We start from the raw sequence: 144,179 nt of genomic DNA on the forward strand, positions 1-144,179 counted from the left end.
AACGCGGGTCTTGGTCTAAAACTATAAATACTGGCACTTCATGAGGTCAAACTATCTCGTGCATGTATATCTCTGCCAATCTATTCATAGGGTAGCTAACTTTAATAGGTAGGAAGTGGACGATCTTCGTTAGCCGATCTATAATTACCCAAATGACATTCTGGCCATGCAGCGCTGGCGGCAAACCTATGAAAAAATTCATAGATATATGGTCCCACTTGCACTCGGGGATGTGGAGTGACTGCAACTGTCCTACTGGCCTCTGGTGCTCAGCTTTTACCTGCTTGCACATCAAACATTGCTCCACAAACTCGGCTATCTTTCTCTTCATACCGCTCCACTAGAAAGATTCTCAAAGGTTCTGATACATCTTAGTGTTTCCAGGATGAACTGTGTAAAGGGATCTGTGAGTCTCCTCTAAAATATCCCTCATAATCTCAGCATCTGCAAGAACGCACAGTCTGGTATGGAACCTCAGGGCTCCATCATCTGATATAGTAAACTCCTCTCCCTGTTCGTTCTGCACTTTATCTATCAGCTCTACCAATTCTAGGTCATTTCTCTAAGCAACTTTAATTCTCTCCTACGAGGTAGGTTGTAACACTAGGTTGGCAATGAATGTTTGGTGATCACCCTCTATCAGCTCCACACCTAGCCTCTCCAAATCCATCTGAATAGGATGCTGAATCTCCATTGCTGACATCACCACTTCTACTATTTTCCAGCTCAGTGCATCAGCCACCATATTTGCTTTTCCTAGGTGGTAGCTAATGGTGCAATTATAATCCTTAATGAGCTCTAACCATCTTCTTTGCCTTATATTCAATTCTTTCTAAATGAAGAAATACTTTAAACATTTATGATCTGTGAAGATCTTGCATTTCCCACCATAAAGATAATGCCTCCAGATCTTTAAAGCATACACCACTACAGCTAGCTCTAAATCATGAACTAGGTAGTTCTTTTCATACACTTTAAGCTGCTAAGAAGCGTAGGCAATAACTTTCCCACGCTGCATCAACACGCATCCGAGTCCCTTTTGGGATGTGTCATCATATTTCACAAACCCATACTCTTCTAATGGAATAGGTAATACCGATGCAGTGGCCAACCATCGCTTCAATTTGTAGAAGCTCTGCTCACAATCATCGGTCCATTCAAACCTCACATTTTTCCTTGTGAGTCGTGTTAGTGGACCCGATAATCAGGAGAAGCCATCCACAAAACGTACCAGAAAACTCCTGACCTCTTGAACATTCCCCAGTCTCACCCAACTCACCACTGCTTCTATCTTACTCGGGTCAACTAATATATCGTCCCCGGAGATCACATGCCCGAGGAAAGTAACCTGCCTCAACTAGAATTCACATTTCCTGAATTTAGCGTATAACTTTTTCTCCCTTAACATTTGCAAGATCAGCCTCAAATGATCCTCATGTTCCTCAAAACTCTTCGAGTAGACCAGCATATCATCAATAAATACCACAACAAATTGGTCTAAGTACTGATGGAACACCCGATTCATTAATCAATAATGCAAGAGATATACAAAACTATTCATCAATTAGTCATGTAAACTGATATGATCAAAAATTAATCGCATACTCATATATTATATCATATCAAGATCATAACATGCTCATAGACAAAAATATATTGTCATGCTCAAGTTTATTCATGGATACCAATATGCTGTCATTCTCAAGTATACTCATGGATACCAATGCATTTTATCATAAGCTTCTTAATCATGCTCAATAATTTCATGCTCAAATTTTCAACGTATAGTGAGTCATAAATCATCAATGTAAGTAAAGTCAATATCATATATGTTGGCACTTTAGCATAGTATAGCTCAGCATACAGTTAAGTCAATATCATTTCTTTGGCATAGACATAGATGTCAGCATATAGTTCATATTATCATGTCATTAGTATCTCACCACATATGCATATCAAAATATCAACATGTATATAATTCACCACATATTTATCTCAGAATATCAGCATTTAGCATGTAGCATATCAGCATATATAAGTAGGGAGCATATTATAATCATTTGTGCATTGTACTACAATTTTGCTCAAATTGTTCTCATGTTTCAAGTATTTCTCATTTAGTTTAACTACTTCTCTTTTTGCTCAAATATTTTTCATATTGCTTCAGTTTTTCTTTCTTTTGATTTCATATGAATTCCAAAATTTGCTTTTCAAATCTTAAGCCTTGTATGATTCATTCATTGATGGAGGCCAACAATTTTCGTTAGTTAAAAAAAAAAAAAAATTCATAACTAGTTCATTAAAAGTTGAATTGAGTGACTTTCTTAATTTCTAAGGGTTATGACTAATCCAAATATCTTTGGATCCTTAATTTATGAACTTGGTTTTTCATCGAGGTACTCGTACTTTCTTAGGTCTGGATGGTTTAATAAGAGATGTTTCTTTAATTTTCCTAACTTGTTTAGTTTTCACATATTTCCTCTTTAATGGACATTCAAACTGGGATGTGTGGTAGCACTAACATAAACATATTCATAAACATATAGCTACGGTACTGTGCTTCATAAAACTAAACTAAGCTATCCCGGTTCTGATAACATATAATATATTTCATATCATTAAAACATAGTTGTATCATATTTTAGAGTAATATTTGACATAATCATATTTCATGATTTCTTACATATCATACATAATCACGGCATTCACACCAGCATAATTCATAACATAAAAATCACGGCATTCATGCCAACATAATTCATAACGTAATAAACATGAAATTCTTGGACCATGTAACATAATATTCTAAAACCGTAGTTCTTGTACCGTTTTTATGGTTTTTTAATATTTTAATATAACATAATTTTCATGGAAATATTATACTCATGCCAATAAATGTAAGTAACCTTCTAAACTCATAATTTGTTTTGAAATTATATTTTCTTATAAAATGTGCTCAAATCATTACCCTGTTCCACAGTAATATTCCCAAACATAGCTCTATAACATACATATTTTTCTGAAAATAAATGTTGTATTACAATAAATAATTTCATGAAAATGCTGACTTAATTTATCCCTTTACCTAACTTACTAAGAGCTCACAATTAAACCCAAATCTACACCGGTGGTGTTCCTAGTTCAACACCCTGAAATTTACATTTTCTCCAACAAAACTTTAGTATTATTCCATCTACTACACTTTCCTCAGTCTAGAAATACCAAATACCTTATAAAACTTAAAATACCCAACCTACCCAGATTTTGGGATGGTGCCCAAGTTGGCCTAACCAACGAATTACTCTAGGAAACTTGTAGAGAATCTTCCCAGGAGTAGTGTGGCGGCTTCCGATTGTCAAAGCAGAGAAGGACGAAGACAAAAATCTAGAGAGAAGGAGAGGAAGACGATTTTAGAAAGAGAGAGAGAGAGAGAGAGAGAGAGAGAGAGAGAGAGAGAGAGAGAGAGAGAGAGAGAGAGAGAGAGAGAAGGTTGCTTTTCGCTGAAATCTAAGTTAAGCATATTTATACACTGCTGCCTTGCCGACAAGCCATGTCCCTCGTCAACAAGTCCAAGAAGAGATTTGTCGATGAACACTTAACCCTCGTCGACGAATTGCAAGCCCTAGAAACAGCCCTCTCGGTAAATTCTCATCGACGAGGCATGTGTCCATGTTGACGAGCCTAAGAAGCCTGTTCATCGACGAACGCTCTAAACTCGTCGACGAGACCCTGCTGAAAACTATTTTTGAAATTCCCTTTTTCTCATTCCTTTAATTATTTAATTACTATAATTCTTTGGGTCTCTACATTCTCTCCTCCTTATAAAATTTCGTCCTTGAAATTTACCATCCCTTGAGGAAAAATCGGCTACTTATTTTATTACTTACCCTCACTTGTGGCGGAGGAATACCGTGGTTACATTCAAGGTCCTGGGAGATTACAAATATATACATAAAAGAAAATTTCTCCCAAAACCAAAACACTACCTACTAACAGAAAATTATTACATATACTAACTAACCTACACAAAAGAAATTTAACATACTTATCTGCATTTTTTTTCCTGATTACTGTTGTTCCCTACTAAATAAGTGCAAGTATTTCTATCATATTTCTTCCTCAAGCTCCCAAGAAGCTTCTTCCACTGTGTGATTTCTCCGTAGGACTTTTACTAATGCAATTTTCTTACTCCGCAATTCCTGTTCCTTCTTGTCTAAGATCTGCACTGGTATCTCGGTATAAACTAGTGAATCCCTGAGCTTTATCTCTGTATAACTAACCACATGGGAGGGATCTATGACGTATTTCCTTAACATGAAAACATGAAATATGTCATGTATTTTGGATAAAACTAGTGGTAAAGTTAGCCGATAGGCAATTGACCCCGCCCTCTTAAGTATTTCGAAAGGGCCAATAAACCTAGGGTTCAGCTTACCCTTCCTTCCAAGCTTCATAGTTCCTTTCAGTGGCGCTATTTTCAAAAATACATGGTCTCCCACTTCAAATTCTAACTTCCAGCGATGAGTATTTTTGTAGCTTTTCTACCGACTCTGAGCTGCGCTGATCTTTTCTTTAATAAGTCAGACTTTATCATACGCCTACTAAATTAATTATGGTCCCAACACTCGCCTCTTATATATATATATAATAATTATAATTTATCCTTATATGTATTTAAGCATATATATATATATATATGTAATATACATATAACCCTCAAATTTCTTAATTTAATTAGTTTCCTTAATAATGTTTAATTAATTAATTAATTAATAATTACTATTTATTTATTTATTTATTTTGGGTTACTACAGTTGCTGCATGAAAATTTCCGCTGAAATCTGAGTGAAGCATATTTATACACTACTGCCTCATCGACGAGTCACGTCACCTCATCGACGAGTTTAAGAAGAGATTCGTCGACGAACATTTAACCCTTGTCGATGAAACGCAGGCCCTAGAAACAACCCTCTCAGTAAATTCTCGTTGACGAGGCACGTGTCCACGTCAATGAGCCCAAGAAGCCTTTTCGTCAACAAACGCTCTATGCTCGTCTACAAGACCCTGCTGAAAATTCTTTTTGAAATTCCCCTTTTCTCCTTCCTTTAATTATTTAATTATTATAATTCTTGAGGACTCTACATACATAATCACCAAGAATCCCCAAGAGAGTTATTCTTTATTAGGTATTTTTCTAATTTCTCATTTTCAGTGTTACTTACCTTATCTTTAAATATTAGGGCCCTTGTGCTGGACAAAGACCTCCCTCCTAGATTCTCAAAGTTGTGTAAAGACATAACCCCCAAGGATTTTTTTTTTTTTAAGCTTTACTATGAATGATCATTTAATCAGAGAAACACATAGATATATGAAAAACAAAGAACACATATATGTAAATAGATCAAACTACTTTATACTCAATGACACATGCAGACAACTATACCAAACAAATAATTATCAAATGCATGCACAAAATTAGAGGGTCTAATAGAATCACCTCAAGCAAGTTTGAAGTAATTCTATTAGACCTTGCGCTGCTCAAGAGATGATTAAGGATTATATAATCTCATTTTTTAGAATTTTCCTCATAGGGGTGTGCACATACGCACATGCACATGCAAGGGAGACTCATTTTTAAGATTTTCTCTCAAACATTTTTTGAACACAAATACCTATTTTTTGACATTTTCTAAGTTAATATTCATAAAGATAACTAACAAAATAGTACAATAATTTCATGTTTAATGCAAAAGAACCATAAACACACCTACTTTTTATTTTATTTTATTTTATTTCCCAAAATTCAGCCCCCTCTTTCTAATTTCATTTCCTCGCCCACTCTTAAATCAAATTTCATTCTCGCTTTTCCTGTTTAAAATTTAATTTCAAAATTCCATTTTCATTTTCAAAAATCTCAATTTCTAGTAATTTTAAATTCATTTTTCTATTTTATTTATTTTAAAATAATTTTCATATTTAGTCTTAGACAAAATGAGTGTCAACAATAGATAATCTAGATGATTGAATTTAATGATCTCTAAGAAATGAATAATAATTCTTCATGGACACAAATCTGATAAAAAAAATTCTTTGATTAATGAGTAAATTGTGAAAAAACGATTAAATTTGTTGATTTCATTCGCACTTGATCCACATGGAGAGTGAATAGCTTTGATTTTGTGAGAGTTACCCTAGAGTTTGTATGTAATTCTAATAATTGATGTATATGCCTGGGTTAGAGCTTTTTCTCTGAGAAGCTAAAGAGAGTATTTATAAACCATTAATTTTTTGTTTTTTGATCAAAAGGTAAATGTGTATTGATCAAAATGCATAACAAAATGCATATTTACAAGTACTCTGAGCATCCCCAGATTGTTTAGAACCTTGTTCCTCATCCAAATAGAATCAAAAGTAATATTTCAGAACTTGGGCATACCCAGGGGCTATATATAGTCAATCAGATACCTATCAATACTCCAATGGATAACTTGTGAAAAGTTAATCAATGGAATACAAATTAAATTTTTCAAAGACCCCCATGTATGTGAATTTTTGTATTACATTAATCACTCAAGGAGAGGAAATGTAGTGTCCCTCAAATCTAGCTCTATTTCTGAAGTGCCACAGGAAATACTCCGAGGCAACAAGACCAATTCTCCTTCCTGCAGCATGGAAATTCTTCCCTTTTTCTTCCTTGCAAAGCCATTTCACTGCAGTTTTAATTGTTGACATTTCTCTTTTCAATCCCAACCATCTTCTAATTTCCTTCCATACCTCAGCTAAATAATTGCATTTAAAGAGCAGGTGGTCAAAGCTCTCAGGTTCCACCCTGTAGAAAACACACAATGGATCTATGTCATCTGTCACCACATTTTCACAAGTGGGTAATATGATATTGCCTCATTAGTTAACAATTCAAATATCATATTATTTTAGAAGCGTGTCTCAGTATGGTTTCACAAATTCTTTTTTTTTTTTTTTGAAAAAAACTAGAATGAAAATGAGTTTTGTTTATTTTTAACATCGTGTATTGTATAAACCATTATTGGGGTTATATGATATTGCCTCTTTAGTTAACAATTCAAATATCAAATTATTTTAGAAGCGTGTCTCAGTATGGTTTCACAAATTCTTTTTTTTTTTTTTTGAAAAAAACTAGACTGAAAATGAGTTTTGTTTATTTTTAATATCGTGTATTGCATACAAAAATCTTACTATATGGCCATCTACATTTTTAATTTTTAATTTTTTGTGAGCCATTTGATATTATTATCAAAATTATGAAATGAAGATAAAAAATCAAAAACTAAATCTAAAAATTGAAACTAGCAACTTGTTAGCTTATTATTTCTAAAACTAAAACAAATCTAAAACATGCTTGAATCAAACAAAAATTAAAAATATGATTAAAATAATAAAAAATTATTAAATATAAAATATTATCACAAAGTAAAAATTATCATAATTATTTTAATTAATTATATTTTAAAATTCAATTTATGAAAACAATTTTATTGTAGAAGATAATTGAAAAATTGTAAAAATACTTTTAAATGGCTTTTATTATTTAATTTTTTTTTGAAAATTTATAGATAGTTTATTATGATATTAGGTTGTCAAAATAATTGAAAGTAATAAAATTTAGGGCTTGGAAATGTATGGATAGTTTATTTCAATTAATGTTGTTTTCTATTTTTCTGTTTTTATTTCATTATAGTGGAGAAACATATTACAAAAAAATATTTATTTATATTGTCTGTTTTTTATTTTTATTATTATTTTTTTTCTATTTGTAAAAAAAAATTGAAAATCAAATTTTATAGTTTTTCAATTGTTTTGGCAATTTGCTGTCAAAAATTTTAATAGCCAAAACTAATTATCTTGGATTAAATAATTCATATTATACACTTTTAGATTAAAATTAAAATAAAAGGATCATATGAATTTAAGTATAATATAAATAAAAATATATTAATTTTGAAAAAAAAATAATAATAAAGCCAATTACTAAATATTTTTACTATTTTCAATTATCATGTTCAATAAAATTCTTATTGTAAAGTAAAATTTGAAAGTATAACTATAGCGACCCGTAAAATTTCACTTAAATTTCTTTGATACCACCTGTAATAACATGAATATTTCATATTATAATAATCACTGATAAAGACAGCAGAAGTCCTCAAATGCTAATTACCATAGTACTAAACTATCCCAATATCACATTAAAGATCTAAATTTATCAAATAATAGATATCACAATAAAACTCTAAACTCATCACAACACAAATAAAATATTAACAATTATGAACAAGAACTTTTATCCCACCCACACTTCCACTATGCTACTCTGATTACTTGCTCCTCATGCCATCTGAAAAGTATTAGATAATGATGGGGTGAGACATTTCTCAGTAAGATAGAATATATTATTATTAATGTGTGGCAGATGAGTTTTTACATAAGCAAAACATAGCTTTTAATTTAACTTTAACTGAAAAGGGATCTCTATATATCATAACTCACGCCTCAAACATTTAAAATACACATTTTCTATTCAAACATACTTTTAGCTAAATAGATAATTCTGTTTTCGTAAATTTACATATATACATAAAAGAATTTCCCCTGATTGAACTGTCATATAATATCATGTATAATTCCCTATGACTGGGTTGTGTGACTCGAAGGCTGAACTTAGCCATGGCTGGTCTATCAGGTTAAGTCAAAACCATTATGTTTGTAGTATGATTGTCCACCCAATCTAGTCCGGACCCAATGGGTAACTTGACTCCTACAATACTGAAACTCCAAGGGCCAATCGACTGCATCTGCCTACACTTCTTGATAGTGTGGCTACACTGCATGTAATAATAGCTATAGTACTATGCTTTGAATCAAAACTAATCTATCAGGGTTTTGCTACCATATAATACAATTCATATAATAAAACTGTAATATGATCTCATTTTCATAAGTCTGTATAAAATTTGACATGTTCGCAATTTTGTATAAAATCTGTCATATCATATCTTTGTATAAAATTGTCATTTTATAACTCGACATAAAGCTGTCTAAACTTAGCGTTAAACCATCTAAACTCGACATAAAGCCGACTGAACTGTCATTTCATACTGAATTTCGCATAAAGCCAGCTAAACTGTTATTTCATAATTATATAAAAATCATCATGTTTAATCATATAATAATAATTGTTCTTATGCCACACGATTTGACTAATAAATCATACTATAATAAACTGCCCGGGGAAAATATATATATTTTTTTGTTAAAAATTAGGATATGATTAGTTTCACATATTTAATTGAATTCCATTATATTCTAAGAAAAACCAATATACTAAAATTTCTGCAGATTAATTACTTTCCAAAAATATTCCCAAAAGTCTGATATAGTCAAATCCCTACAGTTTAGTTTAATTCCAAAATATTTCCAAAAATCTAATATAACCAAATCCCTGCAGTTTAATTTAACTCAGACATATTTTTAAAATAAAATCTGAACATAGATATAATTAATTTCACATACTCAATTTAGTTCGAGCATATTTTAAATAACACAAATCTAATTAAATTCACGTACTCAAATTTAATTGAAAATCTTTTTTAATATAAAACTTGACATAATTTATTCCCCTTACCTTAACCCTGGAGTGTAATAACAAAAAAAAAAATGTAGAAAATAATAATGATCATTTAGTTAGTATCAAAACAAAAGTATTTCTCTGTTAGGATTCTTGATTTCATGTTTGATGGTTAAGAAAGATCTTATTTAAGTAAGTGCTCAGAGACCATTGCGGCTCAATCGCCTCCTAGAGGTCGGCCTAATTAAAATGGAATTTCATAGAATAAATAGAGTAGACACTATTTATATACGTAAATAAGTACATATACATAAAATAATGTTTTGATTGATATAATTTATATAAATATATGATAAAATAATAATATAGTTATCCTATGCAGAACCCACAAGACTGTGTGGGGCCCACATGAGTCTCAAAGCCGTGTGGGGTTCCACATGAGTCTCGAATCTGTGTAGGGCTCATAAAATCGTATGAGAACTATTGGAGTTACGCAGGACCCACTTAAGTCTCAAAGTTGTGTGGGACCCACATAAGTTTTCAAAATTCGAACTTAATTATTTTTCAAAAAAAAAAAAAATACTAAAACATACCTTAAAAATAATAACAATGATAATAATAATAATAATGATTTAAAAAATTAATTAATTAATTAAGTAAATTAATTAAAAATAATTAAATGGGAGAATCAGTAAGCACTTTCATTTCCCCCACATGATCTCCATCCTCATCCCATACTCAACTCATACCTAACTCATCTCATGCTCATTCCTTAATTTAAAAAAAAAAATTATAATTTCACCCCTCTCCTCACATTTTTACAAATTTCATTTTTTTTTTTCAAAATTTTCCTATAAATAGGAAACTCCTAAGCTTCATTTTTCACAAAAAAATTTTGAAGGAAGAGAAATATTAGTGAGTGAAAGAATTAGTGATTGAGGGAAAATTTTTGTTAATATGGTTAATTAGCGTTCTAGTTTAATAATAATCGAGTTTATTTACTTCCACTGTAAATTAATAGTAAAAAGTAAATATCTCAAATCCTTTGGGGTTTGGGATATTACATGGAGTGGTGCCTATGACGTTTCAACGATGAATCAACTCCGGTTAAAGTGTTAAGAAGCGGAGTTAGGACCCAAATATTATATTTGTTTCTTGATTTGCCTTATAGATGGAGAGAAATTGAAGAGAGAGAGAGAGAAAGAGAGAGAGAGAGAGAGCTTGAGGAGAGAGAAAATGAATTGACATGGGAGAGAGAGATAGATTACAGAGAGATCACGCTGGGGTGGGGGAGCTTCAATTGAAATTGGATTTTATGAAATCTTAGGAAGTCTCCGGGGACATCTCATTTCCTATATATATATATATATATATACATACATCTTTATTCCAATAAGTTTTTTATTATCATTATAATACTATTCATTTTTATTTGTTATTTAATTAATTAATTTAATATTAATTTTAATATTAATTTGATTATTTTTTTTGAATTACACTTACTCACATATTATTTTTGGGTTGTTATAATAACAATTAAATAAAATATTATAATAATTTTTATTTTTATTATAGTTTTTTAAATGTGTATTATTTTGAAACTTTATTAGTCTAATCATACTTTTATAATACTAGTGTAATGCACGTGTGTTGCACGTGGTACCACATTTATTTTTCTAATATTTTAAAAATAACTGAAAAATAAAAAAATATTCATAATTTTATTATTCCTAATAAAAATTAACAAAATGAGTTTATGTTGGAATTTGTGTATTCTCAAGAGAATGGTGAATTAGAAATTTAAAAACTTTTGCATAGGTTAAACTAGATAACAACAGTATTTCAAAACCTATGGTCTTTCAATACAATCTTAATCACACTAATAATTAACTGAACAAATATTTAAACAATTAAAGCAATCTCAATATTTCTCAAGTATTCATAGAAATTGAAATATAAACAAATAAATATGAAAAATTAAATAGTGTAGGGAAAGAGAATGATATATGATATGTTATCGGGGTTCAACCAACTGTGTCTACATCGCCGCCTCAAGTTCACAAGTAAGAGGATTCTATTATGACTCACTTAATGGGTGGAGCAACACTGAATAAAACACCTTACTAGAATGGTGCACCTAATTCTATTAACCGAGTTTGAACTAATCCGATGCTCTCCTAACTAGGTCTGAGCAAGTTCGGGATTATTCACAGGGCTAGTCTCCCTCTTTCGACCACACGTCAGGAATACAACGAATATAAATATTTACGTACAAATAAATTTGCTTCTTACACAATCAGATATATGTACCACAATACGCACAGTATAATCGATGCACTCACGTATGATAAGTATTTATGCTCAAAGTGAGATTGGTCAAGTTATATATATCAACTCTCAAAGATGTGAATATGAGTATGTGAGAGTGGTACATTTGATTTAAGATATCAATAAAGCAATAATCAAAGGTGCTTCAAAAGATCCTAATCAAATATCTCAACAAATATTTTTCAAGTATTTAGCATAATAGAGATTAGAAACTAAGCTTTCGAAAACATTTTATATCAAAAGCGCAAGCAAGCTTTCAAATTTGGCAACGAGGATGCCAAGACTCAAAAGCAAATAAGAGTTCTTTCCACATGATATTTATCAATAAAATACAATGGGAATAACTTAACTTACTCTCAAAAATCGATATCAATCAATGCAAATAAGTGAGAGTAGTAAGCTTTAAAAATGATGTATATAAATGCAACCTAAAACTCCCTTCAACTTGCAATTGATTTTCAAATGAGGAGTATATGAAGTTAGAACTCTTTACTTTAAAAATTATTTTCTCAAGCAATAATAATAGAGAGTATTAAAAATGTGCTTAAGAGAATGAAGTATAAGCAAATGGGAGTTAAAAGATTTTTAAAGAAAATTTTTACTAATTGAAATGTTAATCTCTATCTAATCTCTCCAAATGAAAGGGAATAAATAGAGTCTGGCCAAAAATAACCATTGGGAGACAAATTAGGGATTTTAAAAATTTTTTATTGAGTTTTTAACCCTAATTACCGCGGTTAAAATTAAAGAACTCGATAGGATCGCTTGGTCTTAAGGTCGGTCACCCGAAAAGACACAATGCCTGTTCATGGGTTTGGTTGGTTGAGGTGAATTCGGTTGGCTGAAGTTAGGGCGATTTTCCATTCGTTCGTGACTTTGGGCGCTTGGTCCATGATTCGGGATGCCAAACTTCACAATTCGGTTGCTTGGGACTATTTTGAACTATAAATTCAGTCACCCGAAGACAATTGGAAAAGTTACTCTGAGCGTTCGGTCGACCATGAACAATCAGTTCAAATTAGGTTTGGTCATTCGGACCTCAATTAACTTTTTGATTCTTTACACATTCGGTCGTCCAAACCATTTTAACCTTCTAAGTTTGGTCACCCAAAGCCCTTTCAAAACTCAAGTAAGGTCCTGATTGGCCTCATAAGTTTTGTCCCTATAATGGTAAAGGATTTTTCATTAAGTGCATGGGGACTTATGATCAATATACGGCCTAGGCTTTTTAATTTAGCTTAAAAACCTGGCGTCGGTCGACCGAAGGTCGATTGAAGTCATTTCTATGGTCATTGAGTTCCCTATGGTCAGACTATGACCTTTGAGTAAAAACCTATCATGCATAAGATGCAGTTATTACAGACCACAATATTACAAACCAAATAATAAAACTAAATGCATTATACAAAATAAACAATAAGTCTTCTTCTTCTTTACTCTTCTGAAACTTCATAAAATATGCCAAGAATATGTGCTTTAAGTCCTTTCTGGCTTCGACTTCACTTACATGTGTGTGTTTTGAATGATTAACCTGTTCAAGTACTTAGGCACATACATTAGTAACATGCGGTTTGTCATTATCAAAACCAAGCATCGGACTAAAAAAGTCAACAATTTATATATCAAGATTATTACAATTGGCCCGTAGTTTTTGTTGTGCGAATTAATGCGGAAGCAAATGATCGTGTAGTGCAACAATTACGATGAACAATACAGTAACACACAGATAAAGAAAACAATAAACACATTACACAAGGATTTAACGTGGTTTGGCAGAATGCCTACGTCCATGGGAGCAAGCGGCGGCTGAAATTCACTTTCAATCAACTCATTACAGAACATGATGAGTAAGGAATTTAGGAAATGTATATGGTGAAATTAGATAGAATTATGCTAACCATTATTGGTATATGGCTGGAATGAGAGCACAGGCTGAGTTTCAATTTCGGGGTATTTTGTCTAATCATTTTGTGGGTATAACATGTGGACAATGCATCATAGGTTCCAAGAGGTGATTAAGGAGGGATGGAACCTAGAGGTAGTGTTCTTGATGGGGTTTTCTTCCCCATTTTGTTTGAATTGATAAATTGATGTTTAGTGTATGGAAAGGCCATGTGCCTCTGGGTATGCCCAGGTTTTTGGTCTAATGTATGTTACCTGTACTATTTAGATGGGGAATTTTGGTTCCTCGTATGGTGTATGTTCGGTGTAGTTGTACATAATCCATTTGATCAATACAATTTACCCTTTACTGATAAAAAAAAAAAATCAAGGTTACAAAATTGTATTTATGCTAACCCTACACGTAGAGAGGGATTAGAGAAAATTCCCCAAATACCCCTGTATTAATCCCCAGATGAGTTGCCTCCGTATGCCCAACCTATTGATCTTCCCAATTCAAATTTCAAAAACAACACCGAACAAAACCGTCGACGGTTTCATCAAATCGTTAATGATTTTTCCTTTACTGGAGAAAACCGTCGATGTACCTACATCAAACCATTGACAATTTTCTTCCTAATTTGGCTTCTACCTAAAACCGTCAATGTAACCATCGATGTACCTAGTAAAACAATCGACGGTTATTCTTCAAACCAACTCCTTTGTTTTCTTCAGCCTGCTTACTTTGTACATGTGTTTCACTCGATAAGAGTCACATACTACAACAATTTTATGTAGTTGGATGTTTCTACATTTAAAGAGGAAGTACTATTCTACTTCCATTGGTGTTTAATTATAAGTGATGTCATAAGAAATTTTTTAGAGCTATTATTGGTGCTCTTTTAGATGGTTATCAAATATGTGACATATTTACTACGTTCAACGAAACAATGAGATATATTATTTTTTAAAGTTTTCTTTTGTATATTTCAATAAAAGAAAATTTTAAACGTCCATAAATTCTTTATATGTCATTTTACAAACTTTTCTCCAAAAATAACATGTTCCTCTAAATCACACTCTTTCACAAAATTTCTAATTGAAATCATAAATAATAGCCATAAATTGAACCAAAACTAAAAAAAAAAAAAATTGATCCTTAATGTAGAAGACAATATTATGTTTGATCTTAATTTCCTAGTTGTTAATCCCTATAATAATTCACTTCTTTCTTGTGAAACCCTCTTTTAAAAAGGTTCAGAAGATATTAATGTCCAATCATCAATTTATATTAAAAAGAAAAAAAATTTCATTGTTAATTATTTTAGATTTCATAATTATAATAACCAATACGAGTTGAGTTAACAAAACCATGTCGCTGCTTAGAATTTATCAGTTACATCCATATAAAATGAATTGAGATAAGACATCTATCAATAATCTTTCCTGTGACATCCTCTATTTTATATTTTAATGGACAAGAAAACGTACTATTTGATAGTTACGGCTTTCTTCGCCCCTTGGAAAAACTCTTCACGGTAGGAAAGTATAACTTGCAATCAAGAGAGTATATTAGCAAATAGATATTTAATATTTAATAATATGAATACTAAACACCACGAGCTATAGTTCGGAGGTCTAAAATAGGGCACGAGTTAATTTGGATACGAAAGCAAGCTCAAACTAGTATGAAGCAGAATAAATAAATTTGATTTGAATAAGAAAAACCTATATCAAAACAATTGTTTATTAATTTATTATCAAAAAAAATTATCTAGCTAATCTAGTAATGTTTTGACATTGATCTCTCCATAGCCCATTATATTAAAACTCAGCAAGTCAGCAATATCAAGTCAATGATTAAACAAAAAATACAAGAAAATATGACCGATAACTATTCAAAAGAAAATTTTAGCCCAAAGAAAACCTATATCCTTGTCGAATATCACAAAACCCACAAAAATTTAGGCTTTTAAGAAATAAATTAAAAAATAATAAACAACAAAAATTGATGCAATTAAAACTAAAGGAAATTGGAAATAAGCTGGGTCATATTATTTTCTTATGAAAAAAAAAGAAAAACCACTAACTAAATTATAAAGAGATTCAAATCAATCAAACATCCTATAGAAACATTGTAATTAGTTTTATATATCATGATAATCAATTAAAGAGAGATGGTTACAATATGAACTTTAAATGAATTCAAAGAAATAGAATAAAGAGAATAAAAAGATTGATCAATCTCATCCCTGATGTTTCACTCATGGGAACTACTATATATTAACCTATAACTACAAACTAGAATAGCAGATGTAATACCAGAAATTGGGTTACATGGGCACTGGCAAAGAAATAGGAATGACCCATTAAAATTAAAAATTTATAAAAATAAAAAATAAAAGGTTGTTTGTTGTTGTTGTTAGGTTCAAGAAATAGGAATGACCCATTAAAATTAAAAATTTATAAAAATAAAAAATAAAAGGTTGTTTAAAGCATCTAAAATATTCCATATTCCTGAACCTAACAACAACAACAACAACAACAACAACAATAATAATAATAATAATAATAATAATAATAATAATAACTTGTATGTACTCCAAGGATTGGGTATGAATGATACTTTATACACAAATAAATACCTTTTTCATCTTAAGCAGTGATCTTTTCAATAGACTCTAAATTGAAAGAAAGCTCATCAATATTATTGTGAGCAAATCAATTAGAATAAATCTTGTCTTCGTAAACATTCTAAATTCATGGCGATTCACTTAAAAATAAAATTCACCATGTGAGGTTTAAGTCATGAAAAATCCCTTATTTTTATGTTCTTCCTTTTGGGAAGAGAGGATTAAGGAAATCCTATAGATTATAGATTACAGCTTTCTCCAGACCTATGGGAAAAGCATGAAAAAAAAAAAAAAAAAAAAAGGGCTCCAATGGTACAATCCCTTCGTCATCCATTTCATTCAAGGGTGATCACGTAGTTCTTGGTATGTGAAGATGCGTTCTTAGGTGCTCCATTTGTTCATTTTGTCACAATGAAACAATAGAACAACTCAAGCACTTAAATATAATAATAATAATAATGATAACACAATTTATGAAGTTAAAGATTTAAAGAAAAATTAATGCTAGAATTGGTAGTGTGAGCGACTATGACCTCCATGTACATCTCTAGTAATTCATTAGTGGATCCACTGGGATCACCTTGGATGAGCATGATGGTGATGCCGCAAATCTCAACATCATAGATGGTGATGTGGAAGGCCCAAAAGCTGCTTTCCCTAATGTTGGTAGCATCAACACTAGGAATGTCGATGAGGGCAAGCCTAGCACTGATGAGGAAGCATATCTGCATGTAGATGCATCAAAAGTATGAGGCAGTAGGAGAGAATTGATATTGAAGTTCACATTGATTGTTGGTTGCGTGAATGTCTTCAACATCAGTGTGGTATGAATATCGGTCCAAAGAATAGCGTCATAGGAATGTAGAACTAGAAAGCAAATCCGTCCTAAGGGCCATAATGGTGGGATGATTGGGGTCTCGACGTCAGGATTTAATGAAACAAATTACCCATAACTGCCAGGGGCAACTGAAGAGGCATACGAGAAGCTATAATGGAGCTATTCAGTTTTACTTTTTGGGATATAAATGGTATGTTAATTTTGTATGAATAAGAAATAGAGGATAAATTAAGAATTTTAATTTTTGTGACTTGAAAACTATCAAATTTTCCCCTTTGTGCTTTTATAAATAGATTAATTATTTGATTTGAAAAGGAAAATAAACATTTTTAATTAAAATTTTAATTTATTTTATGTTTATAAATATTAACCAAATATATTGCAAGTTTCTTATTTTTAATTTTTATTTATAATTTTTTATTTTTATTTTAAGTTTTCCTTTGTGTAATGTTTGATAGTGATATCATACCACTTGTTAAGTTTCAGTTTGTTTTTTAAATGTAGCCAAAAAAAGATTTATTTTTTTATTTTGTCAATCTCCCTGGGGGCCTGCCATGGGCGTTGTGCTAGCCTGAGAATGCACGGCTTAAGAAGGCTTTCATAGGCCCGGGCTTTATGTCTTTTTATTTTCTGGGCCGGGAAGGAAGGCCCAAGTAAGAGCCAGCCACACAAAAACGGGCCTCTAAAAAGAGATCCAGCCCAAGTGCAAAAAGAGCAAAAGCAAAAGCGGGTGGGCCGGCGGGGAAGGAATGGTACATCAGAACATTACTCGAATATCTCCTATCCGGCGAACCCATCCCTCACCCCATGCCGAACTAAGAGAATCATTTATCCGATTGACGAGGCAGATCCTAAATCCTGCCATAAACAAAAATATCTATCCGATTGATGGCGGCAAATCTTTGCACAAACGATCAGGCTAGATCACGGCCATGGAGCTGTAGAGTCAGGACCTCTGCTCTCATTCGTCTTCTTCGATTTCCATACGAAGATGATGTCTGCCAGAGATTTCCAAATTTTAGGATTGCCGATGAAGTTTTCAAGTCCGTTTTAGGTCTGTTTCCCGAACTCTACTCGAAAGCAGTTTGATTCTTGATTTGTTGAATTTCTTGATTTAATTTTATGTTTCTATACATTGGTCGGATAAGGAACCGCAGGAAGTGTAGTGAACTACTACATGCATGGAGAGGGAGGTGATTTTGGAGCGAAAGGATGCTGACGATTGGATTTACAGGGGCGAAGGAGCTGCTAATATCGTGCTCGCTTATACTGGATCCAATCCGGCCTTTGTACGTTACTTTTTCACACTTTAGATTACCAACATTTCGTGGGAAGTTATGTGCTGAATGAAGCAATTAGAATTGTTAAATCGAATGTCCTACTGACAATGACAGAAAGTTATTATTTCGTATTTCTAATCAGAGTTTATAAAACGGGCAATGGTGGAAACTGTTTCAATTTCAGCCCTCTACTGTTGTGGGCTTCGCGTGAATTTTGTCAATGAAGAGCTGAGATGGGATAGTTGCACCTCCTAGCAGCCTCATATAATAAAATATCCTGTGAATTTTCCTTTGGATGTGCTTTTAGCTTATCTTCTCTAATGAATGTAAGCTTATGTAATGTTTGTGCAGAGGGATAGGATGAAATTGAATGGAATTTTCACTTCATTCCATTTCACTTGTAAATCCAATCCATTCCATTGTACCAAACATTATGTAGAACCATTGCGCGGGCGTGTTACAAGGGAGGCTTTAGCCTGAGAAGTGGGTGACTCAAACCTAAGACCTTGGTGGGGCCTGCCGGCACTGAGCTAACACGTATTTTGCAAGAAATGCATGTATCATTGCCACAATAGACTATAGAGTACCTTAGCGGGTACATGACACCTGTTTTTATTTTTATTTTTTATTTTTGGAAATTTGGGAGAGAAAAGTGCAGCCAAGGATTCAAAACACTATTTCTGACAAACTGATATTCAAAAAACAATAGAAAGTTGTTTTTCGTGACTTCTTCAAGAATGGAATCCGCCTACGATTGAAAATGATCGGAGGTGTTTTCTGCATTTATCTTTTATCCAAATACAAAATAAATAAATAAATAAATTCTACAGCACTGTTTCTTGTGGCTTATTGCATATGTCTACTCATTTATGTAGGTGGGGAAAGTTCTACGCATGCAAAAAGTTCCCCGGAATAGATCACAATGCCTCAGTGATACCCCGGTTTTATCCATTCATGAATGCCTTTTATGGAAAGATATTGGTAGCATTGTCTCATCACCTCAAAAAGAAAATGCGAAGCAACTATATGTGCAGCATGTTATGAGCCCATTGTTAGGTTCTGATCATGTAGACCCTGGGGTATGTTGCTGTTATCTTGGGAGTTTTGTACGTCAGTGTATTGGAATTATATGAACACCGCAGAAGCATCTAGAGTTCAACTGATATAACTTTGCTTATGATCATGATCCTAACTATATAATTATAATCTTTGTCTTTGTGCTTTTTAAACCTGGCAGTTGCACATCCATGTGTCCAAGGACTTCTTGGAGTCGGTTGATAAGAATGTTCATTCTTGGCGTCCTGCTTGGCGAGTTGGCACTGCCAAGATTAATATCTCTTGCTATTCTGCGCTTCTTATTTCTGATCATTCAATTTTTCCAGGTAATTAAAACTCCCAAATAGGATTCAGTAAATTTTCTTTTTGCTTATGATATTTTTCTTATTTCCTGTATTGACTTGACCTTGGCATAATCACAGCTCAAGTCCAACCATTTTGAGCTATCGTGTTGACAATTTGCAAGATTTTTTTTTATATGTAAAAGAAGAAAATTTATTGAGACGGATAGAAGAGGTACAGTACAGGAGGACAAGTAATACTCCAACAAATTCCTCCCGTCCTTTTGCTGATAAACCAACCACAACCTAGACAAACTAAAAGCAAAGAACCAAAGAGACTGCAAGAATTTCACATTATGAACTATGAAGCTCTTTCCTTTGATAAGAATCATGAACTTCTCTTACCTTAGTAATCAGTTAGATGGCTACTGGTTGTTGCAAAAAAAATTATAAATTGAGTCAAACAAGTTATAATTTTAACTATATTAAAAAATGTAAAAAAATAAAATAAAAATTTCTGTTTATAAACCCATCTTTTTGCTCAAGATTGGCTCAGTAATTGAGATGGACATGAAACTGGCCTGTTGACCCATCACGCTTGAACAAGCTTTTGGTGAGCTAGGCTTGAGTTGTTTAATTAGTTTTAATTGGCTGATTGAGGGTCGGAAGTGGTGATTATCTGTGATGAGGTCTAGTTAGCAAAATGGTTCAACAAGACCATCAATATTCACGAAAGGCTTGGGAGGAAACAGAATTTTCATGCTGATATCTAAAAATTAAAGACATGTCTATGGTGGAGTCATCCATCCTAGAATCAAACTTCCAAGCCTCAAGAAAAAGTGATTAAGAAATGAAACATTTTTTTATAGAAAGGATTTATATTGAGAAAGAAGAATGTATGAAGAGGAGTGTGATTAAGAGAGTGATTCTGATGGGGGTACTGTAATGAGGGATCCTGCAGATATTTTGGGGAAAATTACTTGGTTCTTTAGGAATCTGTGCAAGAAGGAGAACTCTTGTTAGCCTATGTTACAAATTTGTGTTTGTTTTTGTTAAGATTTTGATTAAAATGAATGACTTAAGTTGAGGTCTTTCCCTTGATTTATAATACAAATTAAATACATTCTAATGACAATAATACCCTTATTAACTCTCACTAATTAACATATGAACTCACTTAATGTTAATAATAATACTACTAAAAGACATAAATAACCTCTAACACTCCTCCTTAAGCTAGAGCATAAATGTCATATGCTCCTAACTTGTTACAAATAAATTTAACATGAGCACCCCCAATGCTTTGGTAAACAAATCAGCAAGCTACTTATCTGACTTCACATAAGGGGTAGCAATGAGCTTCTGTACAAGTTTTTCCTGTACAAAGTAACAATAAACTTTACTATGCTTTGTCCGCTCATGAAAGACCGGGTTGGAGGCAATATGAAGAGCAAATTGATTGTTACACATAAACTTCATAGGCTGAGAATGAGAAATACCCAATGCTTCCAAAATGTTCTTTAGCCAGACAAGTTCATAAGTAGTGTGAGCCATAGCTCTATATTCTGATTCAACACTTGACCTAACCACTAAAGTTTGTTTCTTACTCCTCCAAGAAACCAAATTACCACCAACCAAGATACAATACTCGGTTGTGGATCTCCGATCGGAAGGCCACCCGGCCTAATCTGCATCTATATATCCATGGATATAAGTGTGACCCTGATCACAATATAAAAAGTCCTCTCTCAGGTGCACCTTCGAGATATCTCAAGATGCAAATTATTGCGTTCCAATGACTTGTCCTCGGAAAATTTAGAAATTAACTCACAACACTTGTTGCAAAAGATATATTCGGTTAAGTGATTGCGACTTAATTCAACTTTCCAACAAGTCTCTGGTACTGTTCAGGATTAGGTAGCAAATCACCTATATCCGACACTACTTGCTCTAAGGATCTGTTAGCCCTAGTGGCTAAGGGTTCTCATTCCAGCTTGTTTTGATGACAACCCATTAGTAGTTCTTAAAGTATGCTAACATTTTTCCTCAAGCTCAGTTTAGATATACAGGAAAACTCCAAGACAAGCATAAGAGTCAAATATGTATTGAATAGGCAAATGACCATCAACAAAGTCCAACATATGGCACATCCGCAACTCAACTACTCAAGCAAAGCACTTATGATTTCTACATATATGTGTTGGGTTGTGCGTATCAGATTGACATTGTAACTCCTGTGCATATGGTATGTTCAAGAGTATCTTGCAAGAGATGAGAAAATCATACATGCATATAGTTCATAATAGGTTAGAACATGATTCCGAGTTCACACATTCATGTCAAGTCACTTAAACTGCATCAAATGTTAAAATGGCTTTCCAACGTATTTTATTAAACCAAGACATCTTAAAATTGGTAAAAATTAATTCTTGACAAGATGGAACCTTTACTTGAAAGAAAACCAATTTTTGAACGTGTTCACACTTATATTAGTAAGGGGTTCATCGACGAACATAGGGGATTCGTCGACTTTTTGAACGTGTTCACATTCATATTAGTAAGGGGTTCATTGACGAACATAGGGGATTCATCGACGAACAAAAGAATTCGTCGATGAACAAAAGAAGGGATTTCATCGACATACACAGGGGAATCGTCAACGAAATGATACCGAGACCACCAAAAATTTCAAAGCAGGTTCATTGACCAATACAGGGGATTCGACAACGAATATGTAGTGGTGGTTCGTCGACGTACATAGGGGACTCGTCGACAAAATGAAACCGAGACCTACCTGAATTCAGAACAGAAGGTTCGTCGACGAACACAAGGTTTCGTCGACGAAGGCATGCGTAATACTCATTGACGAAAGTGTGAATTTGTCGACGAATGTCGGGCTGCTGACAACATTTAATGCGTATTAACGACTAGTTTTCAAATTGTCTTATGTCCATTAATGCCCAACGGCTCTCCAGCACATTGCTCGTCCCTTTGCCCTTAAATATGAGTCTTGTGCATTCATTTCAAACTAGTTGAGTACTTGGTGGTTAAGCACATTGAATGAGCATTCATTTCTAGGGTTTTCATTCTTGCTCATACTCCCTAGCTTTCTTGCTCTTTACTCTTGTCTTACATATCATCACAAAAAGAGTAGTGTGAGGTTTTGACTTGTAATATCAGCTCAAAAAGGAGCAATTGAATTTGTATCTCATTGTTTTAATTCGTTGTGTTGAGGGGTTCTTTGTGAGCCTTTGTAAGGTAACTCTTGGTAAGCACCTCGTTGGAGCTCTTGGTGAGTAGTTGGATGGTTAAGGCTTCTTCGCCGGTGAAGGAGGATTGCTTGGTGGTGGATTTGGGGAATCCTTGAGTTGGTCTCAAGGCGTGGACGTAGGCTTAGTGCCGAACCACGTTAATATCGTTGTGTTAAGCTTTCCTTCTCCTTCTTCTTTCATTTTGTTTGCTTGTTATTATTTGTCTTAAATATAAATTATGATATAATATTCTTGCATCTTGCCAAGTTATTTTTGTGATTGTAGAAAAAGTTTTATATCTGCGAAAGACGTATTCACCCCCCCTCTAGACGCACAGCCGGACCAACAAGTGGTATCAAAGCGAGTCGCTAGACCTTTGGAGTAACATCTAGTGCGCAAAGATCCAATGGCGGACATGTTTGCCCAAGGACAATCCGTTGACCGTCGACCCAAGTTCTGCGGTGTCAACTATCTGGCATGGAAGGACGGAATGTCAATCTTCATCTAAGCATATGACTATAGAATGTGGAATGTAATCACCGAAGGAGATTACATATTTAAGGATGACGATGATGAAATCATAACGATAGGAAAGCTCCCAGAAGCTGATGCAAAACTGGCACAACTAAACTTTAAAACAAAAAACTTCCTTTATTGTGCTGTGAACGATGAAGAATACAACCGGATCTGCGGATGCAACACAGCCAAGGAAATGTGGGAGAAGCTCCAGGTAACATATGAAGGTACATCTCAGGTGAAAAAATCAAAAATCTATATGTTAGTTAAAGAATATGAAATGTTTAAAATAGAAGAAGGTGAGTCGATTATTTCCATGTTCGCATGTTTTACACATAACAAATGGATTGAAAGCACTTAGTAGGGAATATTGTATGGAAGATAATGTGTAAAAAGTTCTTTGTTTATTACCGGAATCATGACATGCAAAGTCTACGGCGATTGAAGAAGCAAAGGACCTATCTAAGGTCACTCTTGATGAGCTCATTGGATCTCTCATGACTTATGAGATCAAGAAGAAGAATGCTGTAGACGAAGTTGACAAGCTAAAAAAGACAACGGACATGGCTCTAAAAATAGCAAGCAAGAAGGAAATTATGGAAGAAGAAGAAGAATGCGACAATGATGATGAAGTAGCTCTCCTCACAAGAAGATTAAGAAATTTCCTGCTAAACAAACGGGCTGGTAAGCAAAAGGAGAAAGGAGAATCAAGCATAAAATGTTATAATGCGAGAAGACTGGACACCGAATGGTTGATTGCCCAAACTTCAAAAACAAAGGCAACAACTAGCTAGGAGACTAGAAGAAATACAAAGCTATGAATGCAACCGGATGGGACGAACTTGATGGAACATCAACCGATGAAGAAAATGAAGAACTTGCAAACTTCTGTTTTATGGCATATGAACAAATGAGGTAAATTTTGATGACGAATACCTTCCCTCATATGAAGAAATAGAAGAAAATTGTAGGAAATTTTATATTGAGTTGATTGCTATTAAAAAGAAAAATAGGCTTTTAGAAGAAACTCATTCAAAATGTAAACAAAAGCAAATCTGTTCATGTGATGCTTTAAAAGATGAAAATACTTCTCTCAAAGCTGAAAAAGAAAAACTTGTCAAGAACTCCAAAAATGACAAGGAGATCTTTCAAAAAGAAATTGGAAATTTGAAAAACCAAATTATTGAAATGCTTCAAGAAAATTCAAATTTGAAAGAGAAGATTGAAGATCAAAATAACATCATTTACAAATTTACAAATGGAAAAGAAAATTTTGATAAGTTACTTAGAATCCGAAGATTTGGAATTTTCAAAGAAGGATTAGGGTATAGTTTGTCGTCATCTAAATCAATCAGCTTTGTAAACCTTTGTGCTAAGAGAAGCTCTTTGTCAAAAAAAAAAAAAAAACCCAACTCCCAAACCAAACCCTTTGCATGCTAACAAAGTTTGCTTATATTGTGAAAGAAAGGGACATGTGCGCTTCACTTGCCCCTTTAGAGGAAACAAAGGAAAAGGAATGAAATATGAATGGGTGATTAAGGATACTAAGCCCCGAAGACCTAAGACAATATGGGTACCAAAACAAATTACTTAGTGTGCAGGTTTGCTTGAAGACAAATTCCACAAGGAAAAAATGGTTTCTCGACAACGGTTGCTCAAGACACATGACTGGAGACGCTGACAAATTTCTCTCTCTCTCCTACAAAAAAGAAGGGTTAGTGACATTTGGAGACAACGCCAAGGGTAGAATTATCGGCAAAGGTAAAATAGGTAATTCTTCCTTGTCTATTAAAAATGTTGCTCTTGTAGATACACTTAAGCATAATCTATTAAGTGTTAGTCAGTTGTGTGATAAGGGATTACATATTATATTTCAATCTACCCAATACTTGATAAATGATTTAAATGGAAACACTATACTAGTAGGTAAGCGTGAATCTAACATCCACACAATTGAGTTTGATGATATTAAAACTTGTGATGTTAGATGTTTGGCTGCAACAAATGAAAACAGTTGGTTATGGCATAGGAGGCTAGGTCATGCTAGCATGGATTTATTGCATAGGTTATCCTCTAAGGAGCTAGTGAATGACTTGCCAAAAGACAATTATGCCAAAAGTATGCGATGCATGTCAATATGGAAAACAAGTTAAATCATCTTTCAAATCCAAGAAAATGATATCCACAACAAGACCATTAGAATTAATTCATCTTGATTTGTTTGGACCAAACGATATTGCAAGTATTAGTGGAAAATTATATGCTTTTGTGATAGTGGATGACTTCTCTAGATTTTTGTGGGTAATCTTTCTTGCAAACAAAAGTGACACTTGCAATGCCTTTATTCACTTTTGTAAACAAACTCAAAATGAAAAAAGAATGTCAATTGTTCACATTAGGAGTGATAGGGGAAGAGAATTCAGAAACAAAGAATTAGAAGACTTTTGTAATAAAAATGGTTATTGACACAACTTCTCTGCACCAAAACCTCCACAACAGAACGGAGTAGTTGAAAGAAAGAATCGAACACTCCAAGAAATGGCTAGGACAATGCTTAATGAACATAATCTTCCAAGCTATTTTTGGGTCGAAGCTGTTAGTACAGCCTGCTATGTTAGTAATCGTGCCATCATCAAATCCAAAATAGTCAAAACCTCATATGAGATATGGAAGAGTAGAAAACCAAACATCTCACACTTTAAGGTCTTTGGATGCAAAGGTTTTATATTAAACGATAGAGACCATTTAGCAAAATTTGACTCTAAATCCGATGAAGGAATCTTGCTAGGGTATGCAATGAACAGCAAAGCTTAGAGAGTGTTTAATAAAAGAACTCAAACTGTTCAAGAATCAACACGCTTGGATGATCAAGAGACTACTATGAGAGTTGAAAGGGAACTTGAGCAACTTAAGATAAATGATGAACAAAATGAAAATTCCCAAGAAATAAAAAATGATCATCAAGAATTATCAACTCAAGAGGAATCTATGAAACCGGAAGAAGAAAATGTAGAACTCCCTAGAGCTTGGAAATTTGTTAAGAATCACTTAACCGATCTCATCATATAGCTTTCGTGTCCCATTTAGAGCCTAAAAACTTTCTGAAAATGATGAAAATTGGATATTAGCCATGCAGGAGGAACTTGATCAATTCGAAAGGAACAAAGTATGGGATTTAGTTCCTAAATCCAAAAACACTACAATAATTGGCACAAAATGGGTGTTTAGGAATAAGAAAGACAAAGATAGTAACATTGTAAGAAACAAAGCTAGATTGGTTGCGCAAGGGTATAACCAACAAGAGGGTGTTGACTATGATGAGACTTATTGTAGTAACCCGACCCAAAAAAAAATAAAAATAATATAATATAAATAAATCAATAAATCAATAATAATAAATAAATAAATAAAGAGATATTTTGTAGGAGATATTTTGGAGAAGATATTTTGAAATAAGATATTTTGAGATATTTATATATAAATATTTTGGAGGAAATATTTATTTTGATTACTTAAAGGCTAAGTTTGGTTTTATTTTATAAACTCTCTCTCTCTCTCTAGAACTCGAACCAACCCTCTCTCTCTCTAGGATTTTGTGTCGTCTGTTGTCGGAATCCATGATCCGTCGTTACCACGTGGATCAGGAGGAGAATCTCTACGTTTATTGTGGAATAGATCTTCGTTTGTTGAATTTCGGGATTTTCCCTAAAATTGAGGTAAGGGTCTAAATTCAGCTTCAGTTCAGTATAGGAAATTATATTAAAGTATTGTTCTTCGGTTTTTAGGTTTTGGGGCCCCCGAGTCATCGTTTTGGATCGATTTGTTCGTGTTTCGGTTTCAGGTTTAAGGTAAGGGGATTTGTTTACATCAGTTTATTTTGAAAATTAAATCGGTAAAACTGTAGTCTATACTATTATATACATTATGACTGTTCGTTTGCAAAATTCTACCAGGTAAAAGTGTCAGTTTAATTATTTTTACGGTTTTGGTTAATTTAGGGATTTTTGCATATGATCTCCAAACGTTTTAAAAACTTACCTAGTTGCTTTAAACTACTAGTTGGAGATGTTTGAACCCTCATTTTTCATTTAAATGACTTTTTGAACCGATTACTTCTTAAAATGGTTTTTGATGAAACGAACGTGATATATGCTGTTAAATGGACTTATAATGCATTGGTATATACAGTTATGAACTATAGGAATTAAGGTTCCATTATATTATCTGAAACTGTAGAAAACAGGTGTCGGTTAAATACCGAGCTTTATATGTGAAAAGGGGTAAACCAGGAGTATGTGTGCCGATTGATACCTCAGTTTGAAAGAAAGAAAGAATGTTTGTTTAGTTCATTAATGAGATTGTGAAAATACTGGAAATGCACAGGTTATTATGTTTTCATTGTAAATTGTATATATGATAAATAGAACCACAACTTGTTACTAAAGGAGTTGAAAGATAATTCAGATTAAAGGAGTTGAAAGATACTCCAGTTTCTAAAGGTTTCGGTCCGTTGCTAGTAAAGTACAGTGCAACCACACATGTGAATTAGTGTGGGTACAGAGATAGTCGGCTTGCAGGAGTATTGGGACCACTGGTGAAATAATGGATCAGGTGGGGCAGTCGAACTATATAATAGATGCTTGACATTGTCTGCACGAATGGGTCATGTAAGAGTTATCAGTGCACAACCCATGCCACGGGGTAAATAGGCATATTATGACATTACAAAGTTGTCATTATTTTAAATATTTATATACGTGATTTAAAAACTAAAATGGGCAAGGTCATAGGGTTGATGTGTAGGGATCGTACAGTGTATGGGCCTGTACCTTTCCCTAACCTCGAGAACTCTCACTTGTAACGATGTTGAATTATATTTGTATATCTCCTATGGTGCAGTAATATGAATGTGGAATTGTGCAACTATTTTAACAGGAATAAACTCATGTAATATCTTCCACCTTACTGAGAAGTGTCTCATCCCAATCTTACAACCTTTATTTCAGGTCCTTCAGGGCATCGATCCTAGTCTTCTAGTGAGACTTTGAAGCTTAGAATCTGATTGATAGGAGTTAGTTTTTGTACTAGTATTGGGTTGTTAGCCTAGTTAGTTTCTTTTGGGATGTAATACAATGTATGTTTTAAGTATGGATCCTATGTTTTATGTTTTTCCGCAACATTTGAATTAAAGTTATTATGAGATACACCTGTATGTCTCTGTTTGGGGCGGGTTGTTTATGTATGTTTATTAGGTACAAGTATTTTGTATGTGTGGTAGCAATCTGGGTCCGTATAAAGAGCCGGGGCGTCACAGTTGGTATTAGAGCCTTAACTAGTCGGAAGTGTAATTTGATTCATACTACCTGGTTAGGGATATGTGCAAAACTTAGGATAGGCTAGTTTCTGTAGTCTAGAATATACCAGAGTATAGGACATGGATAAGACCTTGAGTTTTGCTTATTATACTTTGAGACATGAATACATTGACAGACTTTTATGATTTTCTGGATCTTTCAAAGGGTTCAGAAAACCACGACAATCTATTGTCGGTTTTGTTTCCGAGTAAAGGGGCAGAATTTGAGTTAGAGTGGAAAGGTAGAATTGGAAACACGAGTCTATTTGTATTGTGATATTAACCGATATGTAGAGTATTAAAGTACTAAGATGAGTTTCTCAATTGCTTTTCAGGATGGAATTCAGGGAAAATACTGCTAATGTTGGAGGCAGTAGCAGTGAGGGAGCTAACCCTAAGGCTGGCAGTGACTCTACAAATGTTATGCAGGACTTCGCTCAGCAGCTGATGACTGAGGTGGTTTGGAAGAATATGGGGCACGATCATCCTGCGGCTGAGTTGGGTTGTTCTATCAGTTCACCCAACTAAAGCCTCCCGTTTTCATGGGAAGTGCAAACCCGGTTCAAGCTGAAAATTGGATCGGGGAGATTGAGAAGATACTGGACGTCCTGAACTGCACTGAAAAGCAAAAGGTGGCTTTTGCAACTTTTAAGTTGTCAGGCGAAGCAAAAAGATGGTGGAAGTCTGTGAGAATGCTTGAGGAGCATCAACCCATTCCAGTGGCGATATCATGGGCCTGTTTTAGAGAGTTGTTCTTTGGATGGTACTTCCCAGCCATGGTTAGGAATGTAAAGATGGAGGAGTTCATGAGTTTGGCACAGGGGTAGCTGACAGTTCAGCAGTACGTTGCCAGATTTCAGGAGCTCTCCCGATTCGCTCCATTCATGATCCCTGATGAGGCGATGAAAGCATCGAAATTTCAAAGGGGTCTGAGGAAGGAGTTATAGAAGCAGACAACCATATGGCAGATGCAAGACTTTGCCTCTTTGGTGGACAAAGCCACCGTTGCAGAGGAGAGTCTGTAGGAGGACCTTGTGGTTCAGGCTTCGAATAAGAGGTCAGCGCCTCCCAGTTCTTCCTATGGTTCGAGGCAGGGAAACTAGAAGAAGAAGAACCGTAGTGGTGCTTCTCAGAATACCATGTTCGCTGCTGGTTATTCTACGTGTGGGAAGCCTCACGCAGGGCAGTGTTGGAAGGCCATGGGAGCTTGCTTACGATGTGGAAAGATGGATCATCAGGCGAGAGATTGCAACTCGCCGAAGTACAGTGGAGCTCCACAACAGCCTTTTAGAGGTGGTGCGCAGGCGCGACGAGGTGGACAACAAGGGGTAATGTCCAAGCTAGGGTATACTCCTTGACTCCAGGGGATGCTGAAAACGCTAGAGATGTGGTAACAAGTAATATTTACATGCTTTCCAATAAAGCTGTTATACTATTCGACTCGGGGGCAACGCATTCTTTTATCTCATGAGGATTTGTTAAATTGTATGGCATTGAGACTCAACAGTTAGATAATGAACTAGTGGTGACTACGCCTTCAGGGTGGATAGTCGTATGTAGTAGGGTAATTCGTGAATTTCCAATAGAAATTCAAGAGAGGACTCTGCCAGTTAGTCTTATTGTGTTTGATATGCATGGCTTCGATATCATTCTGGGAATGGACTAGTTGGCTGCCAGTTATGCCAGTATCAATTGCCACAGGAGAGAAGTGGTGTTTAAACCTCCGGGGAAGCAGGAATTCAGATTCTTAGGGTCGTGTGTGCGCTCTGCGCCATGGATCCTCTCAGCTTTGCAAGTTAGGGGATTAGTTTTGGAGGGATGCCAAGGGTATCTGGCATTTATGAAAGACACGCTGGCAGGGGAACGTGAACTAGAAGAGATTCCTGTTGTGTGCGAGTTCCCAAATGTGTTCCCAGAAGACTTGTCGGGATTACCTCCAGATCGTGAGGTGGAGCTTGGTATAGAGTTGGTTCCTAGTATGACGCCAATATCGAAAGCTCCATATCGTATGGCTCCAGCAGAATTGAGAGAGTTAAAGGAACAACTTCAGGAGCTGTTGGACAAGGGGTACATTCGATCGAGTGTTTCTCCTTGGGGAGCACCTGTGCTATTTGTGAAGAAGAAGGACGGGTCGATGAGGATGTGCATCGACTACAAGGAACTTAATAAGGTAACAATAAAGAACAAATACTCGTTATCCAAGATCGATGATCTGTTTGACCAGCTACAAGGCACGCAGATCTTCTCCAAAATCGATCTACGATTAGGGTATCACCAGCTGAAGGTGAAGGCGGAGGATGTTCCAAAGACAACCTTCCGAACTCGGTATGGCCATTACGAAGTTATGGTTGTGCCTTTCAGTTTGACTAATGCACCTATAGCATTTATGGATCTGATAGGGTCTTTCACAAATATTTAGACCAGTTTGTCGTGGTATTTATTGATGACATCCTAGTGTATTCTAGGAGAGCTGCAGAGCATGAAGTTCATTTGAGGCTGGTACCGCAAATTCTTAGGGAGAAGAAGTTATTTGCTAAACTGAAGAAATGCGAGTTTTGGCTTGAACAAATTGCGTTTCTAGGGCATGTAGTGTCCAAAGAAGGAGTCTCAGTGGATCCGAGTAAGATAGAGGCAATAGTGAACTAGGCGAGACCGAGGAATGTTCAGGAGGTCAGAAGCTTTCTGGGTCTTGCAGGTTACTTCTATCGGTTCGTAGAGGGGTTCTCCAGTTTATCGGGTCCTTTGACGCGACTCACGAGGAAGAATGTGAGGTATGATTGGACTGACGAGTGTGAGCTTAGTTTCCAGAAGCTGAAACGGCGACTGGTTACTGCTCCAATTCTTATCATTCCATCTGGGGATGGTGGATTTGTTATCTACAGTGACGCCTCTAAGAAAAGTCTCGGTTGTGTTCTAATGCAACAGGGAAGGGTGGTTGCTTATGCTTCTCTCCAACTTAAAGAGTACGAGAAGAACTACCCGACACATGATGTGAAACTAGCTGCAGTAGTGTTTGCATTGAAAATCTGGAGGCATTATTTGTATGGTGAAAGGTGCGAGATTTTTACCGATCATAAAAATCTGAACTACATTTTTACCCAAAAGGAGCTGAACATGAGGTAGCATAGATGGTTAGAATTGATAAAGGACTACAATTGTATCATTAGCTATCACCAGGGTAAAGCAAATGAGGTAGCTGATACTCTGAGTCAGAAGTTTGTGGATGCGTCGATCTCTGCAGTGAAAGTTCAGCACCAAATTTGTATAGACCTGGAAAGGTTGGGCTTGGAAGTGGTGGAAGGAAATCATCAGACTATTCTTGCTAGCTTAGTGGTACAGTCGACCTTACAAGAGAAGATACGTGCAGCGCAGAAGTAGGATCCTGAGCTTGTTAAGGTTATGGAAGGAGTTCGGAGTGGGTTAAAGTTGAATTTCAGTATCTCAAGTGATGGGATGTTGAGATTCCATAACAGGGTATGTGTACCAGATGACGTTGAGATTAAACGGGTCATTTTGGAGGAGGTACACTGTTCGCTCTACACTGTACATCCTGGAAGTACAAAGATGTACCGAAACTTGAGGGAATCTTTCTGGTAGTCCAACATGAAAAGAAAGATCGCCCGTTTTGTAGAGCAGTGCCTGACATGTCAGCAGGTCAAAGCAGAGCACCAGAGGACTGCAGGACCACTTCAGCCACTTGACATCCCCAAGTGGAAATGGGAACACATTTCAACGGATTTCGTAACGGGGTAACCTGCGGCGGTGCATGGTCATAATGCTATATGGGTTGTAGTGGACCGGCTGACGAAGACTGCACACTTCATTCCAATTAGAGTCAGCTATTCTCTGAATAGGTTGGCTGAGCTTTATGTGCAGGAGGTAGTACGACTCCATGGTGCCCCTATTTCTATTGTTTCAGACCGAGATCCATGTTTTACGTCTCATTTCTGGAAGAGTCTACAGGATGCTTTGGGATCACAGCTCACATTTAGTACATCTTTTCACCCGCAAACAAATGGACAATTTGAGAGGACTATTCAGACGATAGAGGACATGTTGCGGGCTTGTGTATTGGATTTTGGTGATAGTTGGATACAAAACCTACCGCTTGTCGAGTTTGCGTTTAACAACAGTTACCAGACCAGCATAGAGATGGCACCTTATGAGGCATTGTATGCTTGTCGGTGTCAATCTTCGTTGTACTGGGATCAGGTAGGCGAGCGACAGATACTGGTTCCGGAACTGATTCAGCAAGCCTCTGCAGAGGTCGAATTGATCAGGGAAAGAATCAAGACAACTCAGAGTCGGCAAAAGAGTTAATGCTGATACTTGTCGACGAGAGCTGGAGTTCGAGGTAGGTGATATGGTGTTTCTGAAGATCGCTCCGATGAAAGGGGTGATAAGGTTCGGGAAGAAGGGAAAGCTAAGTCCTCGGTATATTAGGCCTTTTGAAATCCTGGAAAGGATAGGTTCGGTTGCTTATTGAATGGCTTTACCTCCAGCACTATCGAGAGTCCATAAAATGTTTCATGTCTCAGTGCTGAGGAAGTACGTGTCGAACCCTTCGCACGTGTTGAGTTACGAATCTCTAGAGATCAGTGATGCTTTATCATATGGGGAGGTATCAGTACTGATATTAGATCAGAAAGTTCAGCAGTTACAGACTAGGGAAATACCGCTAGCGAATGTATTATGGCGTAACCATGCAGTGGAGGAAGTTTCATGGGAGTTAGAGTCAGTGATAAGCCAGAAGTACCCGCAATTATTTTCTGATGGTACGTAGTTATGTATAGTTGTACAAGTGGTATGGTCTTCGGGAGAGTTTTGTGTGTGTGTAATCTTCCAAAGCATCGCATTGTAACCACGATATTCCTCCGCCATAAGTGAGGGTAGATAATAAATTCGGGCCGAAGCTGCTTTGTGGGTAGCTACCAACTTTTCTGTAGGTCTCCGATGTAAGGTAAAGTATGCTTGGTATCGGTTGGAGAATTTCAGGGACAAAATTCTTATAAGGAGGGGAGATTGTAGTAACCCAACCCAAAAAAATAAATAAATAAATAAATAAATAAAGAGATATTTTGGAGGAAATATTTTGGAGAAGATATTTTGAAAGGAGATATTTTGAGATATTTATATATAAATATCTTGGAGGAGATATTTATTTTGATTACTTAAAGGCTAAGTTAGGTTTTATTTTATAAACTCATTCTCTCTCTCTCTCTCTCTCTAGGATTTCATGCCGTCCGTTGTCGGAATCCATGATCCGTCGTTATCACGTGGATCAGGAGAAGAATCTCTACGTTTATTGTGGAACGGATCTTTGTTTGTGGAGTTTTGGGATTTTCCCTAAAATCGAGGTAAGAGTCTGAATTTGGTTTTGGTTCGGTAGATTGGTAGTATAGGAAATTATATTGAAGTATTGTTCTTCAGTTTTTAGGTTTTGGGGCCCCTGAGTTGTCATTTTGGATCAATTCGTTCGTGTTTCGGTTTCAGGTTTAAGGTAAGGGGATTTGTTTGCATCAGTTTATTTTGAAAAGTAAACCGGTAAAACTATAGTCTATACTATTATGTACGTTATGACTATCAGTTTGCAAAATTCTACCGGGTAAAAGTGTCAGTTTAATTATTTTTACGGTTTTGGTAAATTTAGGGATTTTTGCATATGATCTCCAAACGTTTTAAAAACTTACTTAGTTGATTTAAACTACTAGTAGGAGATGCTTGAACCCTTATTTTTCATTTAAATGACTTTTTGAACCGATTACTCCTTAAAGCGATTTTTGACGAAACGAACGTGATATATGCTGTTAAATGGACTTATAATGCATTGGTATATACAGTTATGAATTATAGGAACTAAGGTTCCATTATACTATTTGAAACTGTGGAAAACAAGTGTCGGTTAAATACCGAGCTTTATATGTGTAAAGGGGTAAACCGAGAGTATGTGTGTCGATTGATACCTCAGTTTGAAAGAAAGAAAGAGTGCTTTTTTAGTTCATTAATGAGATTGTGAATATACTGGAAATCCATAGGTTATTATGTTTTCATTGTAAATTGTATATATGATAAATGAGACCACAGCTTGTTACTAAAGGAGTTGAAAGATAATTCAGATTAAAGGAGTTGAAAGATACTTCAGTTTCTAAAGGCGCAGGTCCGTTGCTAGTAAAGTATAGTGCAACCACACATGTGAATTAGTTTGGGTACAGAGATAGTCGGCTTGCAGGAGTATTGGGACCACTGGTGAAATAATGGACCAGGTGGGACAGTCGGACTATATAATAGATGCTTGATAGTTTCTACATGAACAGGGCATGTCAGAGTTATCAGTGCACAACCCGTGCCACGGGGTAAATAGACATATAATGACATGTCAAAGTTGGTCGTTGTTCTAAATATTGAAATACATGATTTAAAACTAAAATGGGCAGGGTCACAGGGTTGAGTACTGTGATGAGGGATCGTATAGTGTATGGGCCTGTACCCTACCCTAACCTCGAGAACTCTCGCTTGTAATAGTGCTGAATTATATTTGTATATCTCCTATGGTGCAGTAATATGAATGTGGAATTGTGCAATTGTTTTAATTGGAATAAACTCATGTAATCACGTGCTGTTGTAATATCTTCCACCTTACTGAGGTGTCTCACCCCAATCTTACAACCTTTGTTTCAAGTCCTTCAGGGCATCGATAAATTGCGTTCCAAGATGCAAATTATTGCGTTCCAATGACTTGTCCTTGGAAAATTTAGAAATTGACTCACAACACTTGTTGCAAAAGATATATTCGATTAAGTGATTACGACTTAATTCAACTTTCCAACAAGTCTCTGGTACTGTTCAGGATTAGGTAGCAAATCATTTATATCTGACACTACTTGCTATTAGGATTTGTTAGCCCTAGTGGCTAAGGGTTTTCATTCCAGCTTGTTTTGATGACAACAACCCATTAGTAGTTCTTAAAGTATGCTAATATTTTTCCTCAAGCTCAATTTAGATATACAGGAAAACTCCAAAACAAGCATAAGAGTCAAACATGTATCGAACATGCAAATGACCATCAACAAAGTCCAACATATGGCACATCCGCAACTCAACCACTCAAGCAAAGTACTTATGATTCCTACATATATGTGTTGGGTTTTGCGTATTAGATTGACATTGTAACTCCTGTGCATATGGTATGTTCAAGAGTATCTTGCAAGAGACGAGCACATCATACATGCATATAGTTTATAATAAGTTAGAACATGATTCCGAGTTCACACATGCATGTCGTGCCACTTAAACTACATAAGATGTCAAAATGACTTTCAAACGTATTTTATCAAACTAAGACATCTTAAAATTGGTAAAAATTAATTCTGGACAAGATGAAACCTTTACTTGAACGAAAACCAATTTTTAAACGTATTCACATTCATATAAGTAAGGGGTTCGTTGACGAACGAAAGAGTAGATTTCATCGACGTACACAGGGGAATCGTCGACGAAAAGATACTGAAACCACCTAAAATTTTAGAGCAGGTTTTGTCGACGAATATAGGGGATTCGGCAACGAAGATGTAGTGGTGGTTCGTCGACGTACACAGGGGACTCGTCGACGAAAAGAAACCGAGACCTACCTGAATTTAGAACAAAAGATTTGTCGACGAACATAGGGTTTCGTCGACGAAGGCATGCATAATACTCATCGATGAAGGTGTGAATTCGTCGACAAATGTCGGGCTGCTGACAACATTTAATGCGTATTAACGACTAGTTTTCAAATTGTCTTATGTCCATTAATGCCCAACGGCTCTCCAACGCATTGCTCGTCCCCTTGCCCTTAAATATGAGTCTTGTGCATTCATTTCAAACTAGTTGAGTAATTGGTGGTTAAGCACATTGAATGAGCATTCATTTCTAGGGTTTTCATTCTTGCTCATACTCTCTAGCTTTCTTGCTCTTTACTCTTGTCTTACATACCATTCACAAAGAGAGTAGTGTGAGGTTTTGACTTGTAATATCAGCTCAAAAAGGAGCAATTGAATTTGTATCTCATTGTTTCAATTCGTTGTGTTGAGGAGTTCTTTGTGGGCCTTTGTAAAGTGACTCTTGGTGAACACCTCGTTGGAGCTCTTGGTGAGAAGCTGGATTATAAAGGCTTCTCCAACGGTGAAGGAGGATTGATTAGTGGATTTTGGGAATCCTTGAGTTGGTCTCAAGGCATGGACATAGGCTTGGTGCCAAACCACGTTAATATCGCCGTGTTAAGCTTTCCTTCTCATTCATCTTTCATTTTGTTTGCTTGTTATTATTTGTCTTAAATATACATTGTGATATAATACTCTTGCATCTTGCCAAGTTATTTTTGTGATTGTAGAAAAAGTTTTATATCCGCAAAAGACGTTTATTCATCCCCCCTCTAGACGCACAACCGGGCCAACAGGATCCATGGGTGTGTCAATTGGTTTAGATCCCAATATTCTAGTTTCATCCAACAGACCATGAACATACTTCCTCTGTGACAAAATAGTTCCCACATGAGATCTAGATACTTCTATACCCAAGAAGTATTTCAACAATCCCAAATATTTGGTTTGAAATTTAGTCTATAGAAAAAGTTTGAGACTCTAAATACCTTTATCATCATCACTTGTAATAACAATATCATCCACATAAACAATAAGAAGGATCCTACCCGATGAAGTATGAGAATAAACGCAGAATGATCCACACCATCGAAGACCAAACTCAAATACTACAGCACTGAAACGACCAAACCATGCTCTGGGAGACTGTTTTAAACCATAGAGAGCCTTCTTGTGCCAGCATACTAAGCCTAACTCCCCTTGAGCAACAAACCTAGGTGGTTGCTCCATATAAACCTCATCCTCAAGATCACCTTGCAAGAAGGCACATCTAACTGATGTAAAGACCTGTAACCAAAGAGATGAACAAACGTACTGATGTGTTTGGCAACTGGAGAAAAAGTATCAGAATAATCCAGACCATACACCTGAGTATATCCCTTAGCAACAAGACGGGCTTTTAGATGGGCCACAGAACCATCAGGGTTGACTTTCACAATATAAACCCAACGACAACCAACCACAGACTTGTTAGGAATACGAGGTACTAAGACCCAAGTACCGCTGTCATATAAAGCATTCATCTCTTCAAACATAGCATCCCTCCACCCTGAATGGGCTAAGGCTTATGAAACAGATTCAGCAAGGATAGTATATGATAGAGCAGTAGGGTGATAAGGAGTCATAACAAACATAGTTGGAAATGGGATGTTGAGTACATGTGCGTTTACTTTTCCGAACAGCAATAAGAGGATCAACATCATGGGGAATATGATCATCAATGAGGAAACCAAAGGCGTGGTAGTAAAAGCTAGAGGGGACTCTCTCTTCATTGGAGTTGCCATCATGAATACACCTGCAAATTAGGATGATCAATATGATGAGAAAGACTTGAACTACATGGAGACTCAGATGGTTGGTTGGGCAAGGACAACAAAGTAGAATCTGGAAGATTAGGCAAAGGAAGACACTCATTGAGCTTAGAAGCACTCAGTGACTGGGTGTAGTAATGTGTAGACTCAAAGAAGGTAGCATCGGCAAAAACAAAGAAGTGATGCAACACGACTATAACAATGATATCCCTTTTGAGTATATGAGTAGTCCAAAAAGACACATTTTATAGCACAAGGATCCAACTTATCCACCGTGGAGTTAGTTGATGAACAAAAGACACGCCCACATATACAAGGAGGGAGAGAAAATGAAGGTCAATTAGGAAAGAGAATAGAGTAGGGAATTTTACCACGAAGAACAGAGGATGACATTTTGTTAATTAGGTAACAAGAAATAAGTACAATATCACTCCAAAACGCTTTAGATACATGCATTTGATAAGTAAGGTGCGAGTGATTTCAAGAAGATGTCTATTTTTCCTCTTTGCAACCTTATTTTGTTAAAAAGTGTGAGCACAGGATGATTGATGAACAATACTAAACTGAGTCATATAAATAGTGAATTGTGCAATGAAATACTCTTTAGCATCACCACTTTGAAGTATTCGAACTAACAAACCAAATTAAGTCTTTATTTCATAACCAAAGGCACAAAATACATGAAATAACTCAAAACGATCTTTTATTAAATATAACCAAGTCATTCTTGATAATCATCCACAAAGGTTACGAAGTACTACAAACCCAACTTGGACACAACCCTACTAGGACCCCAAATGTTAGAATGAACTAACATATTATAAAAGGGCTTGCAACCCATTTATTGACTTGGGAAAAGAAAGGAACACAATGGTGTTTTCCCAACTAACAACTCACAATTGAAACTAGACATAGAACTCAAATTAGGAACAAGACATTTTAACTTTTTCAATTAAGGATGACCAAGGCGACAATGAATTTGGAATGGTGTGGCAGTAGTAGTGTAGGTGGTACAAGGAGATAGCAGCTCAAAGTGATAGAATCCACCAACTTCACGCCCTCCACCAATCATCTTCCTCGTCTTCAAATCCCGAATAACCATAGAATTAGGGAGAATGTCATTGAACAATTCATGGATTTAGTAATTTTGCTAACGAACATAATATTGAAAGGAAATTTGGGAATACATAAAACCAGAGGAAGAGAAATAGAAGAAGTGGGATTTACAATCCAAATTCCCTCGGCTGCAGTTTTGGATTTATCAACAAAAGTAACATAAAGTAAATTTTCATGATATTGAAGAATGGAGAAGAAGCTAGGTATACGTGTGATATGATTAATGGTAGCAGAGTCTATGACTCAAGGACTAGGACGAGAAGTACTGGATGACAGACATGCCGTGGGATTACTTGATAGCCAAGAGATGCAATGGGAAGAGAAGTATACTCTTCCTCTGACATGGATATAGTATGTTGCCCCCCACACGGCCCGGCGTGGAGTCGGTGTTGGCTGCATTGGCTGCCCCCAAAGGTGTTAAGTCGCTGGTGGCTGCATTGGCAACACGTGAAGGTCTATTGTGCAGATCCCAACTGCTCAATAGTATGCTTACTCTATCCACGATGAGTGCACTTGCGAGGACTACCTTTATCTCATACATCTCTACCACTATGACCACTTGAACCACTTTGATAAATTTTGCGGTTGTTTGGTAGAGAATTAGAGTCACCTTGTGTAGCAAAGGTTGTCCTCTCAGAGCTAGATGCAAGAGCATTAGAATGCCTGCTAAAGGAAGCACAAAAGACCCGAGAATAAATATCGGCAAATGATAGCAGCTCGGCGCTACTAAGTATCTAGGACCGGACTGCCTTAAAGTCGGTCTCAAGCCTTGTAGAACATAAAGAACTATCATTTGCTTGCTTTTCTTCTGCATCTCACGAACATCAGCAGTTATAGGTTGCACAACGTTAAGTTCCTCATGAATATGTTTCATCTCTCCAAAATAATATGCAATACTCCTATCTCCTTGTTGCAACTGAAAGTACTCTTGGGATAAATCATACATACATGTAATGTTACTAGAGTATAGAAGTTTGACATAATCTCAAATCTCCTTGCACGTATCTAGATGCATACACATCTGTGCAATCTGTGGCTCCATTGAATTCCATAAAAGGTAAACAATCAAGGCATCTTCTTTAACCCACACGTCTTTTCTCTTTTTATCAGAAGGATAAGATTGGAGCAACTGGTCAAATTTTCCTATCCTTCTAAATAAACCTGAGCAGCTTTAGACCATTGACCATAATTCTTTCCATCCAACTTTTGAGTCATTATTTGTGGCAGTAATGTAGGAAACAAATGTTTGGGATTCATAGATTCTATCCCAACACTCACAAATCAACAGCTACACCAATGTCAAACAAGAACAATCAAAACTAATCGGGACAATCACAAACTATGTAAAGCACCGACACAACCATGGACGAGGTGAACAACTCACCAATGGATATAGCACTGCCACAGCCTCACAACTGGACAACGAATGCTGCCACTGCTACAAAAAACTCACAAAGAAGCCTTCACAAACCCTGAATAGAGATTAACGGAATACCATGAGTTCATGGTCAAAAAAGGTTGTATTTTTGAGCAAAAAACAGGCTCAATAGCTTGATAATATTGTCTAGAGATGGCAAGAGGGTAAAAAAAAAAAAAAAGGTGACCGAAAATTCATTCATGCAACGGCACGTGGGGTCGGCACTGCTGGCATTTGGCCATTGTGTGGGGGCGGGGGCGCGTGGGGGCTCCTCTCACGATGGCGTTTTGTGGGGTTAGGCTTTTGTTGGGTTTCCTATTGCTTTATATGGTTGGTTTTGTGAAATAATGAGAGGTGGAGGTGGATCTGGGAAGGACAGCTGCAGGAATGATTTTTCTGGCGACAACTGAGGACAATGGGGTTTAGGTTGGACCATGCTTTGCTACCATGTTAAGATTTGATCAAAATGAATGACCTAACTTGAAGATAGGTCTCTCCCTCTATTTATAACACAAATTAAATACATTCTATGATTCTAATGACAATTATACCCTTACTAACTCTCACTAATTAAACATACTAACACAATAATAATAATAATAATAATACTAAAAGCCATAAATAACCTCTTAACAGTTTTTATGATAGAGAGATCCAAAATGAAAATTATTTAGCGTCTGTACTGAAGGCTCAAGGAGAAGAAAGATTTTCATTGTCTTCACAACTTATTTAAAGCATTTTTTGTTTGTTTAGAATATACAGGATTTAACAAATCAAGGGAGCAACAATAATGTGAATTTGGAATATGAACTCCAACAGCTGCCAAGTTGTTTCTCTTTGGTGAAAATTTCTAATATGAAAAATTTTTAAATTTAAGTTCAATCTATAAAAGCAAATAATAATATTTTTTTACATAATGAATTAAAATTGGATCGAAAAAATGATCTTATGATCTACTTGTGGTTGGTTGGATTTCAGATTCACTTGAAGAAAAACCCTGCATATCTGTCGAGATAAAGGTGCTTCTCCCTCAACTTTTGTCATTTCAATTTTTAAGGTTGTTAATTTGTTCTACTTCATAGTCATATTTGACTTGCAGATATACAGTTCTTGCTCCTCCTTGTTTTATTCCCTTCATTTCAACTCTTTCTTCCAAATGCAGCCCAAATGTGGATTTATTCCAAATTCAAGATTCATAACTGAAGGAAATTCTGTTAAAAGGAGTATAAGTCGTTTTAGAATGCACCAGTTCCTCAAATTGCACCAGAATGAGGTAATTTTTCTCAACTCTAATATGTTCTTAAAAATTGAAGCTAAGCTAAAATAAGAAGGAAGCAATCCTCTTCTTGAATCTAAGTTACTCTTTTAAGTGTTAAGTTTCCTGTTTGGTCTTGCATATAAATGTTTTCATCCATTTAACATTCTGCTATGTTGCATTTCATCTTCCATGGAATACTTACACGAGTTAATGCATCTGGTGATATTGATCAAGTCTTCTATCTGTGACAATCGTGTTATTACTTGCATCCAATCTCAGGTCTCACAAGTGAGTGAATATGATCCGCTTGATCTGTTCTCTGGATGCAAGGATAGAATACATAAGGCCATCAAGGCACTTTTTGCTCATCCTCAGAACAACCTCCGAGTATTCTTAAATGGTTCTCTTGTGTTTGGAAGCTTGGCTGGCAGCACAGGCAGTACTATTTTTGTGAATGGTGAAGCATTTGAAAATGCCCTCAAGCATGCCATTTGGGCTGAAGATGGCCTGCGTACAATGAGTTTTGTACATCTTGTCGCTGAGACAGTATTCAAGTCACGAGTACTTGATCTGCTTCTCAAAGTACAACACCGTGATAATCTTGATATAGAAGGGGCAATTCATGCTTATTATGACGTTGTTTCTCAGCCTTGCATTGTATGTAGAGATTTAGGCGAAGACCAAACATCGGGAAAATATGCCATTTTGCATTCCATTCCTTTGGATGAAAGCTTTAATATCGTGAGGGACTATCTGATAGCTGCTACTGCAAAGGACTGCAGTTTAATTATTAGTTTTAGGCCGAGAGAAAATGGAAAGCAAGGATCTCCATATTGTGATGTACATTTGGAATCTACCAACCAAAATTTTGATTACAAGGTACACAGCCTTTTATCATCTCTCGTTTAAATGTAATGTTCATATTTTGTTTCAAACAATCCATTCACTAGCCATGCGATTGGAATGCCATAATCCATTTTTCTAAGTTTATCCTTAGAAGACTTGAATCCTCACCAAAATACAAAACGATGTCCATTCTTCAAAATCCCAGGGAGGGAGGGAGGAAAATGCTATGTGAATTAGAGGAGAATGAATAGTGGTGAGATTCATAATTCTCAAAAACAAAGTGGATACCTTCCATTTGGCGCCATAGTCATCTCTCATTTTAAAATACGGTCAAAGACACTGATTTTCTTTTGAGGTTTGGTAAAATTCCATTGACCTCCCTTGAGGTTTCAAAAAATTTCATTGACCTCCTGTGAGGTTTCAAAAATGTCACAGACCTCCTCTGAGCTTTACTTGAAAGACAAACCTTCCCTAATAAAACTTGTCTTCTTGCAAAATACAAGGGGAAGTTTGTCTCTTTTTGACAAGTCTCAGGAGAGGTTCTTGAAATTCTTGAAACTTTAGGGGAGGTCCTTGTCTTTTTGCCAAATCTCAAGAGAGGTCAGTGCTTTTTGCCCTTTAAAATATAGTTAAGTACTATGACTTAAAGAAAAATGTTGCCCTCATTACACCCTGGATGCACTGCTTAGGTGTGTACATTTGTAAAATGTACCTTTACATATCTTCGTCACAGTGGACGCTCAGCCATGATTCAAACTGAGAGGAAGAGATATAAAGTATAACAGCTGTAAAGAAAAGTATATGTTAAAGAAGAGAGGAAGAGGAGGAAGCAGCAAGATCAGGGGCAGGAGCAGGAGCAGGAGCAGGGGAATAGAATCACACGTGCAAACAGACACATCTGCTTATACACAAGGTCTTAAATTTCGATTTTGACTCAAATTTTGAACCTCCAAAATAACGGAAATTTCGATGGAAATTTCGATTTCGATTTAAAAAAATAACAGAAATTAGCGCATGTAATTCTTTGTGAAACTTTAGAAATAGTTAACAAACATAATGATAAAAGTTTTAGGACTAATATATTACAAATTAAATAGATCTATGTTTTGTATAAGTTGGAAAAATTGTAAAATAATAGTACGTGTATCAAATATATTTGTAAGATAATGTACATTAAACATATTCAATTAATACAAATGAAACCCATAAATTATTTAAATATTATTTATTATACAAATAATGATAATTTAGACATGAATGGTTAAATAAAATGTTACTGTAAGTTTAATTTTTCATATAATTTCAAAAGCACTTGTAATAATCTTTTATTTTGATAAAATAAATTAAGAGAGAAATTTCACTTCACTCCTAAATCTCTCATTTTAATTCTTACGAAATTTCATTGTATAGTTAAAATTTCAAAATTTCGATAAATTTAGGATTATTTGTTGAGATTTCGACAGAAATTATGCAAGACGGAAATCGACTGCCATTTTGATTTCTAGGGTGACGGAAATCGGAAATTTCAATGGAAATTTCGACAACTTCGTGGAAATTAAAACCCATGCTTATACATACACTCATTTGCACGTTCTCACCATAGCTCTGCCCTGTAATTGTTAGTGTGCCTTGCATTTTGTACGTGTACCATATCTGTGCTCATGCATAAGAAGGCCTTGAACATTAGAAGGCTGCTGGAAGTGGCTAGACTTTTTGCTAAATTGAATGTTGAATTTCTACACTGCTGCTTTCTTTGTCTTTTCTCATTTTATTAATATCTCAACTATGTTTCGATTTTGCAGGCATATTTTATTGATTTGGATATGAAACCGTTGAAAAAGATGGAATACTATTATGAACTGGACCAGAAAATTCTGAGCTGCTACACTCAAATGCCACGAACAGAGCATAAACCAGAAAACGCTGCAAGCATTGAAACTCATAGACCTATATATCGAGAACTGATCCAGCTATTGAAAAGATATCTCTCTGACTAAAGAGTGTGCTTGTAGTTAAAAGATATGTTGTTTGTAAGATTTCCTTTTTAAAAAAATATTGGTTGATGTCTTCGGTGTGTACTATGTTATGATCTGCCAATGTGCTGATCTGTTGCTGTATTCAGTCTTGCCTAGACATCTATGCCCTTGGCTTCTTTAGCTTGATGTAATTTGTTCTAGTTCTAGGCCTGGGCAACAACTTCAGAAGTATGTTCCCCATCATCAAGAGACTAGCATATTTTCTCTAGTTTTATGCACCATAGGTCACATGAAGCAATGTAGAGGTAATATTTAAAGGCGTGAAATTAACAAATTGTTCATCTGCTTGCATTAAAGCCTCAAGCTAGGGAGGTTGTCAAATATCTTGGTAAGTAGGGAAAGCACTTACATGTTGGTATCTTCCTTATTTGGATGGATGTATTTATGTGCATGCATGCCGCAGTGTCTTGTTGGTTGTTGAGCTCCTTTGGGCATTTCCACAGAACGGATGTAGGGACCCAAATCTGGAAAATAAATAAAGAAAAGAGAAGGGAAATTAGAAAAGATAAAACAATAGAGCTCGTCGACGAGGCTACATTTCTCGTCGACAAAGTCTCTTTTGTGGCTTAGCAACGAGACGTCGAGGTTTGTCAACGAGGAGATACCAAGGGATTTTCAGAGATTTTGAAATCTCAGGCTCGTCGACGAGGCCACCTTCTCGGCCACGAGCAGCCTTCTTTGGCTCGTCGACGAGATTAGCCGGGTCAACCTAGTTATAAATAGAATATCTTTTTCGTCCTTGCTAAGTTATTCCATTTTCTCTCTCTCTCTCTCTCTCTCTCTCTAGACCTCGAACCAACCCTCTCTCTCTCTCTAGGATTTCGTGTCGTCTGTTGCCGAAATCAACAATCCGACATCACTACGTGGATTAGGAGGAGAATCTCTATAATTATAGTGGATCAGATTTTCAATTTGAGGATTTTTGGGGTTTTCCCTAAAATCGAGGTAAGCATCTGATTCTGTTTCTGATTTGGTATATGTAGTAGTCGTGATTATAGTGAACTAATGTTCTTTGGTTTCTAGGTTTCGGGGAGCTCGGGTCGTTATTTTAGATCGATCCATTCGTGTTTCGGTTTTCGGGATTAAGGTAAAGGGATTTATTTACATCAGTATTTTAAGAAAAATTGAACCGCTAAAAAGATAGATTATGTCTTACTGCACATTTTGACTGCTTATCTGTAAAATTTTACTAGGTATAAATGTTGTTTCTTACGATTTTACGATTTTGGAAAAAATAGGGATTTTGGCATATGAACTCCAAATTTTCTAAAAGTACTTTAACTGCTTTAAAACTAAGGTAGGAACTGCTTGATACCCAGGTTTGCGGTCTAAATGGTATTTTTTGAATTATATACTGATTAAAGCGATTTTTGACGAAACGAACGTGACATGTGATATGAATTGGAACATACGGAACTGTTATATTTGTGAATGGACTGTGAAAACTGAAATTCCATTATGTTATCTGGAAATGTGGAAAACAGGTGTCGGTTAATCACCAAGCATTAAAATGTAAAAAGGGTTGAACCGAGAGTGTTTGTGTCGGTCACTGACTGACAGAAAAGAAAAATGCATGAAAGATTGCATGAATTACAGTTATGAAAATTCTGGAACTGCACAGGTTGTTATGTTTTACTATAATTATATATATGATTGATTGGGACCACAACTTGTTACTAAAAGAGTTGAAAGACACTCTAAAGGAGTTGAAAGATACTCCAGTTTATCAGAGGCTTTAAATAGCCAGAGGCGCGGTTCCATTACTAGTTAAGGTACAGTGCAACCACACATGTGAATTAGTGTGGGTATTGAGATAGTCGGCTCGCAAGAGTGAATGGGGTCAGTGGTGAAATAATGGACCAGGTGGGGCAGTTGGACTATATATGTGATACTTGACAGTGCCTGCACGAACAGGGCCTTGTTAGAGTTATCAATGCACAACTCGTGCCACGTAATTAGGCATATTACGGAAGTTTCAAAGCTGATCATTGTCCTAAATTTTCATATGCATGATTTAAAAACTGAAATGGGTAAGGTCACAGGGTTGAATACCGTGTGGAGGGAATCGTACAGCGTATAAGCCTGTACCCTACCCTAACCTCGGGGACTCTCGCTTGTAATGATGTCGTATTATGTTTATATATATCTGATAGTACTGTACTGTGTATGTAATATTGTGCAACTGTTTTTAACTGGAATAAACTCGTGTAGTCACGTGCTGTTGTAATATCTTCCACCTTACTCACCCCAATCTTACAACCTTTGTTTCAGGTCCTACAAGTGGTCGGTCCTAGTTCTCCTAGAGGGACTTTGGCGTGTATAGTCTTGTTAGTAGACGTAGGTTTTTGTATTAATACTGGGTTGTTAGCTTGGTAGAATGTCAAAGAGTGTAATATGTTTATGTTTTAGACATGGATCCTTTGTACTGAGGAATATAGATAGAACTCTAGTATATGTCTAATAGAACCTCGAATGAGAATGTTTATGTTTTACACTCTGCATGATTACAGATATGACTGAGATACGCCCGTTTGTCCCTGTTTAGGGCGGGTTGTTTATGTATTTTTATCAGATACAGGTATTCTATATGTGTAGTAGCACTCTGGGTTCGTATAAAGGACTGGGGAATTACAACGGAGCCACATCAAGTAGTTGCACGCCATTCTTCTAGTTGTCATTGACAAAATGGCACAAGTACTCTTCTAGTAGCTCTCTGAATCTCTTAATTTGTCTGTCTATCTATCAATAATAACTCAAAGAGATGTCAAGATGTGACCTGAATATCCTGAAAAGTTCTGTCAAGAAGTTGTTAGTGAACATTAAGTCTCGGTCACGAATAATAATTTGGGGAAAACCCCAATATCTCACAATAGTCACAAGGAACAATTGTGTCGTTTCCTTTTCCGAACAATACTTTGGTGCGGTCATGAAAGTACCATACTTCTTCCGCTCCCCCTTGTCTTATTGGCAAGTGAGACAAGTTTTGGTATAATCAACCACATCATCCCGCATGTGCGGCCAACAATACCTCTCCAGTAGTCCTGTCATTGGAGTCATTCTCCGTGAATACCCCTCAACGAACTTCCTGCAATATCTAGTAAGGCCAAGAAAGGAACGCAACTCTTTCACTGTCATGGGGATCTTCCGTTCTTGAATCATCCTTACCTTCTCCATACCCCTCCGAATACGACCTTGTTCAACCACATGACCAAGGAATTTGTTGCTCCGTTGAGCGAAAGAGAACTTCCCTTTCTTCACGTACAGACTGTTTCCCCTCAGCCTGTCGAACACCTTCTATAGATGCTCTTCATGTTTCCTCTGAAACAACACCGATGCTCCCAATGGTGCTTTGGAAGGGCGAACACATCCCGCTTCCAATTCATCAAGTTGTTTTCCCAATTCTACTCTCTCTGGAGGCGCCATCCGACATGACCCTTTAGCAGGTGGTTTCACTCCCGATAATAACTCGATCTCATGCTCCATAGTCCGTCGTGAAGGCAATTTGTGAGGCATCTTATCCGACAACACCTCCTTGTACTCATCCAACACTGCATGGATGGTTGTAGGCTCTAGCTCTTGGCCTACTTCTTTGTCTACCACCACCGTGGCTAGACGTGTTTGCTCACCCTGACCCAATCTCTCATTGAGTTGTATTGTTGAAAGGGACTTCCCATCGTCTCCTTTCGTCGCAATGACTTGCACCATACACAAGTGATCTTTCATCAGACACAGGGAATCAGTTGAAGGCATCAGCACTTCCCTTGTCCCCCTTAGGAATTCCATTCCTAGAATGACTAGAAAGTCATCCAATGGCACTGCTGTGAAATTCGCATGACCTTCCCATTGTCCAAGCTTCACAGTCACTTGCTTGGCTACTCCCAGAGTAGGTTGGGCTACAAAATTAACTACTTTCATGCATCCTGTATCCTTCTCTAAGGATAAGTTGAGTCTCCATGCTTCCAACTACCAAACAAAATTTTGAGTAGCCCCCGTGTCCACCATAGTGCGGGTACTCTTCCCATTTATCCTCAAGTCCACAAACATTAACCTTTTTCCTCGTGTGACTTTCGGTGCTTTTGCCTGCTTTTCCAATGCGTTCACTAGCCGCACTGAACCTACCTTCGGGGCATCATCCTCGTCCTCCTCACTTTCCACCACTTTTCCCGAAGTAGAAGCTTGTAATGCATTGAGTAATCCCTTGTGTTGACACTCACTCACTCTGTGAGATCCACCACACAAGTAGCACGAAATTTTACTCTTCCCATTTCCATTGGGTGTGTTGAACCCTTGAGACAATGAAACTCCCTTTGAGATTGATGATTTAGAATCGGCTCCCCCACTCTTGGGTTTGCCTTTCTTGAAAGACTTTCTACTATTTCCCTCTTCGCCAAACCGTTTGGACGAAGCGGTATCATCACTAGCGTAGTTAGTCAAGCGTTCTGCAGTAGCTTGTGCAGTTGACAAGTTTTGAACTCTTTGCCTATGAAGTTCTAGCCTTGCCCATGGTTTCATCCCCTCAAGAAAATAGAACAACTTATCCTTCTCCGACATATCCCAAATATCCAACATCAAAGCAAAAAATTGTTTCACATATTCCCTTATTGACCCCGTATGCTTGAGATCTCTCAGCTTTCTCCTTGCATTATACTCAACATTCTCAGGAAAGAATTGGGCTTTGAGCTCTCTTTTCAAGTCTGCCCAACTATCGATTACACAACTTCCATTTTCAATTTCTCTATACTTGGTATGCCACCATAGTTTGGCGTCACCAACCAAGTAAACGGTTACAGTATCCACCTTTGCCTATTCTGAGGTCATCCTCACAGCGCAAAAGTACTGCTCCACATCAAATAAGAAGTTCTCTAACTCCTTGGAGGCACCCCCATACGTCCTAGGTTCTAGTACCTTGATCTTGCTAACTCCCGGAGTGTTGGAGTTCCCCATAGCAAGAACAATCAGATTCACCTTTGCATCCAAATCAACCATCTGCGACTGCAAAGTTTCAACTGTATAGCGAAAGTCCTCTAACATGTCGCCTATCAAACCTGCTTGATGTTTCTGTGATCCCATCACTTCATCAACAAGTTCTCTCATCTGTGCCACCTCTGCGGTCAAGGTGTTGGTTATTGCCTCAACCTATGCTTCCAGCACGCTAATCCTCTCAGTATTGTTTGGTGCCATGGTCACTTACCAAAGCTTTCCAAATCCCACAACGAAGGCAATCGAATTCACGCAACAACTCAACCTGGGCTCTGATACCAAGTGTTACGGTCCGACTATTTTCACACCCTTATGAAAGATTGTGCGGCGCTAGCTAAAGCACTCTTTGCTTAACTAGTCAGCCTATCGTTTACCAACATTCATCCACAAAATACTTTCATTACATTTATTTAGATAGCAGCGGAAACAGTAATCAATTCATGAAAGTTGTGGCAAGCAAGCAGTAAACATTGAAGCAAACGTAATTCATTAAAAACACCTCCGCTGATATTTTGTGCTTAGCGAGGGAGGCAAGTAAGCTAAACACGTTGACAAAAGTTAGTGAGTTTTACAATGACTGATGAATACTCACCCTCCCCTAAAGAAGTTTTTATGTAATTATCATCCTGGTACTAGGAAACATCAAAGTGACTAAGGAGTTATACTGTCTTATTTGACATACAAAGATACTACTAGCAGAAAATAACCTTATATTAGTATTTACATGATGGAAACCCATCCCAAACACACGAAACAAGCGGTCACAAACAAGCATAATGTCCTGAACAAGCTTAACTTGTGACACTGTTTTGCACGTTGTGTGCTGTTTGATTTCATATGAAGATCTAGTCACTGTTTCGTATTTATATTGCATTACTAGAAGCTTAAATGGAGAGGAGAACAAGACAAACTTCTCTTGTTTTCGTCAATACAAAGAAAGTGACAAATCAACTACTTCAGTGCTTTTGCATCCCAAGCCCACATCCCGTATTTATTCATACAGCTGGACTGAATTAACCTTATCCGACTTCTTGTATGACTACTACTCCTTCACAAGTTGTAGCTCTATTTCTCCTTCAATTCTTGACAGTGACCTTGTGGAATTCTTTAGTGGTCTAACGTAAAATGTTTTTTTATTGTAACTTCCTGCATATGTTCAACTCTTTTCTGTCTTCACATAAACATTTGCAACAAGCAGCAATTTTCCTGTGTGTTGAGGACTTGCAAGATTGTTACATCCTCAATGAAGGTGCAATTGAACATTGCATAAAGCTGTATATCAAACCATAATGTTATATAAATTTAATATGTTTAAGATCTAACATGGGCCAAGGGGATTTTATTAATAACTATATGATTGTTTAATAAATATAGAACATTATGAACGTACATACATGATACATTCTAGGAACTTATTATCTTTGTGCACTGCACAGCCCTTTTTTCCTTGGATAAATTTTTTAGTTTGAGGCTACACTTTGTTTAAGGATTAAGGTCTGACATAGCTTAATCATATGCAGTGGTCTCCATGTGAAGGGCTGGAGTTCCTAGGTTGTAGGTGAAATGCTCTAACTTCCATTTGAGATCAGGCGTTGGTGCCAATTGCCAAACTAACAGCATGTGATATCAATAACATGAAATTGGTATTTTATTGTTATATATGCTATAGTCATGGACCTTTTAATTTGCAGGTGTTGTTGTAGACCCTAGATTGTAGGTGCTTGAATCATAAATGGGGAGCTGGAGTGTTCGTTTGTAAATGCAGTGGGGTTCGAATCGTTTGTAAATGCAGTGGGGTTCGAACATTACCATTGGATGTTTGTGTGCATGTTTTACACTGTAGGTAGCAGAAAATCATTTACCCAACCTGAAATATTCTACTGTATTGGTGTTTTTCTTAGAACATTTGGAAGTACATTTTAGAAGGCTGATGTATCTTCTCACTTTTTATCATATTTGATTAAGTGACTTGATGTCCTGACCTTTTTTAATTTCCAATCCCTGTATTCATTTTGTGTGTTATTAATCTGCATCCAATTGGGTATCTCTATCCGGCTAAAAAAACCAGACAATGCATTTCTACCATTCCCAAATGAAGTTTTGTGTGCCCAGATTTGTTATTGGTCGCATACATTTAGACGTGAATAATCTGTGTTCCTCAACCTGCTTGCTAATTGCTACCACTCCATTCTATCAGCTCATAAAGTGTAGATAATTCTTATACTATTTTATTTTCTTTTCAATATGCAATATTTTAGTGATTGGTAAATTACACCACAAGCCCCTGAAGTTTCACTAAATTGCAGCAATTCACTCCATTAATTCTCAATTGTAGCAGTTTGATCATTCAGGTTTCATAATCAGGCTAGTTAAAGGCCCTGCAGGGATATATCATTAAAGCTGAAAATGAAACTCTTAGATCAAACTGTTAAAATTAAAATTTCAGGGACAGAAATGCAATTGAACACCTTAGGGACTTGTCATGTAATTTACACTTCACTATTGTATAGGCACGAGAAATTTTTTTTGTTTGCTACATTGTTGAATATTGTATAACTTCTGAAAAAATAGACAGGGTGAACCGGGCATGGTATGGGGTATGGGATAATGGGAACGCACATTTGGAAGATTTCTTAGTTTGTGGGTTGCCAACCTTAAAAAGATATGGCTTTGTGAGGCTAGTTTTAGGAGCAGCAACACAGATGTCAGGGCTAGCTTCTCCCATGATAAGGTTAGGATTAAAACCGTAGGGTTTGTGAGGCTAGTTTTGGGGTCAGCATCACAGATGCCAGGACTAGCTTCTATATCAGGATCAAGTGATCAACCACCATTTGTAGGATGTTCTGTGCACCATGGTTGGAGGTGCTGGTGATTGAATCGGCATGGCAATTGATTGCTGCACCCCAACCAGAAAGAACAAAACTGCACATTTCATACATTTCAGACATTGCACTAACTAGTTAAAAAATTTTATTCCTAAAATTTACTATGTACATATTTTATGTCATTCATGGAGAGAGAGAGAGAGAGAGAGAGAGAGAGAGAGAGAGAGAGAGAGAGAGAGAGAGAGCGCTCCACATTAAATGCATATGGGTGGTCATTGGTGATCCTAACAAATGCCATCTGACGGGCATTTACTTTTGGGACACCAAATAACACGGTCAGACTATTTAGTGTTCAACTAAATTTCTAACATAAAATGTAAAAAGGATATCTTACTGTTTTCTGTCAACATAATCGAACAACGTTCGGAGGGATAGAGAATTTATAAGTAGCAACCATGGATTCATCCATCACTCCCACAGCTGTTTCTTTCACTCCAGTTTCTTAATTTTAGTTGGCATAATCTTTTAGCAAAACTATGTCAAAGGTTCTACCTCTCCCTCAAACTCCTATGCTTCTACATTTTTCAGTTGTCTTTTCTCTACTTGAGCATTTAATTCATAACTTCTGGTTCTGATGAGCCATTCCTTCCTCACTGACACTTCAGAGCTCTGTTTCTGCTCATTTGATTTGATACCCTATAGAATATTAGCTGCTCTGAACTCGGATGTACTAATGAGTCTGACCTTTTTTTTTTTTTTTGTGCTGCAGAAAACAGTAGTGTCAGTGAATTTATTCTGCTCGAAGTGCAGGCAGAAGGTGATGAAGTCAATTGCAGCAATAGAAGGAATAACTTCTGTCGTACTCGACCCGTCAAAAGATACAGCGACTGTAATTGGTGAAGCTGATCCAGCAAAGATCATTAAAATGGTGAGAAAATTCATAAAATGTGCTCAGATTATTAGTGTTGGCCCTCTCAAAGAAGAGAAAAAGGATGAAAAGAAAGAGTCAATCCCTTCTCTTCCGAAAATATGTCAAAAATGTGATGTTTGGTACGTGATCGGTGAAGATCGTTACAATTACTGTACCATTCTATGAGTAGACAAATATATTTCTTGTGTATTAAGCAGACACTATTTTTATGGAATTCGATCATTTGGCTGACTGACAGTACGTAACGAAGAGTATATCCAGTTTCTGTGGAAACAAATGTAACCAGGCTGTTCAAGCTTTCCACAATATTTCTTGTATTCCTTGAAACGTTATGTGGGAGTCGCATATGACTCATGTCTAGAATAAGTCGACTTATATATTTGTCTTTGCCGGTGTTCTAGCTGTCTCCTGGACATCACCATGATGAAAATGCTTCTTTGTTCATGGTGTTCAACAATGTCGCCAGCAAGTCATGTTGATTATGTTAATAAAATCATGCACTAATGGTTCTTTTCGAGATGGAATAATCTGCAGCTGGATGTGAATTGCTTTATTTATTTATTTTGAACGGTGGAATTGCTTCATTGCATGGATTCAAGTGTTAATTTTTAAGTTTCTTTGGCTGTCCTATGTTGAAGTTAGTCATAAAGCTATCTTTGGTCTGTCTAAAGAACATTCTTAGCATTATTGAGCAATTTCAGCAGCGACGCTGCACCCAACGAAGGAGAGAAGTCGTCTCGGCATTATTGTGGGTTTTCAGAACGGTTGAGTTGAGAATCATTGAAAGGTACCCGGGGCTTTGACCCGACAATATGAATATGATTGCACAATCAAAGAAATATATAATAAACAAATGCTTTTTAATTATTTCAAAATTTGAACTATGAATGTCAAAATTAACAGTGTTCTTAAGTAATATTTTAGATGAATTTTTACATTTGCTAATTAAACAGATAATCTCTTCACAAATTTAAATTAATATTAGTTGTATAATTTTAGTGGGAACATAATCATATTTTGTTTTTAGAATATTTTGTCCTAGTATGAAACATCATTTAAATAAAAAAGTATTCTAATATGATTTAAAATTTTAAAAAATTTAAATATTAAGAAGGTATAAAATTAAAATTTTATTTATTGTTTCAATATATTTTTAAATTTTTTTTCTCATTTTTTTTTTTTTTTAATAATCAAAGTGTGAAAAAGAGGAATCCTTTCTCATTTTTCTTTACGTTCCAAATAGACAATAAGAGAATTGTGAAAGTTAGATTGAATATTTAGAATGTGGAAACTTGTTCTGAATATTAGAGAGGAGTATTAAAAAAATACATACATACTTTTTCATATATAAGAATAAAAAATAATTAATTAATTAATTAAAAACTCATTTCTTCTTCTTCTTCTTCTTCTCCACCGCCTTACTGTTACAAGGCATCCAAACCCTGGCCTTAAATAGTCATCCTCAATCTTCAAGTCGCGATACATCAACTGATCAAAACATCAAACCTCCATTTTAAAAACTGAACATAAAAATAAAAAAATAAATGTTTCCATGCGACAATGGTCCATCCTACAGAAACCTTCTGGCTGCGGCGGCCTCCCTAACCGCCTCGGCGGTTCTCCTCCGTAACGTCGTCGATGACGTCCTCCCCGACCAACTCCGCCAATACTTCTCCTCTTCCCTTCGAAACTTCTCCAACCGTTTCTCCTCTCACCTCACCGTCGTCGTCGAAGAGTTCGACGGCCTCACCGCCAATCACATGTTCGACGCCGCCTACATCTACTTGGGCTCCATCGTCTCCCCATTCACTCGAAGATTCAAGGTCAATAAAGCAGAGAAGGATAAGGACTTGGCGCTCTCCGTCGACAGAAACCAAGAGATCTTTGACGTTTTCAATTCCGTGAGATTCAAATGGGTTCTTGTGTGCACGCGAGTCGAACCCTCTGTTCCCGACGCGAAACACAATCGCTATGCGATTTCTCGATCGGAGACCCGAATCCTCGAGCTAAGCTTTCACAAGAAGCACAAGGAGATGGTGCTTAAAACCTATCTGCCGTACATTCTGCAGAAAGCGAAAGCAATCAGAGAAGAAAGAAAGGCGGTGAAGCTCCACACCATTGACTACAACGGAACGGATTACTGGAGTTCGATCGATCTGGACCACCCGGGGACGTTCAATACCATAGCGATGGACCCGGAAATGAAGAAGGCGCTGATTGAGGATCTGGACAGGTTCAAGAGAAGGAAGGAGTATTATAGGAGAGTAGGTAGGGCTTGGAAGCGCGGTTACCTGCTGTACGGTCCGCCGGGCACCGGAAAGTCGAGTTTGGTGGCGGCGATGGCGAACTACCTCAGGTACAGTATCTACGATTTGGATTTGAAGGAGGTTCAGTGCAATTCGGATCTGAGAAGGTTGCTGATCGGCACGGCGAGTCGTTCGATACTGGTGATCGAGGACATCGATTGTTCTGTTGATTTGCAGAATCGAGATTCGGAGAAAGAAGCGGGAGATGTCGAAGATGACAAGGTTGGTTTCCATAACCCGATGACTTGCCCACAAGCCAGCACTAGCTCTCTAAGAAATACTCTTCAACAGTGACTAGATTAACGTACTCGTTGTTAAATGCAATTTCATGTGACCAACATTTAGAAAAGCAGACATAGAAGTCATCGATTACAATACAATCTATACATTATCATAGTTTGATCTTCAAAACTTTAATTTTTGCTAACTAGCTTGAACATAAAACTTGAAATATTACCATTAACAATTTAAATTGAGAGTGAAGTGCAATTGGGTGAGATTTAGAAAACTTGTAGTATGATTTATTCAGATAGAAACAAGACAAATCAATGTCCAACAGCACTTTTAAGGTGTAGTACAACAGCATTTGACGATTTTGAGGCTGTCTTTCTACCTTCTACAGGTGACGCTTTCAGGTTTGCTCAATTTCATCGATGGATTGTGGTCGAGCTGCGGAGACGAGCGTATCATAGTGTTTACAACCAACCACAAAGACCGTCTCGACCCGGCACTGCTTCGACCGGGCCGCATGGATGTACATATTCACATGTCCTATTGCACTTTCAGTGGTTTCATGACTCTTGCCTTCAATTACCTTGGAGTTGAGGATCACCCTCTGTTTAAGGAGATTGAAAAACTGCTGGAGGGGGTTCAAGCGACACCTGCTGAAGTGGCCGGGGAGCTGATGAAGAGTGACGATGTTAATGTTGCACTCCAAACCCTAATCCAATTCCTCCAAAACAAAAAAGCTGCTAGTTGACTTGGGCCAAACCAGTAGGATTTCAGAAGAAGGCATTAAGATTAAGGAAAAAGAAAAAAGGAGAGAGAGAGAGAGAGAGAGAGAGAGAGAGAGAGAGTATTGTCCATATGATTAGACAGATTTTGGGATTGAGTTTCAGAATGTGCATATTTATCATCTCATAATGCAAATTTAAGTTGCACTAGGCAGGCGCCTATGTCTTCAGTCAAGCTATGGCTCTTTCTGGAAACAGTAGGGATTGAGGATTTTAAACAGAATATCATCAGCACAATTCTGATTAGGCAAATTACTTGTGCAACCATAAATTTCCTAGTCGACATAATCAAAATTTGTCTCAGTAAAGATTCCATTCCATAAAACTAATCTTTATTGTCTACCAAAACAAATAGCAGGTCTAAATCATCTATGAAACAGCTATAGCTATCCTATAATTGAAAGATTATGACTAAAATTAAAAGGTTCACACCCAAATCAGCTACATATTCAAAATACAAGGCTCAATTAAACTAGCTACAGTGTTTTTTGGGTACAAACTCCACACCAACACAACCCTCATCTAAGTACCTGAAAAGATTGTCAAAATCAGGTTAACAATTGAAGAAGAGTCTATAATATTACAAGTATAAATACACCCAATTGTTTAACACAACACACATACAAATTTCAGATACAGATGCACAATCAATGTTTAGAATGCAGAAGGTTTAGGATTAATTTATTTTATTGAAAATAAAATGGTGCACTGTGAGAATGCTCATGCCATTAAACATAATGCGTGAGAAGGAAAAGAATGTTAGAAGAAAAAACAGAAAAAATAAAATACCCAAAAATTTAAATGGAGGGCATTACCTGGCAACCAAAATTTCTGTGCTGTCATCTTCTTGGTTCCATTTGAGATGATTTGTTGAACAAGTATCATATATATATATATATATACTCATCATGTCTCTCAATAATCATCTGTGGAAGGAAGGCAACCCTATCTATCTCTTTATCTGCTTTGCTATTTAACTTTGCCCCATCATTTGAAGCAAGAGATTCCACTGCAGAATTTCTCACACGACACGAACATATGTAACAAAGCGATATCGAATATTGTTTTCCACCAATGGTGAGGATGAGTACCATCTCTGAAATACAGAGGAGTTGATTCTAGGAATGAAAGTGTCGCATTCAATGCTCGTCTCAATTTCAGTAATATGGATGGCATTGCATCCTGGCGCATTAAGTGCTTCCCTGTTCAGAGGCTCATCACTAAATTTTTAAGATTAGAAGTTTACAATTCATTCCAGTATTGAAAACGTACTCACCCCAAAACCTGGCCACCCCCTATAACAAACACCTTCTCTATTGACAAACAATAAGGAGATTCCGCCAACAATTCCAAAGCGGATGGCATGCTTCCACATTTTACAACACTCTCTGCAGATGTAATACCAAAACTTCGAGAATGGGTCAGCACAACATTAAGACGACCGGGTAGAGGGCGGTGTTTAAGTGGAATGCATTCCCATGTTTTCCTTCCCATCACTACTGCATTCTTCTTCCCAGGATCAGATGTGGTCATTGTTAGCTCCTTGAAGAACTTAAGATCAGAAGGCAGCCTCCATGGTAGCTTTCCATCCTTCCCAATACCCATGTTAGGGGTTGCAGCCACCACAACTTCATAACTCCTTTGGGGTTTTGCTTCAGCAAGCACATTTGCATCACGATTAGGAAGCTTTGCAGGGGTATCACTGTCATCAGCCCTAACCGAGTATTTTACGCAGAGTTTTTGCTTTGTAATCACATCCAAGGCTCCAAATAATCCTGCAGATGCTGGCACAAAACCCAGTTTGAAAAAACTGCTTTTGGGAGAACTCAGGAGAACCTGAAAGTGACAATTATACAAAATTGTTGATTGTTCAAAGAGACGGGAAACACCAAATCAAGCAATAAAGTATTATCATACAGGCTGATAGAATTAGCCAAAGAACAAATGCAAATCTGAAAGATAGCAATTCATTATTGGATTTTTCACAAGAAAATGGAACCAAAACTAAGGTTACAATAAAAATTTAAGGGCATTATGTAGAGAATGGTACAAGATTAAGAACCTCGCGAAGGGGCATGTTCATTGAGCGCAATGCTGCATCGACATCCACAAATCTGCCAAAAGCAAGCGAAACTCATATCCCTACCAAAGACAGAATAACATTTTCGCCATAGAATTGAATTTAAGTGGGGGAAAAAAAGTGCAACTGGAAAATAGTGCTCAATCTGCGCAAAATATCGAAAACTAAAGGATAAAATCATCAAATAGTACAATTTTTTTTCAAAATTTTTACACAACCTCTGAGGCATTCCCAAAGATCTCGTCGCGCAGATAATTGGAACAATTTGAGCAACTATTGGAGAATTAAGAAACATACGAAAAAAAGAACAATAATCCAATTAAAAATCTAGGGGAAACTTCTCAAAATTAAAAGGAAAAAAAATACAAACGGAACTAGGATCAAGGAAAAATAAAACGCAATATCAGACAATTTACACGCTCTTCATAAGATCGATAATATTAGTTGAGTGCAGCAACCAATAATCCGAGTTCCCTTCGATTCCTCTCTAGGGTCTGCACATTAAACAGTGCACAGAGAGAGAGAGAGAGAGAGAGAGAGAAGGTGGGGGGGGGCGTAATAACTGAAGTCAACTGTGCTAAAACGTCATCGTTTTAATCCTTCTTGATATAAATACATAAATTAATAAGTACTAATATATCTGATTATTATTGACGCCCTCCAAATTTTCAAATGTCATATTTGAATTTCTTGAACCATCTCTGTTCTTAAAAAAAAAAAAAACTCTTTCTATTAATAAACTACACTCGAATTTCATTTAAAATTTTAAAAACAACGAAGAAAAGAAATAAAAATATGGATAAATTAATCTCTTTATGTTTGATTATTTAGAAAGTGAAATATAGAATATCAATGAATAAAATATTAATTTACACATATCAATTTTTCTTAATTTTAATTATCTTCTATCAATTAAATGCTTTTTTTTTTAATTTTAATAGAACTTGATATCAAAATTCCTTTCTTATTTTTATTTACTTTCTTTGTTCAAACAAAATTCATAATTCAGTAGTCTTCATCTTATGCGTGATGCGTGAATAGTTAATATATTTATTTTGAAATAATTGTTATTATGTAAAATAAATGAGGTTTAAAATTAGTTGAATTATGTGACTAGTTAGGGAATTAATATATCTATTTTGAAATAATTATTGTAATGTAAAACAAATGAAGTTAAAAAATGAGTGGAATTATATAAAATATATGATGTGATTAGTTAGTGTCTCATTTTATAAAAATAAAACTTTAAATTTCAAGCGATCTCAAATAGAAGCTTGAGTTCTTCGTATTTTACTTAGATAATTTTCATCGTATTTTTTATGTCATAAACAAGTCCTTTGGTTATTTTTATAATCATAAAATAATAAATATTATGTCATGAGTTAGATTTTATATGCCGTAAGTGGCGAATGTAATGGTATTTGTGAAATTAACAGAAACATCATTGTATTTATTATTTTTCTCAATGACAAAAAGAAAGAGAAAAGGAAAATTTTGAGGAATAATACAAATTGCTCTAATTTATAAGGTTTAAAACCCTTAATTTGATTGATCACCTGCAAGATCAATTGATGGGTCACAAATTCTATTAATATATCCCTTATAAGTTTTTGTCATAGAAGTAGGGCTGTACACGGTTCGGTGCGGTTCGATTTTGGCCAAAACCGAACCAAATTTTTCGATTTTGGGATTTTCGAATCGAAACCAAAATTGAACCGAAAATATGCTCCAATTGAAAACTGAAAATGTGGCGGTTCAATTGTGATTTTTTCGGTTTTAAACCGATTTTTTTTACAAAAATTTTTTTACTAGGGACGGCCAGACAGGACTACAGGAGCCGAGAGGGAGGCACAGCCGGACGAGTGAGTCTTGGCCGGAGTGACGACGGATGCACGACGGAATTGAGTCACAGAGAGCTGAGAAGAGAAGAAGAAAAATGAGGAAGGAGGAGGAGGAGGCAGAGGCGAGAGGCACGCAGCCACGCACGACGGATGGCACACAACAGTCAACAGACTGAACAGAGTCACAAATTCACAGGCTCACAACGAGAGCCGAGAGGAGAAGAAGAAAAATGAGGAAGAAGGAGGAGGAGGCAGAGGCGGGAGGCACGTTGGCCGCTACGCACACACGGCGCTCAATCACTCACAATCACAGAGTCACGTTGAACTGTTGAATTTCCCTGTAGAGTCAAGAGTGTAGAGTGTAGAGAGATGACTCATGAGGAACAGCCGAACAGAGTAGAGGAACTAAGGCTTGTGGAAGAAGGAAGAGGAGGAGGTGGGAGGGGAAACTTGGGAACTGGGAACTGGGAAGGGTCGAAGCACGAAGGCGGCATGAAATTGATTGAAAAGTTAAAAGGTGAAAAGTGAAAATAAATAATAAAAAAGTTAAAACTTAAAAGTTAAAACCCTATATATATATATATATATATATATATATCTTATATAATTCTGTTTTTCGATTTTTTCAGTTCGGTTCTACACAAAAACCGAAACCGACACCGAAACCGAATATTTTTATTTTTTTAACCGAAACCGAAAAACCGAACGGTTTATGATTTCGGTCCGATTTTCAATTTTTCAGTAATTTTTGTGCACCCCTACATAGAAGTATGATTGCTGTAGAAAAAGTAGTGAAGTCAACAATATTGTTAAAAGATATCTTTCAAGTTAGATAAAAATATTTAGAATCCTCAAGGATTTTATGTGAGAAAAAGAAAAGAAAAGAAAATAAGAAGGAAACTCATTTTTTCTTACATTTCCTTCTTTATTAAATATTATCAAAAATAAAAATTTATTTAAATAAGATTAAAATTTAAGAAAAACTAAATATTAATGATATTTAAAATCAAACTTTTGTTTATGAATTTAGTATATTTTTTTTCAAACTTTCTTTAATAATTAAACATGAAAATATTAATTTATTAATATTTTTCTTTCTTTTTTCTAATATTTTCCAAGTCCAGGAGCCTGTTTCTCAAATTTTTGAAGAAATTTTAAAATTTTGTGAATCCTTTAAAAGATATCTTTTTAAGAATGATATCGTAAATATCAAATATTAAAATGGATGGGCTTACGCAGGCGAAAATAAGGTCACTTCCAATCGGAAACGACAAGAGGTTTTACAAAACTTGTCAGCAAAAACTAGATTGGCAAGCCGGTGTTTTATTATTAAAATAAAATAAAATATTAAATAATATCTATTTAAGAAAAATATTTCCAAATGGTCACGTAATCTTGCAATTTATGTTGCGAAATTTAAAGCTGATGGATGAATAGCAAGGTGATGCGTGACACAGAGTTCGAGATTTAAGCAAATCTCACAGGTTAGTCCCGCGAGATTTGCATGGGACACCTGCTTCTCTCCGATCCTTCCTCTTCTGCCGGCTGTTCTACCCTCGTCTAGCCAGAAAGGTACGTTTTTAAGATTTTTAGTTATTCCTACTTAATTAAGCTCTAGCTTCTGAAATTCTGGCCATGGCTAGTCACCCAGTGGAGAAAAAGCACTTTGTACTTCTTCCCAACTTTACTTGTCCTTCTCTTCCGCGCGCAATACCCCCATAAAGTGCCATAGCCCACTTATTCCTTTCTTTTGAAAATTGAAGAAGAAAGATGTGTCATCCGGGCGTTCCTTTGGTTGGCCGGTCGGTGAAGCAGGGGAGATGGTTTGTGCTACATGCGCGGCTTGCGGTCCAGGCGGTGAGAGTACAAGAGCCGCCGGCGGTGCCCAGCGCATCCGCGGCCGCCGGCAGAGGGAGCGGGGGGGTGAAGCAGTGCGTGTGCTCACCGACGCGGCATCCGGGGTCGTTTCGGTGCAGACACCATCACGATGGGTACGTGTGGCACGGCCGCGTTATGCGAGCCGAGACCAGAAGATTGAAATATTTGTGTATTGAAGATTGAAGAACATAAAACGACGCGAATAAGCTGTTAACCACGAGCCCAACACAACACAAACAGTACTAAATTTGAATCAAGAATAAAGAAGAAATTGACTGATAAATTTAATTTAATTTTGCTTGATTCTATCTCAGTTGGATTGAGTGAAAGCCCAACACGGCCGGCAGAGGAGGAAGGCTCGGAGAGATGCAGGGTGTCCCATGCAAATCTCGTCGGACTAACTTACAAGATTTGTTTAAATTTCGAACTCCGCCATGTGTCACCTTTCCATTCATCCATCAACTTTAAATTTTGTAACTTGGTGCTGCCAGCATTAGTTTGGAAAATTTTTTCTCAAATAGAGTATTATTTAACATTTTATTTTATTTTAATAATAAAACTGGAAAAAACTCAAACCGCAGCCGCATTGATGGAGATCAGCTTGGACGGATGACAGGGGAGGAACATGGACGCATGGATGGAAACCTTGGCAGATGGAGAGCGGAAGCAATATGGATTTGAGCCTTAATTCAAACACATTACCAACACCAACACCAACCCCAACTAATTTTTGTTTTTTTCTTTGAACTTTTTTGTCAGTATGCATGAGAAGCGTCCCTCAGGAGCCTGGATTGCACATTAAACCCATAACCCAACCATACATTTGATTTATAAGACTCAAAACAGTTCTAAAGCATTCTTTGTGGATTACTCTTTTGGATGTTAGTAGTACATTATTTTCTTATCCAAAAGGGAGAGTAGAAAAAATTTCCTTTCGGGTTGGTGGGATGAGTAGGGTTTGACAGATGTTTGAAAGTCCCCCCCTACCCAAGTGATCTCCCATGATAAAATTCATCCCACAGCAGAAATACTAACTTCCGGCTCTTGCCGGGGCACAAATATAGCTAATATATCAAAAGTAATCAATGGTTCTGTAAAATAACAAGATATACAACAAAATATTAACGCTTTAAGCTTATTTCATTTGCACGCATATAGGAAATAAATTGTTTTTATTTTTTCATTTTTTGGGGTGTGGATAAAATCTAATTGAAAAAATCAGCGATTCCTCTGAGTAGCAAATATATGGGAACTGTTGGGGAATAAACCGACCTGGAGTAATAATCACGCACAAAGAAAAAATTCAAACACACACAATGAACACCGGATTTACGTGGTTCGGTCCAAACTGACCTACGTCCACGGGAGCACACCACTGCACTATAATCTGGGAGAAAAATAATACACGGAGGAGCCACTGCTCAACTCTCTCTCACTATCACACCTCTCTGCTCTCTGCACTCTGCACTCTGCAATACACACACAATTCACACATCTCACAACTCACAGCACATATATATATATATACATGAGAGGGAGTAAAAATCAAATATGGTGGCTAGCAAATTCAACAAAGCCTGCAGAGCAGGTGGCCATCCATCTCCAGTGTCAAAGATGGTGGCTGGTTGTTGCGGCTGTCTGCGGCTCCATACCTGCAGAATTCAACAATCTCCCACTTGGAGGCGGAGACAGCATCTCAACCAGTGTATATGCAAATGTTGTGCTCATGTATGTCTTCAATCATGAAGACCAACTGAAGTTGAGCATAACTTCAGTTTCTCTGTAGTTACCACCTTTGTCAACATGTCAGCTGGATTTCTGCTGCCTTGAATCTTTTCAAGTGCCAGTACTCCATCCTCTAATAGAGATCTGATGAAGTGATAACGCAATCCGATATGTTTGGTTCTGGAATGAAATGCTGAGTTCTTTGCCAGATGTATCGCACTCTGACTGTCGCTGTACAAAACATTCCTCTCCTGCTTCAACCCAAGCTCTGTCAACAAACCCTGAAGCCAAATCATCTCTTTGCTAGCTTCTGTCACTGCTACGTACTCAGCTTCTGTAGTGGATAGGGCAACAATCTTTTGTATCTGCGACATCCAACTAACAGCTGTTGTGCCAACAGTGAATATGTATCCGGTGGTGCTCCTGCGGTGATCAATTTCACCAGCAAAATCGGCATCTACATATCCTTTGACTTTCAAGTCTCCTTTGCCGAAACATAAGCATTTATCAATAGTGCCTTTGAGGTACCTGAAGATCCATTTCACTGCTTCCCAATGAGTCTTCCCTGGATTAGACATGAATCTACTGACTGCTCCCACTGCTTGGCCAATGTCCGGTCTCGTACAAACCATAGCGTACATGAGACTTCCAATGGCTGAGGCGTAAGGTACCTTAGCCATGAAGTCCTTCTCTTCATCAGTCTGGGGAACCTGATCCTTGGAGAGGCGAAAGTGTCCTGCCAAAGGTGTATTTACTGCTTTGGCGTTGCTCATGTTAAACCTCTGTAGAACACGGCCAATGTACTCCGACTGAGATAGCTGCAATGTTCCCTGTCGCTTATCTCTGGAGATTCGCATCCCAAGTATCTGCTTCGCTGAGCCTAAGTCCTTCATGTCAAATTCCATTGACAATTGCTGCTTCAATTTCCTGATCTCTTCTATATCTGGTCCTGCGATCAACATGTCATCCACATATAACAACAGAATGATATAGCTAGACTGATACCTCTTGAAGTAGCAGCAGTGGTCGGCGTTACACTTTGTAAAATCATTCCTGTGCATAAAGCCGTCAAATTTCCGGTACCATTGTCTGGGAGCTTGTTTGAGACCGTACAAGCTCTTCTTTAACCTGCACACCAAATTCTCTTTACCTTTCTCTGAGAATCCTTCTGGTTGATGCATGTAGATTTCCTCTTCAAGATCACCGTGAAGAAATGCCGTCTTCACATCTAACTGCTCAAGATGTAAGCCCTCCGAGGCAACAATACTCAGAACAGATCTGATGGTTGTCAACTTCACAACTGGTGCAAAAATGTCGGTGTAGTCAATTCCTTCCTTCTGCTCGAAGCCTTTAACTACTAACCGAGCCTTGTATCTTCTGGAGCCATCATGCTCCTCTTTGATTCTGTACACCCACTTGTTGCGAAGGGCCTTCTTACCTTTGGGCAACTCAGCTAGTTCCCACGTTCTGTTGGAGGTGAGGGACTTCATCTCGTCCTTCATTGCAAGCTCCCACTTGCTCGCATCTCCTGCCTGACATGCTTCATCATAGCATTCGGGCTCTCCTCCATCTGTAAGAAGTAAATAATCTATATACCTTCTGTTTGGTATATGAGGCCGAGTAGATCTCCTAAGCTCCGGAGCTGGAGTAGGAGGCGGTGGTGTGACGAATTGCTCCACTGGTTCCTCTGCCTGAGGATTCTCGGCATTCTGCTGTTGTGTTCCCATACATTCTGGGACATTATCCGTATCTACACAGGTTGGTTCTCTCTGAACTGGTTCGGTGGATTCAGCTGTGTGCCTATCTTTGTACATCACCTTTTCATCAAAAATCACATCTCTGCTTCTGATCACCCTTTTGTTTTCATCATCCCAAATGCGGTATCCAAATTCATCTCCACCATAACCGATGAAAGTGCATTTCCGGGATTTCGGATCCAGCTTATCCCTGACATGATCATTGATATGTACATATGCAACACAACCAAAAACTTTCAAATGTGAAAGTCTTACCTCTTTGTTACTCCAAACTTCTTCTGGTAGGCAATAGTCCAATGGTACTGAAGGACTTCTATTAATCAAATAAGCTGCTGTGTTGACTGCATGTGCCCAAAACATCTTTGGCAAGCCTGACTGCATACGCATGCTTCTGGCTTTTTCTGTCAACGTTCTGTTCATCCGCTCGGCTACGCCGTTGTGTTGAGGCGTACCTGGCACAGTTCTTTCCATTCTGATGCCGTGCTCATAGCAGAAATTCTTGAACTCGGTGTCAACATATTCTCCACCGTTATCAGTTCTCAGCCTTTTGACTTTCAAACCAGTTTCGTTTTCTACCATCGCTTTCCAATTTTTAAAAGCATTGAAAACATCAGATTTATACTTCAGGAAGTAAACCCATACCTTCCGTGAATGATCATCGATAAACGTGACGAAGTAATGCTTTCCTCCTGTAGACGAAACGGTTGTTGGTCCCCATACATCTGAATGGACTAGCTCAAGTTTCTCCTTCTTCGGGGTACTGATATTTGCCTGGAAACTAACTCTTTTCTGTTTCCCAAATATGCAGTCCTCACATGTGTCAATCTTCACCGACTGTAAATCACTCAACTTACCCTTTGAGTGCATCACCCTAAGTCCCTTCTCACTCAGGTGTCCAAGTCGTTGATGCCATAGGTTGCTATCATCATTTCCTGTAGCAACTGTAATAGACATACATGTATCAGGAGTTACATAAAGAGTGCCACTTTTCTTACCTCGAGCAATTGTCAATGCACCCTTCGAAATCTTCCATTCATCACCAATGAAAGATGTGTTATAACCTTCATCTGCCAATTGACCGACTGAGATCAAATTCTTCCTCAGGTCTGGAATATGTCTGACATCCTTCAGCTTCCATACTGACCCGTTCATTTTGATCTTTACTGTCCCCTTCCCGGCAATGTCGCAAGGATGATCATTGCCCAGATATACTTTACCGAAATTACCTGATGTATACTCCTCCAGGCAATCTCTGCTGCAAGTGGCATGGAATGAAGCTCCAGAGTCTAACACCCAAGACTCCCTTTTGCTCTCCAAAGAGCAGATCAACAAATCATCGTTCTCGGAAGCAATATTTGCTTCTGTCTTTGCCCTCGTATCTTTCTTCTGACTTCTGCACTGGTTCTTGTAATGACCAGTCTTTCCACAGTTCCAGCACTCAATAACTTTTCTGCTTTGAGAACCTGTGTCCTGAGTACCTCTGGAATCTCTGGATTTGGACCTCCTAGTCCTGGATCTGCCACGATTGTTAGATCTTCCATGCCCGCTTCCCTTTCCTCGGCTTTCCACATTCAAAGCTGAACTTGAAGTGGAGGCATTGTTCGATTGCATTCTGATCTCCTCTGTCAAAATCATGCTGATAACCTCGTCGTATTTCAGTTTCGATTTTCCTGCAGAGCTACTGATCGCAGTTACAATACCTTTCCAACTCTCAGGCAGCTGGCTGAGAATTAATAGAGCACGGATCTCACTGTCAAAGGTAATCCCGACCGAGGCGAGTTGATCCGACAACTCGTTGAAATTATTCAAGTGTCTGTTGAAGCTTTCACCTGCAGACATGCTCATGGTAAAAAGTCTCTTCATTAGATGTACCTTATTTGCGGCTGATGGCTGCTCATACATGTTCGATAGCGCATCCATAAGGGACTTGGTGGTTGTCAAGTGCTTGATGTTGAAGGCAACAGACTTTGCCAACGTCATCCTCACAACTCCGAGGGCTTTTCGGTCAAGCAACTCCCACTCGCTCTCCTTCATGGATTCTGGCTTCTCCATCAGTGGTAAGTGTAACTCCTTACCAAACAAGAAATCCTCGATCTGCATTTTCCAGAAACCGAAGTTCGTGCCGTCAAACATCTCGATGTGAGAGCTTTTCTGGTTCGACATCTCGATTCACTGATCTAGAGATGGAATTAGCTCAATCGGACAGCACGGTTGGATCCGGAACGGTCGAAAACCCTAGGAATGGCTTAAGCCGCTCGAAAAACGGACCTGAAATGGCTTCAAAAAACCGGTCAAACTTTTGGTCAAACCTGGTCAAACCTGGTCAACCCTGCTGACGTGGCACGTGGGACCCACTGCTGACGTGGCACTGTGGGGCCCACTGCTGACGTGGCACTGTGGGGTCCACTGCTGATGTGGCACTGGGGCCCACCGCTGACGTGGCGTGGACGTGGCGGCTGACGTGGCAGATGACTGGCGCTGACGTGGCGCTGACTGGAGCTGACGTGGCGCTGACGCAGCAGCGCTGACGTGGCGGGCCTGGCTGACGCGGCGCTGACGTCAGCGTCTTCAAGCTTCTTCTGGTCGCCGGACGTTCGCCGGCGCGTGGGGGGCGCGTGAGGACCACTCCCTTCCTGTCGCCGGCGCGTGGGAGCGCGTGAGGGCGCGTGGGAACGTCCTTTGGACGTTGGCGGCGCGTGTGGGCGCGTGCGGCTTCGTCTGAGCTCTGTTTGAGCTCCGGTTACTGCCGTTGGCTTCGTCTCGGCGAGAGGACTTTGATGGTAGCCTCAAAATTAAATTTTGAGGTACTGGACAGGGGCTCAAAAAACCGAAATTTTTCTTGATCTGGCTATTTTTACTCCGACCAAAGCTCTGATACCAGTTGTTGGGGAATAAACCGACCTGGAGTAATAATCACGCACAAAGAAAAAATTCAAACACACACAATGAACACCGGATTTACGTGGTTCGGTCCAAACTGACCTACGTCCACGGGAGCACACCACTGCACTATAATCTGGGAGAAAAATAATACACGGAGGAGCCACTGCTCAACTCTCTCTCACTATCACACCTCTCTGCTCTCTGCACTCTGCACTCTGCAATACACACACAATTCACACATCTCACAACTCACAGCACATATATATATATATACATGAGAGGGAGTAAAAATCAAATATGGTGGCTAGCAAATTCAACAAAGCCTGCAGAGCAGGTGGCCATCCATCTCCAGTGTCAAAGATGGTGGCTGGTTGTTGCGGCTGTCTGCGGCTCCATACCTGCAGAATTCAACAGGAACCTCATCAACGGTGGAAGAAAATCATCAGGCTGCCAAAAAATACTTTCGTCACATAGCAGCAATCAGTCTCACCAGCAGAACTTCCTTTCCTGCATCAAGCTCACGGTTAAAGATAAATGGTCATTCCCTTGGATGGAAAAGGGTGAAGGGAAAAATAACATCAGTTGGATTCTTCTTACCTTGAACTTGGATTCTTCTTGGTTGTCTATATATGCAAGAAGTTCCTCTTGCCTAATTAAAGCTTCATGCAGAGCCTGCACCACAGCATATAAAAAAAAATTTCACAGCGTCTCACAACACAAACTTCCCTAAATTTAGCTGAGACATCAGTGCTAAAATTATAATTTTTTTTTTAAAGGACTCCATTTAGAACTTAAAACATGAAAAAGAAAATATGAAGTAATTCACCTTTTCTTGTTTAGTTACTGTGAAAAATGAAAAAGAAAATAAAAATATCAAAATGCATGTCATTTGCCTTTGATTTTTGTTAATTTTTAATCATATTTGAATAAATTTGCATTTTTTAATAGTATTTCAAACAGAGTGAAAAATTAAAGTTGATATTCCAAATGTTTCTCTTTTCCTTTCATTTTTCTCTCACACAATCCTAGGACCAAAACAGCCTTAATGGCTAGAGAAGTCTGCAAATACCACATGGGCAAGTATCAGCCCAATGGTGTGTGCAGTTTCGGTACTTCACATCTAAACCAATTTCTGCACTGGAACTCTTAAGCACCAGAGGAAACAACCATAATTAGTCGTTACAGCTTATGACTTACGAGCCATGGGAGTGAGTGAAGAAACTATGGCAGGTAAAGCGTGGACCAGAGAGGATTGCAGAGCACATGGTGGCACCAGGAGATGAAACATTGTAGGACTCAATGAAAGCATTTTTCATGGAAGCGAAGTGCTGAACTATGAAGAAAAGAGTGTGTAAAATCAAACTGGTTTACTGATCCATAATCAAACATTATTTAGGAACCCAATAATTGATGTATTGATCCACTACCCAGCTTATCAAAATCTAGTATGCGGTGCTTTTTTCAAGTATGCAAAGGTAACAAAGCAGTGCCAACTATCCTTGATAGGTTGCTGCAAATAAATAAAGCCAAAACAGAATGAATATACAAGTTACCTTCTTTGTTGCAATTAACTCAGCTTCTAATGCATCCACACGACAAACAGCAGCATTTAACAACTCCTCTTTCTCGCACGGCATTTTAGACGGTTTTTCCTTTAGCATGTCCACCTTCTCCTCAAGCTCCCCCAACTTTTTCAGTACAGATGAAACAAGGTCTGCCCCCGTAAATCTTGGAGCTGGAGATGGAGGGCGGAACTCTTCATCAGGCAGTGGTTCAAGTGCGAGGTAGGCATCACCTTGTGCAAAATCAGGGATATAGTTTGGCTTCTTAGTCAGCTGAAATGATATTGAATGGAAGAACGCAAGGAGCAATGTAAAAAAGGCCCATAGTACAGCCCGAACCCGAGCATGAACTCCAGCAGGTTCTGGCATAGTTGGTGGAGAATTGGTTTCTGCAATGGATTTAAAAATATATGTTAATATCTTTCCATAATAAGGATACATAATATAGCATAAAATTCTCCTCATAACAGTATCAAAAGGAACCGCTTTAAACCTCTAGTTTTCGTAAGAACAAAACTTAAACCTAGAGTTGCCCCTCTGATAGGAGAAAGACTTGCATGCCACAGGGTACCGTGCCCCTCCTCTAAAATTAGACTGTATAAGCAGTTTGACCCTGCATAAACATGTGTGGCATGGTTATAATGGAGGGGGCACAGTACTCCCTGGGCATCTAATTTTTTTTTCCTCTGGTAGTGCTGCTGCACTAATCATGCAGAGTCAGTATTGTAAGTTGTTATTACATTAATTATTCATTGCTATCTAGAAGTCATTATTATGGTCTAATCAAATGTGCCATTTTCCTAAGCCTGAGTTTATGAGTCCAGCTCTGAAGTGTATTTATAAGGTCTTTGAGTATAATTGTAGAAGTCAAACCAGCTGTAGCAATTTTGCTAGACACGTTAAATGCCCAAGACAGTCATATACTTACAGTTTATGTAGTTTAGACAATAAAGAGGCAGTACATAATTTTCCCCTTCCATTTGCTTTCTGACATCTGGAAGTGTGGGTTAAGTACTCACCCAGTGGCATCTTCCAGACCCGTCACTGAGATGATCTCTCTTTTCCACAGAATTTCCCTGAAATTAATCCTAATCTATCAGATTTCTAATTTGAAGGATGATAAGACCCTAGGGTTTTACTGTAAAGAAATTGGGGAAATGGAAAGAAAGGAAAATAGAAAGAGAAAATAGGGTTGTCACTTTGAAGGGATCCGCCTCCAACTTAGTCAAAGGCTATGAATTATGGTGTATTGCTTCCATGAAAAAACCCCATAGGGATATATATACATATATAGCAGGGAACCCTACTAGGAATGTAATATATCTCAATCCAGTCCTTAATGGACTCGATCCTAATTGATTGGGAATCCTAACACATTAAATAAAACCCCCAACATTAAATAGAATCCTAACATTAAATAGAATCCCTTGATTTGGGAATTATAACATTAAATAGAAAATCTCAACTGATTTAGGAATCCTAACAAAGGATCCCAAAATGCTTCCACTATGCAATCAACATCAACCTCAGATTGAGAATCCTTTACAAAATAGTCAAAACTACAGCTTTGTCTATATATATATGACCCTGGTGAAGTGTTCAGATATACTTAGGCCCAGTTTGAGAGCAATTAAAAAAAAGTACTTATAGCATTTATCACTTAAAATAAGCACTTTTACAAAAAAAAAAAAAAAAAAAATGGCGTTTGACTTGTATTACAATAAACACTTATCGCAAAAATTGTTTTTTCAGCCACATTTTTAAGAACTATTTAAGTGAATTTTGAGAAGCAATCTAAGATAGTTTTTGGCCACTTATAAGTGACAATGTTCATAGGCGGGGTCAATTTTGTAAATATAAGAAAATTAAGTGGCTATTTATAATTTCAAAAATATATTAGAAGATAATCATATATTATTTTATAATGTATTATAATATATTAGTTATTAATAAGACATAATTCAATTTTGGAATGAAAAATAAAAACCATCTATTAATATCAATTAATATTAAAAAATAAAAATACTAATTTAATTAATAAAATTATTTTAACATAAATTAATAAGATAAACATATGTTATAAATATAAATTAAGAACAAGATAATTGTTAGTCAAAATTTAATATTATATTATTTTTAATCAATAAAATAATTAAATGTTAATTAAAAATAATGGTTAACGTATTATTAAATAAATTTTTCATCAAAAATTAATCATATATTATTTTATTATGCATTATAACCTATTAATTATTAATAAAATATAAGTAAATTTTGGAATAAATAAAAAGAACCATCCATAAATTTAAATTAATATTAAAAACTAAATGGTCCATGATCGAATAAATTGGCGGGAAATAATTCATATAACCGACCCCGCCTAGTGGGACTAAGGTTTGATTTCGTTGTGGTTGTTGTTGTTATTGTTAAATAACCTAAAATTTTTAATTTAGTTATTAATACTATTTTTAACATAAATTAATGTGATAACAATATGTTATATATATATATACATTGATAACAAGATTATTTTTAATTAATAAATAATATTATATTATTTTAGTTAATAAAAAATATTTACATTTTAATTATAAATATATTAATATTTTTATTTAAAATATATTTAAATATACATATTAGTTATTATAATTCAATTCTGAATAGAACAAAAACTATTTATTAATTTAAATTGACATTAAATAAATTAAAATTTTAAATTTAATTAATAATATTATTTTTATCATAATTTAATATGATAGTAATACATTGTAAATATACATTAATAACAAGATTATTATTAATTAAAAATAATATTCCTATATATTTTTAATATAAAATATTTAAATTTTAATTTTAAAAATAATTATTAATGAAATAATTAATTAAAAATATTAATATTTGTAATTTAAGAAATGTGTTTAAAAAAATTTATACAGTACCCTATAATAAAAGTAAACATCTTGATACCACTTATTTTAAAAACAAACAAACACCACTTATAACTTTCAAAACTTTTTTAATTCAGCACTTATTACCAACATTTATTAAAACTTAGTGTTTTTTTCTGAAAAACACTTCTGCATAAGTGGTTCCAAATGATCCCTTAGAAGTGACATCTTTCTTGTTTCAACTGATACATTAAATCCTCAACATAATAAGAATGCAAATCAATTTGAATAGAATATTCACAACTGATAGAGCTTAAATCATAGGAATACCAGCTGTATAAGGAATTAAATATCTGCCTGTAAGATCACAAAGCCATCCAGCACTATTATGTCTTCCCAAAATCTCCCCTAAACATTCTCAAAATCACCTAGGTATCATTAGCCACCCACATCCAATATCTAATCATTCACAGCATCGGTGATGCTCTTCTCAGGCAGATCCTCAGAGGACAAATCAGCCACTAGGAAAGATTCTGTACTTGAACTTAAGTTTTCGTATTTCTTTTCTTGGTAATGTGCATCAACTTTTAGATAAGTATTCCAAACTTTTGTTTTTAATAGCCATCATTTGGTTCTCCTATGTTTTCCTCAAGTTTTTGTTTTGCAGGTAATTGTCATCAGTTTGTAGGTATTTTGTTTTTGTTTGTGTTTGTTTTGTTTTGATTCATATGGTCTTGTTTAGTTTGTTTTAGTTGGATTTTGGGTCGTGTTTTGTTAGGTTTGTTTTGGTCTTGTTGCCTAGGATGGTTTTTCTAGTTTAATTGTAAATTCCTTGTGACTTGTTTGTAACCACGTTTTTCTTCCGCCATAAGTGAGGGCTATAATATATTTGGGATTTTTGTTAAAAAAATAATTAATAAATAAAAAATAAAAAATTTTAGCTGTAACTTGCCATGCTCAACTAGACATACTCCACAATGCCTAAAACACAAGTGCGTGCATATGCACGCACGCACACACACAAAAGACCTCTTTGCTTCTCACTATTGGTTTTCAGTATTGTACCTCATCCTTGCTTTCAATTCAGAAGCATAAGGTACTCAAGGTTTGAATATTAAAACAGAAAAATACGATAATACCAGTCCAAAATCCTACAAGACTGAAACAAACCCAATGACTGGCTATTTGAAGGGGAAAATATCTCAAAAGCCCTTGAGCGTTTGTAAACATGTGAAACTACTGCAAAGTAAATCATGTTCAGCAACTGGTTTTTCCCTCTTGCAACTGCATGTCCTCAATAGTACATGATACCCCATGGTTCATGTTTTCAATTTTATTTGCCTGATGGATGGATGTAACAATAATTGAGGGAAAGATCGTCAGATTCAGATTCTAAATCAGGCTAATAAGGGGAACTTAAATATCAAATGGTAGGATTGAACTCGCAGACATGATTCAATCAGGATTAAAAATGATGATTAAATATATAATTAATTGTTATTCATGAAATGTAAAAACAATTAACCTACTTGCATGCACATAGTTATTATCCAAGTTCATGCAAAAATTTCAAAGATATCATGTGCTATAAATGCAAAATTAACTTCATTACTTCACGTAAAAATTCCATGTACAAGCTGATGTTCCCTTGCATCAAAGGGAAAACATAAAGGGAACCCCCCCCCCCCCCTTCTATAAAACTAATATATATTGCCTAACATTTAAAACATAGGTTAAAATTCATAATTCGGACTTCATGAACAACAGCAGTGTATATAATTTAATAAAGAATGTATTCAACAAAAAAGTCAAACTTGCTAACCTCCAAGAGCAAAGGGTTTTTGAGGGACCACTTGTGTATCCACAACCTTGTCAACCATGGGAATGTATTCGTCACACTCAGAAAAGCCAGCAGCACGATTTGTCTTCCCAACTTCTCTACCCTACTCAATCATCATGTAATTATTGTTCATGCTAAATGAGGCGCAATCAACAAATTTATTTTAGCAAGGTCCATATACTTAGACCCAACTTAGGGTTGCTTGGCAACATTAAGCTATCAAGGTTGATGTGTTCATTCTATTTCAAAGGCAGACAAATTTGCAATGAAAGAACAATGACTAAAAAATATAAATAAATTCCATATCCAGTGCTAGTTGCACCAAGCAGAATCATGGGAATGGAAAGGTTATGTTAATAAAGTCCTAACCTTCATTATTTTTACATGAAAGTGCTCAAATCCATGTGTCCAAGCTTGACAGTGAGAATCTTACTAGAAAGATACTTATAAGAACCAATGTATGCACAACTTTAACTAGTGCTCATGAAAATTACAATGTATGCACAACTTTAACTAGTGCTCATGAAAATTATGTTAAATTGTGGATGGAATTTCTGCTTAAGAAATGCTGGGCATTTAATTTTCTTCAACTATTTTCCTGCCAATCCATAGGCAAACTCCAAAATAATTGAAATCATTTAAGAGACCCCACTCCAATAAAAAAACAGAAAAAAAAAAGGCAAAATGAATATTTCTCCAAGAAGAGCTCAATATTTTACTAGAACCTTTATATATTGGCTTCATGTGCATGTTGTATGCTAAACAACCTACTTTTTCTAAACATGGTCTACAACAACAACAACAAACAACAAGCCTTAAGTCCCATTAGATGGGATCAACTACATGAATCCTTTTCCGCCAATTCACCCAATTGAGAGCATTTTCCTCTACTAGAGTAAGAGCAATATAATCCTTCCTCACTAAGTCATTCCTTGTTATTTTAGGTCTATCCCTACCCCATTTCATGCCAAAAACAGTAACTAACTCACTCCTCTTCACAGGTATGCTACTAGGCCTGCGTTTTAAATGTCCAAACCATCTAAGCCACCCCTCCCTTATATTGTCTTCGACCAGTTCTAGGGGTGTAGTTGGTTATATTCGGTTTGGTTAGTGGAAAAACCGACAACCAAACAGAAAATTTTTGGTTTTTAGATTTCATGAACCGAAACTGAGCTGTAAACTGTCAGTTAACGAAAAAACCAAACCACCAGTTTCTCAGTTCAATTCGATTAGCTTCATTTTCAAGGTTTTGAACTGCATTTTGAATTCTGCAAGAACCGCTGACTTTGCATGGGCCTACAACTCAAGCTCAAACAATAACTGTGTTGGGAGAACTGAAGGAGGTGGAGTTAATATTTATATTCCCTTCCCATGCATAATTGATGTGGGACCGGGGTGTTAGGATTGCAGGTGTGGAGCCGTTGGCAGCCGCACCAGCCCAGCCGCCGACAGCCGCACCAACCCAGCCACCACCTTTGACACTGAAGACCGGCGGCCACCTACGCTGCAGATTTTGTTGAAATCTGCAGCCACCCTCTTTGAACTCTCCGCCCCCCCTTTGTATATATATAGATGTGCAGTTGTGCTATGTGATAGATAGTAATGTGTTGTGTGCAGCAGAGAGTTGTGAGAGTGTGTGAAGTGTGTTGCAGAGAGCAGTGTGGGAGTGCTGTGCTGTGTCCAGACAGCAGAGAGTTGTGGTGAGAGAGAGAGAGACAGTGTGAGAGTTTAGCAGTGGCTCCTCCGTGTATTATTTCTCCCAGATTATAGTGCAGTGGTGTGTGCTCCCGTGGACGTAGGTCAGTTTGGACCGAACCACGTAAATCCGGTGTTCCATGGGTGTGCTTGTATTTTTCTTCGTGTGTGATTGTTACTCCAGTTTTAATCCCCAACAAATAGTATCAGAGCTTGGTTGGAGTAAAATCACCGGATCGAGAAAAATTCCGGATTTTGAGCCTCTGCCCAATACCTCAAATTTTGATTTTGAGGCTACCATCAAACTCTCCTCGCCGAGATGAAGCCAACGAAGGTAACCGGAGCTCAACGGAGGAAGTTGCACGAGCTCACATGCGCCACCGGCGAAATTACCGCCCTGTCACGCGCCCTCACGCGCCGGCAACAAGTCGGGAGAGGTCCTCACGCGTGCCCACGCACCGGAGAAAGTCCGGCGAGCGTTTGGAGGTTGAAGACGCTGACGTCAGCGCCCCGTCAGCCAGACTCCGCCACGTCAGCGTGCCACGCCAGCGCTGTGTCAGCCAGCCAGTCAGCGCCACATGGCACCAAGTAAGCGCCTAGTCAGCGACACGTCATCATCGACGCCAGCGACACGTCAGCCTCGGGTCCCGCGCCACGTCAGCCCCGGACCCACGACACGTCAGCAGTGGGTCCCACAGTGCCACGTCAGCAGTGGGTCCCATGTACCACGTCAGCAGACGATCCCACGTGCCACGTTAGCAGGGTTGACCGATTTTGACCAGGTTTGACCGAAAGTTTGACTTGGCTTTTCGAAGCCATTTCGGGTCCGTTTTTCGAGCGACTTAAGCCATTTCTAAGGTTTTCGACCATTCCAGATCCAACCGTGCTATCCGATTGAGCTAATTCCATCTCTAGATTAGCGAATTGAGATGTTGAACCAGAAGAGCTCTTACATCGAGATGTTTGATGGCACGAACTTCGGTTTCTGGAAAATGCAGATCGAGGATTTCTTGTTTGGTAAGGAGTTGCACTTACCACTGATGGAGAAGCCAGAATCCATGAAGGAGAGCGAGTGGAAGTTGCTTGACCGAAAAGCCCTCGGAGTTGTGAGGATGACGTTGGCAAAGTCTGTTACCTTCAACATCAAACACTTGACAACCACCAAGTCCCTTATGGATGCGTTATCGAACATGTATGAGCAGCCATCAGCCGCAAACAAGGTACATCTCATGAAAAGACTGTTTACAATGAGCATGTCTGCAGGTGAGAGTTTCAGCAGGCATTTGAATGATTTCAACGAGTTGTCGGATCAACTCGCCTCGGTCGGGATTACCTTTAACAGTGAGATTCGTGCCCTATTAATTCTCAATCAGCTGCCTGAGAGTTGGAAAGGTATTGTAACTGCGATCAGTAGCTCTGCAGGAAAATCGAAGCTGAAATACGACGAGGTTATCAGCATGATTTTGACAGAGGAGATCAGAATGCAGTCGAACAATGACTCCACTTCAAGCTTAACTTTGAATGTGGAAAGCCGAGGAAAGGGAAGCGGGCATGGACGATCTAACAATCGTGGCAGATTCAGGACCAGGAGGTCCAAATCCAGAGATTCCAGAGGTACTCAGGACACAGGTTCTCAGAGCAGAAAAGTTACTGAGTGCTGGAATTGTAGAAAGACTGGTCATTACAAGAACCAGTGCACTAGTTAGCAGAAAGAGAGATGAGGGCAAAGATAGAAGCAAATATTGCTTTCGAGAATGATGAGATGTTAATCTGCTCTTTTGAGAGCAAGCAGGAGTCTTGGGTCTTAGACTCCGGAGCCTCATATCATGCCACATGCTGCAGAGATTGCCTAGAGGAGTACACACCAAGTGATTTCGGTAAAGTGTACCTTGGCAACGATCAACCTTGTGACATAATCGGCAAGGGAGTTGTGAAGATCAAAATGAACGGGTCAGTATGGAAGCTGAAGGATGTCAGACATATTCCAGACCTAAGGAAGAATTTGATCTCAGTTGGTTAGCTGGCAGATGAGAAATTCATGACGAAATTCATCGGCGATGAATGGAAAGTCTCAAAGGGTGTACTAACGATTGTGCGAGGTAAGAAAAGCGGGACATTCTTTCTAACCTCCAATGCCTCCATGTCTATTTCAGTTGCTGCAGGAAATGACAACAGCAACATTTGGCACCAACGACTTAGTCACATGAGCAAAAAGGAAACCAGGGTGATGCACTCAAAAGAAAAATTGAGTGGTCTACAGTCAGTGCAAATTGACATGTGTGAGGATTGCATAGTCAGGAAACAGAAGAGGGTCAGTTTCCAGATAAACACTCGTGCCCCAAAGAAGTGTATCGGGACACAACAGCAGAATGCCGAGAATCCTCAGGTGGAGGAACCAGTGGAGCAGATCGTCGCACCACCATCTCCTACTCCAGCATCGGAGCTTAGGAGATCTACTCGGCCTCATATACCAGACGAAAGGTATATAGATTGCTTACTTCCTACAGATGGAGGAGAGCCTGAATGTTGTGATGAAGCATGTCAGGCAGGAGATGCGAGCAAGTGGGAGCTTGCAATGAAGGACGAGATGAAGTCCCTCACCTCCAACAGAACGTGGAAGTTGCCCAAAGGCCTTCACAACAAGTGGGTGTACAGAATTGAAGAGGAGCATGACGGCTCCAGAAGGTACAAGCCTCAGTTGGTAGTCAAAGGCTTTAAGCAGAAGAAAGGGATTGACTATACCGGCATTTTTATACCAGTTGTGAAGATGACAGCCATCAGATTAGTTCGCAAAAATCTAGCAGACAGGAAGGTGGTGACTAGAGAGAAACTGAAGTTATGCTCAACTTCAGTTGGTCTTCATGATTAAAGACAGACATGAGCACAATATTTGCATATACACTGGTTGAGATGCTGCCTCCGTCTCCAAGCGGGAGATTGTTAGGATTGCAGGTGTGGAGCCATCGGCAGCCGCACCAGCCTAGCCGCCGACAGCCGCACCAACCCAGCCACCACCTTTGACTCTGAAGTCCGACGGCCACCTACGCTGCAGATTTTGTTGAAATCTGCAGCCACCCTCTTTGAACTCTCCGCTCCCCTTTTGTATATATATAGATGTGCAGTTGTGCTATATGATAGATAGTAATGTGTTGTGTGCAGCAGAGAGTTGTGAGAGTGTGTGAAGTGTGTTGCAGAGAGCAGTGTGAGAGTGCTGTGCTGTGTCCAGACAGCAGAGAGTTGTGGTGAGAGAGAGAGAGACAGTGTGAGAGTTTAGCAGTGGCTCCTCCGTGTATTATTTCTCCCAGATTATAGTGCAGTGGTGTGTGCTCCCGTGGACGTAGGTCAGTTTGGACCGAACCACGTAAATCCGGTGTTCCATTGTGTGTGCTTGTATTTTTCTTCGTGTGTGATTGTTACTCCAGGTTTATTCCCCCAACACGGGGGATTTTATTTTTGGAAGGTGGGCAGCAGCAACAAAATGGCCATTCTGCTGTCGAGTGTAGAGAAGCAAACAAGCTTGTAGTTATAGCACATCGCCAATCTAAAAGGTAGGGCAGCCTCACCATGTGTATATAATGCCAACTAGGCCTCCTATGTTTCTAAGATTATCTTATTTCCTGAAAAAAAAAAAAAAAAGTTGTAATATTTTATTACTAATGGAAGGGGATTTGGTGATTAAAATATTAAACAATTATAAACACAAGTGCAATAGCTTTTTATATCAGTATCACGTATAATTAGCCCTTAACATCAGTTATATAAAATTATACTATTTATAGATTTTAACACTAGTATCATAAAAAATTATATAATTTAATTTATTAAATCGGTTTTTGGTATTTTCGGTTTGGTTTTGGGCCAAAACTGAAACCAAAACTGCAAAAGGGAAGACCAAACCGAAATACATTACGCATAGCTGGTCTTACAGAACTTTTTTTTTTTTTTTTTTTTAATTCTAAGGATATTCTACAATCACACAACACTCCTGCTGCATTCTTCCATTTTACCCAACCTACTTTATTTCTATGTATTACATTCTCTTCAATTTCCCCTTCTACTTGCATAATAGATCCAAGATATTGAAATCCATAAGTACTATTAATTTCTATTTTGTTCCTACCTATCCTAATACCTTTAGACTCTAAATCGGTTCTCCAAAAACTTCTAACTTAGATTACAATTCACTCTTACTTTCATCAATCAAGACAATATTATCTGCTAACAACATACACAAGGGATCCCATTTTAAATACTCCTAGTGAGTTCATTAATCATTAAAGTAAAAAGATAAGAATTCAAAGTAGAACCTTGATGTACACCTATTGTGATTGAAAAATCTCTAGATTCCCATCCTACAATCCTAAAGCTAATCATTGCTCTATCATACATATCCTTAATGACCTTAATATATCTACACTACGTACACCCTTCTTTTCCAATACCCATCAAAGAACTTCCCTAGGTACTCTATATGCTTTCTCAACATCAATACAAACCATGTGCAAATCCATCTTCTTTTCCCTAAACTTTTCCATTATGCTTCTTAAAAGATAAATAGCTTCTATTGGCGATCTCCCATGCATAAAACTAAATTGATTCTTTGAAGCAATCATGTCTAATCTTATTCTTTGTTCAATTACCCTTTCCCAAAGTTTCATTGTATGACTCATAATCTTAATTCCATGATAGTTATTACAATTCTGAATATTGCCTTTGCTCTTGTATAAAGTAATTAACATGTTTTTCTTCCATTCCTCCAACATTTTCTTGGTTTTTAAAATAATATTGAATATGTTGTAAATGAAATAAAGAGAGAATTATAGAAAAATTAAAGTAAAGAAATTTGGAACTATAGAAATTCAGCAGTCTAGTTCTTCAAGAACTAGATGTTGCTAATCATCTTCTTTTTTCTCAATTTTGGTTGTAAAACATGTCCTTATATAGGCAAAGATTATATTGGCATCCCAACAGTCATTACATAATTAACGATTATGTGGGCATACCAAAAGTTACAACCTATTCTCAAGATAGTCATCCACATGTATAATATACACGTTTTACAACACTTCCCCTTGGATGACTATACACTATGAATATGCCTCGTTAAAACCTTCGCTAAGGAAAACCCTGTGGGACAACCTTAACGAAGGAAAAAGAGTACAGTATTCATACTTCCCCTAAAAAATACAATCAATTAAGAAATGTCCTTAAGTTGTCGTATTCCAATGTTATGTATGTGCTTTTTGAAAATTGAAGTTGGCAATGCTTTTGTGAATAGATCTACTGAGTTGTCACTTGAATGAATTTTGCAAATGTCAACATCTCCTTTCTTCAGAAGTTCATGAGCGTAAAAGAACTTTGATGAAATATGTTTAGTTCTATCACCTTTTATGTACCCACCTTTGATTTGTGTAATACATGCTGCATTGTCCTTATACAATATTATTGGCTAGTCATTCTCTAGTGATAATCCACTTATTCATTTAATGTGTTGGATTATAGTTCTTAACCATACACATTCACGACTTGCTTCGTGAACTGCCAATATTTCTTAATGGTTTGAAGAGGCAGTAGTGATCGTTTGCTTTACAGATCGCCATGAGATAGCAGTATCACCACATGTAAAAATATAGCCTGTTTGTGATCGACCTTTATGAGAATCAAAAAGATATCCAACATCAGCATATCCTTTCAACACAGACTTTACTCCCTTTAGTAAAACAAACTCATATCAGATGTGCCGCGGAGATAACGAAGAACATGTTTTACTCCATTCCAATGTCTCTAAGTTGGTGTAGAACTAAACCTTGCCAGCAAATTTACCGCCAAAGCTATATCTGGTCTAGTGCAATTTGCAAGATACAAAAGTGCTCTAATTGCACTCAGATAGGGTACTTCAGGACCAAAGATTTCTTCATCATCTTCTCGAGGACAAAAAAGATCATTTTTCACATCAAATGAACGAACAACCATCGGGGAGCTTAATAGATAAGATTTATCCATATAAAATCGTTTCAAGATTTTTTCTACATAAGATGATTGATGAATAAGAATTCCACTTGTTAAATGTTCAACTTGAAAACCAAGACAAAATTTTGTCTTCCCAAGATCCTTCATTTCAAATTCTTTCATTAAATAGTCAGCAGTCGTTGAGATCTCTTATGGAATTCCTACTATGTTTATGTCATCAACATAAACTACGACTATAGCAAATCTAGAATTTATCTTCTTGATAAAAACACAAGGACAGATAAGATTATTTTCATATCCAATTTTCAACAAATATTCACATAGACGATTGTACCACATTCATCCAGATTACTTCAGTCCATACAAGGATCTTTGTAATTTGACAGAGTACATTTGCTGTTGTTTTGGATTGTATGCTTTAGGCATATTAAATCCTTCAGGGATTTTCATATATATATATATGTCATTATCCAATGAGCCATACAAGTAAGTTGTTACTACGTCCATGAAGTGAATGTCAAGTCCTTCAGAAACTGTTAACTAATCAGAAATCCAAAAGTAACTGCATCCATAACAGGGGAATAGGTCTCATTATAATCTATACCAGGCCTTTTTGAGAAATCTTATGTTACAGGACGAGCCTTGTATTTCACAATTTCATTCATTTCATTTCTTTTACGTACAAAAACCCATTTATACCCAACAAGTTTGACATTCTTAGGTGTTTGGACTACTGGTCCAAATACCTTACATTTGGCTAATGAGTCTAGCTCAGCCTGTATTGCTTCTTTCCATTTTGGCCAATCATTTCGATATCGACATTCTTCCATAGTTTGAGTGTAGCAACCCGAACCCAAAAAATAAAAGAAAATAAATAAGAAAGAAAGAAATAAAGGAAAAGAAAGAAAAAAGAGGGAAGTTGGTTTGGCAGGACCCAAATCGTCGACGGTTTTATAGAGCTTAAGAAAAACTGTCGCTGGTTTTAGTCAATAGGGGAGGGTCAACTTTCAAATCGTCGACGGTTTTCCTGAGGGTAAGCTTACTTAAGTAGTAAGCAAGGTATTTTAAAACATAACAAACATCTCTCTCTCTCTCTCTCTAAAATTAGGTTTTGGACTCTCTCTCTCTACTCTCACTCTCTCGTGGTTCTCTCTCTCCCGTAGGCTCACCCGGAGCCCGTGCTCGGTCTCTGATCATCCTTCCCTTCTCTCTCGGCTTGCCGGTTCACTTTCGGCGGCGGGATCGAAAAGTTAGGGTTCTCCATTTTTCGAATGGAATCGGTTTCTTTTTTAGGAACAAGTAAGGGGACTAAGTTAAGTCAGGTTTTTATTAAATTTGAACCAATTAAACTGTTTTATATATATATATATATATATATATATATGTATACTTATGATTTCAAATATTATTTCGAAAACCAACCGTTCAAAATGGACTTTACAAATATAGGATATATGATACGGTATTTTGAATAATTGAACGGTGAAAAGCTTGGTTTTACTTTACAAACTAGTATACTACGAGATACTCCTCGGTTGTTTAATGGATTATATTCAAATACTGAAATTGTGCAGCACGTGAATAATCGGTATGGTTTATTGTATAACCAAATTTGGTTAAGGTTGTGAAAATACTGAATTGTTTGTGAAAATACTAGAACTACCTCTGCAAAATACTGAGATTTGATATGACGCCTGAGGGCCGAGTTTTATTTAACAACTGTGAGCCAAGTTTTATTTGACTGCCAGGGACCGGGTTTTATTAAATGGCAGGTTATATATGAAATGAGATTATAATACAGTTTTTATTACCAAAATTGCATGATATGGTTTAAGAATCATGAGGACCAGTTGTATTGTGAGCACGGTACCATTGCTAAGGAATTACTATTTGGCCATGTGCGCCCACATTGTACTAAGAGGTGTAGGGTGGTTTCAACCGATGGGTTACGTAGAGGTTGTACCTTCCCTGGGGTCTAGACTAGGAAGTGAAGGCAATCGGACCTGCAACTAGGTTGTGGATGCCTGCAGACGTATTTAGCAGATGATTACTTTGACTTTGTCTGGGCTAATTCCCCAAGACTTAGTCCAACCTTCGGGCCACACAACCCGTCATGGGGGTTAAGAATGTCGTTAGTCCCAAGGAGTGTCTTTTACACATATATGCTAATTTACATAAATGGTATTATTATTTATTGAACTGGTTTATACTGAGGAAGCAAATGCATATTTTTCAATTGTAAAAGTATGAGTATTTGTATGTGAATTAAAATGCATGAATGTTTATGGCAAAGTAAACTCTCCGCCCGAGAGCTTACTGAGAAAGGCGAGTACCCTGATAGGTATCAGTTGTAGCCATACCAGGTTGCATAACGTATTAGAGCAGATGGGAGCTACATGTATGGGCGTGTAATCTCCCCTATCCTCGGGAACTTTCACTTATAAATAATTGTGTGTGTGTGTGAGTATGGTCTGAGAATGATTTTATAACTGTGGTTAATTAACAACTGATGATATTTTGTATACACTAAAACTCATGTTGGTCACACACTGATATTAACTTAATCTTCCTTACTGAGAAGTGTCTCACCCAATATACAAATCATCTTTTTAGGACCATCTCAAGATCGAGCTTAGTGAGCTCTAGAGTGGGGTGATAGCTAGTTTCAGTTTTTGTGAGTGTCTTTAAGAACTCTAATGTATTTAAGTTATGTTTGAAGTCTCTGGATGTGTATTATGGTTGTATGGACTAAGTTGGTTTTTATATTGTAGTATGATCTGTAATATGGATATTTGGAGACTTTCGTGTATAAAGGCAGTTTAGAATTCTGGAAATGTATTTTAGAGAATGTATCATTTATTTTCGCTACATTTATATAATGAATATGATATCAGGAACACAAAGGTTGCTAAAGTAGCACCCCGGGCCACACGTGGCAGGTTGGGGGGTTACATTGAGGTTCGGACTCATTATCATTAATAATTTTTTAAGCAATCACATATGCAAACACATTGTCAACAACAACTTCATTTTTTCTCCGCATATTTCCAAATTTTAATGAGATCTCATAATTTTCCGGTACCAAAAACACTTTCGGTGTTGCTTCAGTGGAAATATGGGATTGTTGATCTATATTTCTTTTAACCTCTTCTTGAGTGTTAATGACCTCTTTTGGAGTGGCACTTTTGTTCATTTCCTTTTTCTTTCTAGGAACAGTATCCTTTGCACCAATTGGTCTACCACGCTTCTGGTGCATTTTAGATTCATTAGATGCTATTCCCATTGGGTGTTCTTTAGGAACAATCAATCTAGCAGGAATATTTGCGGCCAGAACATTTGATTGAGTGATCCTTTTGGTGTCTATAAAAACATCTGGCAATTGATTTGCAGCATTCTGCAAATGAATTATTCTTTGAACTTCAAGCTCACATTGATTTGTGCATGTATCAAGATTAGACAAAGTTGGTGTGTTCCAAAAAATTTCTTGTCCTTTTAATCCTTTACCTTTTCCTTCTCCTAATGACAGGAAAACCGATTCATCAAATTTACAATCTAGAAATCTTGCTCTAAAAGGATCACCTATTAGTGGTTCAAGATATCTAATGATAGAAAAAGAATCAAAAGCAACATAAACACCAAGCCGGCGCTGTGGTCCCATCTTACTTCATTGTGCAGGTGCAATAGGAACATATACTGCGCAACCAAAAATTCTAAGATGAGATATATTAGGTTGTTGGTTAAACACAAGTTGTGAAGGTGAAAACTTGTAATATGCAGTTGGTCTAATTCTAATCAAAGACGCAGCATACACTATAGCATAACCCCAAGTAGATGCAGGAAGCTTTGATCACATAAGCATAGGTCTAGCAATAAGTTGTAAACGCTTAATGAAGGATTCCGCTAAACCATTTTGTGTATGAACATGTGCAATAGAATGTTCAACACTTATTCCTATTGACATGCAATAGTCATAAAATGCTTTTGAAGAAAATTCACCTGCATTATCTAAACGGACAATCTGAATGGGATGATCAGGAAAACTTGATCTTAACTTTATTATTTGAGCAAGAAATTTAGCAAAAGCAACATTACGAGTTGAAAGTAGACAAACAAGTGACCGAGTGGAAGCATCAACTAAAACCATCAAATATCGAAATGGTCCGCAAGATGGATGGATTGGGCCACAAATATCTCCTTGTATTCTTTGCAGAAAAGATGGAGACTCTAAAGGTAATTTAGATGGAGAAGGTCTAACAAGTAATTTTCCTTGAGCACAAGAAATACAAAAATAATCACCAGGTAAAAGAACTTCCTGATCCTTTAATGGATGTCCATGTGTATTTTCAATGACTCGTCGCATCATAGTTACAACAGGATGGCCAAGACGATCATGCCAAAGTATAAAACTTCTAAGCTTGGAGCACTTCCGGTGCATAAAATTTGATTCAACCATCCTTATTTTTGTGAAATATAGGCTAGATGAAAAACTTGAAAATTTTTTCAATATGATCTTTTGGTTTGAAACTGCAGATGTAATTAAACAATATTTCATATCTTCTTTATTTTGGTTTCAACATGATATCCATTGCGACGTATATCTTTCAAACTTAGTAGATTTATTCGGAATCTACTAGAATACAACGCATCATCAATAAACAATTTTGTTCCATTTGGAAACATAATATGAACTCTTCCAGAGCCCTCTATTACATTTGCGGAGCCAGATAGTGTATTAACATTAATTTCAGCTAATTTTAATTGCAAAAAATATTTTTTAACATGAAGAATTGTGTGAGTCATGTCACTGTCCACCAAACACATGTCATCCTCCATTTTATCAAGTTTATTTTGTATGATCTAGTAAATGAAAAATACAATTTAAGAATTAAGAAAGACAACAAAATATTACCAAGCATATTATATGTAAAACTTTTAAAAATTACATAAATTAATTTTTTCAAAATAACATAAACATGAAGATAATTTAATAGTACACATATCCATCCCCAATCAAATGATCAATTTTGCCACTAGAATCCTAGAAACATCAAAATCAATATCCAAAGGAGATTCATACTTAGGATCAATGGGTTCGGACAAATTCATTTCAGCATTTTTCCCTTTTCCTTTTAACAATGCCTTGTAAAGATCAACTAGGTGTTTAGGAGAGCGACATATTCGAGACCAATGACCTTTTGTTCCACACTTATAGCAAATATTGTCATTATTTTGCACTTTATTATTTTATTAAGAACTTTCTTTGTTCTATGCCCATTTCCTTTGAGTCTTTTCAACACCTTTGCTTTCAAACTTTGAAGGATGATCATCACGGGTCCAACAATTTTTCCTATCACGATCCCTTTTACCACCACGACCTTGTCCATGACCTTGAGAAAAAGCCACATTCACTTCAGAGAATGGTGTTGAGCCAGTTAGACGAGATTGATGATTTTTCAACAAAAGCTCATTATTTTGTTCAGCCACCAGTAAGCAAGAAATTAGCTCAGAATATTTTGTAAATCTACGCTTTCGATATTGCTGCTACAGGAGCACATTCGAGGCATGAAAAGTCGAATATGTTTTTTCTAACATATCATTATCAGTAATTTTTTCTCCACATAACTTCAATTAAGAGCTAATTTTAAACAAGGCTGAATTATATTCACTTATAGTTTTAAAATCTTGCAATCGCAAGTGTATCCAAACATATCGAGCTTTTGGAAGAATTTCTGTTTTTTGGTATTCATATCTCTTCTTCAAGTTGCTCCAAAGGACTAATGGGTCCTTAATAGTAAGGCACTCAATTTTCAATTCTTCGTGTAAATGGTCTCAAAGGAAAATCATTGCCTTTGCGCGATCCTATAGGGATGCTTAATTTTCTTCTTCAATTGTACTACCAAGATTCATAGCATTAAAGTGAATCTCAGCATCAAGAACCCATGGTAGATAATTTCTTCCATAAATATCAAGGGCAACGAATTTAAGCTTTGTGAGGTTTGACATCATAAAGTCACTTTAAAAAACAAATAAAAATTCAAAGTTAGGTAAATATTAAAATGAAAATTTATTCTCACATATATTTTAACATAAAAACATTTAAGGACACGTATTCAAGATCAGAGATATAGTTAACACATAAATATAATTTGAAAAAAAAAAAAAAAAACTAAAGTTATATAGATAACAAATGTTAAAAAAACAAACAAGATTCTTACCTTGGAATAATACCAATGAAAATTAAAAGATTACGTTATACCATTAGAGACTTGATTGTGCTGATAACGTGTTGTAAATGAAATAAAGAGAGAATTATAGAAAAATTAAAGTAAAGAAATTTGGAACTACAAAAATTCAGCAGTCTAGTTCTTCAGGAACTAGATGTTGCTAATCATCTTCTTTTTTCTCAATTTTGGTTGTAAAACATGTCCTTATATAGACAAAGATTATATTAGCATTCCAAAGGTCAATTACATAACAAACCACTATGTGGGCATACCTAAAGTTACAACATATTCTCAAAATAGTCATCCACATGTATAATATACATGTTTTACAACAGAATAGATTAGTTAACCATATACTTCCTTTATCCCCTAAACATTTCCATACTTTAATTGGTATGTTATCTAATCCTATAGATTTCCCACTTTTCATCTTTTTTAAAGCCATCTTAACTTCAAAGACTCTAATTTTGCGAATAAATCTCCTATTTTTAAGACTTTTCTTCATTTGTGACTTCCAAATTCACTCTTCCATTTTTGGTTTTCATAAACAAAGAATCAAAGTATCTCTACCAGCTCTCTTTTATGTCTCCTTTAACAACTTTGCCATATTTTATACCAGTTTCTTTTTGTCTTAATGGTTTTTCGAACTAATTGATTCCACCGCCAACTTTCTTTACAACCTGAGTATCCTCCTTTATACTCACTTAAATTATCTTTTTTTTTTTGCTATCTTTATGATAGAGTTAGCCATCTTATTCCAAAAATTATTCACATTCCAGTATTATACATATTAGAAAATGAAAGAGAAAAAGTTACATAATTAACTTTACAATCCTTACAAGATAGACCATCCCCCCTTCCTAGTTATGAAGAAATATATTAGGTTTTTATTCTGCCCACTCTTGAAAGTTATTGAGTGTTCTTTTCTTTTTATAAAACAAGTATTCAATATAACCAAATCATAAAACATAGCAAAATATAAAAGTTTATCACCAACCTCATTTTATCTCCGCATCAATGTCCTTCATGTATCCTCTCGTAACCTATATTTTCCTTTCCAATATATCCATTCAAATCAGATCCTATGAATGTCTTTTCCAACGTTGGTATCCCTTGTCAAATACTAGCAACATCTTCCCAAAGTTGTATTTTTAGATTTTTTTCTAAGCTTATTTGGAAGCATGTGCACTAATAACATTTACTATCTCCAAGCCTATTTATTTTAATGATCCTACCCACAATTCTTTTAAAATCTACTACATATCTTTTAAGTCTTTGTCTACAACAATTCCCATCCCATTTTATGTTTCTCTTTTCCAATGAACCAAAGTTTAAATCCTGATTTTTCAATTTCTCTAACCTTCTCCCCTACCCACTTCATCTCTTAAAGGAAAATTAAGTTAATTTCCCTTCAAAACATTGTCTTTACTATTTCCATGTTTTTTCCTATAAATGTTCCTATATTCTAAGTTGCTAATCTAATCTTAGTTTCATATGCTAACTTCTTAGCCCTCTCCCTTATATATTGATCTGTATATTCCCTTGACCTAGGTGGATTTAGTAAAGATTCATGATATATAGATCTGACAAGTTTTATACTAGTTGTCAGCTACCTAACGCAGTCCTCCTCCTTTTTCTAGGCTTGGGACCGATTGTGTGTACAAAGATAATTTGTGTTACACAGGCAAAGTGCAAGTTCAAGTTTTTTTTTTTTTTGGACGCAAACTTATTTCACATAAACAACAAAGCGAGAACAAAAAACCCACACACCTACAATGAGCAACCTAAACAAAAAGAAAACTAAATCACACTGAAGAATATAGTAAAAACCTACCCTGCATTCAATCCACAATTTTCTAAAGCACACCCTACAACTAGTAGAAACCACACAAACATCACAATACACTTAAAAATCTAAAGTATTCAATTTTGCCATGTGAATCTAGCTAGACTAAAAATAAAAACTCATGCAATAGTACTTTTGGGGAAAAAAAACAAGATTTGCAAAAAAAAGAAACACAAGATGCATATTAAGCCTGCAAATTGAAAACACACTGTTTAGCTGCATATGTTAAGTCTCCAAAATTGAAAACACAAAATCTACTCTAGTCACCAACAATTGAGGAGGTAAAATATAGACCACCTTATAAATCTGCACCCAGAGAAAAACAAATAAATAAATAAAGAATAAAATAAAAAGATAGTCATTTATTATGTATGTACAACTCCACTACGTTTTAGCAGAAATTTTGGGCCAAAAAAAAAAAATCATAGAAATTTTCCTATTAAACAATGGTCAAAATTCAGTTGTGTTAGTCATTTGGAAAGCCTCCAAAATTATGTCTTCTTGTACCAGTTCCTGAGATTTTGGATAAAAAATAAATAAATTTTCTGTAGAAATTTTCTAATTAGACTGATGGAAATTCGATCATGGTAGTTATTTGGAAAGCCTCCAAAGTTTTATTTTCAGTGAGCAGCTCCTAGCCACTAAATCATTTCATGCTATGGAAAAACACCACTACCAAGGATGCCATTGTCTAAGACCAAACTTAGATTTTTCAAATGCTAAAGTAACTGCAGCCATCTTTATGTTCAAACATTGTCCAACAATAAATAAAGCAGAACGACAAATTATTAAAAACACCTACTTCTTCATAAACAGGAGTCAATTTTGCGTGTAAATAGTTCATTGTTACTTTAGGAGAGGACATTTCTTCAACTTCAGATCCAGAATCAGCAGATGTGTCATGTTTGGTCTGGGACAACAAAAAAAAAAAATTTAACTAAAAGAAACTGCAGTATTTTAAGTTTTAACTGAATTCAAAAGCAATAAAACCATAAGTTAAGCATACCATTGGATAATCTCGCTTGTCATACGCAATCATCCTCCCCTCAATGTTTGAAAATGTTACTATTTGTCTAGAACATTGTGCTTCACCGCTAAGAACCACCTGCATGCAGATAATCATTTCACTTGAGCAGCTGAACCACATGAAACAACTAATTAATAGTTTCAAAGTGATATCCAAACCTTTAATATGTTGGGATCTTTCCACGGCCCTTTATCAGACTTCATACAGCCTCCCTGATCTTTGCAGGTACAGCAGCCACCCAGAAATTCTGGCAACTCACTATATTTAGGAAGTTTTGTAATGGTTAATCCAACTGAATGAGAAATAATGAGAAAATCCATGACCAAGAATTCTAAGCAAATTACCTTGCATCAATTAATTCAAGCAATTTGTTCTGGCACTTGTTACCAAGAACCTGAGGAACGTTTCAGAAAAAAATTGGACCTATAAACAATTTGTCAACAATGAAAGGGCATAATAGAACAAGTGCTTGACAAAAAGATGACAAAAGAAAAAGCCAAGCTTCTGCAGATAATTAGTAAACATACATGGATCTTAGATGTTGTCTTGGGATCAAGAAAAGTCTTCACTGTGTTCCATAGCAGCCTAAAACCAGGACCAGCATTGACAATAAACATTTGGCAAAGAGTCTGCAGAATTTTTTGTTTACATGTCATAAGAAGCTCATAAATACATAAATACATACATATATATATAGTGAGAGAGAGAGAGATAAGCTCTAATATTCAAATTTCAAAGGCATATTATAGATGTAACTTCATATCCTGCCAAAGCCAATAGATCTTCGAATAAAACTACATTTCTTTATTATTAGCAAATATTTGAAGCTATGACATACCTCAGGGTAGTTATCACTATCAATCTTTTGCAACTGCAAAATGAGTTCTCGTGCAGTCTTTGTTAGGTTCTTCAAACCCTGAATTATAATGGTTGAAAATAGAAAAACAGTAATTTAAATAAATTCATAGAAAGCCTAACAACATAACATCTTCTTTCAAATAATCCCGGAGCAATATAGAAATTAAAATAAAACAATAGCTGACGCACCACACCCTGAACATCTAAGATTGTTGTACTTGAATCTATGTGCCTCTTTGCTGCAACAGAGCAAGCTGGAAACTTAATTGCAAAGCATTTTTCAAACTCTTGTACATGGTACTTCACATAACGATCCAACGTTGTCACTTGCATGAGCTTGTTTGGATCAACTCTCCCTAGTCTTTCAATGTAAATAGGTCTTCCATCTTTATCGACACCATGATAACCTTGAGGATAGTATTGTAGAACCTGATTCAACTCTTCGAACTCAAATTCCTGAAGAGAAAAATCAACATAATATTTTTAAAAAGTTAAAAAAAAAAAGCACCCATATATCACTGCACAATTAAAACATTTGGGATACTAAAATTAGGAAGGGTAAAAAACTTATCCCAGTCAAGCTATATGGAGATATTTCCTCAACAATGCAAAAACTCATCGGTCAATGTCACCTTTAAGATGGTGTCTGCACCAAAGTCTTTCCTCCACTGAATCATGTCAGCCCACATGTGCTTGGCTTTCTCAATATCAAACTTCCGTGCTTTCAAAAATCTGAAAGGATATATGGAAGCACAGAACAAGTTTCATATCATCATAAGTGGTCATACAAACAACACTAACAGCATCAAGAAAAATTGCCAAACTTGATCATGTTTGTATTGGGTAGATTAATTCAAAAAAGAAGGTTGTCATTTTTATTGCCATGTTATGGAAGTACTAGTCATGCACAGTTTCAACTAAGAATCTGAGAAGCAATAAATGTAGCAGCAAGACTTCATATCCCAAGGAATTCACACAAGTAGAAAGAAACAAGCTACAAAACTTCTTGTACTTTCTTGAAGAGCCTAACATGTCATTGTGAAACTGCTTCACATCAATCAAGTAGGAAAATGTCTTTAAGCTTCTACTAAGCGAGAGATCACACACTGAACTGGCTTTTAAGCATCACCTCGCTGAATATCATTTTCGCAATTTTTCCTCGAAGAAGAAAAGGAGGAGGAAAAGAATAAAGTGAAGACTATGAATAATTGACAATTTCAGTTCTAGAAATACTTTTATAAATTTTAGTACTCGAAGTTACCACGCGGTTCCCCCCTATGGAAAGTAAAAGAGCAAAAAAAAAACAATTAGTCCCTTCAACGACTGTAAAGGAACCCTCTCCCCCCTGTGCTCGTGAACAAAAGTATTATAAGATGAAATAAAGGAAAGGAAAAGAAGGGTGATATTACCTCAACAACATGTGATAATCATCATATCTTGCCTCTAGCAAATCCTCCAAGATCAGGGATTGTCGAAATGCATCAACCGCCTGCAGCTCCCCAATGCCTCGAACATGCTCAATTGAAAGAGAAATAGTTCCATCCTGACTTTTCCTCCTTTTTTTCTTAATACGAGAAGTCTTATACTTAATGAGATGCATTTATTGCGTTGGTGCTTAAAATATTCCAATCGGGCCCTCCTTTCATCCTCGGAAGTTTTCAAAGAGCAGGGGGGGGCACGGCGGGAAGGAGACAAAGGTGGCACAACGAAGTAGAAAGAACCTTATAGCTATACGCGTATTAACTCACAATCAAATTTAAAAAGAATACTTGAAATGCTTGCTTTTAAATTTCACTTGCAGCTATTATCCTCAGAATTAAAGGAAGCAAATTTTACATATCTTAACAATTTTACCCAAAATGGGAATGTATATACACTCTTTCAATATCTATGGAAGTCCATATATTAACAATGGATCCTGGATCTAATAGAAAAAACAGAGGATGAATTGAAGAATATAAATCAACAGTATTCAAGATCACAAGATTTACTGAATTCTCTAGCGAAGGAAAAAAGAGGTTGATTAAGGGTTCCTTCCGGTACTGGCGAACACCGCCTGTGACTGGCAGGATAATCAGCACGGGCCTGCTTCAATGAAAGATGATAGGATTATCCTTCTGAGTTCTGAACCAGCTGCCAATACCAAAGTTTTGTCACAGAAGCATGAAAATTTTCCGCCGTGGTGGGCTATTTTACACTTGATCAACAAAGTTTGACAAAAAAGGCAAGATTTTTTCTTTCCCCCCTCCTTCATTCTTCTTTCTTAGGAGCGAAGATTACAGTAAAAATTTACAAAATTCCAAATTCAATCGCATCCCTTCTGTTTTACGTAATTGTTTTCCGGCACTTAGTGTACCAAGATCACTTCTGGGGGGGTGGGGGTGGGGAGACAGAAGCACGGGGACGCACCAAGGGCACTCGAAGCTTAGAGCAGGGCGCTGGTCTAGTAGAGCTTTTTAGGGCGGGCTTGTTGGTTGTTTAAATCCTTCCTCTTACCCCCTACTCCAAATGTGGACGACTAATCACAAGGGCTCTACCTAGGTCTACTCTACATTTTAAAATGCCAACCAAATCATCTAAGTCACCTCTCCCTTATCTTATAGTGCTCCCATAGATTAACCAAAAATATAGTGAGTACAAAATAAGATAGTCTTTCTGGACAAGCATAAGTTTAAAGAAATTAACTGGTGTTGTATAAAAATATTTCCCATTGGAACACAAAAAAAGGGGAGAATAAGAAACTGGAGAAAAATCGTGGGAAACAAGGGGAATATAAAATAAGGGTGGGGAGCACGGCGGAGACTGCAACAGCGCGACCTAAAAAGCAGGGGGTTACGGCTTCGGCCCCGTCTTGTTTCCGTGCTTCTGCCGTGAAAACCGTGGTGGATTAAAATGCCTCAGTATATGAATTCTTAGGTCGTGACATACAGGCACCAGAATCGTGTTTTCATGACACCCTTGGTTTTTTCCTGAAATTTACATAACACCATCAAAACATTGAACATAATCTAGAAACAAGAGTGCAATTGTTAGTCAATTTTGTAGATGAGATGTAATCTCCAATTCTGCTTAAAGTAAAAAGTAGGCGGATAAGAATATAGAAGGTAAATAAAAAAGATTATCACGACACTGAAATCAGGTGGGCTGGCAAATCAAACTAGAAGTGAAAGAATAAAGTGCGTTTGTATTATTTTTATCAGCAATAGCAATACACGTATAGATATGTCAAATTTAAAAAAAAAAAAAAAATTATAGCAGCCCATATTAAACACACAAATATGTCCAAGATTGACTTGATAAAGAACGTTTGAATTATCTTTGAAAAAAATCAATCGAATACAATTAAAACAGACGCGCAAGCAACTCAAAAGACCTAAACAGAGAGGTCGATAAAAAATAAAAAATAAAAAATTGCTCGGAAGGCCTTCCGAATTGATCCAGTGAGCCCAAAATGGTGGCATTGAAGTTATGTGCAGGTTCACACATCGAGGTATCTCAGTGGCAAAAGAATAGAATGCGCAGCTAGATTAACGAGATACAAATAAGTCAACCAATGACCATATTTGTGCTTGTTAGCTAGTGAATCTGTGAATGTAACAGTACCACCAAATACGCAGGAAAAAAGGATCGAATTCTTGCAAAACTAATTTATAATAGATCCACATTAGATCGAAAGATCATATTCCAAAATTAAGTTCTTGGAAAAATCAAGTATATAAACAGCTAAATATGACCAGCATTGATCTAAAAGGTAGCGAACAGCCCAAAAACCCTAGATCAATCAAAGCATGCAAACTACTCATGAGAATTTAAGAAACAAATTGATAAGTTAAAAGAGGATGCACTCACAGGGCCTTGCAAATCGATCCGGTGGCCCCGACATGGCGACTTCGCCCGATCAAGAACGAAGCCTGAGCGAACAATGATGTCAAGAAAAAAAGCATCAGACAAAAGATCGAAATCGAATTACACAATTCAAAGACGAGATTGAACTGAATCTGCTTTTAGATTTCGCATTGCGCGGAGAATAACTATCATAACTATCGAATTGCTCGAACTGGAACTCACAATGAATTCGTCTCTGTGTCCTGCGACGCCAGGCTTCTTCCTCTCCCGGACATGGGACAGTCTTTTCGGACCGAGAAAGGGGGAAGAAATTGCATTGGTCTTTAGGTGAGACCCTCTAGGTTACGCAATTTCCCTCCTCTTTTCTATGTTTCCCCTGCCTTTCCCTTCCCCCCCCTCCTACCTCAAGACAAACTAGAAGTGAACGATCAGAAGGGAGAGAGATGGGAAAAAGTAACGATGTTAAGTTTAAACGTATAAATATGAATATGAATAAATATAAATAAAGATATTATTATAATAATGTTTGCGCCGCCACCGAATGAAACGACGGCGAAGAGTATTTAAAACGCTGGACCGGAAGCCGGAGAGGCGGGGCATAAATAATGATCTCAGATTCTCAAAAAAGCTTCCTTGGGTCGTTTTTCTGTTGCGATTGCCACGTGGCACAGTTGGCGGGAACTTGCCGACAGTGTGCGGTAATTGACTATTTCACCCTTTCACAGTCTCCTTGCGTTGGGGCAGTGGAATGGAAACTGGAAAGCAATCTCATTATTTTTAAAATTCAATTCTAATTTTTTTTTTTTTGGGTACGACCCGGGTATCCGCCTACCGTCAACGACATCCGTTTTACGGTCCGTCGCACCGGCCAGCGACTAATCCCACGCCCCGTGGATCCGGCCCCACATCACCACGAGGAGGGTAAACCAGGAGCCCAGGGGCTGAATCGAACCCGGGAGGCTCATTGCTGACCTCGTGAGAGGCACACCCGTAGTTCGCTCAACCACCTGAACTACGCCCTGGGGGCTCTAATTTTAACTTACTGTGAAATTGTCGAGACTAGAGTTAGCTATTTGCTTAAATAACATGATTCCCAAACCTTGGAATCATTTTCAGTATTTGATTGGATTTTATAATATTTTCTCAAATATAAGTTTGCGAAGTATCGAAAATGATCTTTGATTAAAATTTAGCGAGAAGATACCGATTTGGATGATGGAGGAATAATTTGATTACTAGTTTAAAATTGAATTGGGTATTAATTAATTTTAGAATTTTAGAGCAACATAAAAAATGATCCTAAATTCTATTGTTTGCAAAATGAAATTAATCCTAAAACTTTTAGTGTCACTCCAATTTTAATTCATTATATAATGAGACATCTTATGGGGATCAACATGCACCTCGAATATCTTTCGCGGATATTGTGATACATGGGTAACCACTCGAAGTCCACCATTAGATGTGTACTTTATTTGCAGGTACTTTGAAATTTAAGTCCAAATGATCACTTAATGGACTTTTACATTGGATGAGCTTGAAGAATGAAAAAAATGACTTAAACTTTGGAGCATGGAATTGAAGACCACTTGAAGATCCATGAAATAATGGACCAAAATCACACCCTCCCCCTCCCCCTCCCTCTCCCTCTCCCTCTCCCTCTCCCTTTTTGAATGTGGACACTACGTGGGGAGACTCACAATTAAAGCTTCTCTTGGAAACTAGCTTAGAAAGAGAATGATAACTTGCAAATAAAAGAGTATTGGTCTTTAAAGAAGCATTTATTTCATTTTAAGTTTATAGACTCCATTATCATAATTATTATAGTTCCTAAGCACTTATTTCCTATGACAAAATATTTCCTATGAACCTCATTATCTATGTTTTAAATATTTTATTATATTTTTATTTTTTCTTTAATTTCTTAAGAAATCATGTGCAAGTCATGTGCATGTTAGGGATCTAATAACAATAATCACACACACAAGCAAAACAAGCATACAAAATAAAAACATCAGATTTACGTGGTTCGGTCTAATCTAACCTACGTCCACGGAGCACACTTAATATACTATAACTTGAGAGAAAAACAAGAGGAGGAGACACACACTCAACTCAACTCTTCTCACCTTCAGTATTCTCGCACTCCTCGCTCACTCACTTCACTTACACTTACACACAACACAAATGTTCTTATTAATAAATACATAAGATAAATATAGAAGGAAATGAGTTATTGCATTCTAATGGGATAATGAGCACATGATATTTAATGGATTGTTTTAGCACGTGATAGTTGTGTTTTTGAGGGAATGAATTTGGTACACGATTGTAGTTCATCCTCTTTAGGCGTTTCCATTTTCTCCGTTTCCATATTTTCTCCGTTTCCATTTTATCTTAACAATCTCCCACTTAAAGAAGAAGGTACTATCTCAACCAATATATAGATAATGATGTGCTCAAATCTATCTTTAAGCATGAAGACCAACTGAAGTTGAGTATAACTTCAGCTTCTCTGTAGTTACCACTTTTATCAACATATCTACAGAATTCTTGCTACCTTTGATTTTTTTTTTTTTTTGTGTCAACACTCCATTCTCTAACAGAGATCTGACAAAATGATAACGTAATCCAATGTGTTTGGTTCTTGAATGAAATGCAAAATTATTTGCCAGATGTATCGCACTCTGGCTGTCGCTATGCAAAACATTTCTTTCTTACTTTACTCCAAGCTTTGTTAACAAACCTTGAAGCCAAATCATCTTTTTACTGGCTTCTGTCACTGCTACATACTCAACTTCTGTAGTGGATAAAATAACAATCTTCTATATCTGTTACATTCAACTAACAATTGTTGTGTTAATAATGAATACATATCCTGTGGTGTTTCTGCGATGATCAATTTCAAATGCAAAAATTGGCATCAACATATCCTCGAATTTTCAAATCTCCTTTTCCGAAACATAGGCACTTATCAATAGTGCCACGTAGATATCTCAAAATCCACTTCACTGCTTCCCAGTAAGCCTTCCCTAGATTTGACATAAACTTGCTGACAGCTCCCACTGCTTGACTAATGTCTGGTCTGGTACCAACCATGACGTATAAGAGAATTCTAATGGCTAAGGTGTAAGGTTCCTTAGCCATGAAGTCCTTCTTTTCATCTGTTTGGGGAGCCTAATCCTTGAAGAGACGAAAGTGACAGACCAATGGCATATTTACTATATTAGCGCTGCTCATGTTGAATCTCTATAAAACAAGGCTAATATACTCTGACTGAGATAATTGCAACGTTCCTTGTTGCTTATCTCTGGAAATCCACATCCCAAGTATCTGCTTGGTTGAACCCAAGTCCTTCATGTAAAACTTCTCTAACATTTGCTGCTTCAATTTCTTGATTTCTCCTATATATAACGTGTCATCGACAGATAGCAATAGTATGATATAGCTAGAATGATACCTCTTGAAGTAGCAACAGTGGTCGGCATTGCTCTGAAAATCTTTTCTGCGCATAAAGCTATCAAATTTTCTGTATCATTGCCTGAGAGCTTGTTTGAGACCATACAAGTTATTCTTCAATCTGCACACACGATCCTTTTTACCTTTTACTGAGAATCCTTCTGATTGGTTGTTGGCTTTTTGAGTCTGATCTCTATTTTAATGCTGACAAACCGTCAGTATCTTATGTGCGCGTTTAGTGTTTGAATAGGTTGTCATTTCAGCACGAACATAAAATACCGTAATATGGAAGCCAGCAGGGACATAAAGCTCACACTCTCCGGCTACCTTGTAGAGAATCTCTCAACGAGTCTCTTGGAAATTTCCATTCGTTAATGGGGCTTATAATTTAAGAGAAATTGAGATAAGTTTAAGATTTGACCTTATCCCAGGAGATATGCCTACGCCGCTCCCACAACAAATCCACTCAAATAGAAATGTCAATGGCGGCGAATAGAGCCTAACGGTATTTTCAGATTTTTGATCGACCGAATAACAAAGATGAGATGGAGGAGAGTGGGAGAGAGGGGAAGCGGAGCTCTCTGTTCGCAGAGAGAAAGGAGGAAAAAAAAAAAGCTTCCTGAAGGATCTTTGATCCTTCAGGATTAAGTTAACATATATACATATATATATATATATATATAATATTTTATTATAATATTATATTATTACTATATTATATTATTTAATTAATATTAATTAATTAATTAATTAATTTAAAATTTTAATTTAATTTAATTTAATTTAATTTAATATTTTTAAAATTTAATTTTTTTAAAATTTAAATTTTTTTTAATTATTTTTTTTATCACTATATTTTCCCCTCCTTACAAAAATTTTGTCCTCAAAATTTGTTAACTATTACCAATCACATTCTTAACTCACTACCCTTGTCTACAAAAGAGTCGGTAGCCACCCACAGAGCAGCCCCGTCCTAAGTTTATTAACTACCCTCACTTATGGCAGATGAATACCGTGGTTACATTACTGTCTTTGAAAAATTACAATAATCATAACAAAGTTTCCCAAAGACTATCCATAATTAAAACTATGCACAACTAACCAAACAACTTACTCTAATCCCTCTTTATACGACCATACCCTTACCCGTCTAGCACTAGCCCTCGCTGAACAGCTGTGGGTACTTCTGGCATATTTCTGTTTCTAATTCCCAAGAAACCTCCTCAACTACATGATTTCACCACAACACCTTCACTAACGGTATATCCTTAGTATGCAATTCCTATATTTTTCGATTCAGAATCTGAACTGGTACCTCCTCGTATCCTAGAGTATCTCCGATCTCCAACGACTTATAATTGATCACATGTGAGGGGTCTAGAACCTACCTCCTCGACATGGACACATGGAACACGTCGTGTATCCTGGACAGCGCTGGGGGTAATGCTATCTTGTACGCCGCTTGTCATGACCTACTCATTTTCCATATATTTTTTTTTAATAATATCATCATAAAATAAATACCACACATCTCACATTTTAACTCAGCAGGTCACAATCCACCTGGACCCGTGGGTACCAGGGATACATCAGAACATACAACAGAAGCCTACGCAGCAGAAAATGTATAATCATATATATACCATCATATCATACATCACAATGTATATTAAGACCAGAGTTACTACAATCACTGTATACCAGTATATACATTCCAAAAATCATATCTAGGGACATTTTCTACAAAATCTAACTGTTCCTACAAAAAGAATCTTACCCTTCAAAAAGTACAAATATCCAACACTAGGTCAACGGGGCTTTTCTTGCTCGCCTATCAGGAGCTCCTGAAAAGTTTGTAAAATTTAGGGGTGAGACACCTCTCAGTAAGGGAAATAAACTAATACTAGTGTGTGGCAACATGAGTATTTTGTGTTCAACATATATCATACATAACATGTTCAGTACTATTTATCAAATCTAGGAAAACTTATATATAAATCAAAACATGGCAGAACATAATGCATTTTCATAACATATCTCATCTCATAATAATATTAATATAAAACAATCCTGGTAGGTTAGCTGGCTGTTGTCATGTATTACCCCCACATGACTGGGTTGTGTGACTCGAATGCAGGACCTGACAATGGTTGGCCGACCATTGCCAAGTCAAACAGTAGTTAGTAGGTCCGATGGGTCTACCTAGACTGGTCTGTACACTAGGGGCGATAACAGCACACTTCTTGAAAATAACCACATCGACCATTCAATCTCACACCACTCCGTATAGCGGTGTTAACACAGATATCATGATCACGAGGACCATGGACACATAGCAACAGTACCGTGTAAGTACTAGCCTAGACCAAGTCAACCAGGTTCTGATATTATATACATATACTAAAAATCGTGATACATGGATATCTCATATCAATAATTATCAAATCAATCATATCATTTTTCACATATACATATTTCATGAAAATCATCGGCCCGTACACCGGAATTACACATTTTATCATAGCTCGGCCCGTACGCCGGTAAATCACATAGCACAGCTCGTACGATGGCAAATCACATAACTCAGCCCGTACGCCAACAAATCACATAGCACAACCCGTACGCTGGCAAATCATATAGCTCTGCTCGTACGCCGGCAAATCACATAACTCGACTCGTACGCCCGCAAATCACATAGCACAGCCCGTACGCTGGCAAATCTCATCCACATAACACGACCGGTACGCTGGCAAATCACATATACATATAAAAATATCTCAGCTCGTACGCCGATTTTCCCATCATAAAAACCCGTGCCATAATCACATTCCTAGAAAACAGTTTTTCATACATTTTATACTCATGCCACACAAATGAATTATCACATATTCAATCATACGATCATTTTCACAGTATTTTGCAAATATAAAACATATATATAAATATATATACATTTTCCGCAAATCAGATGCTAAATATATATATATATATACATACATTTTCTCAAAACAAAACTAGTTTAGTTTATCCCCTTACCTGATTCCTGAAATATCCCTAAGAAAATTTTCCCTGCACCTACAGGGTTCTCAACTCAACACCTTGAAAATGAAAACTCGCAGAATTAAAGTTCAGTATTTTCGTACGTACAACACTTTCTATAACTACCACTAAGTCAAATTCGGTTTAAAAAGTCTTACCTCAACTTGGGGATGATTCCCAATGTTCCCAATCAACACCCCTATAAACGAAAACTCCCAGTATTAAACTTTAATATTTCAACACGTATATCACTTTCTTCAATTGTCAAAAATCCAAATATTGAGTATAAAGTCTTACCCTGGATTTGGGATGAAATCCAACTTCGTTTCCCTGACGATCCGCTCCGGCAGATTTGCAGAGAATTTCGCCAGGAGCGTCGTGGTGGTTTCGGTTTGTCGATCCGGTGTAAAACTGGCTCGAAATTGAAGAGAGAGAGAGAGAGAGAGAGAGAGAGAGAGAGAGAGAGAGAGAGAGAGAGGGAGAGAGAGAGGAGAGACAGAAAACACACCAAAATCAAAGCAAGCTTCCAGGAGAAGCTTGCACAATTTTATATATATATATATATATATATATATATATAATAATATCATATTAACTTGCTAATTAAAGCAAAGCTTCTTGAAGAAACTTGTACACTTTATATATATATACCTTAAACTTATATATATTACTTATATATCATAATAACTTACTTACACACACACACACACACACATATATATATATATATATATATGTTTCAATATATATATATATATATATATATATATTTTCCTTATCATACTATTCATTTTACTTGTTAATTTAATTAATTTATTTTATTTTATTATTTTATTATTATTATTTTTAAAAAAATTTTATTTTTCCCAGTTACTACACCGCCAAATCAATCCTCTCCAGAATCTCGAACGGCCCAATGTATCTAGGGCTCAGCTTGCCCTTCTTTCCATACCTCATCACCCCCTTCATCGGAGTAATCCTTAAGAATATCATATCACCTACTTCGAATTCTAACTCCTGTCGGCGAGTATCCGCATAACTCTTCTACCCACTCTGGGCTGCCTTGATCCTTTCCCTAATAAGTTCAACCTTTGTAGAGGCCTATTGAACAAGTTCTGGTCCCAAAATCTGTCACTCGCCTACTTCATCCCAATACAATGGAGATCGGCACCGACAACCATACAAAGCCTCATATGGTGTCATTCCAATGCTAGCCTAGTGACAGTTATTGTATGCAAATTTAACCAATGACAGATATCGGATCCAACTGCGCCCAAAATCAAACACACATGCCCGTAGCATATCCTTGAGAATTTGAATGGTTCGTTTAGACTGTCCATCCGTCTAAGGGTGAAATGCAATGTTGAAAGTGAGTTGAGAACCCAATGCTTCCTGCAAATTCTTCCAAAAACGGGAAGTGAACCGCGGATCCCGATCTGAAACGATGGACACAAACACGTCATGTATTCTGACTATCTCCTGAACATAGAGTTCTTCTAGTTTATCCTTGGAATAACTGGTTCTAATCGGGATGAAATGGGCAATCTTCGTCAATTTGTCAACCACTACCCATATGGCAATCTGCCCATGCAACGCTGAAGGCAATCTCGATACAAAGTCCATCGAGATATGCTCCCACTTCCACGTAAGGATGTCCAGTGGTTGAAGTGGCCCCGTTGGCCTCTAGTGTTCTGGCTTCACCTGCTGACATGTCAAACACTGACCCACAAATTTAGCAATTTTCCTCTTCATGTTACTCCACCAAAACGTTTCTCGTAAGTCTCTATACATCTTTGTGCTACCTAGGTGAACAGTATAGAGAGTGCGGTGAGCTTCCCTCATAATCGTCCTCTTTATCTCTGCGTCATCTAGCACACACAATCGAGTGTAAAATATGAGAACTCCATCCTTAGCAACATAAAAGTTTGTGTGTTGCTCATCCCGTATCTTCTCTACTATCTCCAACAACTCTGCATCTTTCAACTGAGCTATTCTGATTTTCTCCCATAAAGTTGGTTGAACCACTAGACTAGAAATGAACGTCTGATGATCCCCTTCTACCAATTCTGCACCCAACCTCTTTAGACCCATCACGATATGATGAGAAGCCATAACTGCTAAGGCTGACGTACCCCCAAATTTTCGGATCAATGCATCAGCTACCACGTTCGCCTTTCCTAAGTGATAGCTAATGGTGCAGTTATAATCCTTTATCAACTCGAGTCATCTGTGCTACCTCATATTCAACTCCTTTTGGGTGAATAAATACTTGAGACTCTTATGGTTAGTAAAGATCTCGCACCTTACACCATAAAGGTAATGTCACCAAATCTTCAATGCAAACACAACTACTACCAGCTCCAAGTCGTATGTAGGATAGTTCTTTTTGTACTCTTTCAACTGGCGAGACGCATACGTAATGACTTTCCCCTGCTACATTAGAACACAACCAAGTCCCTTCGGTGATGCATCACTATAAATTACAAATCCACTTTCACTTGATGGAAGGGTTAACACTAAGGCAGTGACTAGACACTGCTTCAACTCCTGAAAGCTCTACTCACATTCGTCGGTCCATTCAAATTTCACATTCTCCATCGTGAGTTGTGTCAAAGACCCTGATAATCTAGAGAACCTCTCGATAAATCGGCGGTAGTATCCAGCAAGACCTAGGAAACTTCTGACTTCTTGCACGTTCTTTGACCTTACCTAATCAACTACAACCTCTACTTTGCTCGGATCCACTGAAATCCCTTCCTTGGATACCACATGTCCCAAAAATGCAACCTGCTCTAACTAGAATTCACATTTTTTAAGTTTAGCAAATAACTTCTTTCCCCTAAGCACCTGAAGTACTAGTCTCAGATGAGCTTCATGCTCCTCAGGGCTCCTCAAATAGACCAAAATATCATCTATGAACCCAATAACAAACTGGCCTAAGTACTCGTGGAATACCCTGTTCATCAAATCCATAAATACCGCTGGAGCATTTGTCAACTCGAACGGCATAACCAAGAACTCGTAATGGTCGTACCGAGTCCGAAAAGCAGTTTTCGATACGTCATCTGATCTAACTTTCACCTGATGATATCCATATTGCAAATTGATTTTAGAGAAAATCTGCGTACCCTGAAGCTGATCAAACAGGTCATCAGTTCGGGGTAATGGATACTTGTTCTTCACTGTTACCTTATTAATCTCTCGGTAGTCGATACACATCCTCATCGACCCGTCCTTCTTCTTCACAAACAACACCGGTGCACCCCAGGGTGATACACTCGGTCTGATAAACCCCCTGTCTAGAAGCTCCTGTAGTTGCTCCTTTAAGTCCTTTAATTCAACTGGAGTCATTCTGTATAGGGCTTTGGAGATTGGTGTTGTCCCTGGGATCAAATCAATTGCAAATTCCACCTCACGATCAAGAGGCAACCCTAGTAAATCCTTTGGAAAAACATCAAAGAACTCCCTTATCACTGGGATATTTTCCAACTTAAGCTCCTCCTTCGGCGCTTCCTTCAACACTGTAAGGTAACCCTGGCATCCCCCCAAAATTAACCTCTTCACCTGAATAGATGAAAGGATCCGTGGTGCCAAACGCACACACGACCCAACAAATACAAACTCCTGCTCCCCAGAGGTTTAAATACCACCTTCTTCCTGCAATAGTCAATACTCGCGTAGCTGGATGCTAGCCATTCCTTGTCCAGAATAATGTCAAAACCATACATATCAAGGACTATCAAACTCGCAGGCAACACTCTCCCTTGAATCTCTACCGGATAATCCTTGATCACCTTAGTACATATTAACACTAACCCTATCGGTGTGCCCATTACTAACTCAGTTTCTAATAGTTGAGCTTCTAACCCACATAGTTTAACAAATCCACGAGACACAAATGAGTGGGTTGCACCTAATTCAAATAATACAATGGCACTATTTGACAGTATGTAAATAGGATATAACCCGACTTAGAAATTTTACCTTAAACATAACTATTGCAAATATGGAATGATGGAATTGATATAATACATAGGTTCCAATTTAATAATTCATATTCCAATTCTATTACCAAACCATTGAGATAAAAATCTCTATCCTAACATTAACTTCACACACATACCCACTCATCCTAACATTCCAACCAAAATTTTTTAAGTTCGAGTCCCTCAACCTAGAAACGAAATCATCGATGGATTTACCATGATTTTCTGAAACTCGCGACTGATTCAGAAAATCACAGAAGTCCGTTAATAGATTTCTGCCTCCAAGCTTCCAAACCAAAACTCATCTTAACCTACCCAATCCTATCCCTATCTTATCTCAACCTATACTCTGGTAATTATCAATCCTAAAAGTCTGCAGAACCTAACAAACCAGGCTCTGATACCACCTATAACGACCCCGACCCGCCATGTGGGCCTGGAGTGCTACTTTAGTGACGTTAGTGTACCAGATACCTTTTTCATCAAATATAAAACACACATATGCAACGGAAATAAAATATAAAATCTTCAAATTACATTACCAGAGTTCTAACTATCTTTATATACAAATATATTCATTTTCACATAATTACATCCCACAAAATTAAACAAAAATAAAATCTCTATCTACACACTACCTACATAAAATTTACACCACTAGCCCGGCTCCTCAAGCCTGCTAGACCCAATCTCTAGGATTCTCTGAAAAGACAGTTTGTAAAGTAGGGGGTGAGACATAACTCAGTAAGAGAAAGATTAAGTTAATGTCATTGTGTGGCCAACATGCATTTAGTGTACAAAAAATAACCAGTTTACTAAGCAGATAAACACATTTATGAAAACATTCTTATTTTACACTCACACACACAATTAGACGAGGATAGGGAAGATTACCCGCCCATACAAGTAGTTTCTCTCTGCTCTAGTACCATTACTACTACTAGGGCACTCACCTTTCTCAATAAGCCCTCAAAGTTATCTTATTAATTAACCATATTCACATAAATTAACAGATATGCATATAAGACACTCCCTGTGACAAACACGTCATTTACATCCCCATGGCACAGGTTGTGCGGCCCGAAGGCTGGACTAATGTCTTGGGGGATCCACCCAGACAGTAGTCATCCATACTCTCCGTTAACATACTCTACGGGTACACGTAACTCCAACTGCTGGTCCAATTCCCTCACCCAAGAGGGTGCATTCACCTCACGTAGGCAAATCAACCAAGGTGTGGGCGCACACGACCACATAACAAATCTCTAGCAACGGTACCATGCTCACACTTCACTGGTCCCCAGTGTTCCTAAAGCATATAATGCAATTTGGATAATAGAAAATACAATTTAAAACATCATTTCACATATATTTCTTGTTATTCCAAAAACCTGGCCCCCGACCAAAAATACAATCCAGCATATAGTCATCAATTAAAACTCGACCCTCGGCCGTCAAATAATAATCCTGACCCTTGGCCAATCAAATAATATCCAGCCACTGGCCATTAGTTCAAACTCCTGCATTTCATAAACAGTTCTAGTATTTTCACAAGCATTTCTAGTATTTCAAAATCTCAAATTCAGATATACAATAATTCATACAAATTAAATCATCTGCCACACAATTTTCCACATTCTAACATATCCATTTAAATAAACAAGCTTTCCACCGTTCATTTTATTCAAAAATATCATATCGTATATCCTACGTTTGTAAAACTCATTTCGAACGGTTGGTTTCCAAAATAGCATTTAAATTCCCAAATGAATAAATAAATAAATAAATAAATATATTCATTTAATCGGTTCAAATTAAATAAAATTCTTGACTTAACTTAATCCCCTGACTTGATTCCTGAAAAAAGCCCGCTAATACCTCGGCCTACGCCCCAGGCGATAAAAAATCCCTAAGCCCTGAAATTCAAAATTCACGATATTATTCGTCACAATCCCTAGAACAATTTTCCCTAAAATTTTCCTAGGTTCTGAATACCCTAAATAGTCTAATAAAATTCTAAATTATTAAACTTACCCCCGATTTAGGATTGGTACCCCAGAGATCCAATTTGAAAACTCGCTCTGGCTAGATTGTAGAGAATCTCCCCACGAGTCTCCTGAAAATTTTCGTTCGTTAATGGGGCTTATAATTTAATACAAATTGAGATAAGTTTAAGATTTGACCTCACCCCAAGAGATATGCCTACATCGCTCCCGCGACAGATCCGCTCTAGTAGAAATATCGGTGGCGGCGAGCAGAGTCCAATGGAATTTTTGGATTTTTGATCGGCCAAATAACGGAGGTGAGATGGAGGAGAGTGGGAGAGAGGGGAAGCGGAGCTCTCTGTTCGCAAAGAAAAAGAAGGAGAAAAAAAAAAAAAGCTTCCTAAAGGATCAAGATCCTTCAGGATTAAGTTAACATATATACATATAACATTTTATTATAATACTATATTATTATTATTATCATATTATATTAATTAATTAATTAATTAATTTCTTTTAAATTTTAATTTAATTTAAAATTTTTTTAATTAATTTAAAAAAAAATTTAAATAATTTTTTTTTGGATCACTACAAAAGTCTCTCTACCTACGAGCCTGATCTACTTGCCTAACTGGATCACTTGAAAAATATTAAATCACTGGGATGAGACAATGCTCAATTAAACGAAATATGTTATTGCTAGTGTGTGGCAAGTGAGCTACATGCTTGTAAAATCTGACTTAGGAAAATAACTTAAATACAAAAACTGAGAAAATCCATATACCTGTTTAGTGTAAATCATACTTATGTTGCTTAGCATAAACTGAATTTTTCTAAATATTCTATTCATAATACTTCTAATATTTATAGGTATGTCTACTTTTTTGCAAATCTGATTTTATATATATATATATATATATATAATAACTAAGATTCCCTGGATCGATAACTGAAAGTCATGATTTAACCCCTCATGACAGGGTTGTGTGGCCCGTAGGCAAGACCTAACCTAGCTGGTCGACCAGGGTAAGTCAACTGAACTCCGACAGTCAGATCGACCCCCTAAACCCATATCTGATGGGGAACCTGTCCACAATATAGACACGATCGACTTCTGAATACCACATACTATCTGAGTAATGTGGTTGCATTCTGAACTGAATATAGCTACGGAAACGAGCTCTACTGACTGAATCTGGTCTATCAGGGTCTGATACTATATAGGTAACCGATATCTCTTAAATACCGTTTTTACCATGATTTTAAAATAAGCATAACCCTGTAAAACTTATCTGAAAATCTGAATAACTGACTGAATATTTAGTTTATGTATAACTGAAAAGCTATCTAAATATCTGAGTATCTGAGTGTTATGGTATTGAATCATTATATTCTGAAATTGCTGGAAGTATGTATATTTCTGAATATATTGTACAATTTCTATAAACATATAAATTTCATGTTATTTCTGCTAATATGTTGTAAGCTTGTAAACATGATATTCATAAATTGTATAAATATTGTACTGCTCTGTTATCAACTCACGCCACACAAATAAATATTAATGTTATCAGGCTTTAAAAACTGTATATATGATCTGAATAATAATTTGATAAAAACATATAATTTGTACTGAAATCATAATAAGGTTTCCTAACATAGCATATTTCCCTTACCTAATTCTTGTTAAAATCCTCTACTGTGACTGGTCCTACACCTGTAGGGTTCTCCACTCAATACCCTGAAAACCATATATTTTAGAATAAAATATCATTATTTCTTTGACTACTACATTTCCTACAACTGCTGGAAAGCCTAATTTCGAATAAAAGATTTTACCCTAAACCTGAGATGAAATTGAACTCAGTCCCACCAACGATCCGCTCCGGCAGACTTAGAGAAAACTTTCCCAAGAGCATCATGGTGGCCTCAGATCATCGATCTGGTGACTAACGGGGCCGGAATCGAAAAGAGAAGAGGGAGGAACCGTAGAGGAGAGAGAAAAAGAGAAGTTTACTGATAATTTTTCTAAAAATCCAAGATTAGGACTATTTATACTATGGCCTTCATCGACGAGTCACTTCATCTCGTCGACGAGGTCAAGGAGGAGGTTCGTCGATGAACGCCTTCTCCTCATCGATGAAATTCAGAACTTAGAAAAATACCCTCTCGGTATCTTCTCGTCGATGAAACATGTCCTCATCGACGAGATCCTCATGTACCCTCGTCGACAAATCCCCTGTGTTCGTCGACGAGGCCCTGAATAATTTCCTTGGGTTATTACACCCCCTGTAGAATGATGTACCCCCAGACCTCCTTGTACTACACCCACTACTTGTACACGTCTCCTGTATCCTTTTGAGAGTATGTATGCCATTTTGCTTTTATTTCCTCTTATTGTAACACTCTTGCGTGTACATCTACTGCACGTGCCCCCCCTATATTTCAATTTTGACTTCCGAGTTGACCTATTTCCTAATTTCAAGAAAATTGACCTACTGAACATAGTACCCGATTTCAAAACAAAGACCTAATCCCAACTCAAAACTAACAACTTAATTCATGATTTCGATTTTCCTTTTTGACAAAACAAAAATTTGAAAATTAAAGAATTCAACTCCAGATTTGTTTTGAGCACCTAATAAAAGAGACAAGTTTGAAATTAACTAAAAGTTAAGGAGCCCTAGTCTAATAGAGACCAATTATTGACTCAATTTTGGAAATGCGGGACTCAATCCTAATTTTGACATTAACTAAGTTGAAGAAACTCAGTTCAAGAGGACACAATTTTTGAGATTTTAAGACTCGAACCCTAATACCTAACCTAAGGGAAATTGGTTTTAAACCAATAACAATAAAAAACTAATTATAAAAGAATTAATTAAAATCAACAAGGACTCTACCTAACCACTTGTTTTAAAACCTAATACTTGGATTAAACATTTACAGGACTCAATTCCAAACCAATTTTTGACATTTTAGGGGCTTGACTACCTTAAATGAAAAGGACTTGATTGGGGAGTTAAGGTCTTATTTTTGAAAAATTGGACTATTCAGGACTCGAGGTCAACTCTTGTTCTGCTGGATCTTTCTTGGACATACTTGGTTAAAATTGGGGTGTCTAAAAGGGCCATATCAAGAGATGAGTGAAACTCCCTTCAGAACGAAGGATGGGTTATATGCGTGGTTAGTCATGCCATTTGGGCTAGCTAACGCACCGAGCACTTTCATGAGAGTTATGACTTAGGTAGTAAGAGCTTTTATTTGACACTTCCTTGTAGTATACTTTGATGATATATTGATTTATAGCCAGACTAGGAAGGAGCAACTTGTCCATTTGAGGAAAGTGTTTAAGGTTTTAAGGGAGCAGAAGTTGTATACCAATTTAAAGAAGTGTACGTTCATCACTACACACGTCATCTTCCTTGGTTTTGTTGTGTCTGAGCAAGGCATTTCTATTGACCCTGATAAGGTCAAAGCCATTAGGGATTGACCTACTCCCTAGAACATACATGATGCGAGGAGTTTTCATGGGTTAGCCACATTCGACAAGAGGTTCATTAGGAGCTTTAGCACCATCATGACCCCCATTACAAACTGCCCCAAGAAAGGAGAATTTACATGGTCGAAATCTGCGACAAAAGCCTTTTTGCATATAAAAGATTTGATGACCAAGGCACCATTTCTACACCTCCTAGATTTCCAGAAATTATTTGAGGTTGCATGTGATGCCTCAGGCGTAGGCGTTGGAGGAGTACTCAATCAGGAGGGACACCCTATAGCCTTCTTTAGTGAGAATTTGAATGAGGGAAAATAGCAGTATTCTACCTATGAAAGGGAATTTTATGTTGTAGTACAGTCATTGCGACACTGGAGAGACTAGCCCCTTCCTCAAGAGTTTATCTTGTACTCATACCATTAGGCCCTTAGGTATTTACATACTCAGAAGAAGCTAGGACATTAGGGGTGGAAAAATGGGTTAACAGGCCTAGTTCAGGCGGGTCGTAAATGGGTCAAGGTTAAATAGGTTCAAGTTCTGGTTAACCCATTTATTAATAGGTGACCACCATGTAAACTCGAACCCGCCCGTTTATTAAAAGGGACACCCATTTAAAATATATAATTTATTTATTTTAAAAAATTTAAAACATTTCATATAAAATGACATTTAAAAAAACACACACACACATACACTCTCTTTCATTGCTGCAGATCTAAACAAGCATAGATCTACTTCTTTCCTAAAAGCATAATTTTTTCCTAGAACAAAAGAACCACCTCACGCCCTCTAACACTAAGATCCTCACTTGATTCTATAATTGCTATTGTGTGGCCGCGTAGGGCGTACAGGGTAGAAATTACTCAGATAATGAAAAGCCTAGAAAGCCAACTATGCCTCCTAGAGAAAGACCTCCTCTTCCTCTACAAAGGCGAGTGAATCGCCAACATGACTTTGTTAGGAGACCCCCACGTCATGAGCCATGTGCCGAACATTGGCGTGATGAGGACTATGACATTGATGACTTTCAAGGTAGGAGACCTTACCATAGGGATGAGGGAGAGCCCAAGAGCCGAGAGGCAAAGGCTTCTGCAGCTCTACTTGCTTCTGCGCCTGTGCGCTGCGTGTTATCATGTTGGTGTGGCTAAAGTTTGTGTAACGACCCTAAAAATAATATACATGGAAGTGTAAAAAAGAAAAAATAAATAAATAAATAAATAATAATAATAATTATTAATTATATAATATAATATAATATATTAATATAATATTTTATATATACACATATGTTATTGATGGGGATCAACAATCCCCAAGCATAACATTTGTTGAAATGGTGTCACGTGGATACATTTGTTGGGATGAAGGCAATTGCGCACATTTACAAAAAAATGCATAACTTTATCTACAGAGGCCCAAATAACCTGATTCCAATTGCGCTGGAAAGAAGACTCCCATACCTTTCTTTGGGTATAGGGAAAACCATAAATTTCAAATTGTGCACGACTTGGAAGCCCAATAACAGTACCCATTCGTCCAGAAATTCTGCATCACATGGACAGCTGTACACCTTCACCAAATATGCCATAACTTTCTCAAAAAAAGTCCAAATGGAATGGTTCAATATGTGTTGTAAAGAAGACTTCTATATCTTTAATTTGGTATATGGTAGGTGAGATAATTCAAAGTATTGAACATCAAGAAGGCCGAAGAATGAGACTATTTGTTTTGAAAATTCTACATTTTTGACTTTTTGGTTTCACTTTATCATTTTCCATTCAAATCTTGTTATATTTTATTTACTTATGGTTGGAGGGTTGTTCCAACATCTCTATATATAGCTAGACATGTAAGTTATTAGGGACATCAAGTATTTTGAATTGAATCAAGATTTATTGCCTTGTGCTTAAGCTTTAAGCTTGTTCCCTCTCTATGAGTGAGTGGTGAGAGACCACATCCCTTCTCCTTTGGAGATTGAGTGGTGAGAGGCCACGAGATTATCATTCTTCATTTTCCATCTTACCATTGTAGTAGTTGTTGTGTGAGATTATTAATTCAACAATCAAGCAGATTAATCACAACCCCAAGAAGCACTGAGAATCACCATTCGGGATATCGAGCAAGGTTCGAGTGTGTTGTGTTCATCATTCCGAATAATTTCAGTAAGCTCATTTCAATCACTTCCAAAATAAACCCTAGATAGCCAATATGATATTTATCTTCCATTAGCCTTTTCAAAATATCCATTGCATGTCTTTGAATAATCTCTGCAGACAAACTCCTCAAAGTCTAAAAGATTTTCATACTTGAATGCTTGATTGTGCCTTATTCTAAAGATATATAATTTGCATGTTTAGGCTTAATTCTAAGGCTTGAATTTACCATATTTCAAGTAATTATCTTATCCTACTTGATTAGGTCCTTAAGGACAAGTCTACATGAATCCTATAACTTTTTGAATTTTCCACAACCTATAGTTTTCGCATATAATTTATATTGGTCATTGTGGTTAATTAAATTCTCATCTTAAAGTGTATCTGGTGTGTGCACATTTGTGAGAGGGTCTTTGGTAGGACTAGGGTTCCTAGAATTGTCCTACATCAGTTATCCTGAAGCTTTAGGAGAAATCAATTACAATTCTCTCTCTCTCTCTCTCTCTTCCTCTCTCTCTCTCTCTCTCTTCCTCACTCTTCTCCTCTCTCTCTCTCTCTCCTCTCCGTCATCCTCTACTCCTCTTCTCTCCTCCTCCTCTTGCGCTTCTCTCTTCTGCTCTCTTCTCTCTCTTCTCATCTATTACCGTCGCTCGCTCACTATTCTGCTCTCGCTCTCTCTTCCGCTCCCAAGGTCCGAACAGGTCTCTCTCTCTCTCTTTGCGAAGTTGAAGAACAGACATCATTCTCGAGTCCCAATTTCGCTCTTCAAAGATTTAACTAGAGAAATTTCATCTTTTGCATGTCGTAAGCACTACTCCAAAGTTAGGGTAAGTGAACTAGATTATGTTAGGTTTTATTTTAAAATATATCTGATTTAGATTGATTATTTCTATTTTTATTATATTTTTATGCCCAAATTAAATTATACTGCGGGGATTTGATCATATTTGAGTTTTTCAAAATATATTAGGGATTAAATTTAAATATGAGGAGTTGATCATACCCGCATTTTTATTTAAATCTACCAATATAAATGTATATAAGAATTTCACAAGCAAGTTATGAAATTATAATTATTATATAAATTGTGTGGCATGAGTTTATTTTATTTTATTGCATAATTGAGCAAGATTGTGAATTTTTCGGTGTTATATTTATTACGTAGTTAATTGAGAATAATGATGAGGATTATTACAAATTTTATGTTGGGAAAATGATGAGATTTTTACGGTGATATATCTATTACGTGTTTGATTGCGAATAATGAGTAAGTTTGGGATTTTATACAAGATTATACTTATTACGTGGGAAAAATGATGAAATTATGATAATGTTTTTATTACATAAATTATATTTATATGTTTTAAGAACACTGATGGTTCGAATGTGATGAATGCTCGGTACCGTAGCCATAAAGGAATATTAGTGCAGTCACACTGTTGTGAAAGTGTTGGTGGTGAATAGTCAATTTGGCCCTAGTAAGGTTGTACCCACCTATTTCTGGACCAGGATGTGGTAGGCAAATCGATCTTACAGATGTAATATTTTGATTTAATTTTGGTCGGTCAACCAAACTAAGTCCAGTTTTCAGACTGCACAACTCGTCATAGGAGTTAAACATGGCATGCTTAGGCCAAAAGAGAGTCTTTTATACATATTTATATATTTATGTGATCAGAGTCATTTATTAGGCCTAAATTATGATTTGAAGAAAAGTATGTTTAATTTTACATAATTGATACACAATTATTCATATGCAGTTTTTATTAAGGTAATATTATTAAATGCATTTTTATACTGTAAAGCTCATGTTAGACACACTGATAATAATCTAGTCCTTACTTACTGAGAGGTGTCTCACCCTAATTTTTATTATACATGGCAGATATCTTGAGGAGTATAATCGAAAATTAGAGTAGCATAGTGGAAGCATGGGTGGGATTAGAAATAGCGATTTAGATTAAATATTAAATTTATTATTTTTGGTTTATCTTAGAATTTCTAAGAATGTATAAAATTATATTTTGTAGATATTGTTATAATGAGGTTTTTAGTATTTTGGTATAAATATATTTGAGGTATTCCGCTGTATATAATCCAAGTCACTACAGTTGGTATCAGAGTACCAGGATATAGATTTTGTAGACTTTAGGAATGATTTTTACCAGAGTATAGGTATGAGTTATGATGAAGGGTAGGAATGGGTAGGTTAATTAGGTTATTCTCTAGTATTATACGTTAACAATAGATTTTATTTAGAGTTATAGTGTATTACCTTCTAATCTCCTACTCTGCTTTAAATCATCTCGATTCACAAGTATTCTTATTCCTCTGGTAAATAGCAGAGTCCCTTTAGAGAAATTCTTCGCTCCTAGCTATATAACAAATTTCGAGGACGAAATTTTTATAAAGAGAGGAGAATGTAATGACCCAAAAAATAATATGCATGTAAGTGTAAAAAATATATATTAATTATTTATTTATTTATTTTGTTTAATTTAATTCAAATATATTCCCAAAAACTCGATTTGATCAAATCCTTGCAATTTAATTTAATTCCAAAATATATTCCCAAAAACCCAATTTGATCAAATCCGATTTTTGAGAATATATTGGAATATATGTTTGGGTCAAATTAAATCGTGGGGATTTGATCATATTTTTATTTTAATTATGTCCGATTAAATTTGAGTATATGAATTTGGTGATATTGGTTTTATTTAAATATTTATATGAGTAGCACTGAAATATGTAGATTTGATCCTATCGTATTTTATTTAAATATGTTTGAATTAAATTAAATATGTGAAGTTGATCATACCCGCGTTGTTATTTAAATCTACCAGTACAAATATATATATAAGAATTTCACAGGCAAGTTATGGAATTATAATTATTATATAAATTGTGTGGCATGAGTTTATTTTATTTTATTACATAATTGAGTAAGATTGTGAATTTTACGGTGTTATATTTATCACGTGGTTGATTGGGAATAATGATGAGGATTATTACAAATTTTATGTTGGGAAAATGATGAAATTTTTACGGTGATATATGTATTATGTGTTTGATTGCGAATAATGAGCAGGTTTGGGATTTTATGCGGGATTATGCTTATTACATGTTTGATTGTGAATAATGATGAGATTTATTTACCAATTGTTTACTAGGAAAAATGATGAGATTATAATAATATTTTTATTGCATAAATTATATTTATATGTTTTAAGAATCCTGATGGTTCGAATGTAGTGAATACTCAGTACCGTAGCTACAGAGGAATATTAGTACAGTCATCCTGTTGTGGAAGTGTTGGCGGTGGATATTCAATTTGGCCTAAGTAGGGTTGTACCCACCTATTTCTGGATCAGGATGTGGTAGGCAAATCGATCTTACAGACGTATTTGATTTAACTTTGGTCGGCCAACTAAGTTAAGTCCAGTTTTCGGACCGCACAACCCGTCATGGGAGTTAAACATGACATACATAGGTCAAAAGTGAGTCTTTTATACATATTTATATATTTATGTGATCAAGGCCATTTATTAGGCCTAAATTATAATTTGAAGGAAAATATGTTTAATTTTACATACTTGAGAGAGAGAGAGAGAGAGAGAGAGAGAGAGAGAGAGAGAGCTCCCGGCTGCGGCGCAAAACCCAAGAGAAAAGACCCCTCTGCGGCTTCCCAAAAGCATCCCCCAAAAAGCACCCCTAGCTACTCTAACCCTACCCTCCCTTTCACTTTTTATTTCCCCTCCAATTCGGCCTCCAGCGCACAAGCCCCAAAATGACCCCTGCGGCCAGCTTTCAAATTTCCAGCGCATGCTAATAACCCCACGGGCTGCCTCTTTCTAATTGCATGCATGGGCCAGGCTCGCGTGGTCTTTTCACTGCGCACAGTCCTTTTGTTTCCCGAGTGCTCAGCGCATGGGCTTCAATTTCACGTGCATGCGGCCCTTCTCTTCACACACGCACAACTTCCTGGCAGGACCAACTCTTCCTAATATAAGGTTTTAGGGGAATGATTTAATCAAAAATTCTTAATATTTTATTTTATTTTTATTTTTATTTAAAATTAATTTTTTTAATTTTTTAAAATACAAAATCACTAATTAAAGTTTTATATTCAAGATTTTCAAGTATTTCTTTTTCTATTAATAATATAACAAATCCATTTAATCTTTCTTGTGACATAATTGATTACAAGTAATTTTTTATAAGTTTAAGTTTTAAAAACCGTTTTTCTACAGAAGCTACTGTCACAGGTATCGTTAATAAAATTTTATAAGTAATAAATGCATTTGCAAAATAATCTATCTTTTTTATAAAGTTCAATGTTTCAATTGCTGTACTCGTTTTTTCCAAACTTTCTTTTAAAATTCTCAATTATGAAAATAAATCAAAACCATTAATAACTGAATGTGTTCCACATTTTAAAATATTCTCAAGTGTCAAATATTTTTGTTTCAAATTATTCTCATCTAGTGATTTTAATACTTTTAAATCATATAAAAAACCAAAAATATTCTCATATGTTGAAATTATTCAAATCTACTCTTAAGTGAAATAATAGTTTCATCTATTATGTATAAGAAAAAATTAATTCTAAAAGATTCTTCAGTTGAGTGTGTTGTATCATCATTAGCATTCTCATCAAATTATTTTTTCCTATTAATTACACGTTTTTTACGAAATATAGGTTCAATATTCATTTCAAGTGCAATCTCTTTCACTGAAATCATAGAAGATATAAATTCAGTCTCCCTATAAATTTTTAGAAAAATAATAAGACATTTTAATTGATTAATGGCGACATCAATACGCATATCTTTTGATTGTAAATTTTTATTAACACAATTAACAACAAATAGTATGTCATACCAAATAATCATTTCTAGTAAGAATTCAAAATTTTCCGTTTCATAAGTTGCTATACAATAAGATTTACTCTTTGTTTTTGGATCATCACTAATTTTTTTCTAATTGAAGTAAAACATCTCTAATTTGAGAAGTTTGAAACCATATTGTCTTAACACTCTCTATTCGACTTTTTCAATGTGTTTGTAATAATGATTTTACAGTTAAATTGGGTACATATTCGGTTAAAATTTTCTATCGTTTTGTAGAAGAAGAAAATAATGTATATATTCGTTGTACTACTCCAAAAAAAGTTATAACTTTAGAACAACAATTAGCCATCTCACAAAGTATTAGATTAAAACTATGACAACCACACGGAATGTAAAATGTTCTAGGATTTATATCTAATAGTCTCTTTTGTATACCTTGTTGTTTTCCTTTCATATTAGATCCATTATCATATCCTTACCCTCTTATATTCTCAATACCAAGTTCAAATTTTTGTATGACATTTATTAATTCATTAAAAAGTCTTTTTCCTGACGTATCATCTACTTTTAGAAATTTTATAAAATGTTCTTCTATTTTAATTGAACTTGTAGAAAGATTCAAATATCGTATTATTAAAGACATTTGTTATTGATGACTTACATCCGAAGTGCAATCGAGTATGATTGAATAATATTTTGTTTCTTTGATTTACTTCATAATTTTCTTTTTAATATTAAGAGTTAACAAATTTATCAATTCATTTTACATATTATGACCAAGATAATGATTATGAATTTCATCATGTTGAAAACGTCGAATATGTTTTATCATTATTGAATCAAATTCTGCTATCATTTCAATTAAACTTAAAATCTTATTATTCTTTTGATAAATTCGTTCATTTTTTCCACGAAATGTCAAATTATTTTTAACAAGAGTTTTCACAATAGGAATAGTTATCAATAATACTTTTTTTCAGTGTTCTTTTTCTTTGTTAATTTGTTCTTCTATATTTTTATCAATTTTTGTATTTTTTAACAATCTTAACTCTAAATCAGCTCATTTACTCATATTGAAAATATGTTCTTCACTAATTTCGTGACTTTTAAACTTAGTACTAAGATTTTTCCAATCTTTACGTCATTCATTAGCTAGTTGTTGATTATTTAATTTTTGGTCAAATAACTTACAACAAAAACAAAATACTCTATCTAAATCTTTAGAATATATAAGTCATTTTCTATCATATTTCTCTTTATTTGATAATTTTTGAATATAATATATATTTGAAAAATGTCTTGAATTTTCATCTTTTGGAAAAATTAAATCATTATCTCTAATAGGACCTTTTTCAACTAGTAAATTTTGTAATTTGGTATCTATATTTTCCCAATATTTTGGATCATAAATATTATCATCATTGTTTTTTTTTCTTCTATATTTTTAAAATGTATTTCAAAAGAAATATCATTAGTGAACTATATCAATGTTATCTTTATTATTATTATTATTATTATATTCTAATTCCATCTCTAGAATTGATTGCTCATTTCTTGAAGGATTTTTATCTTGCTCATTTATATTTTGCTTAGAACTAAAAAAAAATTTATCAATAGCTCCCTTTTGAAATGACACTAATTCTTCTATTTTTTTTTTCTTTCCTCATTTTTCATATCCGGATTCATATTTTCTCGTTGACATAATTAAATTTCAAAATTAACACTAACTAGAAATTGACAAATTATGTAAACAAATAAAAAAAATTTAATAAATTTATAAAAATAATAGATTAAAACAATATAACCTAATTATTATTATTATTATTGCAAATTGATCGGCGAGTGAGACTTTAGAAATATCGGATTCTTGTCAGATACAATGCTCTAACCTCAAAACTTCCAAAATCTAAGAAAAATTAGAAAAAAAAAATTTAGAGTGAAAATAATAGAAAAATAATACACAAACACTGAAATCAAAATTAGAGTTGATGAAAATTACAGAGAATCGGAGGCCCGAAGATGATGAACACAAGAGCCGGAGCAAAAATCATAGAGAGACCAAGAGATAAGAGTGAGAGAGTGTGAGAGATGAAAATTTTTTTTTAGAGAGACTAAGAGAGAGAGATGAGAGTAATAGATAATTAGAAATATAATAAAATTATTAGTTGGGAAGTATAAGACTTGAAAAAAAAAGGAATTAAATTGTATTTATTTTATATTTTAAAATATAATTTCATTTATTTGTTAGTTGGGAAGTCCATTATGAGAATAGAGTATAATAAATAATGTTAACATTTTTTAATTAAAAAAAATTTTGGGGCCCAAAAACTATATTATTATATTAAAAAAAAATTTGGGGGCCCCAAGGCGGGCGCCTCAACTGCCTAGAGGCAGAGCCGACCCTGCTTCCCAGCATGGCCCATCCTCATTTAATGCTCACGGCTCCCTTTTGATTGCATGGCCCAGCCTCTTCATGTGATGCTCGGCCTAGCTACGTCTCACGCGCGGCAGGCCTATTTAATTCCAAGGCCAGCTCACACGGCTAACCCACTTTATGCATGGCACGGCCTTGCTTTGTTTTTCATGCACGATCTCTAGTTCTTTAAACACGCACACAACCCAAGACATTAAATGTACGGTCTCTCCAAATTTTCAAAAATTATCTAGCAATAATTAAACATAAATATTTGTAAATTTACAGAAAAAATAGAATAATTATCTTCATGTTATTGAATGAGCTCAATGATTAAAATAATGGACATATTTAAGTATTTAATTAAAATAGTAACACTTAATTAATTCATTTAAATACTTAAGTACGCAACTTTAACATATAATCAAACATGCTTGCTAGTACCGTGCTTATGGATATTTGATTTGTACGCTAGGACTTGTGATCTAAGACTTCTAATATAACATATTTTAAAGTGAACTTGATGAATGAAATTATCAACTAAGGGCTTTTAAACCAAATATATGTTTTCAAAATTTCAACAACTTGTGATTACTAGAACATGTTTGTGATGTTCATGCTTGGTTAATTCAATTTTCCCCTTAGATTGTGATATTATGTGTGTGTTACAAAGAGGGTCAATTGGAGGACTAGGGCTACTTAGAACCGTCCTACATCATCCCTGTTGCTAGTCTCAAAACTTGAGACATTCTTATTAGTGTTTTAAAATTCGATTCTTGAAAGAGATTGTTACTGCCGAAGGAGTCCATGGGTGGACATGATACACATGAGTAACCCAAAAACTTAAGTCTATTGGGTCTTGGACCCAACCATATATATAAGCACCCATCATCCACTCTATTTTTCCAATGTAGGACAAACTTACAAATGAAATTATTAATAATTTCTCCCTCACTTGTGAGTTTCAACCACTTCTCTTTAAACGGAAATCGTCTCTCCCTCATAAGAGCAAATACAATTCTTTAACAGTTGCTCAAGTGAGTCTGATCACTGCGCCTTACGTACCTCGGATTGCATTTCACGTGTCTTCAAATCAATCCTACCTCCACACATCTTGACCTTATTTGGATCCATCTTCGATGCCATAAATGCTCCTTATTGGTCTCGATCACACACTTGGTCTTTCAATTGTTACCACGTTAGGAGAATTAACTTCATATCTCAACTTTTACAATGTCGCTTGCCCAAAGTTACAAACCATCGACTTTGACATCACTTGTTAGCGTTAGAGGAGCCCATTGATAGGCATGATATGTAACGACCCGAATTTTAAATGAAATTTAAATAATAAAGAAAGGAAAATTGGAAAAAGGAAAAGAAGGGAAGATGCCAAGCTTCGTCGATGAAAGCTTTAAAGATTTCGTCGATGAACACAAGGCTTCGTCGACGAGAAAATGCCGAGAGGGGGTTTCTAAACTGACTGAATTTCGTCAACGAGGAGTGGATTTTGTCGACGAAATTTGTGAAGGACTCGTCGACGAATCTTGTTGTTTATATATATGAAAAATCTGATTTTTATTCATTTACAAGCTTCCTCTTTTCTCTCTCTCTCTCCTCTTCGGCCCTCTCACTCTCTCTCTTCGATTTTGGCCCCACGAGTCGCCAGATCGAAGATTTGAGGCTACCACGACGTTCCTGGCGAAGTTCACTATGAGTTTGTCGGAGCGGATGGGAAAACGAAGTTGGAAATCATCCCTGGATTGAGGTAAGACTTTTTAAGCCAAATTAGACTTTATGGTAGTTATAGAAATTGATGTACGCATAAAAATATTGATGTTTAATACTGGGAGTTTTGAGTTTCAGGGTATTGATTAGGAAGTCATACGGGGGTCAGGCTAGGATATTTTAAGGGCTTTCTCAGTAGCCAGGTAAGGGAATAAACTAAAGCAGTTATTTCCACACAATTTATTATTATTTAGGAGTAAATTTATTTTTAGAAAAGCAAATGTTATATCTGTATATTATAGATGAAATGTACGTTTGGGAAATACTGCTATTATGATGAAACATATATGTATGTATGAGATACTCGAGAATTACGATTTTAGAATAAGAAGTATGATTTTATACAATGCACGTGTGACATGAATATTATGTTATGTGAACATAATGATATGAAAGATTTTATGAACAATGTATGATTTCAGGTATTATGAAAAGATATGTTATGTTACGATCATTTTGACGAATGTATGATAAATGAATTATTTTCAAAATGTATATACCTGAAACTATGTTGGCACGAGGCCATGTATTTTATGTTATCGGCACGAGACCGTATTTATATTTTGGCGCGAGGCCATGTATTTATATTATCGGCATGAGACCATATTTACGATTTTGGCGCGAGGCCATGTATTTATGATTTCGGCACGAGACCGTATCTATGTTTTCGGCACGAGGCCGTGATGATGTTATGTTCATGTATTATATGTTACTACAACTAGGATGTAGTTTAGTTCAGTTTAGGGCTCGATACCGTAGCTATATGTGTAGATCAAATATCTACTTCAGATTAGTGCTAACCGTCCCACGAGGGGATGAGAGATGGATAGTTGATGTGGCTTTCAGTAGAGTGTGGACGTCCACCTAACAGTTCGGACCAGGGTGTAGCAGGCCCATCGTACTTACAGACATATTTGATTCAGCAGTGGTCGGCCAGCCATTGTCGGGTCCCGCCTTCATGCTGCACAACCCTTTATGGGGGGTAATATATGACATTAGCTAACTATTCATCGTGGGTAAGTTTTCAGTACTTTCAGTACTATAAGTATAACAGATGCATTATTTATGATATGATTTATGAGTAGATATGAAAGTTTACGATGATTTATTTTACGACGATGAATGTGTACGGAAAAATGAATTGTATTGTATATGTATGATTGCATTAAATGTTCATGTGTCACACAACTGTATTTAGTTTATTTTTCTTTACTGAGAAGTGTCTCACCCCCAACATTAACACATTCATCAGGAAACCCAGAGAAACCGACGGGTCAAGGCCGCCGTTGAGTGAGTGGAGCTTCCCTACTAGAAGGGTAAGCGTTGAACTAGGACTAGAAGATTTTTGTTGTATAGTCCTAGTGTTGTTTTTGACTTTTTGGAGATTGTACATATAAACAGTATATTAATAATATAGTAAACTTTGGTATTATGTTTTATGATTGGATGTTGAGATTTATGTTTACTGTCGCAAGGTTTTTTGCTGTGTTTGATAGATGTCCCCGCTACCCACGGGTTCGGGTTGACCATTTCATTTATTATGTGATATTTTATATTAAGAAATTGAGGGATGTTACATTTGGTATCAGAGCCTAGGATACTAGGTTCTATAGACTCTAGAGTGCAGCAGTAATAATACCAGAGTATAGGATAAGAGGATTTGAGGTCTAGTTTTGTAGTCTAGATGCAAGACTTTCGTGGTGGTTTGTATAATTTTCCTGGGGTGACGATTTCAGGAAATTCATAGTAAACTATTGTCGGGTTGGGTATCTAGGTTGCAGGATTGAACCTTAAATTAAGATCAAGAGTGATAAGTTAATTAGGAGAATATACTATATGAGTTGGGGGATACACATAGGAAAAGAGGTTTTGAGTCAAGTTATTTCTTCTTTCAGGATGGACCTCGGTGGAAATAGTGTCCACGCCAGTGGGAGTGAGAGTGCTGGACCCTCAGGCGCTGCGGGTAGTGATTCAGATGCAGTCTTACGCAGCGTTACGCAGCGTTACACAGCAGGTTATGGCAGAAATTGCCAGGAATTCAAAGGAACAGGGTGGTCCATCTGTAGGCCACAGTAGCTCGATAAAGAAGTTTATTAAGATGAGTCCTCCAGCTTTCTCAGGAGGAACAGATCCTGTAGTCGCTGAGAATTGGGTGCAGGAGATGGAGAAGATATTCGCAGTGCCATAGTGTTCAGAGGAGCAGAGAGTGTTATTTGCCACCTATAAACTGACTGGGGAGGCCGAGAGATGGTGGTCGATGGTGAGATTGTTAGAGCAACAGAGGACTGTTCCTGTAGAGATGAAATGGGAGCGATTTAAAGAGATATTCTTCGACAGATATTTTCCAGCCTCATCCAGTGAGGTTAAGATTTCAGAGTTCCTGAATCTGAAGTAGGGACAGCTGTCAGTACAGCAGTACGCGGCGAGGTTCATTGAGCTATCTCGCTTCGCCTCGTACATCATTCCAGATGAGATGAAGAAAGTACGGCAGTTTGAGAGAGGTTTGAGAAGGGAGATATACAAACAGGTATCGATTCTGAAGTTGCAGGATTTTGCTAAGCTAGTGGATAGAGCCACTATAGCAGAGATTGGAGAGCGATTGGAAGCGGAGGAGCAGAGGCAGAAGAAGAGGTCCATACCTTCTGGTTCCCAGCAGGGGGTTGGATATAGTTCGTGAAAGAGAGGTGGCTATTATAGAGACCGGAGAAAGAAGACCAGGCATCATGGTTTCCAGGGTGCACAGCCATCTCCAGTGTGCCCATCTTGTAGGAAGAGACACCTGGGAGAGTGTCGTGCTGGGCAAGGTGTCTGCTATAGGTGCGGGGAGCCAGGGCATATGATGAGGGAGTGTCCGACACAGACTGGTACGGCTCTTGCTCCTAGACCTGCACGAGGAGGTTACCAGGCACCATGAGGAGGCCAGCAGAAGAATACGGCCCCAGCCAGAGTTTTTGCCTTGACGCCGGGCAATGTTGAGGCGGCCGGCGACATGGTGACAAGTACTATTAGTAAGTTTTTGTTTAAAATTATTGCACTTTTTGATTCTGGTGCCACACATTCTTTTGTATCCTTGGAGTGTGTAAAATTATATGGGGTAGAAGCGCAATCATTAGATGTTGAGTTATTAGTGGCTACACCGACCGGGTCAGCGGTGAGATGTAGTAGGGTACTCTGTGGTTGTCCAGTTGATGTTCAGGGGAAAATATTATCTGCTGATTTGGTGGTGTTAGATATGCACAGGTTTGACATTATTTTCGGCATGGATTGGCTAGCGGCTAATTCTGCTATTATAAATTGCCGTGCTAGAGAAGTAATATTCAGACCTCCAGGGAAACCAAAATTTAGATTTATAGGGTCAAGGGTGCAATCCTTACCTCAGATGGTCTCAGCTGTTCAAGCAAGGAGACTGCTTTAGAATGGCTGTCTGGGATTCATGACTTTTGTGAAGGAGATATCAGAAAATGAATTGAAACTTATCAATACGCCCGTGGTAAAAGAGTTTACAGATGTTTTCCCAGATGAGTTACCAGACTTGTCACCCGATCTTGAGGTAGATTTTCCTATTGATCTACTTCCGAGTACAGCGCCAATTTCTAAAGCACCGTACCGAATGGCGTCGGCAGAGTTGGCAGAATTGAAAAACCAGTTGCAGGATTTACTTGATAAATGCTTCATACGGCCTAGTGTATCTCCGTGGGGAGCTCCAGTTTTATTTGTGAAGAAGAAGGACGGGTCTATGAGGATGTGCATAGATTACAGAGAGATTAATAAAGTGACTATCAAGAACAAGTATCATTTACCTCGTATCGATGACTTGTTTGATCAACTCCAGGGTACATGGGTATACTCTAAGATCGATCTCAGATCAGGTTACCATCAAGTGAAGGTGAAAGCAGAAGATGTATCGAAGACGGCTTTCAAGACTAGGTATGGGCATTACGAGTTTCTTGTTATGCCGTTTGGTCTGACGAATGCTCCTGCGGTATTTATAGACTTGATGAATAGAGTCTTCCACCAATACCTAGACCAGTTCATGGTTGTTTTTATTGATGATGTACTGGTCTATTCGAGAAGCTATGAGGAGCACGAGATACATTTGAGGTGGGTTTTGCAGATGCTTAGAGAAAAGAAGTTGTATGCCAGATTCAATAAATGTTAGTTCTAGCTTGAGAAAGTGGTGTTTTTGGGGCATGTTATTTCAGGAGACGGAATTTCTGTAGATCCTAGTAAGATTGAGGCGGTAGTGAACTGGGCTAGACTAAGGAACGTCCAGGAGATTAGGAATTTCTTGAGGTTAGCTGGTTATTACCGTCGTTTTGTCGAGGGGTTCTCAGCTTTATCAGGGCCTCTGACACGAATGACGAAGAAGAATGCTAGATTTGAATGGGATGACAGCTGTGAGCAGAGTTTTCAGGAGCTGAAGCAGAGGTTAGTTACAGCGCCGGTATTGATCATTCCATCTAGGGGTGAGGGTTATACCATTTACAGTGATGCGTCCTTGAAAGGACTTGACTGTATGTTGATACAGCATGGCAGGGTAGTAGCGTATGCGTCTAGACAGTTGAAAGAGTACGAAAAGAACTACCCTACCCACGATCTTGAGTTGGCTGCAGTGGTACACGCACTAAAAATTTGGAGGCGTTACTTGTATGGTGAGCAGTGTGAGATCTTCTCCGACCACAAGAGTTTGAAGTATTTCTTCACCCATAAGGAATTGAATATAAGATAGAGGAGGTGGTTAGAGTTGATTAAAGATTTTGATTACACTATCAGTTACCACCCAGGGAAAGCAAATATGGTAGCTGATGCACTGAGTAGGAAGTCTAGAGTATCAGCGTTGACAACTATGGAGATCCAGCATCCGATTATGATGGATCTGGAGAGACTCGGTATAGAATTGATGGAAAGTAATACTCCAGTATGTATCATCAGCCTTGTGGTACAGGCTACTCTACAGGAAAGAATTAAAGCCGCCCAGAAAGAAGACCCAGAATTGATAGAGGTGATGGACAGAGTGCAGAGTGGTCAGGGGGAGGATTTCAGTGTAGCAGATGATGGAGCTTTGTGGTTCCGTTTCAGACTGTGTGTTCCTACAAATGCTGACATTAGGAGGACGATTTTAGAGGAAACTCACAGATCCTTGTATATGGTTCATCCAAGTAGTACGAAAATGTACAGGAATCTGCGAGAGTCATACTGGTGGAGTGGTATGAAGAGAGAAATTGCCGAATATGTAGCGCAGTGTTTGATGTGCCAGCAAGTGAAAGCTGAGCACCAGAGACCGGTAGGGCAGTTGCAGCCGTTATTTATCCCGGAGTGAAAATGGGATCATATATCTATGGACTTTGTGTCAAGACTGCCAACGACGTTACATGACCATAATGCCATCTGAGTGATTGTTGATCGATTGAGGAAAACCGCCCACTTTATTCCTATCAAGATCAGCTACTCCCTCAGCCGTTTAGCGGAGATTTACATTCAGGAGATAGTTCGTTCTCATGGGGTGTCAATATCAATTGTGTCAAATCGAGACCCGCGTTTTACATCACGATTTTGGAGGAGTTTGCAGGAGGCTATGGGGTCTCAGTTATCGTTTAGTACGACATTCCATCCTCAGTCTGACGGGCAGACTGAGAGGACGATACAGATACTAGAGGACATGCCCCGCACGTGCGTACTAGACTTTGGGGGTAGTTGGATTCAGTTCATGCCGTTGGTAGAGTTTGTGTATAATAATAGTTACCAATCTAGTATTGACATGACACCATTTGAGACTCTATATGGTAGGAGATGTCGATCTCCTTTATATTGGGATGAAGTGGGCGAGCGGCGAGTAGTAGGGTTAGAGCTTGTGCAACAAGCGAGTGATAAAGTTCATCTTATCAGGGACAGGATTAGTGCAGCTCAGAGCCAACAGAAGAGTTATGCCAACAATCGCCGCAGGAATTTAGAGTTTGACGTGGGTGATCACGTATTTTTGAAGATAGCTCCACTGAAAGGAGTTATGAGATTTGGTAGGAAGGACAAACTTAGCCCTAGGTTCATCGGTCCGTTTGAGATTTTAGAGAAAGTGGGATCGGTGGCCTATAGGTTAGCTTTACCACCTTCATTATCCAGAATTCACGACGTATTCCACGTATCGACGTTAAGGAAATACGTCCCAAATCCTTCTCATATTATCAATTATGGTGAGTTGGAGCTCAGTGACTTACTAGTTTATGAGGAGGTACCAGTGCAGATTTTGGATAAGGGAGAGAGGGAACTACGTAGTAAGAAGATTAGTCTGGTAAAGGTTTTGTGGAGGAATCATGCAATAGAAGAGGCTTCTTAGGAACTCGAGGAACAGATGAGACAGAGGTATCCGCAACTATTTCAGGAAGTTTAAATGTAAGTAGAAAATGTAAGTAAAATATGTAATGTTTTGTACAGGTACATGTAATGTTTAGATAGCGTGAGATATTTTAGTTTTGGGAGGAATTTTCTTTTAATACATGTAATCTCCCAGAACTTGAGTTGTAACCACGATATTCCTCTGCCATAAGTGAGGGTGAGTAATAAACAAGTAGACCATTTTTCCTAATCAAGGATGATGAATTATGAGAATGGTAAATTTCAAGGACGAAATTATATAAGGAGGGGAGAATGTAACGACTCGAATTTTAAATGAAATTTAAATAATAAAGAAAGGAAAATTGGAAAAAGGAAAAGAAGGGAAGATGCCAAGCCGTCGACGAACATAGGGTTTTGTCGACGAAGGCTTTAAAGATTTCGTCGACGAACACAGGGCTTCGTCGACGAGAAAATCCTGAGAGGGAGTTTCTGAACTGACTGAATTTCGTCGACGAGGAGTGGATTTCGTTGATGAAATTTGTGAAGGACTCGTCGACAAAGGTCGGGCTCGTCGACGAATCCTGCTGTTTATATATATGAAAAATTCAATTTTTATTCATTTACAAGCTTCCTCTTCACTCTCTCTCTCTCTCCTCTTCGGCCCTCTCACTCTCTCTCTTCGATTTTGGCCCCATGAGTCGCCGGATCGAAGATTTGAGGCTACCACGACGTTCCTAGCGAAGTTCACTACGAGTTTGCCGGAGCGGATCATTGGAAAAACAAAGTTGGAAATCATCCCTAGGTTGAGGCAAGGCTTTTTAAGTCAAATTAGACTTTATGGTAGTTATAGAAATTGATGTACTCATGAAAATACTGATGTTTAATACTAAGAGCTTTGAGTTTGAGGGTATTGATCAGGAAGTCATACGAGGGTCAGGCTAGGATATTTTAGGGACTTTCTCAGTAGTCAGGTAAGGGAATAAACTAAAACAGTTATTTCCACACAATTTATTATTATTTAGGAGTAAATTTATTTTCAGAAAAGCAAATGTTATACCTGTATATTATAGATGAAATGTACGCTTGGGAAATACTGCTATTATGATGAAACATATATATATATATATATATATATATATATGTATGAGATGCCCGAGAATTACGATTTTAGAATAAGAAGTATGATTTTATACAGTGCATGTGTGGCATGAATATTATGTTATGTGAACATATTATGATATAAAAGATTTTATGAACAAAATATGATTTCAGGTATTATGAAAAGATATGTTATGTTACGATCATTTTGACGAATGTATGATAAATGAATTATTTTCAAAATGTATATACCTGAAACGATGTTGGCACGAGGCCATGTATTTTATGTTATTGGCACGAGACCGTATTTATGTTTTGGTGCGAGGCCATGTATTTATATTATCGGCACGAGGCCATATTTACGATTTTGGCGCAAGACCATGTATTTATGATTTCGGCACGAGGCCGTATCTATGTTTTTGGCACGAGGCCGTGATGATGTTATGTATGTTCATGTATTATATGTTATTACAATTAGGATGTTAGTTTAGTTCAGTTTAGGGCTCGGTACCGTAGTTATATGTGTAGATCAGATATCTACTTCAGATTAGTGTTAACCGTCCCACGAGGGGATGAGAGATGGATAGTCGATGTGGCTTTCAGTAGAGTGTGGACGTCCACCTAACAGTTCGGACCAGGGTGTGGCGGGCCCATCGTACTTACAGACATATTTGATTCGGCAATGGTCGGTCAACCATTGTCGGGTCTCGCCTTCGGACTGCACAACCCATCATGGGGGGTAATACATGACATTAGCTAACTATTCATCCTGGGTAAGTTTTCAGTAATTTCAGTACTATAAGTATAACAGATGCATTATTTATGATATGATTTACGAGTAGATATGAAAGTTTACGATGATTTATTTTACGACGATGAATGTGTACTGAAAAATGAATTGTACTGTATATGTATGATTGCATTAAATGTTCATGTGCCACACAGCTGTATTTAGTTTATTTTCCTTTACTGAGAAGTGTCTCACCCCCAATATTAACACAATTTTCAAGAAATCCAGAGAAACCGGCGGGTCAAGGCCGCCATTGAGTGAGTAGAACTTCCCTACTAGAAGGGTCAGCGTTGAACTAAGACTAGAAGATTTTTGTTGTATAGTCCTAGTGTTGTTTTTGACTTTTTGGAGATTGTACATATAAACAGTATATTAATGATGTAGTAAACTCTGGTATTATGTTTTATGATTTGATGTTGTGATTTATGTTTACTGCTGTTAGGTTTTCCGTTGTATTTGATAGATGTCCTCGCTACCCACAGGTTCGGGTTGACCATTTCATTTATTATGTGATATTTTATGTTAAGAAATTGAGAGACGTTACATGATATACATAAGTGAGCACCAACTTGACCAAAAAATTTAAACCTATTGAATTTTGAGCTCAACTATGTATATAAGCATTCATCATCCACTCTATTTTTTTTTTTCCATTATGAGACAAACTTACAAGTAAAGTTTTTAATAAAAATGAAAAGGAATATGCACGAACGATCTTATAATACTGCCTCGACCTAAGTTTTCAATTGACTCAAGAAAATAGTAATATATATATAGATCTTAGACAAGTGGACCCAACTCATTCTTTGTTCCTACTAGCAACACACTGCATTAGTGATTTAAGAGAGGAATTGTGCATATTAATTAATGATATAATATAGTGAATGCCAATACTAACAAGATTAAACAAAAGTGAAAAAAACAAACTTCATTAATGATTTAAGAGAGACTTAGATATCCTCATGATATAAAATGGGTAAATGTCAATGCTACAAGATAAAACAAGAGCCAGATTGACAAAGACTTTATTTAAGGTGGGTTTGATTCTCTTTTTTTATCCTAATTTTTCTTTTAAAAAATATAAATTGGATTGATAATTTTATTTTTTAATTTTTAAAAAAATCAACTTTTAACTTCTTTGTGAAATTTTTAAAAGTTAAAGATTTGGATCTTTTAAAAATTAAAAGTTAAATTTTTCTTAAACAAATTATTCTATTTCATTGTTACCCTATTTTTTAAAAAAAATATTACAAAACTATCAAAACAATTTTAATCATTTTAAATATTTTCATACATCTAACTTTTTCACCACACTCAAAATTAATTTTTAAAGATATTACAAAACTATCAAAGCAATGTTAATCATTTTAAATATTTTCATACATCTAACTTTTTCACCACACTCAAAATTAATTTTCTATTTCTAATAACTCCTTTTTTCTTAAGGCGATCAAGTTTCTTCAGTTCCTTTTTAAAAAATTATTTTAAAACGTCATCAAAGAACCAAACCAAACCTTAATTAAATTTACTAAATATCTCCTTATCATACATTTGGAAACTTACAAGTTAAATTTATATGTATATTTTAAAAACATTTAATATAATTTTATATTACACTATTTAAATTTATACAAATTAAAATATAAAAGCTTAAAATTTAAGTTTTCAAACAAGAAGTTATTGTAATATATAGAAAGATACTTAATGAGTAATGTTTATCAAGTATTTCTAGTTTTTACCTATAATTAATTAGTACTAAACCAAGTTCTAGCATATTTCAAGCATATAGCATGTTCCGTAGACTATAAGTTTAAAATTGAACACAATTTGTTTTTTCAGCATCACCCACCAACATAAACGAAGCTCAATTGAGCAAAGACTCGTACATAAGCAGACCTATGACCTGTGCTCCGCTGCATATCATGCAAAGTTTATGATCAAACATTAGAACAATGCACTTTATGATCAAACATTAGAACAATGCACTTACATTCATGAACAAATTCAAACCAGCCCAATGGAGCTACGAAATTATTTACAAAGGGCTTCATTTACAGCCCTAACAATGGTTACTCAACAAGAGGACCCAATCCTTTGGGTCGAACCCAGCCCATCTGTCCTTCCTTCCCAAGAGTACAGATGGACTATTCACATCAAATTTTTAGGACAATCCTCAACCTCGGGTAAAACTAATCAAATGATGCGCACACACCCAATTCCTTAGAAAAATAATTTAGCATACCACCGTTAAATTCACTTTTATTAACAAACTAAAGCGAGCCAAACAGAGCCAACAAATTATTCATAAATGTCTTCAGATTCATTTGCACCCCTAACAAAGTTTAGTCAACAAGCCTGGGCAGTTGTTTGGGTTGAGCCCAATCCATCCATCCCTTCATGAAGCAAAGGTGGATCAATCTACATCCTAGTTCAGTCAGCTCAATTTCAGCTGCTGTTCTGGACGACACGGGCAACTGCAATTTATCAAAAAGAGTGGAAACCTTTTTGCAGCTTGGGCCAAAAAAAATTTTTTGGCACCTCCCTGCCATGCCCAAGATATATCAAGAACAGAGCTTCTTGCTATGGTATCTCGCAAGCAGGCACAATCCAGGAGGGGAGGGGAGGGGATTAAGCAAGGGCATTAGGAATGGCATTATAAAATGAAATTATCATCTATAGTGCAATGTCCATAATTCCAACAGTACATTTGCAGTAAAGTTTTGTCACTCTATACATATATTACACATATATGCATAAATACATACATACGTACATATTCACAAACTTGTACTACGTGCATGATTGAGAAGAGCATGACTGATTCCTGAGAAAGCTGATATCATCGGGCTTCCAATAATGATTTTTATGTACACATACGATTCTTTGGAAACAACTGAAAGAGGAGAAAACACAACTAATTGTTAGTTCCATTTTGGCGAGCTGACTGAGGAATTCACCAAACCCACAAGAAAAGAGGAACTGCATACCTGCTATGTCCAGTTCCTCTTAGAACGAAGTTGAGTGAGTTTGTCCCTATATTGTGCTGTAGTGCAAACACCAACATTGTCAGCGTCAAAAGCTCTATCAATAATAATAAACAAAACATCATGGATGCTTCATAAGGGTGTGCCTGCGTATGTGTTTTGTGGTGGGAGAGGAGAGGAGAGGAGAGGAGGGGAGGGGAGGGGGGGGGGGGGGGGACTTCATGCATCCTCAAAGCAAAAGTATATCTTCCTCCACATGGGTGTTTTTTTGTGAAATCTTCATGCAGTGCTGAAACAAGTCTGTCTAGATTCATAGATGTTTTATTTTTCTGAAATCAGGATGGCAAGCCAACCATAATTCAACATGCCAACTTCTTGTTGGTTTGCAAAAGTTGCAGAAATCAAAAGAAAATTAAAAATCATGAACCCACTCCCTATCACTCTTCATGCATGCCCAATTGCAGCCACTCATGCTCAAACTCACCACACCCAGTTTTTAGCCAACCTAAACAGATCCATAGCTTTTGACCATGCAAATCAGTGCTGAATCATCAAGAGTACCATAAACACTACATTAAAAGAGCCATTTGGCCAAAGTACTGGATGCCTGTGGCCTGTGGGTTAAAGAGAAAAATGAATTCATCAAGTAACAAATAGACCAAATTTATAACATAAAAGGCGTCATTTTAGTATGTATAACATAGCACAATGAAATATAAGTCCATTGATTGTTCAAATAATCCCCGAATCACATAGAGACAAGTTTAAACACCAAGCTCTTATTTTAGCCAAATTGGATATAACACAACTGTTAGGTGCTTAGAAGAATTGAGAATTGAGAATTGAGAATAGAGATTGTTCCGTAATGAACTCAGAAATTTCCAGTCCACTTCCTTGTCTAGCCACTGCTCCATGAACACCTAATGGGTCTAAATTCTAAACCTTCGTGGGCAAAAAGACACCCCCACTTTCACTCTAGACGTGACGAATGTCATAGTTTTTAGACTCTTATGATTTGCAAATTTGATTCACACGATTAGTATCAATTCCAACCAGTTCGGATCTTACTAGCAAATCTAAAAACATGCTGAATCTATCAATTCCCCTCATAAATCTAACAAATCAATATGAATCCATCAATTCACACAAATCTAGACTTACCATATCCTGATAGACCCATTAGTTTAAAACCCCAAAAAACAATATTTTTTATTGATAATTTATTCTTTACACAATTACCGCCCATCTTTGTCTACAATTTTGTGCTAAAAATGACGAGAAAATAGAACTTTAGGTCATATGTTGCCTTCACAAAACCATTCTTTCACTCTTGGAGTATAGTATTCTGCCAAGAAAGGCCAGAACACTCATCGGACTCATGTTTTGTCATGTTGTCAAGACCCAAAAGTTGGCTTTTCCTAGTAGTTTGTTTAGTAAAATTTTTTTAAGTTAATTATTTTTTATTTTTAATTTGAGAAAGAACGTGCAAGACATATATATAGTTTTAATTGTTGATATCCCTCGCAGCAACTAATTCACTCTTCCTCACATGAATGAGATAGTAAGGATTTAATAGCCCTAAATCTGTCAAAAAAAATTGCCCATGATCGTATAAATCGATGAAAAAGGGTTCATGTAGCCAAACCAACCTAGGGGGACTTAAGGGTTGTTGTTAGTAAAAACCAAAAATTCAGTTTTTTTTAATTATTTATTGATTCCTTCCCTTAAATAGCATACAGTTTTTTTTTTGTTGATATTTCTTGATTCTTTCCCCTACATTTCATTTGTTTAGGGAAAGCATACACATAAAATATGATTTTTCTTTTTTTGGTTAAAGTTTAAATCAGTTTTACTATTTTGCCGCTTGTTTGTAGATCAACACATGCATTTTACTTAGAATTGATTTTGTAAATTTTTATTGGATCTTACGATTTTAATTTTATTCAATTGTCGTTTCCCAAAATTGGACTTTCAATTCACAATTCGAATCTCAATTTCAAAACTATGGAGAAACTAATCTCTCTATGGCTCAAAAATATTTCTGTTGACAGTTGCAAGTGCATTGATACACTTCAATGTTCAGAGAAACAAGTATAAGCAAAAAAATAGATCATATATTTTAAAGAAGCATATTACCAGCATCCCTATAGCGCTCCTCAACTGCAGCAATCAGCATATTACGCACAAGATTAAATTCTGTTGTTTCAACACATGGCTGACCACTTGGCCTGGAAAAGCAACCAATTTTTACATTAAAAAAAGACAGATGCTAAATGTGCTTCTTCAACTTGACAAGAAAACCACAGATGCGAGGATTTATAAAATTTTATCTTTAGAGTGTAGATTGATTCAACAGCACCAGGACTTGTTAACTGAAAAAACAATGGAAATGCACATGTTTAATAAACATTTTCAGTTCCTCTCCAATTGTTTTAATGTGTTGGTTAACATGGATCTTTTAAGCTCCTAATCCAAAATGGTTCCATTTATCTCCCAAAAAAATACCTCTTTGATGGGAAATATTGTCTTGAGAAAGTATCTATTTTCTGCTGCCATTTGTATAAAATTTTGTAGATTCCTTTCCATTTTCTTGAACGGTGGAAAATATGCTTATAAAGTTTGGAAACTGCTTTGCTGAAGCATAAGGTGTTTTCTGCCTTACAATAGCTGCTTCTTTTTTCTTATTTTTTTGGCTAGGGAAGCTATTCAGTTGACTTCCATTTTGTGGAAGACACAAAACAAGGAAACTATTTTCAAAAGACATTTTTTCCATGAAACAAACAGATATAGTTGCAGTACTACAGGACAAAAAATTTATCATGTCAACTCCATCATGAGAGCACAACAGACATCATGAACATACCCAATACATAAAATTTCAACTGTATGATAAAAATTTAACTAAGGATCTTGAGATCTACCGATCGAGTTCTGTGAATAATAACCCATCAGAAGGGACCTGTGTTGACAGTCTTGCAGCTTCAATGACTCTCATTCCATCATTGTATGCCAAATACTTGTTGACTTGTATTGGCACCTGTATAAAATGGTGAATTAATTATAACTAGCCGAATAAGTGAATTCCACACTGAAACACCAACAAGCAGCATTCTAAGCTGCCTTATAATTACAACGTGTCTTTGGTCTGAATTTCTCAGCCCCCCAAATTAATCTTGGAGAAGCCCAAAGCTATTCTCACTGCAGTAGTTGACCCATTGCCAGTCATTACATCTATAAACAATAAAATACTATGTTTTGCATTCAAAGGTCTGGACTCCAAGCTGTTGCAAGGTGACTTAAAAATTTTAGCATTTTTTTCCAAAATTTGGGTTTAAAATGGATTTAAGTTATTTAAGCTCCCAATTCACGCAGAGGTGAAGTTACAGGAGATAAATTGATGTTTGCCTCTCATTTCCGCACCAAATGTTCTTTTCCATGGTAAATGGTTTCTTCAAACATATACCAACATAACCCTCAGCCCTACAAAAATCAAACGTACTGATACAAAGCTGTTCCTCACAATGAGTTCACGCTCTCACTGCTGCCCTAGACATAGTTCTCAAATAAGACTTGAATTTTGTGAATCAAATCAAATTGAATTGTAAAATTCGGCACAAATTCTAAAAATGTGTTGTATGATAAATGGATATATCTAAAACAAACAAATACAATAAAAATTACATATGTTGATGAAAATTGAATAATCGCGTACATTAATATACATACACGCACATCTATACATGGATGAAAAATATCACCTTTGAGAAATCAAAATGATAAAATGTCTATTCATATCTAAACACTTCTTTCTTCTAGCTTCAAAATAGACTATTGTTTCGGGGAATCAAACAAATGGAGCCTTTATAAATTGTCAAAGTCTATATAAAAATTTAAGGAAACCAAAATTTTGAAAACAATTCAAAAGAAAGATAAAAGTAAATACATTTCGTTTATTTTGATTCTAAAAAACCTTGGAAAGCTTTTTGCATTAGAAAGTAGAGAATTTTTGGAGTTTAAAATAGTTAGGATTGGTTTGGAAGCAATTGATTTATTGGATTTGCATTTGATGTGAATGCTTACTGAATCACTAATCATAAGATTCAAGACATAAATTATACAATTCAAAGATAGAATCATAAGAATGATTCAACGTCAATTCCTGCTTATATTGATTCACCTACTAAATTCAAATAAAAATGCTAGTGAATCAAATCAAATCTTACGGTTCAAATCAAGGAATTGTATGGTTCTGACAAATATCGCCTATATCTTTTTGGTTTATATAAAACTCTAATGTAACTATCAACCCTGTAAATGTACACAACAACAATTTATTTCCCAATTACAATTTTGAAACCAATAGAGCAACAGAGAAAATATTAATACCCCAACTGCCAACACATATCACAGCTTACCTTCACACGACCATGACAGCCATGTTCAGATTTAAAGACATACCACACTTATACTACCACCAATCAGGAATGATTGGGATCATTGCAGATTTTAAAATCACTCTCACTGATTCATAACAAGTAATTCTATACATAATGCAGTATTGACAGCAGTTCAAATGGATCAATTGCTAATAGATAGAACAAAAGAGTCAACTATAAGATTTTTTAGTAAAGCTTAATGGATTGTAGAAACTAATCTTAAGTCATTCATGGTACAATTTCTGTTGATACATTTTGTACAAAACTCCGGAATCAGTCTACTTAGCTATTAGTCTCTTATAACAATGATACATTTTAAGAAGTAGCAATTCCATGACTTTGAAAACAGAGGGGGGAAAGTTTCAAAACAGAATTAGATCAAAATACCTTGCATCTTACTGCAATATTAATAGCATCTGAAGGTCGAAGGTCAAAGCTGACACACTCTGTTTCGTTACCCACCTGTCATCACATTCAACATAATGCTAATCACACGCTAGATCACTTGGAAATTCTAAGGTTGTAAATTAGTCAAATGAATAACAGAGAAGCAATAACCACATGCCTTTGTGAGATACAACTGAGCAAAATATGCCTCGTGCACTCTTTCAGTGACACGAACAAGTTTCACCTGCAAAAAGGAATACAGTTGTCAGAATCAACATCCAAAGGAAAAGTTATCAGTATAAAACAAACAGCAGCATTCTCCCATTGTCAGAACATGGGAAAAATAAGTAAAAACAATAAGCAAAAAAAAAAAGATAAAAAAAGAGAAAATCTTACTGCATAGCCCATTTTTTCAATCATCTCCTTAACTACTTGATACATAGTGGGCCTAGCCTGGAAAGCAATCATCAAATCACATCTTTAAGCATGAAAATTTGAGACAGCGCTAAGATGTTGCAAAAAAAAAAAAAAAAAAAGAATTAGACAGCTCGAACAACTGAGCGAAACAAATATCCTGCCTAATCGAAATGACGCTGGGAAAGCAAAAAATAAAAATAAAAATAAAAAATACATACAATTTGAACATTGCGCACTGCTGCCATGAGCAAAACACTTGGTGTCTCCACTGCAATCAAGGCAAACCATAATTTTCAAATGGTAAAAAATTACAAGAAAATATCTAAAGTGAGACCCTGGAATAAAAATTCTCTCGTTATGATATGTGATTGAAGAGAAATATACATACAAACAATTATGGGAAGAAGAAGGCCAGTTCCATCTTCCATCTTTAGCACAATTGCGGGATGAGGTGCATAATCGGGGAGGTGACCACCCTGAGGGTTGTTATGCACGCATCTTAAGTGCCTACCATCCCTCATTTTGATCATGAATCCATCTGCACCACTCTTCACCTCCACTACATATATGACAAAATCAAGGCGCAAAATAGGATTGGAGTTAATGGTATATCGAAATGTCTTCAAATTGTGCTTAACAATGAGAGCATAGAAAGCAAAACAACACAATTGGCAAATGGGTCAGCCACAGTGGAAAAAAAAAAGATTGGTTAATGGTAATAATATTTGAAAATCAACTGGTCAGTTAGCAGCGGTGGCCCAAAAAGAAAGTTTACATGTTTTGGAGGAAATAAGTGATGTATACATTTGACATAAATCTTATTTAGATTTATATGCGCTGGAGCTTCCCTGAGAAAACTCCATTAAAGCTTCATCCATACTCTGCTCAATTTCATGTAAAATTCAAGGAGAAATAATGGGCGGTCCATCAAATTTTAGAAATCAATTATCTATTAAAATTCACGTACCAGCTTCAACCACACTAGAGTTGACATAATCTTCATCATTCTCATTGAAATTTTCCGCCATGCTGCCATTACCGTTTGAGGACGAACTGAGACTACAATAAGGTGTAGTCTTGCACTTTCGAACATGTAAATGCAGTTGATGACCCACCTTAGGCCTACCAACGGCGACCCCCTTTAAACCCCAGAACTCGTTTCCGAGAACCCTGGCCTTCATCATCACGAAAGGCCCGTTCACCGGCACACTGTGTACTCCAGGTTGCTTGGCGCGCACTGCAGGGCAAAACACCGGTCCTTGCAGAGTCCCCATCCTCCTTCGAGATCCACCACAAATACACAGCCGTTACAAGGAATCAACAAGGGAAACAAAAAAAAAAATTCCCTGAAAATTTTGCTCTCTCTGTCTCTAGTTTTGAACTCAGCGAGAATTACTCGGTTATGAGAGCCAAGAGCATAATTGATCCTAATACCAGAAAGATGAAGCGTAAACAGAAGTCCTATCACACCTTAAGGCGTCGTTTCAAGAAAATTTGATGATTAAAGAACTCCTTGCAATCGATCGCCGCCAAAACCCGAGGTTATCGCAGGGGTTTCCTTCCGAGGAAGGACAAGGGGAACTGCAACAGAACCTTCAGATTGAATGACTTAAAATGGAAATTAGAGGGAGAAAATGGAGAGATTGAACAGAAATGGAGATTTTTCTGGGGATTGAAACAACGGGCGGCGAGGATCGAATGAGAGCCAGCAGAGATCTGCAAGAGGAAGACTGGAAGAGGATAAGAGATTCTTTCTTTGCAGAGATGGGAACATAGATATTAAAGACGGGAACAGAGCACTGCTCACATCATCAGAGAATGGGCCTTTTGTTGAATTGACGACTATGCCCCTGCCTGCTCTCACAATGGCATTAGCAAATTAGGCCTGCCGGTACAGCCGGCAGCCCCTGCTGTAATTTCACAAGACAGATCGGATTGTGACGAAACCAACGTCGCTGGCGCTGGCGCAGGCGGACCAAAAAAATTAACATAGAAAAATTCGAATAAATATTTATTCTCAATTAAAATATAATTGTACAATAAATAAATAAATTAATTGATGTTTTAACACAAAAAGGGTAAGGAAATTATGTATTTTTTATGTGGTTATGAGTTTTAAATTTAAATAATTTTTAAATTAATTTGGTAAAATACGTTGAATGAGTTTTATAAAATAACAATTGAGAAAATAAACTCTTAAGAATTAATTAGGGAATTAGAAAGATTGTGGAAGTTATAACAAAATTTTTAAAAAATTAAAATGAATATTTCTTCTCTAATATTTAATCTCTAATCTCTAATAATTTTTTACAAATGTGAAATTAATTTCCATATAAATATATTTTATTTTCTAAAAAATTAATAATTGAAGGTATAAATGTAAAAAAGGAAAACCTCAACTCCTTAAATTTAGTTGAGAATTCAAATTTCAAATCTCCATCTAAAATACTCATCTAAGTATTCATAATTTTTCTAAAATGACTTTACAATTTTGTATAACTACTTTTTAAATAAATTTAAATACCTTTTAACTCATAATTTTTTTTCTTTACAAGTATTTTTAAAAATAGATATATAATTTTATGAAAAATATGCATAGTGCATGCCCATGACTAGCAATTTATAGTAGGTATATTGTAATTATGCACTACAAAAAAAAGGTTTTTAATGACGTTTTCAAACCCTCACTAATAATAGAAAATTATCACTAATAGCATGATTTTTAGTGATAGCTTTCTAATCCGTCACTAATAGTATGACTTCTAGAGACAATTTTTTGAACCGTCACTAATAGTCACTATCTCAACTTTTAGTGACGGTTATAGAATCATCACTAAAAGTTTAAAATAATTTTTTTTTTTTTTAAAAATCACCCAATAATCCCTGTAAAACCTGTAATTAAATTTTTGCATGCATAATATTGAATCATAATTAATGAAAAATTCATAAATTGTTCAGAAAATGAAAATATATACATAATAAATTATTTAGAAATATCATATTATTTACATGATTTGTTCAAATAAAAAAAAAAAAAACTGCATTGTTATTTAGTGTTCGTCATCGTCCTCGTCTTCTTGTGATAGACCGTAGACCCTACAAACTAATTGTTAGACGTCATAGCCTAGAAGTATATACGTGTGCTCCACAGTGGATATGCAATGTAGAGTCAAAGGGGGGTGATTGACTCTTTTTGTGTATTAAAAAATTCTCTTTACAAAACAATAGTTTTGGTAAGATGACAAACAATTATATCATAATATACAAAATATAAATCATGCACAAGACAATAAAATAAAGAGTAGGGAGAGAAAATCAATACCGGGATTTTTATGTGGTTCGGCTCTTAGCCTACGTCTACGCCTTAGCACCAAGTCCAGGATTCCACAAACCACTATCAACGCTCCTTCCCCAACGGAGCAAACCTTACAACTCGGGTACACAACCC

General features: G+C 36.4%; 5 protein-coding genes and 1 pseudogene across 10 annotated transcripts; 3 read left to right on the forward strand and 3 right to left on the reverse strand.

The window, feature by feature from the left end:
- The first annotated feature begins 18,033 nt into the window (after positions 1 to 18,033).
- LOC131162056 (inositol-pentakisphosphate 2-kinase-like) lies at positions 18,034 to 45,423 on the forward strand. Of its 5 annotated transcripts, none has more exons than XM_058118182.1 (8): positions 18,034 to 18,338; positions 18,433 to 18,573; positions 19,440 to 19,643; positions 19,802 to 19,946; positions 41,981 to 42,021; positions 42,165 to 42,275; positions 42,540 to 43,139; positions 44,909 to 45,423. In XM_058118182.1, the coding sequence occupies exons 2-8, from the start codon at positions 18,466 to 18,468 to the stop codon at positions 45,101 to 45,103; spliced, it is 1,404 nt and encodes a 467-aa protein (XP_057974165.1). In that variant the 5' UTR covers positions 18,034 to 18,338; positions 18,433 to 18,465; the 3' UTR covers positions 45,104 to 45,423. The 5 variants fall into 5 exon arrangements, with proteins under 5 accessions (XP_057974165.1, XP_057974164.1, XP_057974166.1 ...); XM_058118181.1 differs by having other exon boundaries at positions 18,442 to 18,573; XM_058118183.1 differs by lacking the exon at positions 44,909 to 45,423 and adding an exon at positions 43,796 to 43,892 and having other exon boundaries at positions 18,082 to 18,338.
- Positions 45,424 to 53,327: 7,904 nt separating this feature from the next.
- On the forward strand, positions 53,328 to 54,393 carry LOC131162057 (heavy metal-associated isoprenylated plant protein 39-like). The gene is made up of 2 exons (XM_058118186.1): positions 53,328 to 53,492; positions 53,717 to 54,393. The coding sequence occupies exons 1-2, from the start codon at positions 53,484 to 53,486 to the stop codon at positions 54,041 to 54,043; spliced, it is 336 nt and encodes a 111-aa protein (XP_057974169.1). The 5' UTR covers positions 53,328 to 53,483; the 3' UTR covers positions 54,044 to 54,393.
- A 908-nt stretch (positions 54,394 to 55,301) lies between these two features.
- On the forward strand, positions 55,302 to 57,372 carry LOC131162058 (AAA-ATPase At3g50940-like). Its single transcript, XM_058118188.1, has 2 exons — positions 55,302 to 56,406; positions 56,807 to 57,372. The coding sequence occupies exons 1-2, from the start codon at positions 55,423 to 55,425 to the stop codon at positions 57,161 to 57,163; spliced, it is 1,341 nt and encodes a 446-aa protein (XP_057974171.1). The 5' UTR covers positions 55,302 to 55,422; the 3' UTR covers positions 57,164 to 57,372.
- On the reverse strand, positions 56,684 to 59,783 carry LOC131162059 (bifunctional dihydrofolate reductase-thymidylate synthase-like; annotated as a pseudogene).
- Positions 59,784 to 64,049: 4,266 nt separating this feature from the next.
- LOC131162677 (phosphatidylinositol/phosphatidylcholine transfer protein SFH8-like) lies at positions 64,050 to 94,851 on the reverse strand. Of its 2 annotated transcripts, none has more exons than XR_009138858.1 (14): positions 94,681 to 94,851; positions 93,904 to 94,003; positions 93,461 to 93,727; positions 93,252 to 93,329; positions 92,941 to 93,042; positions 92,758 to 92,807; positions 92,572 to 92,671; positions 92,393 to 92,491; positions 92,189 to 92,296; positions 75,634 to 75,754; positions 70,915 to 71,312; positions 69,959 to 70,033; positions 69,775 to 69,868; positions 64,050 to 64,244 (listed from the first exon to the last, which is right to left on the reverse strand). XR_009138858.1 is itself a non-coding variant. In XM_058119279.1 (14 exons), exons 1-14 carry the CDS (start codon positions 94,689 to 94,691, stop codon positions 69,675 to 69,677), a joined length of 1,611 nt encoding a protein of 536 aa, XP_057975262.1. In that variant the 5' UTR covers positions 94,692 to 94,851; the 3' UTR covers positions 69,436 to 69,674. The 2 variants fall into 2 exon arrangements, 1 of the variants encoding a protein (XP_057975262.1); XM_058119279.1 differs by lacking the exon at positions 64,050 to 64,244 and adding an exon at positions 69,436 to 69,759 and having other exon boundaries at positions 69,852 to 69,868.
- Positions 94,852 to 135,155: 40,304 nt separating this feature from the next.
- On the reverse strand, positions 135,156 to 142,512 carry LOC131161642 (bifunctional nuclease 1-like). The gene is made up of 11 exons (XM_058117559.1): positions 142,202 to 142,512; positions 141,699 to 142,009; positions 141,120 to 141,290; positions 140,950 to 140,999; positions 140,711 to 140,767; positions 140,493 to 140,558; positions 140,315 to 140,389; positions 138,413 to 138,528; positions 137,628 to 137,719; positions 135,495 to 135,550; positions 135,156 to 135,400 (listed from the first exon to the last, which is right to left on the reverse strand). Exons 2-10 carry the CDS (start codon positions 142,003 to 142,005, stop codon positions 135,498 to 135,500), a joined length of 987 nt encoding a protein of 328 aa, XP_057973542.1. The 5' UTR covers positions 142,006 to 142,009; positions 142,202 to 142,512; the 3' UTR covers positions 135,156 to 135,400; positions 135,495 to 135,497.
- Positions 142,513 to 144,179: the final 1,667 nt, after the last annotated feature.

The sequence above is a fragment of the Malania oleifera genome, chromosome 8 (genome assembly GCF_029873635.1).
Source record: "Malania oleifera isolate guangnan ecotype guangnan chromosome 8, ASM2987363v1, whole genome shotgun sequence".
Taxonomy (NCBI): domain Eukaryota; kingdom Viridiplantae; phylum Streptophyta; class Magnoliopsida; order Santalales; family Ximeniaceae; genus Malania; species Malania oleifera.

Bases quoted from the DNA above. Each gene is read 5' to 3' on its own strand.
- LOC131162056 (XM_058118182.1), top strand. From the start codon at position 18,466: ATGGAGAGGGAGGTGATTTTGGAGCGAAAGGATGCTGACGATTGGATT. The intron at 19,947-41,980 runs GTAATTAAAACT...GTTGGATTTCAG, and splicing joins TGATCATTCAATTTTTCCAG to ATTCACTTGAAGAAAAACCC. The intron at 43,140-44,908 runs GTACACAGCCTT...TCGATTTTGCAG, and splicing joins ACCAAAATTTTGATTACAAG to GCATATTTTATTGATTTGGA.
- LOC131161642 (XM_058117559.1), bottom strand. From the start codon at position 142,005: ATGGGGACTCTGCAAGGACCGGTGTTTTGCCCTGCAGTGCGCGCCAAG. The intron at 141,291-141,698 runs GTACGTGAATTT...TCATATATGTAG, and splicing joins CTCTAGTGTGGTTGAAGCTG to TGGAGGTGAAGAGTGGTGCA. The intron at 137,720-138,412 runs GTAGATCTCAAG...TTGCTTTTCCAG, and splicing joins TTATTCACAGAACTCGATCG to GCCAAGTGGTCAGCCATGTG.
- LOC131162058 (XM_058118188.1), top strand. From the start codon at position 55,423: ATGTTTCCATGCGACAATGGTCCATCCTACAGAAACCTTCTGGCTGCG. The intron at 56,407-56,806 runs GTTGGTTTCCAT...TACCTTCTACAG, and splicing joins GAGATGTCGAAGATGACAAG to GTGACGCTTTCAGGTTTGCT.
- LOC131162677 (XM_058119279.1), bottom strand. The intron at 92,672-92,757 runs GTAATTTGCTTA...TCCTAAATATAG, and splicing joins CTTGAATTAATTGATGCAAG to TGAGTTGCCAGAATTTCTGG. The intron at 71,313-75,633 runs GTTAGCAAGTTT...AATCCATTGCAG, and splicing joins AAAACCCTTTGCTCTTGGAG to AAACCAATTCTCCACCAACT.